Source organism: Aristolochia californica, unplaced genomic scaffold (genome assembly GCF_029961685.1).
Source record: "Aristolochia californica isolate CCGP_79_NKW_82.1479 unplaced genomic scaffold, dmAriCali1.0.hap1 SCAF_15, whole genome shotgun sequence".
In the NCBI taxonomy this organism is placed as follows: domain Eukaryota; kingdom Viridiplantae; phylum Streptophyta; class Magnoliopsida; order Piperales; family Aristolochiaceae; genus Aristolochia; species Aristolochia californica.
Genome location: NW_027181826.1, coordinates 1,816,755 through 1,938,650, shown reverse-complemented (window position 1 = coordinate 1,938,650; position 121,896 = coordinate 1,816,755). Strand labels below are relative to the sequence as shown.

Below are 121,896 nucleotides of genomic sequence, written 5' to 3'. Positions count from 1 at the left end.
GAAGGTAAGTAGGGCCTCTTTCTTTTAAGATTTGAGTCAAACAACATGAACCCAAAGAGAAAACTAATCAATAGGGGTTTCAACGGATTCAGATATTATCAAAATACACGAAACTTGAATTATAAACATGGTGGATGCCTGAAAAAATTTCAGTTGTGTTTTCCCATCTGGTTGTGTAATTATTTTTAAAATTTAAATATTATTCGAACCCGAATCTTAATTTTTTTCTCTTCTAAGTGTTTCCTTATATTTTTTACATTCCAACATTTGTAAACTATGTTTTCGTATATAGCATCCAAATCCGTAAAAAAGAAGCAAGGTTTCACATGTAGATACCCATAAATCCAATAAATAATTATCAATGTCGATACCGATATTAAATAGATATTATTACCCTTTGAAATATTTCAGGATATAGTAAAGTATGATCATGGTATTCTGAAGAGCTTGCTAGAGCTAGAATCTAACTCAATCTCAAGGGATTATGGTGTTCAGACTCAGCTTGTTATTTCAGTACTATGATAGAGAAGAAAAAAACCTTCAGGCATATGATAGAAGAGGAGAAAAGAATTTCAAACTCACAGCAGCCAAATAATACAAAAGCAGAAACAAATTTGACTGTGTTTTCCGATTCAGCAGGTTGTCAATACTATTTACAAAAGGCAGAAGGTAGAACGGAAAAAACTTCTCACAAAGGGGAAAAGTTGGAATGCTTCTTACGATTCGGGCTTCTTTGTACTGATTTGAGCTTCATCAGCAGCAGCTAGTGGTACCCTATAATTCCTGGAGATCCACTTCCACATTGAGACACTATCGATTGTTCTACTCATGTACAACTGCCAGATAACAGAAGGAGAATAAATAACTCGGAAATCGGTATTGTTCCTATTATATTTCACATAAGCAGAAACTAACTGTGAGATAACCATGACTGTAGTGTTCCATAAGCAAAACTGACTTGTGTGATAACCATGACTTTAGTACTCCATAAGTAGCAATTGTATTTTGACTCATTAGGGTTAATTTAGTTTCTAAAATTTTTATACTTCATTTGTTGACCGAGACCATCAGTTTCTAACCACTAGTCACTTGGTCTCCAATGTTAAGGCACTTACTGCATGCTGTTTTGTCATGACTACTTTTGTGTACTACAATTTTTAAACCCTCATTTTTTATTTTTTATTTTTTATTTTGTGGAAAAAGTTTTTAAACCCTTGTTTGAAAACTTAACCTTGTATTATCTGTCTTAAACTGGTGATAAGGGGGAACCATCTAACAAGCTAATATACCAGGATATATATCATCACGCCTTTGTTCTATACAAGGACATTATCGTAATAAAGCTCTTCCTTGGCCAAGTTCAAAGGGGAATGAGACCATTTTTTTCAGTTTTGACCCATCTATTATGTTTAAGAACATATTTGTAGCATAGACAGTTGAAATTATTATTATCCTACCTCACTCCCCTCTCTCTGGAGTAAGTAACCACACTCTCTGTGGTTTCTCATCCTCCTCAAGTTATGAAGCCCGAAGAATTACACCAGCTTAAAAGTGGTACCTTAGTAGGCACTAGGACTAATTTTTTCTGCTTGAGAAGTTCAGAATTACTAGTTGGCTCTGTCATGAAAGGAAAATGTGTCCAGGATTCTGGTGTGTTCCTCAAAAATTCATGCTTGTTAGTACACATCTGCTCTCTGCCATGTTCTAATCTGCTTTCTGCTGTGTTTTTCTTTTATACACCTTTGGCTTCCTCAGTTTGCCTCAAGTCGTCTTTTTTACCCTTTCCTTGGACTTTGTTTGTTTTAACCCATGCAAGCCTCACAACAGTCTATTTAAGCAAAATTGAGTAGATCCAATTAAAATCTTTTTTCTCCTTTATTCTAGCCTGCAGAACCTACTATGGCGTTGACTGCACCTTCCTAGTTAGTCTTTATAGGGTCTTTTCAAACTATATTTGACTTGGGCTTTCACACTAATTAGGGATTTACTTTGTAGACCAACTCAATTGCAATGTCTTCCTGTTTCTTTTTTTATGAAAGATGATTTTATTAAGAGAGCCAGAGAAAAAAGGGGGAGTTATCCCCTAACAACAAGAAATTGCAAGGAAGCTCCCTGCTTAGCCAAACAATGGGCCACAGAATTTACTGATCTTGGGATGTGAGATAAAAAACAATCAAACAAGCTGACAATTTCCATAATTTCAGAAAAGGTGTCCCAATAACGCCATGAAAGCGCTAAGGAATGCTCATGCCAATAGATCACCACCTTAGAATCTCCCTCGATATGAAGTGTCCCAATGTCTTCCTGTTTCTAACTTCATGAAGTGATCATTTGTGTCTATATTGAGGGCATTATCTTTCCTTTTTTGCAATCTCACCTACTGTTCTCAAACCATGGAAAGTTTTATCAATCTTGAGAAGGCCTTTAATTGTGTCAATTGGCAACTTCTTGATGACATTCTTGAGCGAAGGGGAAGCGATGGCATTTCTGGATGAAGAGTTGCATTTCCTCGGCTTTACATGCTACATACTCCATCCTTATCAAATGCACTGCTCATGGTTATTTCAAGGGCAGCCAGGGGTATTTGTCAAGGGGAACCCCTTCTCCCCCCTCCTTTTCAACTTCATTGTTGAGTATCTCTCGTCTATGATTTACTCGGCAAAGGAAATTGGAAGGCTCTCACCAGTTGCTGGTCAACAGGAATTTGACATCCCACTTCTTCAATTCGCTGATGACACCCTTTGGACCAAATCAAACGAATAAAGGCTCTTCTTGGTCTTTTTGAAGTTACCTATGGGCAGAAAATCAGTAGGAGCAAGACCACATTTACACACAGAAGATCTCCATGCCAAGGCTGCCTATCTCGGTTGCCCCATATCCACTCTCCCCACCACTTATTTGGGATTCCCACTATTTGACTGCCGCTACACAAAAATCTTGGGTCTCCTATGATTGAGAGGATGAATCGTCATCTTGCCAACTGGCGTGAAAGGACATTCATAAGCCAAAGACCATTGGTAGTCAACCGAGAAGGTACCATCAACAGAAGGGCACCACATCTGCTTATCCTCCTGATCACTCTTAAAATAAGCTTACTCCAAGTCCTTAACTAGATCTCAAACCTCAATGGCTTCGGCATCATTGAATTCCCACCTAAAGTGGAAACTCCAATTAATGCTCCAAAGGGTACCATCAACGACCATGTGGGAAAAAGAGCATCTTAATTCCAGGCTAAACAATAGAACCGAGGATAAATGCTCAAAGTCCTCTCCACAACAACCATCCAAGGCAAGAAACATTGCTTGAAGCATCTTTGATTCCCCTCCCCAATCCTCTAAGGAACGAAGGTAAGGCAGGCTTTGAGCATAGTAGAGCCCAGCAATGGAAAGGGGCCCCTTGAGCAAAGAGAGACAAAGTTGCTAAAAGGTGCACGAAGCGCAAATTGGCAAGTTGAAAAGGTCGATGAAGAAACCCCCAAATGCGCCAACAAAATTTGTAGTGCAGTAGATGATTAATAGATTCCTTGACTCGGTCACACAGTAAACACAAGCTTCTCAGCAAATTGAACCCCTCTTGATGAGATTGTTCCCAGTCAGAACTTCTCTATGGAGAGCACTCCAAATAATAACTTGATTTTAGGCTGTGTGGAGAGAGACCAGGTCTCAAATGCAAAGCAATCAGCATGAGGCCTCAATGTTAACTTCTAATAGCAGGATGCAACCGAGAAGGTACCATCAACGGAAGGGCACCACATCAGCTTATCATCCCGATCACTCTTAAGCTTACTCCAAGTCCTTAACTAGATCGCAAACCTCAATTCCCACCTAAAGTGGGAACTCCAATTAATGCTCCAAAGGGTACCATCAACCACAATGTGGGAAAGAAGAGCATCTTAATTCCAGGCTAAACAATAGAACCGAGGATAAATAGCTTTAAGGGGAACATCCTTGATCCCAAGGTGAGACCAAAAGCAGATCTTTCTCCCATTTTTTGGTAAAGCGGATCCTTCTCCCATTGCCAGCAGAGAAACGAATATGTGTAGAAAAGTGAGTTTCAATATGATATATTCGGGGAAAGCCTACAGGCTCGGCCACTGGCCAGCCATCAATTTGCATATGGCTCACCCATCTTTCTAGCGACAAATGGGACCCAAGGAAGAGAAGAATGAACGTTCATCCCCCAACGCCATTTGATGAGAAGAGCCTTATTCAAGTCCCTAACTTTCAAATTCCTAACGTCATGTCCTACGTAGATCTGCAAACATCGTCCCACTTAACTAGGTGGTGTTGAAACCCGTTAGAAGACCTCTTCCATAAAATTCCTCATCAGCTTCCCAATACGGTTAGCCACACTAATGGGGGCAGTGCAGGAAAGAGATAGTATGCTGGTATATCCATGAAGTAAGACTGAATAAGAGTCAACCTTCCCACCTTTGACACAAATATACGTTTCCTTGTTAAGAAGCTGAGTATGAAATTTATCGAGGACTGGATTCCAGAAAGATTTGTCTAATTTTCCTATAAAAAGCGGTAAGCCCAAGTAAATGCTAAACAGAGAACCAACACAAGAACCTAGCTGAGGAGCCATAGAGTCAAGGGCAGATTTTATTTTTTTGAGAAAGGGTGCTAATATATTAAACCCAAAGAAGAGAAAACAGATTAGGAGAGGCGCCCTCTTACAACGAGGGATTGGACTACCCCTCTCTACAAGAGAGTCAACAAAACAATTTGCTGATCTAGGAATGTGCTACAAAGAACAAAGAGGATTACAATTGTCCTGAATTTTAAAAAAAAATATGACCATAAGCGCCATAGGGGATCTGTTAAGCACTTAGCCAATACTACCCAAAAGACTGGCTAGGAAGGTAGCGGAAAGCCAAGTACTTAACCCCAGGATCATAACAATGCTCCCACCGTTATAAGCCGACGTCCTCGGCGGCCCACTCTAGTGACACTGGCCCGACCCACTTTTTGAGACTACCAGTAATTTTAATCTGGCCTCTAGGTCGCCTCCTCAAGGTTGCCCCCTTAGGGATTTGAACTCGCAACAGCGGTATAGCTCTGATACCAAATGTTAAGCACCTAGCCAATACTACCCAAAAGACCAGCCTGGTAGGTAGCGGAAAGCCAAGTACTTAACCCTATGATCATAACAGGATCCTTCTTGCCTGAGCACCAGCTAATAACAACTAAGGAGTAGCCTTCCACTTAGAAGGGGCCCTAAAAGCAATCTTTGAAAATGTTTAACCCAAACCTCAAGGCATGAAGAATGTTATGGGCGTTACACCCAACCCAGGGTGTTATGGGACACCCTGGGGGGGGCCACTGGGTGTTATGTGACACCCTGGGGCCCTGGTGGTCCTGGGCTAAGGGTTGAGTACCTATGTCTTCCGCTCCTAATAGGCCGGTCTTTTGGGTAGTATTGGCTAGGTGCTTAACATTTGGTATCAGAGCCAACCCTTGGTCACGGGTTCGATTCCCTGCGGAGGCGCGCTTGCGGAAAGGAGCGACTACACGGAAAGGTGCGACCACACAGAAGGGGCGACAGCTATTAAGTCCTAGTGGGCCATCGTGGAAGAGTGGGCAATCGTGGATGAGTGGGCAGCCGTGAGTGGACCGCCGTGGGGGTCGGCCCGCGAAGGGGGGGTGTAATATTATGGGCGTTCCACCCAACTCAGGGTGTTATGGGACACCCTGGGGCCCTGGGCTAAGGGTTGAGTACTTATGTCTTCCGCTCCTAATAGGCCGGTCTTTTGGGTAGTATTGGCTAGGTGCTTAACAGAAGCTCAACAATGATGGAGTCAACCTCTCCAAGCAGCCTGCTTAGAAGGCACGGACAGCTCCAGAGCTGTCCTGAAGCACGCGGCCAAAACCAACAGGCCCCAGGTTCTCAAGGGAATAGCCATCAAAATTGAGCTTAATTGCACCTTCACCGGGGGGTGGACAATTCAATCATGAAGATAGGTTCAGGCAAACAGAGACAAACGACAAAAGCCTAATTACTTCTCACAGTGCTGCCTCAGTCAACAAAGCATAAAAGGTGAAAAGCCAGGTAAAGATAGGCGTCTGGGGCAGATTGATGAACATTAAAGCCATAGAGTGTCTTGAGCCAATTTATTTTTAGCCCAGAGAACCAATTTGAATATGTTAATCAAGACTTTGTACAAATAACATGCTCCAAAGAGCCCTCACAAAAAATGATTATATCATCTGCAAACTAGACAAATGGGGCGGTCCAACACACCATATGAAAAAAATGGTTGAAGCCAATCTAATTCCCTCGCCAGCTGAAAGAGACTTGTAAAACCCTCTACAGCAATACTAAACAATAGGGGTGAAATGCATTCGCCCAGACAATGGCCCCTTGTGCTCTTGAAGTAGCTGCAGGGGCTCCCATTGATTATATTTGAATTTAAAGCTGATGAGATACAACTCTGAATCAGATCTCTCCAATATCTTCATTTATTAGGAACAACTTAATAAGCACCCTCTTCTTCTAAAGGCTCAAAAAAGCACTAATCCTGAAGGGATTGTCAGAACAAGTACCACGGTTTGTTACACAGCAAATCTTATTAAACTAAATTTTGGTGGCAGCCCCAAGGCCAGCCCGGGACACCTGATGGTTGCAGGGGAGTTTTCCTTAATTCAGCTAGTGAGGCACTCCTCGCTTACACTGGGCCCTTGTAATAGAAGACTCCAACAAAGCAGAAACCCAATCTGTTTTTACTGGTTTAAAAGCTTTCAGACAACACTTTACATATGACAAGCTTCTTCTTGAAGGCAACTCAGTATTAGTTATTGGATGATGTGAGGCTCCAAGTGCACTTATAAGGCAATTCATTTCTATCCTAGAGCACATCCTATATTGTTGTCATTGTATTCAGATAACCTAATCTCATGTATTAAGATCTACCAATGGCTTGGCCAATAAGCTCGCTAAAGAGGACTCCCTGTTCCAACATCTTGTTGTGAAATGGTTGCTTCTTCTTAGCTATTGCAATCTCTTCATGTTTCAATAAAATTTTCCAACATCCACGAAAAATATCAGTAGCAAGGTTTGCTGGGTTTCTTTTCAATAAGACCCGGAAGTAAAGATACTCAACAACTAACTACATTGCAAAAGACAAGCATAAGTTGTTTCAGGTGCATCTCACAAATAGTATTTTTTGTTAATGCATTTCAAAACATGTATTCTCAAGATCAGATACTTGGCCCACATAATAAAAAATAAGAATAATGTGAATTTGCTAATCAGTCATAAAATTTTTGAAACAATCAACAGAGAAATTTGGTTGCCAATCAAAAAGTGAAGACATGACACAAAAAATTCATGGGAACTCCTCTATCATTTTCTTTCCAGATATCAGCAAAGCGGTAAAAGTTTTAAGAGCACATTTCATCTAAAATAAGAAAGCTGAATGCTGATAAAATTATTTTTGATGGTGAAACATTTTATTAATAAGAAATTCAAAATTTTACAGTTACATGCAAATAATTACATATTAAATATTGAAAACAAATAATAGCATACTTACATGCAAAATTCTGACAAAGGATTGACAAGCTCAAACCCTTTAGTGAGAAAAGAACCTAACTTTGAAGCCTCAGTCTATGGAAAAACACCAAGAAATGATATTCAGGAGCCCAGTAGATAAATCCAACAACCGGACCACCTTTAATATACTGCCAATGGACAAAACATTCACAATTAGTAAGAAAGAAGAAAAAGAAAAGGGGAAATCACTAGAATAAATACATAAAACTCATACTTTCCCATCAAGAATTACAAGTTCTCCATCAACCCAACGAGGATTTCGGAATCCTGGTTCAGCAAGCCTGCCTTGCCCTTTATATCGAGCAACCTAAGAATTATCAGTTGAAAATTTAGTAGTCCTTTCCTGTTTAGAAAGAATTATGGCAACAAAAAAAAAATTGTTGTTCAATATAAATACCACTCCCAATTCTTCAGGGATTATCCCTTTATGAGGCAACTGGTTTCTCTTGCCAACCTTTGCTCTGAATGCTACCTGTCAAATCAATTAAAATATATGAAATCTCAGTTAGTAAACATAAAGAAAGATAATAGTCAATTAGCAAATGATAGCAACAAGGAAGACCCTTTTTAGCCAGGTATTGTACTTTTTACTCTTCTTAATAGCATTTACACCTTTTACTCAAAAAAAAAAAGAGATAGCAACAAGGGACACTATAAAAACAATTGTTATTCTCTTACCAATTTCTGTAGGGAAAAATATACCTAACACGCACGATTTTAAACCTTGGTAAAATAGCCCTACGTTGATCCAGGATTAAACACTTTCGGATGCACTTGGACCCAACTTTAACTAGCCTTAAAGTCCACTTTCATTTTCCTTATGAAGTATATTATGACCTTTTTGAAGAAGAACAAGAAGAAGAAGAAAAAATACATTATCAACTCAAGCTATCTTTCTCAGACAAGTTTTTCCCCCTATCTGTAGACCATCTTCCTATCAAGCTTCAATTACAATCTCAAGAAAATTTATTGCCACATCCCTAAAATGGTTATTTTGTTCCACTTCTTAGACCACTTATATTGGGTATCTCTTACCACATATGTCTCGCACAAAAAATCTCCTAAACCCATGTCACGCCTTTTCTTCCAGCTCTCTTATCCAATCGGACCAGTCCTCTATCACACTTAAGTTTCCCAGGTGCTATGAAATGGGGGGCACTTCCTTTGCCTACCATCGCAATGAAACACCATCTACCTATGCAATTGCCCTTTTCACTTAAGCCTCTACCAGCTAGCTCCCTTATTTGAGGTGAGAGATTAAGGCAAGGGAGAATCCATAGCATGGGTGTCACACCATCAGGAAGAAAGAGAGTTTCCTCTCTGACTATGTTGTGTGCAACGTATCCTGCAACTAACTCATTTAAAGACGGAATGTCTAAATTCCTGATTGGATGGTTGGATAACCTAATTCATAACTCATTATTTAGTTATCTCCTCTGATCAGCAATCATGCTTAGATGAAGAGGTCAAACAGGAAACTGGGGAAACAGGTAAACTGACATTGACTTGGACCTAGATAAGTGGACTGGGCTTTATAACATAAAAAATATACAGGCTGGCCAAGATCAAGATTCCAAAGTCCAAATTTATTTTGAAAATAGACAAGTGTAACCCCAAAAGAAAAACACTGAACACATCTGCTGCAAAATCACCAGCTTCCAGAGCTAATGCAATAGGTCTGGAGGAGAAGGATAATCAGAACATCCTCAAAAAAGATAAAATAAATTAATAGAACAAGTTATAAAGCTTATAGACAGATTATTGTAAAAAAGAAGAAGCATATAGCCGTCCTTTTTTAAGATAGTATTGGATAGAGTAACACCAAATCAAACAATAGACAGCATGAAGTAAGACAGAGCAAGCCAGCTTTATTCCTCAAGTATTGTGTTGTAGAGCTTTCTTTGAAAAAGTGGAGAAAGTGAAACTCATGCAAATAGAACTCAGATAGCCGTGTTTACCTGACCAGCTGGTACATAGGGATCTCCAGTCAATTTTAAAGCCTCAACATACTCATAAAATTCTAAATTTGGAGACTTGTGGCTCCCCCCTTCATCTGGCCACTGACCAAATTTGCGCCTCAGGTGAATGATTTCTGAAGTGTAAACCCCATGTGCACCCATATACACTCCTGTCAGAGTTCATCATTTAGTTAAAAAAGAAGTCACTTCAAGTATTTAAGAAGAGGAAAGAAAACTATTCAAAGGATGGATTCCATGGGTAAAACATACACAAATAAATATCACAAGTTGCGTGCAGGTAAAATAAGCAAATAAAAATAATCTTGAAGCAAATCAACAAATTCTGCATTTTAAAATCACCATTGAGAGGATCAGAAGTTGCTGGGATCTCAATGCGATTAAAAATTGTTGATCCAGATAGAGGTTGCTGGTTCTGAGCCTGACTAAGTGTAAGATTTATTAATTCTCCTACATCTTTAAGGACCTGCAGATGTTTCATCGATACAGTCAACAGGAAAGAATCTAGTCAGACAGGTGAGTTTGAAAAGGATAACCCTCATTTTCAGCATTAATATTCACAATAGAGTAATAAAGAATTATGATATGGCAAACAACCTTCATAGGGATCTTCTCCTTGCTGACAAGAACCTTGGCAAGATCAGACATAACAAGGTCCATACTGCGCTGACTTTGAAGAGCGGCAGTTTTTTCCACTGCACCCTCCAATTTCTTGCCAGCTCCTTCTGTCTGATCTTCATCTTTAAGTATAGAAAATGAAAAAGATGAGCAGCCCCGCTTCTCAAGCCTGGCTTGTACACGTGACAAAGCTTTAGGATTCATATCACTTGACAGTTTTTGGACAAGGCCGCCAATTACAACTTTAACAGCCATTTGACTTTGTGAGTCACGAGAGTCAATAATTTCTCTCATGTCATCTATTTCAATCTCATCCTTCTCATTTTCAACAATAATTTGAGGATCGTCTATGCTCCCTAAATCTATATCTTCATCATCATCATTGTCATTTTCTTCCTCTTCTTCCACTTGATCTTCTTCTTCTTCCTCCTCCAAATCCTGCTCCAAAGCCTTAAAAATTAAATCCTTGTCAATTTTCTCCGGACCAATCACCGTCAACACCTTGACCTTGACACCTGGAATCATATCTCTTAGGATACTCTGAATGCCAGCTAGTCCCTCTGCCACATCAGGATCTTCATCCCATTTGTCACTATCTTCTGTATCATCAGTACTTGGGACAGATGAATCATTTATCCCTCCCATTGAATCTGGCAATGGGTTTACAGTAATAACATCTGATGGCTTCCGCTTAGCAAGGAAACCTATAGGATTTCCTCTGTTCCGCTTTAGGTATACTGCCTGAAAAATAAAGTACATTATCTGAACCATGTAGTAGGCAAGGGTATTAAAAAGTAGCCTATGTTGTTTCTATCAACTGAGAAATGTAGAACTAGTATCGTTTCAAGTAATTTATTTTATTTTATTTTGAAAAAGGATGTATATATTAACAAAAAAACAAAGAATTACAGAGGGAAGGGGAGCAATTCCCTAACAACAAGAGATTGTAAGGAAGCTCCTGACTTGGCAAGCACATCTGCCACCGAGTTAGCAGATCTCAGAATGTGAGACCAAATACAAGAATCGTTTCAAGTAATTTATGCAACAATAAAATCATAAAACTTTATCTTTTTTCTTTCCAGAAGCCATAAGTAAAGAAAAGTAAGCAGTTGAACTACATGTCAGTTGCGAGATATACCTGCTGCCTGTATTCTCCTTCATGATTCAAAGTAAAATATACCTCAAACAGTGGAACACCAGGTGTAGCTGTGGCCAGCTGCCTGCATAAATACATGCAAACAAGTCAAAATAGTACACTAATATATCGACTGCTCACAGATTTTTATGCTTTTATAAGTTCTTTCCCAGGTCCTCCAACATGCCTGGTCTCTCCCCCCCCCCCAAAGTCAACCACCAAAATAATAAAAATAAAAAAATAAAACAAAAATAAAAATCTGGCACCATAGAAAATGGGGGAAATTTCTACTGCATTTATCTAACAATATGAAAACAAACAGAAGTATTATCCTTGGTACCGGGAACTGTAACTCCGTGCTACATATCTTCCATGTTCAGCACTTATATGAATAATTCGACCATAAGGATCTTTAGCATCTTCCGATACACCTGCCCACCATCCTACCTGCAGGCAGACAACTGTATCAACCAATGCGAAAAAATAGATGCTGAAAATCATACTCAAAGACTTAAGAGTTCTCCAGTTATGACATTGAAGCAACATTACAACTGGGAAAAAAGGAGCACCATATTTTTTTTTTGTTGGTAGTGAGCACATGAATCTTCAAAAAATATAAAGCTGAAGTAACTCACCAGTCCTGCACCAGCATGATCCCGTATAAAAGCCGCATCTTCATAATGCTCTTCCTTCAATGCTCTCTGCAATGCATTGAAACGTTCTGATAGGGACCAACAATTGAAAGCTTACTCAAGGAAGAGAAAGAACATTTTTAAGAGTTTAGGAACTTAGTAGAAGAATTTATATGAGTTATAAACTTAGGAATTTAGTATAAGAATTTATCTCAGTAACATTTTTTGTTTTTACTTTTATTTTCAAATGGATTATTTGTTGAGTCATGATTAGTTAAGCCTTGTTTAGATTAGCTTAATGAACCCATGAGAGTTTCTTTACATATTCTAACTTAGAATCATAGTTTTAGTTATCCAAGACATTTTAACATAGGTTATTGAATTTTAAAGGTAGGTAATAGAGGGCCACCAGAGTCTTATCTCAAAGAAATTTACAAATGAAATTTGCAACAATTTGCCTTTTGGGGATTGGGTACAAAGCTGTTTGAAAGTAAATTCCAAAATCAGGTCTAATGTCTCATCTTTCACTGTTTCCTGAATAATCCTCCTTAACTCTCTAACTCTCCTCAGAGGCAGCTTTGACTCTCCCTCCACTTCGTATTGTTTCATCATTTTCTTCAATAAAATTTCACATCCACAAGTTATAAAAAAATCGTCTCTATTTAATTTTTTTTTTCTGCCCAAAATTCAGCAGAAAAAAATAATCTGAAATTTCCATGGCACATCACTCTAGTGCAGAAATGTAGCACAACAAAGCAAAATACAGAGAGGGAGAAAGAGGTCCGAAGGAATGCCCTAAACGAGGCTCTAATACATTTTATGTCCCCTTTTATGTCAGAATAAAGTAGTACGAAACCAATATTAACCCAATGTGTAATAGGTATTGAATTTCAGGATGGCCCACACACTGCTCCACATTGACAACCACATATCATAATTTTGGACACCCAATACTGGTAAAGTGAACCTTGCTAGCTTTATATTTTACTTAATACTTTAAAAATCTTACTTCAAGATAAGAAATTGCTTGCCCAACAGTATCATTTCTTGCTGCAGCAGCCATTGCAACTTTGATTTTAGCTGCATCCTCATAATCCTCTCGATGAACAGCATCCCCCAACTGTGACTGTTAACAGAAAGGTGATGAGAGTTTCTCTTTAGAATGAAATTTAAAAAGAAACCACATTTAAAAATGTTAACTATGCAAAATTCACTGTGGGATAATACTTGATGAAGTACAAATCATGAGAATTATACATCAATTTACAACACAAAATTGTTTCATGGTAGATGCCACCAATTGAATTTCAAGAGTGTGTAAAAGCAAGTCCATATAACCCTAATGGCACTTGTTTTTCTTCATTTGCCTGAAATTTAGGGCTTTTTAGGTGAACCACCATATGACACATTGAACATAGACATTACAAACCCAGTTGTACAGAAATTCTGTTTTTTCTTGGGCTGAAACTTATTGGGTATTATTTTCTCTGTCCTCTTTTCTCCCTCCCCCTTTCCAACCCCCTTGTTTCTTTGTCTTTCAGATTATATTGTCCTCCATCTGCATCAGAAAGTAAACTAAAGTACAGGTTCATAAAAGTTAATAATCTTTTGACTATTTCATCAAGTGCCAAGTGCTTGTCAACTTGAGCATGTCTGGGTTACTGATCAACCATTCAAGTCAACCCCTCACTAAACATTTAACGAGAATGCCATTATCTCTTTCATAAAATGTAGTATAACAGTGCTGCACATGCGGTTTTTACAACTTTAGTATGACATTGATCCATGGTGCAATCCCATATCCCATTTAATTTATACCTCATAATAGGTGGAGTTTTCTTAACTAATCTTCTATGCAAGCATCTAGCATTCACAGGCCCCACACTACATATTGGCTTCTCATACTGAAGATTGTAGATAGGGGGAAAGAAAAAACAAAAGAAGGAATAAGTGAAAGATAAGGACAAGGAAAAATGACAGCAACAATTAAAAAGTCACTAGCATAAATCATGATAAAAATAACATAAGGAAGAGAGGCATATGGGCCTGGTCTCATTAGCAGGCCCTGGTGCTGCAATTATATGGGATCCCTTTCAAGATAATCAGTTACATTTGTGGAACTGCCAAACAGCAGTCCATATTCAAAGGTAATGACAACCATTTTTCTCAAAGGAAAAGGTTGTAAAATGTCTTTTCCACAATTGAATGTCACTAACAGTACTAACCGTCTCTCTTATGTTGACTATTGATCCAGGACTGTATAAATGGCAGTACAAAGGGATTTATGTGTATATGTTAGATAAACATGGGATGTGTATGCTTGGGAAAAAGCCTCCGGTCATGAAAGAATGGACTCCTCCTGATCCTGGTTTCCTAAAGTTAAATTTTGATGGTTCGTCTCTTGGCAACCCTGGTATTTCTGGTTTCGGAGGAGTTATTTCAAACCATTCCGGTAATCAGCTCTTCACTTATGTCGGCCCCCTTGATATATCAGACTCTACGTCTACTGAATTGCATGGTCTCCTCTCCGGTCTTCATATCTTCAGAGATAAATGTAGGGGGCCTCTCCATGTTGAAGGGGACTTCAAAGAGGTGATAGGTTGGTGTGAGAACGCGTCTTCTCCTCCGTGGAGGCACTGGGATACTTTTAAAGAAATTTTAGATATTACCTCAATTGTTCCTTGTATTTGGTCTCACATTCCGAGATCCGCTAATTCGGCGGCTGATGTGATTGCCAGACAAGGAGCTACCCTACAATCACTGGTTGTAAGGGACGTGCTCCCATAAATTTTGTAATTTTCTTCCGTTTTATTAATACATCTTAAAAAAAAAAAAAAACATGGGATGTGTATGCTCTAAAAAAAAAAACATAAGATGTGTATGCTCTAAAAAAAAAAAACAAATAAACAATAATCTATTAAAGTTTTCTTCAATAATAGAGGCACTGACGCTACCTCTAACCTGGAATGTAAAGGGTGCCATTAGTTCCACAAGTGTCTGCTCAAGTAGGATAGTCCATATGAAGCAGCTAGGCTTCGGAAATTCCAATAATAATTCTGAAACCAAAGCTTTTGGGAGCAAACCATGGCCACAGCCTATTACGAAAAACAATTTTTGCTTTTTAAGCATTAAAATCTGTGCTATGCTGTGCTATGGTTGGCAGATGTAAAGCGTGAGTGCAGCAAATGAGAAAGCAAAAAGTGAAACTAGGTCTAAAGCGGTTTACAGCGTATCATATAGTTGATATACAAAGCACAAATGCCACAATCATTTTCTTGCCAACAGGATGACCTTAAGCATAAGTGAACATAAAGAAGTAAATACAAGGTCACCATTAGCAAAACACTCCCATATTAAGAAAGTTCACATTACTGTGATTTCAGGTGAAAATTATGTGTATACACAGTTGCTAGCCTCTCTATCATCTTCCCAGTATGTTTCCTGTCTTCCAAGGTCCAGGAGACCTTCAATGCAGATCCTTTTTTTTTTTATTTGGAGAAAGCGGAGCCTGGTTTAGACAGCTTCAACTTGCTACCCATAAAAGCTCACAACATCAAGATATATGGAGAGCAGAATGATGAACTTGTATGGTGCTACCTATTATGAGACAAGTGAGAAGAAACATCTCTCTGCTATTGTTCCTTTATTCTTGGAGCAGTTCTGCCCTCCTTCTTAAATATAAACCCTCTTTCCAACTTCAGTCCAACGTTTCCATGTACGATACTACAATTCACCTCAAATGCTCAGTAAATAAAAAATATCACTGTACTGAAAGTTTCCTCATCTGATATCATCCCAAATTGTTTTCAAAGTATCCTTCTTGACTTCTAAAGTTTAAAATATTTAAATAATCATATAACATCATGAGGTAGTGCAGAAGACCTTAAACATCAACAACATTCAAGCTTAAACCTTGTTAGGTCTTCGATTCCAGAGTGTCCCAAAAGAAGGGCTTAGGCTGTATCCACCTGATACAAACAAGAAACCTAACAAAACAAGATTGTTCTGCTTCATTTGAAGCAGGTGTATGATCTAATTTCTTGCAATCACAGTTACACTTCTTTAAATCTTCCCAAAAGTTCCAGAACTCTCACTTGCTGAATTTTCTCCGTAACAGTCCTTCAGCCAGACAAAATTCTTCACATTTACCAAATTATATTGCCTAAGTTTCTCAACTACAGCTCAAGGTTCTCACACTGTTCAAACAGAAACTCTGAAGATGATGACTAAATCTTGCTTCTCTATCAGTTGGTTTGAACTGACATCAGCTTCACCCACTTCTTCTCTTATAATTATTTACTAAACTTGCTGAACTCCAAAGTCAACTTTTCCAGTGTTTAGATAGCCTCACCTAACAAAGCTACAGTATTTCCTAAGTATGCTCTATGTGCGATGCATTATGGGAATCGGCTTTAAACTTCGCCTACAAAATCCAGTTTCTGTTTTTGAAGTACCAGATCATGCACTCATTGTCAAAGTGGCCCACTGACCAGCAGAAAGAGAATATTCTCACATAAGCACTGTCAATATGTTAGACAGTCACTTCTCCCTCATATCTCCCTAACCTTCTGTACTACCATCCATTTTCAAATGCTCAAAAGCATCAAAATTCATGACGTTAGTGCAATATTTTCTGTCGCTTGAACAATATCGCCCCAAAAATTAACAGCAGATATGTATCCATTGAAAACAAAAACTATCCAATATTTGGAAAAAAACAAATGCATAACAGTTATCCAAAAGTACCTTTAGAAGAGTCACAAGCCGCTCTTGCTCCTCAACTTCCTCGAAATGCTGCCTCCATCTCTCCCAATCCCAATCCCCAGCCTTCTCCCCCCTAGCGGTACCAACCTCACCGAGGTTCCCGCTCTTCAGTGAATCTCTATTTGTATTGACGTAATTATTCCACCATTTGACAGCGTTCTTGGCGGCACTAAGAATCGAATCCCATCCAGGACGCTCCTCCTGCGGAGAAGGAGAATCCGACCGCTTTTGGCATCGACAGAGGATGCTATCAATTGAGTATTCCTTGAATGGCCGGTAGCCGAAACTAGGATTCGTGTTTCTGAGAGTGGATTTGCGATAATTTGTCTCCGCGCAGGAAGTAGAAGAAGAGATACGAAGTGCTGACGAAATTGAAGAAGCCATGAGAGGGTGTAGGAGCAGAGGAGAAGAAGACGTGAGGGTTATACGTGAAGTCAGGTGTGCACAGCAGATTTGGAAAGCAGATAAGAGGCTCCTCGCGACTAGCAACGTCAGCTCCTAGGGTGGACATGATTACATGGGAACTCGACCGGACTCGATCCGACTCGATCCAACTCGACCCGCGTTAGCTCAAGGTGGACATGGTTACATAGGAACTCGACCGGACTCGATCTGACTTGATCCAACTTGACCCGCTCACCTCGACCTAACTCATGAATTGACTGGGGAACTCGACCCGACTTGGCCTCACCTAATCCAACTTGACCTGAGATTTATGTTAGGGACGGATTTTCCAACTCGGACATGCTAAAACTCAACTTGTTGGGCGAGAAGAGAGCAAAGATGAATTCTAACTCTTAGGCTAGAGAGAAAAAGAAACCAAATGAGAGAAATAAGAGAAAAAAAAAAAAAGGTGTATGGACGAATTTGAGCAAACAAGAAAAAGTTAATGTTTGTTGTATTTTATAATTGTGGAAAAGTGTTTATAATGATTACAATACCCTTAAGGTAATATACTTTTAAAAAAGTGAGAAGACATACATCAGCTTGTATAATTATAATTATATGTTATTTATAAAAATTCTTTTTATTTACTAGTCATGTCACATCTACGCACATGGGTGCCTTTTAACCTCAAATGACAATAAGAATTTAAAATAAAAATGATTATTCATTAATTATTGATATTGACAAGGATATTATGAGCTATAGTTCATTTGAAAAATTAATGATTATTAGAGAGGGAGAGCCTTGTAAAACAATTTAAGTGCTAATCACCAAGCTAATTGTGTGCAAGCAAATATAAACCAAAGGTAGCAGCAATATGTAAGATTGGCCACCTTTTGTGTTTGTAAACCCAACATTAAGGCAGAGACTCCAGCTGTTATGAAAAAAAGAAAAAAACACAATCTATTCATTAATTTTTAGTTCTGATCCATCAAACAATACTTCCCTTCTGGACAGAGGTGTATTTGGTGACAATTATTGGCACTTGCAACTGCATGGACTAAACACAGTTGTTTATTAGCAGAAAGGAATATTTCTTACATCTCAGGAAGCTGTCTTCTGCAAACAAGGATCCACAACAACTTGAGGCTTGAAATCTGGCTTCAGATATTCAGAGAGCAGTTCTGCATATAATTCATATCGTGCAGTCATACGGAATCCCCATTTATCTTTGAGCTGCCTGCAGAGATTGAGATCCATGTCTGATATAATTAACCCGTCTCTGTATCGAGAGAGTGACGGTGAGGAGGAGGCATCAGGAGCAGAAAAATAGCTCGACCCGTAAAAGTGCCCGAAATCTGTGTGTTGAGGCTTTCCATCGCCTGAAGTAAATGGATTGGGGAAGCTCTCAGTGCCCACACGATTGATGGATCCCACAAAATAGCTGTTGGCAATTGCAGCATTACGAGCCTGTGTTTGTCCCATCAAGTAACAAATATTTTTCGGTGAGAAACTAAACAACCATTTCCACAGCCATAATGCAGAAGTGAAACAAAAACAACAAGTCTGCATAGTTGAGTGTCTATGCATATGTGAAGGTGAAGGGGCATAAGAAGCATAGAGTACCTCAATAGGCCACATTGGCTCACTAAGCTCTCCAACAGTAGCAGAAGGGTTGAAGACTATTTCAGCACCATTTAACCCAAAAGCCAACCAATTCAATGGGTGATGCCTCCCATAACAAATATTTACAGCAATTTTTCCATAAGCAGTTTCGAACACAGGATGTCCAGTGTTTCCCTCCATATAGTATGTGCTCTCGTTGAAGTCCCCTACTCTAGGAATGTGATTCTGGTAGGAGAATTCATTTTATCCACTGGTCATAACTGCTGTGCAGAGAAACAAAACAAGGAAACAAAATAATTTACTTACAACCATATACCTTACGATGCTTGCCAATTATATTACCATGATTTCCAATAATAATTGCAGTGTTCCAAATAGTTTCTCCATGATTCAGATCCCTTTCAAGGATTGGGCTCACAATAACCATGTTATATTTGCGCGCAAGATTCTGAAGAAATTGGGTTGTCTCACCATCTATGGGCTCTGCAAATTCACACCAACTCTTCTCACGAGTACAGAAAGCAAACGGCATCGTCCAGGCCTCCTATATGCACATTTAAGTCGTTATAAATCAAGATGAATTAATCAGCCAAAAAGGAAATGCATTTCTAAATCCATATAGTGCCACCTGTAAGCACAAAATGTTGACACCAGAAGCACCTGCAGCATCAATCATGGGTTTTACTTTCTGCATGATGGCTCTTTTCTGGTCCAGAAAGGGTGCCGTAGTGGGAAGATCAATTGAGTTTTGGATGAGACCAACCCGAACTACTCGAAGCTCCCTCAGTGATTCTTTACTGGCCTCAAAGCAGAAGGCCTGTTAAGATTTACAGATAAAAATCAGGTAAATCCCATGGCTATTGTCATGTATACAGCTCACCAATGTGTTCAGCGGCATGTACAGAAATAATAATAATAATAATAAATCCTAGGAATGGAATCAAGTATAGATTTTTTTTTTTTTTTTTGAATGCTGTATCCTGTGTAGATTTCATTAAAACAGAATAGTAAAACAAACAAACTACAGAACAAAAGTAAGCTTAGCCGATGAAGGTAACTTGTTTCTACTGGTTCTTTTGGTATGTTGATTACATTGGATACTTTAGACACACCACATACCCCTGGCATTAAGCCAAATGCTCAGTCCATGCTTGGACCATTGGATAAACGAGACAGCCCAGCAGGCTACCACAGGACGAGGTTCTTCAGATATTGCATCTCTGGAAAAGGTTTCTCCTATCCAAAGCCAGCATATTTATTCATGTGCTTTTAACCTACCAGATTATTCCATTAACAACATATTTTAGTTTAATATTCTCCGCCATGTAGCCTGGATAGCGAGCAGCCTTATCACTTTGTATCTCTCAGTCACTTCACAGATACTGGTTTCAGTCAATAGTCTGTTTTGAATCATAAGGGGTCAACAATTTACCGAAATAGAAGGTAAAATAATGCCTAGAAGAGAGAAATGGAACCAACAAACATAATAGAGAGCTCCCCATCTTGGTGATACATCCCATTTGGTCTTCTATATTTGCTGTTTCCCTCCTCTCATGAATAAACTGATAAACCTCTGAGACAGAACAGAGAATCAAAGCTTTACAGGAGTTAACTTAAAATAAAATATTATAATATTAATTTTTTTTCTTTAGTAATACCTCTCTCTTGATATGAAAAGAGGAAGTGTGTCTACCCGAACCATATCAATGTCTTAAAACACATAGGTCAATTCTCCATCGGAAGAAGATCAGCGTGAGCCAAATGCAACCATCCTTTGTTTTTTTTTGAGTTCCATATTTAAACTACACCCATCGCTTTCGCTCAATGGAATACCTCACAAGTCATAACACACCCAACCTTGGAAAAAAAGAAAAGTTGACACACAATTGAACTCTCTATTTGTCGTCCAGCAAAATATGATACAGCAAGAGTAACAGGTCATAAATCTCATATGTCATATCTGATTGTTGAGCAAAATAAGTGCAAGTGGAAGACTTTTAAGAGGAGTTGGAAGCATACTTGCAAATCAAAATCATGCTGGGAAGATAGGGCAGTTGCTGGCTGTGGTAACGGAATGGAACTAAGAGATTTCGCACAGTTCAGCCCCAGAAGCAAGCGGCTTACTTCCTGCAGAACTAACGTTATAAGCAACAGAAAATTTTATAATGAAAAGCCTACAGAAACCTTAAAAATTGACATTTAACAGCAGCTACTCAAGCTTTTCAATCAAGTGATGATTTTGGCACAACCTCGCGTACAACCATCAGCATTTTGTCATTGTAAATTCTCCAAAAAGTATAACAAAGTATACATATTCCCTCTTACAGGTTGCAAAGCTTAAAGACAATATGTTTAGAACAAATAAAAAATTAGATAAAACAATTTCAGAACAGGACTATTTAGTCTTTCCACAGGCAATCAAAGAACTATGTCTTGAATCATTATGCTTCTCGTTCACACTGAATTACAGTTCACTAGAAGCGATTAGCTTCTTTAAACACTCAAAACTATTCTTCAAACTTATTCAAACGAAAACTTTATTCATACTTCATATATATCCGAAATCAACAAATCCCTCTACCAGGAGGTCCAGGACACGCTGAACCAGAAGTTCAGAAACCAGAACAACAAGGCCGGCCTGTCACTTTAAAAAATACCAAAACATAGAGATTCCACCACGGCAGCAAGTAAATTACCTGAAAAGTCTCCGGCTTAAGAGAAGCACCGAGTAACCGATACAACGACTCAAATCCCTGAATCGATCCATCTCTTGCATTTCCACCTTCCTCCTCCACAGCCCCGTTCTCGTTTCGATCGCCCGCCATCAGAGGAACTAATTAGCTTAGAAAAAGAATAAATTTCTTGTAGTCGTATATTAGTATATAGACATTTTGAAGCGGAATCTTCTGCGAGAGTCCTCGAGGGAGTGATTATCAGAGTCAGAGAGATATCGAGGTATCCATCAGACTGAGACAGTTGTCTACGCATCCTCGGTCATCTGCGCTGTCCCCGGCCTTGGTTCGCCGAACGAGCCGAACCGAAAGGGTAGTACTCGGTTCCGGACCGAAACACCGAGTTGGTCCATTGCAGAGTTCCGACACGAAAGAAGGCGGCGGAGAAGAGGAGGTGGCACGTTTAACGACTTCATTGAAAGATAGCTGAGGAATCCCGCTCTTTCGACAGGGGGCCCAAGATTTTATCCCTTGGCGACTTCGCTCCCGCTCCAGTTCAACAGTTCCCAAGCTACTTTACGAAAAAAGCTTCAGACAGAAAAGAAGAACGTAAAATAATCAATTCAGTTTTTCAATCCAGTTGTAAGCTTCAATAGGTAGCTTTATAAGCCCGAATATCACCAAATTTGTTTCCCATAGTCCGAAGTAGCTTTCAAAAATCCCAATAGTTCTCCAATGCCTCGTAATACAGAACCCTCGACGTCTCAAAGGAGCGACTCTCCTTCGGCGAGGGTTAGGACGAGGAGAGACCCTTTCTTGGTGGTTTGCAGGTGCTTTAGGTTGTTGACTGGTGCAACTGCAGTTCTTTGTGGTGTTGTTAATGCTATGGCTGCGGTTAGATCTTTCAAGAACGGATCTGACGTAAATGACTGCCGCCCGCTACGTTTTAGAATATTTTATTTTAGTCTTTTATCTCTTCTGTCTTTCTATATAGGCTAATTTTGAGGTCCGGATTTGTTAGATATTTGGTGGAATCTTCCGATGCTATGCGGTGGTGATTGCGTTATTCTTGGCAGCTGCAGAGACGGAGTGGGCGATCATACTGAAATTTTGGAGTGTGAGTTTTTTTTTTTTTTTTGTTTTAGTCCATGATTCAAAGTGTTTCTTATTTGATGTCATTGTTAGAACGGGATCTGCAGATACAAATTGCGAATAATTCGATGTAACATGAGCGCCTCTCCATTTGTTACATTTCGATTTTGTCACTAGTTGCTTTTCCTCTGCCGAAGTTAATACCAGTTTTAGTACCTTGTGTGTATATTTGAGATACGATCATGGTTAGTTTTTGTCCTGCTTTATGTTATCATTCCTAGTTGTGTCTTCTCCTGATCATGTCACTTTTAAGTTTCTGTTTTTGATCTTTTAGTGAGGTGTGTTGATTAATTATTAATCATGTAGGTGTTGGAATATTGGGTTGCAAGGGGGATGCTGCAGATATTGTATGTGCCTTCTCTCATATGGTCCCTGACACTGGAAGTACTCTTTTTAAGTTTTTATCGACAGTAATGCCAGATTAAGTCTCCAGAAAGAGATATATCCCAAAAAACCCACACTGAATTAACCTGAAATCAGGTTTTAGTTTTGAACTTTAACCATCTTAACTTTAATCTTAATTCCTAGTATGCAAAGGCACCACTCAGTTGGGTAAGATAATGACCTAGCTTATTATATTATACACAGCCATTGAACTTTTGGAAAAGCATGAACTGAGTTTCCCACCTAACAAGGATATTTCATGGTTTACATAGTTTTCAGATTTGAATTGATAATGGAGAGCCTAATTGTTTTTGTTCAGTGTAGCTGTGATGACAAGAGCTTTCCCTGATTTTAAAGGAGAATCTAGAGGTATCACTTTCCTGCAGGAGTTGGCGAGCTACTTGCTTCTTGCTTGTGGTCTGATTTATGTTATTTCTGTAAGATCAACATGTCTTCAAAAGCTTCTAGGGTGTAGTTACATTGAATGGTAACTATTTGTGAGTAGACTTGAATTAAATGAAAGACAAATTTTCAGGGAGTGTTGTGCATGGGTTGCCTCAAGCGTGCCAGGATGCAAAAAGAAATAACAAGAGAACAAGCAGCCAAGGATTTGGAGGTAACCAATATTATTTCTTCAAGGTCTAGTTTTCTCATCTTTCCCTTTTTCATATTTGAATTGTTTTGAGTTACAAAATAACTGCAGGAATTGGAGCGCCGAAGACAGGAACTTGAGGCATTGTTAATAGCAGAGCAAGCTTAAGAGTCTCTTTTGTGCTTAGCAAGTGAATTGGCTAGGCAGATGGAAAAGGAGTTTCTGTAAATAGACCCAAAGTATTTCATGTACTTGCCATTGACCGCTTGAGTTATCATGTTTTACAAAATTAGGTGCTGACCAGTATGTGCATACCCTTCTTGTAAATAATCAAATTCAAAACTCTCAAAGCTACATTTGGTAGCACCAAGAATTAAAGAAAAGTATTGGAGTACACACCACATTATATTCATTGTTTGGAAGCTGTGGCAGTAACAGGAGAAAAGAGGAAATCGCCTCCCCATGTTTCACTTTCAAAGCTAACAACTATTTAATTTCGAAAACTTTAGAATTCTAGAAATAGGACAATACAGAAAGAGAGACTCTCTTGACTTGATTTCTTCTCTTATCAGTCGCATACCAGTTGCCACAACTCATAATTGCAGCCTGTACAGGTATCTTGATCTGGCCATGTTACTGATGTTTTTTGTTAGAACTTGCATCTCTCAATTTTATCAGCTTTTATTTGCTAGTTTTAACACTGTTTTTCTCATGTTGGAGCTTGGATCCTTTTTCTTTCTCTGCTTAATTTTGTAACTTAATTGAGAAATCAGGCTTCCAACATCAATCTTTGGGAAGACAACATGTAACCAAATATCCAGGCTTGAGAACACTGTTTAGTGAGCAGAAGAGAAATTCAAAGAGTAAGACAACCTCAACTAAACACTTACATTAAAATATAACTGAGCTCCAAGGTTTTTTCTTTTGTCACGTCAAAACCCTCGATTAACCCTTCCAAGGCAGCTGTACAACAACTGCCTCCTTTCAGGTTAAAATTGTACATATTATATTATGCACTGTTCTGAGTGACACATTCTCAGTAGCTTTGAAGGGCTACAAAAATAACTTAAGATACTAAATGTTTTACAACTGGAAAACAGAACAGAACCAATAAACTTGACTGTAATTAAAATTGAAAAGAAGCATGATACAATACTTTGGATTAACCAAATATGCAGATGCCACTTGTACAAGATTAATGATTACACAACATCACCACTTTCATTGAACAAGGAAGTGAAGACAGGCCATGGGAAAGCATGTTGTTTTCCCAGTTGACCCTATCCATGGAATTCTAATCAGTTAAGTGTCATATAATTTCCTTCCTGAGATCATGAGGGAAGAAAAAGAACTGTTAGTACACGATGCAAGGAGAAGCCATTCTCAATTTCTTGAAATAATCAGTTCCTACTGTTTTCCTTCTCCAATCCTCTAAATTGCTGGGGAGGGCTTCTTGCAGTGGGACCGACATCTTTGCTGTCAAAGGCTTCACCTGCAATAGTATTTGTATTCCTCTCTCTCAAGGGACTGCTATTTATGGTCACTGAGGCCATAGCACGTGGTAATTTCAATGGAATGTCTATTGGTACTGTTTCATTTGTGGTCTTCTGAGCTTCAGCGATATCTTCTGACTTAGCAGAAGCTGGTGTTGTGTTCTGAATAATCTGAACTAGTGATTTCTTTCCCCACTTCTTTCTCTGGTTTTGCTGCTGTGGTGCCCCTGAATTGACCTGCAGCATCATTTCCATAGATTAAGGACCCAAAATGTTCATAATCATTATCATTGATGGCAAATATAACAAACTTGAAGAATTATTAATTTAGCTGTTGAGTGGTCAGACAACTTTCAAAATTTCCGAAATGGCCATCTATTATAAGAGCTTAATATGTATGAACACTGTGGCCTCCCAGTAAGATCCCCATCATATTTAGTAGTATATCAACTGACCCATGTTGGAAGTCTAGGAACAAAAATTAATATGAGCATAGGAGATATGACAAAGAAAACTTTGCTTAAAAGGAAAGAAATATCTGAAGAATCAGATTAGATTTACAAAAAAAGAAGCAGCATCAGATTGTCAGTGTTTGCACTGACACTTCTGAACGCAAAAACAAAAGCAATCCCAGCCCAGATACAGCATACATCCTACCACACTCCAACTCAGACATAGGTTCCTCTGTACTAGTCATACTCCTAGTCATTGACAAACATTTGTCTCACCTCCTTTAGGTGCCCAGTCGGTGTTAACTATCTTACTTGCATGTTTGTTTACACCAAAACCCCAGAGAGAGAACCAGAGAGAGGGAGAGAAAGTGAGAGAACGTACAATTTTGTTTCCAATATCTGATAGTGGTTTTCTCTTTGGACCATTGCCTTCTGTTACCTCAACAGGCTTCTGTCCAAACGCACTCTGAAGCAGCATAGCACCGTGAGTAGCAAGTTCCTTGCTGCTATCTAAATCTGATTCCACAATGTCCCCATCACCTTCAGTTATCTCACCCTGCGGTGACTCCTCTCCTTCTAACTTGATAAAGTCCTCTAACCTGTTGGCACATTTAGCGGACATACATCCGCAAGTGTCCCCACATGAGGTGCCGGCACAACGGCATGCACATTTGGTGGTTTTGCATTTAGATTGCTTGCTACAAGAGCAACACACCTCGGATGCAAATTTTGTGACCCGAGGAGGGCAAACTGCTTCATCGGATGTGTTCTCAACCTCTTCCAGTGTGAGTGGCGCTGTCTGATGAGGACCAGGCTTTAAATCCTTCTTTGGCTGCCTTTTGGGTTGTTTTAGTTCAGATTTTTCCCATTCTGAATCAGATGCTATGTCAGAGTGGTAAGACTGTTCCGATTCTGATGTGTCCATATCTTCTAAGCCCGTCCAGAAGATTTGAGAACTTCGTGGAAACTATTGCCAAGTGGATAGAATTGAAATGAGTAAATGCAAATCTCATTAAAATACATAAATAGATGGATATATTCACCATCGTAAATAAATAAATAGATATAAAACGAGAACCTTCCGGAGATCATAGTTGTGCCCTTCGTCCCCATTGTTTGAGTTTTGAGCACCAGGTGTGGCATCAGTTTCCAGTGCAGTTTTCTTTACATTTACATTCTGTTACAAAGAGGTACCAAAGAAGCATGAGTGGTAAGTCTTAGTTTTTTTCACACAATCTCTTGTAGTCATGCCAAATATTCCGGATTTGCAGGTAAATCGTACAAGATAGAAATTTGGAATGTTGTTTTCTAAGCTGCAAAAAATGGTTGTACTTGTTGATGGAAATGACCTTACTGGATAACACTTCTCTGCTTACTTGCTATGCCATTCGATAATTTTTAGACACCTCCATTTCAGACTACTTTACCAACTTCCAAGCACAAGCGTAGTAATGAATATAGCAATCTCAACAAAATAAAAAAATAATATATAAAACTGCAATAGCATGAGTGCTGAACATAGTTACCAGAAACTCTTTCCACACTTGTGTAACTTGTTTTCATGGGTATTTATCTCGGTAACCAAAAACAAAACTCTCTAGAACTTAATGAAAAACATTTTAGAAACTAAAAGAAAAGGTTTTGAAAACATTTCTGAAACTTGTTATGAAAACACAAAAACTCCTAAGAATTTAATTGGAAAGTTCTTAAAAAGTTCTCTACGATACATGTTTTCTCAAGGAATGATGTTCAAAATTACAAATCAAGTGTTTTGGGCAACTAATGCAATTAATTAAATAAAATACATTAAAATAATTATTTTTTATTTTATTCAAGGATGGTTGTCAGTGAGAGTTGGCATTAATTACTTTTCTAATATCTCATTTTTGGTAGAACCTACAATAAAGTCTCGTTCAATTCTTTGTTTCTTACAAGTTACTAAACGTTTCTTGTTTGTTTCTTGTTTGTTTCAAAGTCAATTCTCAAACATTTATCATCATTTCTTAGTGTTCCATTTCCTATAAATCTGTTCACCGCATTTCCATTCTGTTTCTTGCTCTGCTTCCGTTCCTGTTTCCTATTCTGGTAAATACTGTACCACATAGTCAACATGTAAACGTCATAGGAAATAAATGATTTCAGTGGACGCTAGAACCAAAAAAAATTAAGACAGGAAGCTAATAATTTCGGCAATAAAAATCATAGTGCAGAAGGTGCTTGTGATAATCCAGCCTTAATCATCTAATAAGCATAAAATTGCCAATACTAAATTATATTCCCAAGAAAATGGTATTAAGCAGCATGGACTGAATATAATACACATCATATATCACACATGATCCTGGTAAATCAGAAAGGAGATCTAAGATGTGTTGTAAACATTAATATTTTTGCTTATACCACACTTCAAAGAGGTAACGATTGACGAGCAAACATGATTAATCAACAGAAAGTGATCAGATAGACTAACCAACAACTTCTGCTGGTGCATTTCTGCCATCTTTGCTTCCAACTGGCGTAACATACTACTTAGTTTGACCACCTTCTCCTTCTGCTCTTTTACAATCGAATCCTTTTCTCGGCAGTCCAATTCTCTATCCCGCAACTGGCATCTGATCGAGTCACATAAAATAATTGCAAACAGCCCTCAGTAATCAATAGTTAAATAACCGCTCATTGGCATTCTGATTTTTAATAGATAGATAGTTTTAGGGCAGACTTCATACTTTGAAGAGGACGCCAGGTTGAACAAATAATTCATAAGATTCTTTGCTTCAGCAAGGGAACGGACATGATTCCAACGACCTTTACCACTAAATAATCTCTCCCTCTCTTCAGCTTCAGATAGTTGTGATGCCATGGCAACAAGGGTGCTAGAGGAAGTAGCCAGCATGTTTTCTAGGGCAAATATTCTCGAATTTCTAGCACCGGGGGACATTGCTGAAGGCCAGTCCCTGCAGAATGTAGATTACATTCAAATGTAGGGTACAAATGTACTACAGGAAAATGTATGCATGCATATATGCATAAAAGCAACTGAACTCACCCTACTGCTTTCTGCTTAAGCATTTCAGATTCTTCTTTCAGTTTAGCAACTTCCTTAGCCATAGCAGTCCTCCTGTTAACAAAATCATGTATTAAAGTTGAATGTACGATGGTAAACTGAAGGTGGGAGCACAAAAAAATAATATGTGTCTAACACTACTTAAAACAGTGACCTAAGCAGAAAAAAGTGTGAAAATAGAAAATTCCTAGAGATTAATTGTGCACTTCCAATCTCCAGGTCAAACAAAGAGCCAGTAGATATGCACTTTAAATAGTTTCTAATCCACACAAAATTGCTATAATCATAGCCAACGGTTTTGAAAACTACCAAACTAGAAAGAATTTCAAACAAAGAGAACAATTTTATTGAAAGAAAAACCATGAAATACTAATTTGACCTCGAAATCTAAGACCTAACTCTTTCTATAAAATGACAACAGACATCACTCTTCAGTGTGATAACTACAGTCAAACAATTATGACCTTGTCCAACCTATAAATATCTTTGTGCTGGTAAGCATGATAATATAAAGCTAGACACAAATTCTACAACCATAAGACAACCAACAGACGAAGTCACCCTTCCAACACAGAAAAACTAGCTTCTGTACATCTGACTAATTAAAAGAAGTATGTTGGACTTTTTCCTAACTCAAGCTCCTTTCCCCCTGCTAGGCAACCTTCTCTCCTATATGATGCAACTTCTATAGATGCTTCGTTTAAGTATAAGACTTCTCAGACTCTTCACTATACTCCTTAAGTAGGGGTGGGCACAGGTCGGGTCAGGGATGGGTTCTCAAAACCAAACCCAACACCAAAACCTGAACCCAAAAAAACCTAAACAGGGTTGAGAAATCAACCCATCCCCACTCCGTTCCCATATCCTTCAAACCCGTCTCCAACCCCGCATCCCCCATCAATCCCCGGCCCATCCTTGGCTCATCTCTGCCCTACCCCACCCCATTCACCCGCATAAGATCCCATTAAAAAATTTATAAACCTATAAAAACTATAAAAAAATACCATTAAAACCCCACAACATCAAAATCTTTTTATTTAAGCCATAGGGTATTATCTTTCAAGTGAAAAATGCTTTAAAACATTTTTTTCCTTAAATATCCCTAAGAAACTTACATTATTGTATCATTAAAATATATGTTATTCATATATTTTCTAAAGGGCATTATAGGTATAAAACCCTGTGGATCGGGTTCAAGGAAACCCTTCCCCAGGTTTTCGGGTCAGGTCAGGTTCCCCTTGAAAACCGACCCATGCCCATCCTATTCTCAAGCACATCTTTCTCAAGCTCTTTCTGCTTAGGAATAGGCAGAATTAGAATTTTAAATATACAAACTCTTAATGATTAACTTTTTAAGTTTGTTGATGTCATTTGATAAGCTACACAATTTTTCTTTTTGAACCACAGGCACAAATAATAATCACTTAATTAATTGAACAATTGTTGTGCCTTACTCTTCCATCTGCCTCTCATACTTTGACCGAACTTCTTGCACTCGAACTATAACTTCCAACTCATGTTCAATTGCCTGCATCAATGCCTTTCCACCACAGAAAAGAAAATGAAAACAGTATTTATAAAATAGTTTGCGGCAAATATCAGAATACAACAGCAATTAATTACATAAGTTAAAGTGGTAGAATTATAAACAAATAATTCAGATAGAATTCTCAAGCACCTGAATGCTAGGACGACTTCCATTTCCACCACCTATCTCCCGTGGAGATGCCTTCCGTGCTTCTAGAAGCTCTTTGAGTCTTTTAGTAGCCATAGCAGCTTCCTCAGACTTCCGTTGCAAAACCTATAAGTTAAAAACAAGAGACTGTTAGTCTCGATCATCAAAGAACTGTAGTGGATTATTTTTCCAGCATTGAGGAGAACATATTGGCTTATTAGTCATAAGGATCTTTACCATCTTTTGCCTCTGATTCAGAGCCAACAGTTTATGCATCTCATATTCATTTCTCCTCCCCTCCTTCCTAAGCTGATAATGCGGAAAGATTGAGATGTTCATTACGGTCAGCTATCAGTTTGACCGACAATAACAGAAAATAATAATAATAATTAATTTTTATTAACCCTCAAATTATCCTTTGATTGGATGCACTGTTAAAGAAACTCCCACGATCCCTGTCTCTACCTGAAGAACCTCCTTTTCTCTTGAAACCTTCCACATCCTAAACTGCTCAGATTCCTGCTTGATCTTATGTTGCAGCTGAACCTACACATTAATGCCAGCAATGAAATGAAGGAAACCATCACCTAATTCAGTTACTACTCAAACTTTCATCTGGCAAGGAGGGACCACCTTTTGAGCCTTTATTCTTTGGATTGAATCCTGTAGCTTTTTTGCTGCATCATCACTTTTCTGTTTTTGCCTCAAGAGTTGTGATTGTGCATCTTGCTTCCTCTTCAACTCTGACACCTAGCAAGAAAAAATGAAAGATTCATTTAACTTCTATGTGTGTACCACATATCCTCTACCAAGATAATGTCACTCCTGACCGACCTGAGATTCAAGGCCATTCAGCTTCTGAAGGTATTGTTCTTTTAACTTTTGAGCACCATCATCAGAGGAAGATGAAATATTTGCAAGATTAAGACGCAGCTCCTCAATCTCTTTCTGCAATATATAAAGAATGTAAGAAATCACGTAAGATGGGAGACAATGAAAACCACTTTAAGGTAGCACAATTACCTGCAAAGCTTTCTTTTCCTGTTCTAACTCCAATAATTTCTTCTCATAGTGTTGCTTGAGCACTGAGGTATCAACCTTTGAGAATCTTTTCATTTCAGCCTTCAATAAGCAGAATGGAAACTATAAGAAAAAGGCATAAAGATAATATTTTCATAAGGCACAAATGGATGAACTAAGATCATGTGCAGTGAATTTTTTTTATCTTCACTTACTAGACAATAATCATAACATTTGTTGGATTAAACCCAAATCTATCCCAAAATGACTAGTCATTTAAGAGGCCTATTGATCAACCTTATAACTTATTAAAAAAAATTCACACTTCTCAAATGTGAATTTTTTTCCCACTCAACACTTCCCCTCACATCCACGTTTACATATAACGGGCCTAAGATGTGGGCATAAACTCCCAATGGAGTACACAACACACAGACCCCCGCCTCATGGAGCCTGCAACACAGATATCTTAGGAAGCACAAACTGGGTCTCAGCCCACCCTCACAACTTGATCTGATACCACTGTTGGATTATGCATGATTCCATACAAAATAACTAGCAACATAGGAGGCCTATTGCTTAACCTTATAACCCATTAACATTTCTTCATATTTCTCAATGTAGGACTTTATCCTACACAACAACATCTATTTCCAATTTTTTTTTTGTTACCATTAAAAAGAAATTGATGAGCAATGTTCTTTAGCATGATGATAAGAGAAGAAATCTCGGTAAGAAGCTTTAGGCGAGAGAAATTTTTGAAACAATTCGTTCAAAAAAGTGAAAAATAGAAAAGAAACCAGCACAGGTTGGGAATTGTAGCACTGCAGACATGCAATCAACAAATTGACTAATATAAGCATGACAAAAAAAATAAAGAGTCAACGCACTGATGTACGGTAGCCTATTTCCATTCATTATTCAGCTGAAAAAAATTTCAGATCATAAAATAATAGAATAGTTTAATCAAATTGACACGAGTGCATGAAGCACTCCTACAGTAAAATGTGTACAAATGTATTTTCTCTATAGAACTTTCAGATGGATTGATACAAACAAATAATACAACAAGGCACATGCACCTGAGGATTCAAATCTAAGAGACAGGTACAAAACTTATTTTTGTGGTTGCTTGCCTTCAAGGATCCACATGAATTGATGACAGAACTTAAGCTTTTCTAAAGACAGTGCTCTAACAAGTAATACAACAGGAATAGGCACAAAAGTGAAATTAATTGTTAGTAGGTTTCACTGCAAAAATCATTGATAAAAAATAATCTCTTAAACCACCTGGCATGCTTCTTAAATGCATACTAGGGTTAATAATGAAGTACATGTTTCCTTGTTCATCCATAATTTGGAGGGAACCTAAACATAACAAGTGAAGCAATGATATGCTGACACAAGGCAGTAAGGTGAAATTTCCATTATAGGACTCCAAAGTAAGATAAAAAGCTTCAGCCATACAATCATTACCTCCTTCTGCTCAAGTCGTTTGTCCAATTCTTGGAGCTCCTGATCTAATATATCTTGGATGGAGGAATGTTCCCTTTCCTTTTCAGCCTCATCAAGCTCATCTGTAAGCAGATTCAAACATGACACCACAGTTGAAGTGAAAACCAGTCAAATGTAAGAAAAAGTAACTAAAACACAATTAAATCTTCCAAGTTGAAATATCTTACACACACGAACTACAAAGATTAAGTATAACAACCATAAAATATGTGGCCCCAAAATTTCACATGTTTTGTATTTAAAGGAACGAAACATAAGTATATCATATCTACCAGAAATTTCCTATTAATTCAGTCAGCTCCAGGAATCATCTTATCAAAAATTTGATAACCCTTTAATCTCATACCATTGAGGCTAGGGCAAAATGCCTCTTCGGAGTGGAGCCCATCATCCTCCAATTCAAGGCAACCAATTAAGCTATTCTTGCTGGAGTTACTAAAGTTTTGAAGCCTGTACAATTCCCCTTCTAGCTCTTGAATCTTTGCAACATAATTTCTCACTAAATCAGTGTTCTGTGAAGCATGTAAAAAATAAGAATGAGACCAACTCATATCAATATCAGCACAAGCGAATGGCAAAGATAGTAAAAGACAAACTGCAAACCTGATTTCCATCCATGTCATCAATCTCCTCCCAGGACTTTCCCATTTTAGCTGATTGAATTTTCATGATCAACTTGTCTTTCTCAACCTGTTTAGTTGGTGTAACAGCAAGGTGAACAGGGGCATTGAGTATATCAAGGAGAAGATAGACTTTAAAATAGTCAAAACAGTTTTTCATTTTCACTTGAATTCATTTTTACAAAACTGTATGTCCAGGAAGTTGAAGAGTACCTTTTTTGAGAAAGAAATCAGTGGTATACCAACAGCTAAACTTAACAGAATTTTTCTGTGGTTGGAATTGCCACTGGTTGGTGAAAATTGCTCAAGAATAAAATAAAGAAGTCCTCTCCCATACAAACACCAGGATAATCTCATATGATCCAAGATAATCTCTCTATGAACACCCAATCAGCTTTTAAACTTCTAATTATGTACCTTAGCATTCCATAGATCATAATATCATCCAAACTATATTTCTTATTAGTTCTCTTTGTTTCTCTGTAAGATTTGTTTCCTTGTTTTCTTTTTTCTTCTTGTTTTTTAAGGGGCTTTCCCCCTTCCTTTGCCTCTTTGCCTTTCACAAAGAAACAAAAAAACTTGCACAAACCACCTCCAAATATTCCTTGATGAACACCTAATACTTTAAAACTCTACAATATGAAAAATTAGTAAATATTTAATCACTTTATTTGTTAAAACAGTTAACTCATGATTATATTTTTTCTTTAATACACCTTTTATCATATATGTTTTCTAATTGTACCTCCTTAGCAACAAGATTTGCAGCTATCTCTGCTAACAAATTGTGTATACCTGGGCATCCAATGCACATTGAGCCAAACGGTCACAAGCGCTTTGACTCTCTTGAAGCTCCTTGCATAGGTCTGCATTACTTGCTTCAAGGGTTGAAATTCTGTGTCGAAGAATCTACACCAGGAAAAAAGAAAAAAAAACAATATATTGAAACATCAATTTATTTAACAACCAATAACCGGACATCTTGAATCAGAGTTACCTGAAGCTCCTCTGATGGCGCCCCTTCACCATGGAAGAAGAGGAGCTCAGCTTGCAACTGCTCAAGCTGACTCCTCATCTTCTGCATCTGGGCAGCCATTGGATCCCGATTTATCTACATGTAAATTGGTGCATTTAGACCATCTCATTGTTGATAAGAGCGAAGGAGAGAGAGAAGGAGAGAGAGAAAGAGAGAGAGAGAGAGAGAGAGGGAGAGAGAGAGAGTGATTATCCCATTCGATTGACCAACATACAATAGCCTTATTCTGAATGTTGCGAGCACGATTTGCATACTTCAAAGTATTAAGTGTTTCCTCGGCATTTGTATCTGCAGGACTGACACAAGCTATGCAAAAGGAAAAAAGGAGTCATTTCTAAATACCAATAGAAGATAAGCCACAGAACAGACTTCAGATGCGTTTAGGCAACTGAATTGCAACTAGCCTTCTGGCCCAGCTTAGCCCTGGTTTACCTAAAAAACTATATAAATGATAACAATGTAAACTAACCTATCATAACTGTTTTACTGTTACCACCAAGCGAATCCTGAAAAGCAAAACGAAATTTTTTTGTCAAACAACATTGAAATATTCAAAAAAAGTAAAGGCATTCTTCAAAGGAAGCATTGCTAAAGCATATTTCTTCAAAAGAAGCATTAATTACTCCTCCATATGGCAAGAATTTTTGAGACCATATAAGAAACTCGCAGAATAACATGATTCAAAGCAACAGTTGGACTGTGTACTAAAAGAAAGTAGGCAAAGGCCGATTGAGTTCTTTGCAAATTAATGAGAAACGACATATTTATAATTTTCTATAAAAATGAATGCAGGTTTTTTAATGAGGACCATCTATTTGATTTCCTGCAGAATGGGCATATGGCAGGAAAGCAATGAATAGGAACGACCTAATAGCTGTTTGATTTCATGGGAAGAATGGGTGCTGAAACACCACATGATGTTTGAGCCCCACGTGTATAAGGCCTAGAGAACAGGAATATGTTACTATAGAACTGTCACATACGAAACCAAATAAACATGTTCCAAGAATCTGAGGAAAGACAAACAGAAAGCAGACAACGTCAAAAGGAGGACAAACTAACTAAAAGAATTCTCTTGCCTGCAATAAGCGTGTTAACTTGCTATCCCGATATGGAACATGCCCTCCTTTTCGTTTTTTGTCATCACCCAAGGCACTTATCACGTTACCCAAAGAGAGTAAACCTTTATTTATATGAATCCCTATATAAAAACCCTGTGTTAGAAAGTAACTACCAAAACCAAGACCGATCAACCAACTCTACAGACAATAAAACATATTTACCTTCTTTGAAACGCAGCCCGTCTGCTCCAGTCCGTTTTGCACGCTCAGAACCAGCTAGATCCACCAAATGAAACTTTGCACAAAGAATATCATCAGAAATTTCATCATTGATTCCAACAGCATTTGTGCAGTCAGGGATTTTCTTTTGCTCTATACATATTGTAAAAATAGCATGTGATCGACTATAAAAAAATAAAAAATAAAGCACAAAGAAAGAAAGTTAGACGTCTGCATGTAGCAGAGAGAAAGAGCATTAGCAATATTAACAGAAATGAAAAATTTAAGTTTACCTTGACTGACTATTCATGTTTGTACTCCCAGTAGCACGAGATAGAGAACCTTGAGCCAAGAATGAGGACATTTCTTCTTTTGATCTAACTTCTGCCTCTATGACGCCTGCAAGGGTTATTCCACCATTGACTGTCTCTCTAATCTGAATAGGAGCTTTTGATAGAGCCGATGTTTTAGCAGCAGTCCCATCATTTTTAGTAGAACAAACTGGAGTCGGGTCTAATAAATCAAACACTTCTTCCTTGAAGATCTGTGAGCCAAGAAACATTCTTAAGTAGTTTGGGAGAAAATCATGATGGAATGTCGCTTTCAAAAAAAAAAAAAAACTAAGTGAATAAAAAACACTATTGAATGGAATGTTATCATCGACACGAATAGGATATAACTGATTGCAAGGTCACACACATCGGAGGGCATTGGGTTTAGTGAGTTGTGCATGTCTGATCCAAATAAATCATGTATTGCAACATATCAAAGATTAGTACTTCCGCCTATCAAACATGGGCAAGTTATGGCACAAGAAAATCATACTACAAGATTCAAGGTTAATTGCCAAGTAATCACTACCTCAATAAATGACACTCTAATAAGAAACTCCGTGCTTTCTTTCAATGCTTCTACTTTTGAAAATATGGTATCCATTACTTTTGGTATTATTCCACAACTATTTGCATCTGCTGTATAATTAGTTCCCATCGTGTAGGTCTTGCCTGAACCAGTCTGAACCAACAAGAAGAAAACAAAATAAACTTCAGAGTTTGTATAACACTGTGCAAATTGAAACTTTTTTCCAGAGGAAACTATTTTAATTATATTAACCAAACCAAATCTGACCTGTCCATAAGCAAGAACAGTGGCATTGTATCCGCTGAATAGTGACTCAACCAATGGAGCAACACAATCATCAAAAATTTGAGAAGATGGAGCTCCACCGCCTCCAAAGACATGATCGAATGTGAAAGCATGAGAACCGATCTGTACCTGTTTAACCAAATGAAAACAGTTCTCTCAGACTTTGTTAATTATAAAATAAATGCTCTCTCAATCTGCGAACCAAACAGAAAACTGCAGAATGAGTTTTAGAATTTGATCCTGAGACAGAAAAACTTTATCATTCGCTAATGTGCCATGCCTAAATTAAACCAATTTTTACCTTCTCAGACAAGAAACTCAGTTGAATTCAAATCAGCAGTGGGGAAACACATTCACTTGCTTCATAATAGGACGCAGTAGTAAGGAAAACTACTTAACAAACACAAACTAGGCAATGATGCAAAGAACACAATTAAAAAACAATAAGCTTAGTTACGAGGCACAAAATTAAAGCAACCAAATCAAACCACGACTGCGTACCTGCGGTTCCCCTGACGTGACCGTCACACAGTCAGTGCATCCTACAAGTAACTCCGTTGCAATCAACGGCCGGATATTAACGGCAACTTTGACACATTGTGAAGTGTCCTTCTCATAAGCGTTTCCTCCGGTAACTACCTTCGTATCTGTAGTCTCCATTAACTAAGCTTCTGAAAGAAGCTGATGAGTCTTAGAACCTCCAAACCCCTGAGCAAATGAAAAATAATAAGACAACAATTCAAAGGATGCACAAGACCAAGACGCTTCCCAAAGCTGCGTTCGGAGCCCAGAAGCAAATCCAGAACATTACAGATCAAAAAAACCCGTCATCCACAAACTTCCAAGCCGCAGCTCAACTGAAAACACAAACAAAAACAACGAACCGATTTCGAATAGGTGGATGGATTTCCAGTGAACTAGCGAATGGTAAGATTTGACAAACAGAGGAAGAAACACTAAAGAATGAAGCTTTCTGGAACAATGGAACCGTGTGACCTTGGATCAAGGTGGTAGTGGAGATGGAGATTCGCTGGATGTGTCTTTCACGGACCGAAAACAGGGAAATGTAATGAAGGAGAATGGTGGAGAAAGGGGGAGATTTAATTGGATTGAAGACAAAGCGCCCGCGTCCGAATTCAAAATCTGTCACGTGCGAGGGTGGTCGGGAAAAACCCCGTTTGGGTGACATGTGCGACACAGAAGCAGGCATTATCTAGGGAGCAGAGGCTGGCCTTCAGAGACCCAATACATTTTGCCGGTCCGGTTCTAATAATCCTCTCAGACTTGGGAACCGAGTTGGCGACTCAATACACAGTTTCTTTCTTCTGAGTCCAAATGTTGGATGCAGGGTGAGTGAGGAGAGACCCATAGAAAATGAAATCCAACCCGTTGACTCGATTCACCTCCTTTCAAAATCTATTGAGTCGACCCAGTCAAGTCATGGGATCGACCTCACCATGGTTATTCGACTAGTTGGTTCAACTCATGACTCAATCGAGTCAACACGAATTTGTCCAAAGATGAACTGAGTTTATTAGGGAATTATTTTAGTTTTCCGTAGAGTTTTTAAAGTTTCTTCTCTTTTGGTCGATTATATGAATTTCGACAACAAAAAAAATTGCAATGTTACAAATTGAAATTACGTTAATTATATTATTAAAAATTAGTTCTTAATCTTATTTTTGTAAATAATTAGGGAATGCAGCTAAAATTATAAATCAAAGTTTGTTTTCAAACTTTTTACAATTAAGAAAATAATAAAAATATTCAAATAATTTATAATTTTTATACGTATAAAGGTATTAACAAATTTATAATTTAAATACTTATTGGACATGTATAATTAATAAAAATAAGTATTTACAACTTTGGTGGAATACACATTCCTTTAAAGGGTACTAATATTTCCAAGCTTCAAACATGATATAATGTAAATAATTGTGACCAATTGACCACCCACATTTATAATCATAATAAATCTTTTTTTTTATTTCATAAACAATCAATATTGATTTGCACTAATTCTCAGTCAACAAAAGAAGGCAAATTAAAAACTAGGGCAAAAGAAATTTACAAGAAGTAGTCAAATGCAACTAAATTTAAGAACCAAAAAAGTAGATAACCAACTTTACCATTAAAATGAGAGAAAGAGAAAAACAAATTTAAAAATAAAAATTTGTCTGTAATATTCTTACACATCGCTATTATCGTAGTTATCTGTAATTACATAATTAAAAAAATACAAATTTTCTTTCGCTAAATTTGCTCATCTTGTATTTGAATACTATGTTGGAATTTTCATAGGGGTGCGGTTTACAAAAACCCAAACTAATCCCTGACCTCGAAACCTGAATCCAAAAAACCCGAATCGTCAACCACGTCCTTGTAAATTTGATTTAAACCCAACCCGTCTCAACCCTATTTTATATTTGTGTCTCGTATTTGAGTCGGGTTTGGGGTGAAATTAGAAATGTGAACCTAGTTTTTTGGGGTGAAGTCAATGTTTACTCTAAAATTGGACCTCTAATGGCTAAGTTTAATGTATCAACAAAATTAATTTAAGATAACATAACCCCTTTCCTTGTGTTATTCGAAGTGGTCAAAAAGTGTTGAAAATTAAAAAGTTGACATTAAAGAACAACAATCATAATGTTTGTTAAAGAAAAGCTTTGTTCTTAATAGTGCCATTTTGCCATTGTAAAAGTGTTGGCGCCATTAAAGAAAGGCAGAAATACCGGTTCGAAAGCTTAAAGTTGTTCAATTCAGTCGGGTCAATTGCATGTTGCTCGCCTAATGGTGACAAAAAGCTAATCGTTGGACTCTTTCAAATTTGAATTTGATGACAAGGAAACAAAATGGCATTTGACATTAATTGAGTTTTTTAAGGGAAAATTTTCAAGTTTAATAAGGATTAATGAGTTCAATGGCCGGATTCCACTCGGGTAGGAATGGCACCAAGTCAAACTGGCTCCCACACTATTCGACCTTGGTTTGAGAAAAAGTTTAGCTTAATTCAATTTTTACGTGACCTTGGTTCTAGTTTAAACTTAAAATAAGACTCGTTAAATATAATAAACCAAAACTCCGACTCGAGTTTTCAGGTGTCTGAGTGGGTTTTTGAGTTTGGGTCCGAGTAGGAATAGTGGCAGATAGTGGTTTTTCCAACTTGGACTTGAACCTGACTCGAGATTTATGAGTCCCGTGGCCAGACTCGAGGCGAGTCAAAAGAAACTCAGCCAGAACATAAGGGTCGAATCCCAAATTTTTTACTTCTCGTTTGATTCAACTATGCTGAGTTACGAGTTGACTCGGCGAGTGGGAACACTACAAAAGCTGTAAGACGGAGTAATAAAAAGTAACCTAACGCCGTTAGATCTTAGCCGTGGCCCGTCTCTGACAGTCCCACGAGGCTCGAGTTCTCCATTTCAAAATGAACGGATCTGGCGTTTTCGCCGCCCAAACCAAAGCTTCCAGCTGTTCGTTGCGCCCGCTTTCCGGTTTCAAATGTTCAACGAGTCAAATAAACAAAAAGATCCGTTCGTAGGTCGACGCAGGCCAGGAGAGATCTCAGGTGAGAAGATACTCTCTCTTTGCAAATTTTTCCATTTTTCTTTTCTCCAATGCGAGTAGTTTCCTCGTGTCTTCTGGGCTTTCTGTTTACTCTGTTATGACATCTGAAAGTGGGAGCGTTCGTCCGTGAGTCCCGAAGGTATTACTCTTGTTTTTCCATTTATTTGTAAATTATTTATGTTTTTCGTTAATGTAGCTTCTGAACGAAACGAGCCTTCTTATTCTCTCATGCAGTTTAGGTTGGAGAATCTCATTCTGCCCTCCTCTTTCTCCCGATTTCTTTGTCCATCTTCCAATGATTTCTCTGTCCTTAGAAATTTTTTCTTGATTTCATTGGTCAATATTTTCTTCGAGGTGCTTACCCTTCGTCCTCTATGACGTTCTTTTTCCATCTATATTTAATTTGTTCCGAGTTTTAGGACATTATCGCAACTTCGCACACGGGACTCGATTTTCCCCAAGTCACAGCCTGTTAGTGTTTGGATCTCAAGATGCATTCTCCCCTTTAGTACTGTTCTTGTTTTGAAAAAATTCGTCAAACGGTAACAATGCTCCTTGGTGACACTTTTTTTTTTTTAAATCGAGAACTCAAATGACCTCCGGAATGGATAGTTGTTTCGTTAAGTTCTTGACTTCTCATGCTGCTTCTCATCATTGTTAAAGATAGTTGTATCCTCAACAGCTACAAGATAGAATTTTCAGCATTTTTTTCAAAACAAAAAAAATTATAGTCATAGAATTAGGTTGTAATTGCTTTTACAACATTCCAAATGCTATCCGCAATGCTGTTTCTATGAAATTATAAGACAGACTACGGTCTGATCTAGCCTTTCGATTGTTCATGTTGATTATCATGCTACATTGAAATTTGATGAGATTGTCTTTGAACAGCTGCATTATAATAGACTCTCTTTTCCTCCTGATTTTGCTATCAGATTTGGTGGCGGCATAGAAAAGGCTCCCTGTCTCCCTCACCTACTTCCTTAAAGCCAACTTCTTGTAGGATGTTGCTTTGATCTCTTATCTAATCTTCCGTTCTGATGTGCCAGCAAATCGTTGATTAGATTCATATAAGAAGCATCGGAGATGGATGAAATCTGCAAAGAACTAGATGAAAAAAGAGCTGAACTGGAAAGGCTCAAAGAAAATTACAAAGTTAAAGCAGAACTATCTGAGAGCTTAATGAAATCTCATAATGAACAACTCATTAAGCTCCAAGAAGCCAAATTGGAAATCGAGAAGCAGGCTCTAGAATTGAACAAAAAGAATGAAGAACTATACCTGGCTACACAAACAAAGGAAGATCTTAAACACAGACTTCACGAAAAAGAATCAGTTCTGAAACATTTGACTTCCACACAAGACCAGCTTCGGACAGGCTTCAGTGAGAAGGTTCAGAAACTGGAAAGTGAAAATAAGGAACTCTTATCTGCCTTGGATGAAGCAAATGCCAAACTTGATGATCAGGAGACGAAGATCATCAAGTATAAGGTAGAGGTTGAAGGCCTGAAAGGACTTGTATCTGCTTCAGAGAAGAAGCGTTTGGATGCAGAGCAGAGATCCAAGGCACCTGAGGAACTCAGACGTAGAGACAGTTTGCTACAGGAATTTGAGGAGGAAAACAGGAAACTAGAGGATAAGCTCAAGTGGAAAAATGAACAGTTTCAACATCTTGAACAAGCATATGAGAAGCTGAATCAACAATTTGAGGCCAGTAGGAGTACCTGGGAATCAGAGAAATCATTGTTGCTTGAAGAGATCTCTACACTGCTGACAAAATTAGAAAGCCTATCTAGGGTTCTGGAAGCTGTTCAGTCCCAGTTGGGACTATGCAACCAAGCCCTGGCTCATGAACAAAGTCAAAAGAAACTGCTTGAAATTCAATTGATTGAATCAAAAAGGCAGTGCGAGTCTGTTGCTGAAGAGTATAAAGATACAAAGTCAGCTTTAGAAAGCTTGACTCAAAGAAGAGATGAAGAAGTTGCATCCCTGAGGAACTCTTTGGCTGCAACAAAGATCCTTCTGAAGGAGATGGAGTACAAACAGTTGCACCTTGAGCAAGATAATCAGGATTTAAAGGAATCCCTAAAGGAACTCCGAGAAGCTCAGATCAGCCGAGCAGGTTCCTCTACCTCTCTATCAAAACTTCACCAAAAATTCAGAGGATTAGAGCAGGTGCATAAAAATTGTTCTGTTGTGCTCAAAGCAAAAGAAGCCGAATTGAATACTCAAATAGAAACAATAGAGAAAGAGTTGCATGCATCTCAGTTTCAATTAAGCTTGAGAGATAGGCAGATCAAGGAATTGCGCACAGAATTAGAAGGTTGCTACTCTTCACTAGAGCAACTAAAGATACAAAATGAAGAAATTTCCATGACCCTCTTGGTACTAAAGTCAGAACTTCCGATGTCACCAGTGAAAAGTCACAGTTCACTGATGGATATGGAACAATGTCTTGGGATGGCAAAAGAACAGATTATCCTTTTGACAGAACAGTTGGAGCAGAAGGTCAATAATTTAGTTGAAGCTGAAGCAGAGATTGAGAAAGGACATAAGTTGGTAGCTTTATTAGCGGAGAAGTATGAGTTTACCGAGCAGCTGAATCTTCTAATACAGAAAGAATTCCAAAGTTGCAAAGAAAGGCTAGAAGAATCATACAAGTGTCAAAATGATCTAAAAGAAAAGACTGCTCAGAAGGAGAGAGCTATTACTGATAATCTGACAAAAGTATCTGATGCTTTAGACAAAGCAAATTCTGACTTAGCAGAGAGAGAATTGAGAGAAAATGCAATGGAATCTGAAATATTAAGATTGAAAACAGTTGCTGAGCAATTGGAGGTTTCAAAGAAGAGTGTTGAAAGCGAGTTGAAGGCCTGTTGGGAGAAAAACGAAGCGATCTTGGAAGAGATAGAAGCTGCCAATCTTTCCAAGATCAAGAGTGAAAAAGCCTTGGTGGAAGCAAATAATAGTTTTTCCCAAATCCAAAGTTGCAAAGAAAGGCTAGAAGAATCATACAAGTGTCAAAATGATCTAAAAGAAAAGGCTGCTCAGAAGGAGAGAGCTATTACTGATAATCTGACAAAAGTATCTGATGCTTTAGACAAAGCAAATGCTGACTTAGCAGAGAGAGAATTGAGAGAAAATGCAATGGAATCTGAAATATTAAGATTGAAAACAGTTGCTGAGCAATTGGAGGTTTCAAAGAAGAGTGTTGAAAGTGAGTTGAAGGCCTGTTGGGAGAAAAAAGAAGCGATCTTGGAAGAGATAGAAGCTGCCAATCTTTCCAAGATCAAGAGTGAAAAAGCCTTGGTGGAAGCAAAAAATAGTTTTTCCCAAATCCAAAGTTGCAATGAAAGGCTAGAAGAATCATACAAGTGTCAAAATGATCTAAAAGAAAAGACTGCTCAGAAGGAGAGAGCTATTACTGATAATCTGACAAAAGTATCTGATGCTTTAGACAAAGCAAATTCTGACTTAGCAGAGAGAGAATTGAGAGAAAATGCAATGGAATCTGAAATATTAAGATTGAAAACAGTTGCTGAGCAATTGGAGGTTTCAAAGAAGAGTGTTGAAAGTGAGTTGAAGGCCTGTTGGGAGAAAAACGAAGCGATCTTGGAAGAGATAGAAGCTGCCAATCTTTCCAAGATCAAGAGTGAAAAAGCCTTGGTGGAAGCAAAAAATAGTTTTTCCCAAATCCAAAGTTGCAATGAAAGGCTAGAAGAATCATACAAGTGTCAAAATGATCTAAAAGAAAAGACTGCTCAGAAGGAGAGAGCTATTACTGATAATCTGACAAAAGTATCTGATGCTTTAGACAAAGCAAATTCTGACTTAGCAGAGAGAGAATTGAGAGAAAATGCAATGGAATCTGAAATATTAAGATTGAAAACAGTTGCTGAGCAATTGGAGGTTTCAAAAAAGAGTGTTGAAAGTGAGTTGAAGGCCTGTTGGGAGAAAAACGAAGCGATCTTGGAAGAGATGGAAGCTGCCAATCTTTCCAAGATCAAGAGTGAAAAAGCCTTGGTGGAAGCAAAAAATAGTTTTTCCCAAATTATAGATGAAAAACATAGACAGTTGGACAGTCTCCGTCAAGAGGTTGAGTTCCTTGAACAAGAATCTATAACAAGAGAAACAGAAGCAGCTGTTTTTTCTGCTGGCAAGATTTCACAAGCATCTAGTCAAGAAAAACAGGCACTTAAGCAGATTGTTGAACACAAAGATAAGAAAATAAATGATCTCCAATTGAAGCTTGAGCTTTTGCAGCAAGAATTTACAAATTCTGTCAATGCTGCAGTAAATTCAGTTGCAGAGAAACAATCTGAAATTGATTCCCTGTACAACACCTTGGAGAAGATTTTAGTGGCTAATATTCTATCTGAGATTCAAGTTCAGTACTTGGAAGTCCTGATTATGGAACTAGAGGAAGAAAACAGAGGCCAGAAACAAAAATTAGAGTTGAAAGAGAAATTGGAAGATGAGTTGAAGATGAAAATTCTGACAAAAGACAGAGCTAAAGAACAGCTTAAGGACAAAATTAGAACATTGGAGAGCCTCGCTGAGGAACTTAGAACTGAAATAAAAGGATTGTTTGAAATTAACATGAAATTGTCTTCAGAAAAAGATGAACTCTTGAGTGAGGCGAAATCCTTTTCTGATAAGATGGAGGAAGTATTAGGCAAAGATGCAGAACTGATAGGAAGCCTCAAAATGCTTGCACTCAGTGCTGGAATAGAGGAAGAATTTGAGGAATATATGAAAGAGGATGAGATGTTCAGTGAAAATAACAATGATCAGAACATTCTACCACCTCCAAGAATAAAAGAGGAGAGATTTATAGGCAGAAGAGCACCACTGAAAGACCTAAATGCTTAGACAAGAGATATTTGACATTTGTCACATTATGTTTATTGTTGGAATTTTTTCAACCACAAGAAACTCTGTTCCAATGTACAATGTAAAGAGGATGTACCATAGAGAATTTGAGACTGATTCTCTATGCATGGAAATATATGTTTTGCTGAATGCGTTATGGAAAACTTCCTTTTGTTCTCCTGCCTAAAAAGGTTTTTAAGTAAAACTTGTGAGAACTATGTGACAAGCTTCCAAGAGTAGTTTTGTTTCAGAGAAGGCTGCAGCCTGTGTTGTATGTAGTTTTATTAAAACAGTTTCAGCAAGCTTTTGAATATTTAAGGCTTCAATATAGTGAGCCACATCCAACTACAAGTTTACTTCCCTGGTTAAACAAATTATATACAACATCAAACATCGTTGACACGTGCTCTGAAGTCAAGATGACAATCATGTAAATGATAGAGCAAATTGATTCTTTTTAAGAAGCAAATTGCTTGATTATAATATTCAGCCTAGTCCTTTTGCATGATCTCAATTACTTTATTTGGTCAGATAACTCATTCAGCCTATCATGGAATTGGTTCCAACTACAAATATCAATCAGGATGCCCAAAAGCTGTATCTAAATATGTGCTTTTATAAAATCAGATATCAATCGGCAGCCCACTTAAAATGCTTTCACCTTAATCAATGTAAAGATGTCTCTAAAATTTACCATCTCAAAAGATGTACATATACTAACAGCATCCTGGATCACATGGGAATCAATACAACAATTTTTTTTTTTTTGAGAAAGTCAACGCTGCAATCTGTCTCGAAGGAATTATTTTTTCTTTTCCTTATTCTGCTCGGAAGAATTTGAATTGCTTGAAAAGTGGGCCAAGCCCGTTCTCAGAGCCCCACAGTCCACCCCATTACCAACCAAAATGCTGGTTACACCCATTTTACTGGCCTGCAAAGTAAGCCCAGAAATACAAAAGTCAGTAAGTGCTTACCCAACTTAAATCGCACAAAATATAGCAGCTAAACATTTCAAGAACAACATATGAATAGAGAACTTCATCAGCTAAAGAACACACATAATGACACAAACAACCACACACTTGCACAAAGAGAGCGAAGAGAGAGTGCTACCGCTTCAATATTGCGATCCTCATCATCAAAAAATAGCATGGAGTTAAAAGGTACCCCAGTCCTCCTATGGATTCTCTGGAAGTGTTCAGTCTTATGAGTCCAACTAGAGAAGATTTCCTGCACCATAACCATTGAAGGACACTCATAATCACCATGTATATGGAACAATTACCAAAAGGGAACTTAACAATTGCATGCCTACAAAAATAAATGAATGAATATCATACTAGATATAGCAATTTTGATCACCACTTTCATGCTTGCAAGATTGAAAATTTTAATATGTCATGACAATTCCCTTGGGCCTAACACCTGTCACAGTTGACTAGGCCTTAAATCAAGAGTTGAAAGACACATGCAAAGTGCTCCCTTCACAGAAAGAGCGCATTCTTTCACTTTTACTGGCAAGGTATATGCAATGGGAAAAATGCTGGAAAAGAAATTGAAGACATTTTGGTATGCTTCTTTGATAAAGCATCAAGCTACAAAGTTTTTTTGAGATCAATGAGAAATAGCATTCATTAAGGGGGCTCAAAAGAGCAAAGGTACCAGAGATGATCTGTGAGGACCAAGCCTGAGCATAATGCCCAACAAAGAACAACAGCGAAAAAAGAAAAAAGAGTCATAATGGGAATGAGCTGCTGACAGCAAGGTGCCATCAAATAGCTCTTTTCTAGCTAAAGGATCTGCAACACTATTGACAGACATAGGAGTATCCAGCCAAGTGACGGTCAAGTGACTGCATATGTCCTCAATCTCATCAAAGTACATAAAATCTCACTGACGGTACTTTCTTTTCTGATGCCCATGAAATAACAACTAATGAGTTGCCCTCCACAAGAAGAGGAAGAGAAATGATTCAAGGGGAGGGCCTTCAACTCTCCACTGTGGACTCACACGGGCCAAATACGTTGTATCAGATGGATTTCGCCCCCTTTTCAAGGCTCCAGGCCGTGCTTCCCCTTCCTAGTTGTAAAATTTAATTGAAATAAATTAAAAAAAAACTATATCATGGACAATCCTTTCATCACTTAACTGTTGGGTAGCTTGGCTTTGACTTAGAGTTGATTCAGCATGAAGAAGCCTCATATGTCCCTTTCACTTAAATTTGAGAAGTTCAGATTGAACAAACCTTCTATTATTATCAGAGATAACAATCCATAAACTTGAAACTTCAAATCCCCCTGCATTTTCACAATGAAGGGGATGGGGTTGAATGATTTTAAGAAATATGTAGCATTTTCTACCTAATTGACAGCAATGACTCATTAAATTGTCAGTCCTTGACCTGATCCCGAGCATGAATCAAGAGAAAAATAGGAAGCAAAAAGAAATAATTTGCAGCCACCAAGAACACTATACAGCACAGAGAAGAGAAAAAAGTTGAATTAGGGACAATTTGGGAGATTTTCATAAATACTAAGAAAGAACATAACAATCTAGACGATGAAAATAGATATATCCCTATGTTTCAGCCTTTTGATGAAAAATGTCACAATATTCTGTTTGTTCCAGAGGCAATTTGAGCTATCTAATTCATTAGATATTTTTATTGAATCAAACCAATTTATTTGGTCCATACGATAAGTTAAAGCATATTCACATAAAAAAAGAAAATCAGTATAATTCCAACTAGAGCTCACCTGGGCCACAAACATGGACTGAATCCCCAACTTGTTAAGAAATTTTTTTGCTATATCTGCGGTGGGTGATCGAGATGCAATGGCTATGTCAATGCCCTTATCTTTGAGTGCATACAAGATGCCCCTAGCTTGTGGATAAAGGGATGGCATTTCATTTTTGGAGCGGCATTCACTGAAGAAAGAAATTTCAAGATGGATCATCAGCCTTATATGTAGTTATTGTTTGAAATTGTAATAATATATATGGGAAAATGGGACACAGTCAACATTGTTTCTTCTCTTCCATACCCTTCAAAGTTTGAAAGGCCCAACTTGCACTACTAGAAAGACTAGCCACAGATGCAAAATTGAGTCATGGGTGTGACGTTGAAAAGAAGCCATAGAAATAAAGATCCAGTTCATGATAAAAACCAGAAGGTATCCAAAATATTCAAAACCCATAGAGGTTGACAGGATTATAAAGTGATCCAAACTCACAAAAGAGATGTAGAAAGGAAGCCAAAGAAATAAAAATTCAGTTCATGATAAAAAGGCAGAAGGTATCCAAAATATTGGAAACCCGTAGAGGTTGATAGGATTATAAAGTGATCTAAAATCGCAAAAGACCAGTTAAAAGTTGCTTATGACGAGAAGAAGAAGAAGAAGAAGAAGAAGAAGAAGAGGAAAAAAAACTCTAAGATTGTACTTTTATTTCTTAGAAACTGAAACTACATTTCATTCTTGCAAAATTATGGATTACTGAGATCCGGAGGCCTACATGTAACTGCCTCGGTGATCGAATGCCATACAATATACTAAAGTAAACCTGTCCTCTCGGTTTGAGTTTCCAAACATTCTCCAGTAGTTCCATTTAAACTATCGTAAGTTCAACAACTGTTCGGATAGTGCTATTTGGTTGTTATCGTTGCATTACCAAAATATAAAGTACCTGTTGTCTCCTCTGCTTGCCTCTTTGAATGCTTAGATGGTAAAACACCAGTACTCGACACGAAACCAAGTAACAGGGAGCCTAACAATTCGCAACTCCCAATGAGAACCAAAACAAAAAGCTGAAGACTACTGCCATTAGGACTATTAACAGCATAAACATTCACCGCAAGCCCGTTTCAAATTTTTCTAAAAAATGAATAAAAGCATAAACGTCGACCAATTATAACACAACCGCAAAGAAACAAGATTGGGTGAAAAGACAAAAGAAAAATTTTCAGTTACCAATAGAAAGGCCAGAGCGTGTAGTCGAGATCAAAGACCACCAATCGAGGCAGAACCTGAAACATTCCAATGATCCTCAACGCGTCCTCTTTCACTTTGTCGTCCGCCATATCTACGGAGAGACGAATCGTATCCAAGCTGGAATCAAGATATTCTCCTTCTCCGCGCTCCTCGAATACCGACTCGAGAAATCTGAATCTTTGACAGGGTTATATTTGACATTATGGTTTTCCATTTACCAGACGACACGTATCCGGTAAGTTGTTAATATCGTGTCGGAGACGAGTTATTATAGCACGCCCGAGTTATGGAGTACGCGAGCTACTGTTCGAAACGTGTCCGTCTTGTGCGGCTCTTGTCGTTTACCGTTGGGGCGCCCACCAACCGCTGTAGTCGTCTTACGAAATTAAAACGTGCTCGATAGCTTCGGACCACTTCGTGGCCAGGATGGAGTTGGCGAACCCCCATGCGCTCTTTAAGAAATAGGTTATTATTTAATTTTATAATTTAAATATTTAATTATATTTATTTTATTATTATATATTTCAGATAATTTTTTCATTAAAAATTTTAAGGGACGTTTGTATCACCATAAAATAATGGAAAATATTTTTAAATTTTTAATTAAGAAATTATTTTAATTTTAAATGATTTTCTTGTGCTTATACTATTATAAGAACAGAAAAATTAGTTATAATATTTATATATAAAATAAAATTTATAAATAATAATAAAATGATTAAAACAAAGAAAAAAGTGATAAATTTTATTAATTTATAGACTAAAAGCATTCAAAACAATATCTAACGAAAATATATCGATATTAGTAAAAATGACGTTATTGTGATTAATATTTTTGAAATTAAAGTCATGCATTTTAAAATTTATATTATAATTTAAAAAAATAAAAATTCAAAAATATATTCTATTTATCAGTTACGTAACGGGGGCTTCCAAAATTTGTGGTCCTCGGACTAGGGGCAGCGGAAGGACTTGGAAAGGCACAACCGATTTGACCAGCGAGGGCAGAGCGGAAATTCACTAACTGCAGCTAACCGACGCCTCTGAGGCGTCGCATCTTCGAGTCGCCTCGTTCCCTTCAGCGAATAAAAAAAGAAACCTAGATTATTCATCATTGTCGCGCTTGCCCAAAGTTTCCATTGCGTTGGCGCTCCGCTATTCCCCTAAAATTCCAGCTGCCATTTTTGGAAAATTTAAATCTAGTTTCCTTCTCTGGTTCTCAATTTCGTCGCGCTTTGAAAGGTACTCGCCGTGGTTCATTACAGTTTGCTTGGCAGAAGCTGAAGATGGACTGTCATTAGCTTTTCCCCGGCGCAGTTATTTTCTTTTATTTTGTTTAATATTTTTGATCCAGTTAACGTCGAAGCTATTAAATGGAAATTCTAGCGTTTCGGCGACCTAAATTCATATATTGTCTCGCTTAGAGCTTTATACATTTCCTCTGAGGACAAACATTTTGGTAGGAGATGTAACTGTGTTTTTTAACTGTTTTAATTGTTTGTTTGTTTTTGGACGAAAATTGGTACCGAAACTTTCTTGAGTTTCAATATTCGTGCTTAGATTTTGGTTGTTAGGCTTCTATTTCCCGGAAGTTCTGTAGGAAATTGGGTCGCTGCAAGAAATTGCAGAGTATGGCTTTTAAAAAGATCAAAATTTCTGTATGACAGGAAAAATACTATTACAATGTTCTCTGATTTCAGTTCTAAACGCTTATATACTCTTTCCGTTGTAATTTCCTCCCATTCGTTAGGAAGTTAATTTGTTTTTTGTTTATTTATTTTTCCTTGTCTTGTGTGTGAAATGCTTATCCAAATGTCCCCTGCAATGAGATCTCTTTTCGCAGGGGTGCTTCCATCTTTGGTTGGTGTCGTACTTGTGATTACAAAAACAGTTTGAACGGAAAAGAAAGATTTATCTATTATCTATTTCAATCTGTTTTTGTAGGGAATTTTTTCTGTTGCTATCCCCCTAATTTTTGTTCTCTTTGCCTTGTATAGGTTTTAAAAATTCCGTGGGTATCAGTTATTAGCATTCTTTGGTTTTGGCCCATTCAGTTTTTCAGTCCTGTTTCTGGCTGGTTAAATGAGAGGTTAAACCTGAAGCTTTGCCAAAAAAAAAAAAAAAAAAAATGATTTTGTACTCCTAGGTGCGTTCAACACACATTTTGTCAGAAATGGTTATTATTGGTTCATTGCAATTGTCCCATGAACTTGGGATTTGTGAGAAGTATGGAGGCCATGGGCGTGCAAACCAGTTTAAGGTGCTTGATGTTTGTCACTTTCTTACATGTTTAGCAAACGAATACACTTTCTGAAGCTTGACCCTACGTCTGATCATTTTTCAGAGCTTTCCAAAAAAGGACCATGTACACTTCTCCAGCATTTCACTTTCCTCCAAAACTCTGGTATCATTTTTTTTTATTAGGATCCTTTTAGTTATCCTTATTTTCTTTGAAATATTCATTGTGATTGTACGGAAATGAACACAGATTTGCAATTATTTAAAAAATAAAGACTGCCACAAGCAGCTTAAAATTAAAGAATTGCTTTACTATGCTTTGAAAGAGTGGGTGGGTGGGGGCAATTTGAAGAAAATTTACTGAACATTCGAACTTAAAGAAGTTCACAATCTGACAAAATTGAATTGGCTAATTTGTTGGATATTTTTTTTGAGAATGAAAAAGAATTCACAAAATTTTATTTGTGAGCTAAAAGCCTATCAAAGAATGCTGCATCAAGTATCCTGGGGTTTATGTGGAGATATACTACAAGATGTTCCAGCCCATTTTCATTTATTTATTTTTGCTTAATTTGAGTAGGATTCTGTTCAACTATAATAGGAGAATAAAGTTGTGAAAGTAAGGTGAACACTTCTCATATTACAAAAAATTGCTGTCAGTGAAACCTTTGCCTGGATCACCATGTGAGGTCAAGTTTCACCGGTCTCTGATGATCTTGGGTAGGACTATGTATGATTAACATACTAAAAGAATTTAAAAAACTTTAGGGTGTTTCTTTGAGCAATACATCATAATACCACCAGGGGGCAATTGAAATAGCCTTATTTTACTGATTGATGTGGTTTGTGTGACTCGCTTAGAGGATTTAGTAGAAACTCAATCAAGCATCAAGCGGTCTCACAATTTTGTGCTCCCAGTGTTTGGAATTGTTATTTGTTGTACATTTATGTTTGTGTTTTAGTTTAATATAGAGTATATAAGGTGGGTAGTGGACTTTAATTAGTTTTTTGACAACAATGAGAAATATAAGTCTAGTAAAACAAAGAAGATACTGGGGAGCTTACATAAGGGAAAGAAAAATAGAAGGTAAAGAGAGAGTAATGATGAGTAGCAACTGTAAAAGAGTAGCTATATCTTTGGCCAATGATCAGCCTTGCCCAATCTTGACCAATAAAGAAGCAGCTGATATCCTATAACTGTCCCCATAGTAGCCTTTGACAGGGTACACATCTAGGAAAGGTATTTCTTCCCAATCACTCTACTAGTTGTCCTACATCTTCCCTAAAGAGATTAGGCTAGTTGGGGTGGCGGTTCAAAAGATAATTGCCAAATACCTCACATAGTTTACTACCAAAAGAAAAAGAGGAAAGGAAAAAAAAAAAAACTGTGCACTGGTATCAAGGAAATAAGCCAATGAGTGACAACTCAATTCACACTTTCTAAGGATTTCCTCACATATGATAAAGCTGAAAGGGTAACAAAGGAAGAGGTGGTTAACCATCTCCTTATCTGGTGAATAAAAAGCTGTCAAATGAAGAAAGAAAATTATGTGTTTGTTGATTCCATCTGGCTACCTCTACTTGGTCAAGGTTACGAATCTGGTGGCAGATTAGAGGAAGTTGGACATGGGGGGTGGGTCCAACAAATTTGAGCCTCTTTCAGGGTAAATGAATGACTGTGATGAAGAGTTTTTGTTAATGTGAAAATGGAGGGGAGAGGGGGCCAGTGCCTTTCCAAGAATTGAATCAGAATGTTGTGCACCACCACTGGAGTCTTGAGCCTTTGGGGACAGGACCTTGGTATGCAAATAACTTTCCAAAGGTTAGCTGCATGAACTGAGATGGGGTCTGGGGGGAGCCACTTGCTAATCAGGTATCTGCATTTTAGGATGTGGTGTTTCTCTGTATATGTGATGGTTCTGTATAAAATCTCCAAAACTGATTTAGCCACACAGATGTATTTTTTTAGGATGTGGTGGCCCTCTTAAGGAAACCCTCTATGAGGTTCATGAGAGATTCTACTGAAGCAGCGGAATGCATACAAGGGAACGCCCACTGCAGTGGATCTTGTAGTTCTTTAATCTTCTAGATCTGTGAAATTGGCCTTCTGGGTGGATGGTTGCCTTTCAATTCTCTCAATGATGGGGTGCTTGAGTGATGTGGAGGATGACCAATGAAGAGGTGAGAAACACGGGCTGTGAAAAAAAGGGCTAATGTTATAACCTAGAGTTGGGGCATAAGAGTGAGGAAACTAGAAGGGAATTTAGCTCCAGAAAGTGTATATTTGGACTCGTGGACTTGTCAGACAAAGATAACATCATAAATGGAGTGGAGGATTTTACTGTTAATGCTTTGGCTCAGTGTACCCACACAAAAAAGTGAATTGTGACATGTAAGCAGAGGGAGCAAGTTTTGGAGAGTTGATAAGAACTCTGGATTAGGTTTTTTTTTGAGAAGAGGTGTGAATGTATTACTGAAGAAAGAAAGTTACATACCTTGAAGCTAAAAAGACATTTCCTCCACAACAAGATGTTGGAGGGTAACGCCTTTTTTTGCTTGAGCATCGGCTAAGTGATTAGCAGATCTTGGAACATGTTTCCAAGTGCATTGTAAAACAGAAATTAACTTACAAATTTCATCCAAAAGCTCCCAATGATGCCAAGGAGGTTTTGATGGCTTTGTGCACCAGTTAATAATGACTTGAGAATCCCCTTCAACCAAGAGAGCACCCTCCTTTTTTTGCTTGAAAAGTTTCAGACTATTGAACAGCCCATGCAATTCCGTGCTAGTAGAGTCAGATACACCAATTGGACCCGTGTATGTGAAGAGAAGATTAGCTTGATCATCGTGAATTACTCCGCCAAACCCGGTTAGACCCAGACACCCGAGAGCACTTCCATCAAAATTTAGTTTAAAATGTCCAGGAGGAGGTTTGGACCATTCAACCATTGCAGGGGCCTTCGATGGAAAAGATATACCCGCAACATTTCGCCAATTTTCACGCATGTTTGTCCCTTTTAAGTTACAAAATTCTTTGCGAAGGAGAACCCAAGAGCTAACTTGACCGATGATCTGCTCACAAAGAATATTCTGAGGGAGAGCTTTCTGCTTGAATTTACGATTGTTTCTTTCTTTCCATAAGTTCCACGCAATGTGCCCAACACAGCAAGAGATCAAAATTTTCCCCAACTTTGGAAGATGTGAGCTTACCAAAGTTAAGACAGTGTTATGTAAATCCAGCGATTTTGTCCATTAATTCAGTCCAAATCTTATGAGCATATTCACAATGTAGAAGCGTGTGATCTGCTGTGTCAGGGGATGTGTTACAAAATGGGCATTCTGGATTAGGAATATTAGTGCCACGTCTTTGTAAAGCGTTAGAAGTTAAGATTTTCTTACGTCATATCGTCCAGATGAAGAACTTAACTCGAGGAGGAATTGGGAGCGACCATGCAAAGGCAGCATGATGTTCTGTGTGGGAAGGCGGATACGAAATCATATGATGGTACACAAAAGCTGTAGAGAACATACCTTGTTTGTTTGGCGTCCCGATGAGTGTATCAGTAGAGCTTTTTAAAGTCACATTAGAGAGCAGATTGACCAGGCAAGTGGCTTCAAGAGCTTCAGAGTCATTCAACGCTCGCCTAAGATGCAGATTCCCGCAGCCCGAAAACTGCCAATGGTCAGAAACCATTGTGCTATGAGATCATGACAGTTGATATAAACGTTGATGACTTTCCTTCAAACAACTTGACCCTATCCACCAATCCGTCCAGAATAGAGTATCTGTACCACTCCCAATGTAGCATTTGACGACAGATTTGAAGGTATGTAAGAGTTTGGCAATTTTCTTCCAAACAGAGGATAACTTGTAAAATCTTCCCCTGTCTGTCCACCAACCATTGTCTATTCCGGATTTTATAGCAACCATTCGGCGCCACAGCAGATTGGGTTGCATGTTGAACTTCCAAATCCACTTTAAGAGCAGAGCCTTGTTTGTGGTAGCAATGTACCGAATCCCGAGGCCCCCCATTACAAGTCGTTTACAAATATCTACCCATTTTACAAGATTAAACTTTTTTTCCCCATTTGGCCCATCCCATAGGAATCTTCTTTTCAAAAACTCAATTCTATCCCTAATAGATGCAGGACAATGGTACAAAGATAAAAAATAAGATGGGATACCATGAAGGCAAGATTTGATAAGAACCAACTTACCGGCTTTGGATAAAAATTTCCCTTTCCAAGAAGCCAGACGCTTCTCAAGCCGCTCAACAACTGGGAACCAGGAGTTTTTCGTAGGCAGAAGCAGAGTCAAAGGTAAGCCCAGATATGTGCTCGCTACCTCACAACCCAGATAATTCGCCATTGAGTTGAGAATAGAGGCTTCAATATTAAATCCAAAAATTGATGTTTTTTCCCAGCTTATCTTTTGACCAGAGGTCAATTCAAAGATGTTCAAAATTGCTTTCATGTGTTTGATTTGTCTCATGGACCCTTCTCCAAAAAAGATAGTGTCATCAGCATACTGTAGAATGGGAACGTCTTGGTTCGGATTAGAAAAAACAGGACTTAGCCAACCTGAATGTTTTGCAAACCGGATCATAGAGGTAAGGTATTCTCCAACGAGAGTAAAAATAAATGGAGATAGGGGGTCACCTTGTCTTATCCCCCTAGAAGCTTTAAAATAACCTCAAGGTTTCTCATTTACCAGGACAGAATAAGAAGGAAAGGAAATACAACTCCTCATCCAGAATTTCCATCTTGTGCCAAAACCCATGGTCAGATCCTATTTTGTTTAGGACTTGGCCAGAGGCGTTGGGGAAGAGGAGGTTCCATTCTATATTGACAAAAAATCTGTCCAGTTTAGACAAAATAAGGGGATTCTGACAATTTGTCTAGGTGAACTTTTTCGCCGAGAGAGGAGCCTCGGATAGAGCAAGACTATTGATAAAATCAGAAAAGCTCTCATGGTTGATGAGGTTCGGGAGGCAGAGGACTTTTGTTAGAGCAAAGTAGAGTCGCATTGAAGTCTCCTCCAAGGAGCCAAGGGAGGTCCCATAATTGGACAAGCTGAAAGATTTCCTCCCAGAAAGTCGCTCGGTCACGGTAACGAGTTGGCCCATAGATGCCGGCTAGCGCCCAAGAAGTACCAAGGTTGTGATCTAGGAGCTGGAGACCGATTGAGTATTGTCCCGGAACAACGGAAATAGCATCAAAAGCAGTTGGATCCCAGATGATAATTATGCCACCGGAATGGCCAATTGCATCCACATTTGCCCACGCTAGGTTGGTGTCATACCATAAATTACAAACAATTGAGTAATCAAAATACTGCATCTTAGTTTCAAGAAGAATAACAATTTTTGGTTTAACATAAAAGAGTCGCTCTGATGAGGGCTCGCTTAGCCAGAGAGCCGAGTCCTCTAACATTCCATGATAGAATGATCATGGAGAACGGTGGGTGTTGATATTCCGCGCCACAACGCCAACTTCGAGGTTGCCCGCACAGAAGATGTTGGCGAGCTCCGTCATTTCTGAAAATTCCTCCCGTGGAAAGTCTTGTTCCAATTCCAGCAGAAACAGGAGGAGCTCATCCCGCGGATTGGGAGTGAAGGCCATGGTTGGGGTAGATTCAGAGGTTATAGTTGAGGGGAGGTCGGACCAAATTGGGGGGATTCCAGAGGGGAATGCAGGGGGGGAGATCGTACCAATCAGGGGGAAATTCCAATGAAAGGACAAGGGGGGGGGGGGGGGGGGGGGGGGGGGGGGTAGTGTCTTTGACTTTATCTTTTCCTTTGTGTTTTTTCGGAAGGTGCGGGGGTGCTGTTTTTGGCTTTATTTTTCCCTTTTTATTTCCTGGAATAGGTATACCGGTAAGGGGTTTTGGCATTTTGTTTTCTAGTATTGGTGTGCAGGGGAGGGGTGATTGTTTTGGGGGTTGATGTTTCCATGGTGTCTGAGTGGGGGAGGATAATACGAAGGGGGGTGGGGCAGAGGATAGTGGGGGAGTGAATATAAAAGGGGGGAGGGGAGTAAAAAAGGGGGTCGAAATCCCAGGTGGATTCATTGGAGAGGAGGGATGGGCTTAGCGGGGCTCGAGGGGGGGGGGCGTATATAGGGAGGTTTGTATTAGAGAGGGAGGGTCTGATAGGACAGCGAGGGGAGCGAGATGTTGGGTGAGTTGATGTGGAAGGTTTGAGGGAGGGGGGGTCGCAGGAGGTAAGCCTCGGGAAGGAGCCAAAAATGTGGGTGAAAGAGGGGAGAAATGGGGGTTTATCGAGGTAGAGAAGCCGTGGGAAGGGGCAGAGTTTGCATATGACAGGCGAGGGGTACGGCTTCGGGAAACGAGGGCTTTAGGCGGCGGAGGGGAGGGGTGATGTAAAAAAGAAAGGACGGGAGGGCGGCGTGATGTGGACCGAGGGGTTTTGGGAATTGATGTGGTCGACGGCGGTGGATTTGATGGTTGAAAAGGTGTTTTTTGTATGTAAAAAAGTACGGTGCGGGGCTCGAGGTTACCAGATTGGAGGGGCATTGGAAATACCATTGATTTGAGAGGGTGGTGATGGTTTTCGGGAAATGGAGAGAAAGGTTTGTGGGGGAAAGTATTTCTTTTTTGGGTTTTTGTGTTGAGGTGAGGCAGAGTGTGACGGTGATGGAGGTGAGTATGGGGAAGTAACGAGAGTTATAATCCCCTTGTCAGGTGAAAGATGTGGCGGTAGATCGGGTTGAGAGATCTTGTCAGATTTTGGGTTTGGGGACAGGTGTACTGCAGATGCTTCAGGAAAACTGGGGAGTGGCATTGTGGGCAAGGGAAATTCCAGAGATGGGACTTTTTCGGCGGAGACATTAAAAGGGTTACTGTGAATTGGTAGTGATTGAACTGTTTCGGGATATGGGGTTTGATTTTGTGTGGTCGGATTTTTTTTCGGAACTCATGTCCGATTGAGCCCCGAGTGATGTTTCTGAGTCGGCAACGGGTGGGTCGGCTCAGCTTGGGTTATGCTTCGTGAGGTTTCTTCCGAGTTGGCTGCCGGAAGGACTTCTAGATCTCCAAATTCCATGGAGACCCAGATCGTGGTTTTTGCACAGGAGATATTAAAAAACTGTAAACCACTTACTGGTGATTTTGGCCGGATGAAATTTTTTTCTTTGTGAAGCTGCGCTGGCTGGCTTTCGGCCCATATAAGCTCTCCGAAATATTTTGTGAGGCATTCCAGAGTATGCCGGCATCGGATTTCCACCGGAAGACCTTTGATGATCACCCATTGCCCCGAGATGGGGGTTGTGAGTTCTGGGCTCCAATTGGTCATGTGAAGGATCATTGACTTAGTCCCTGTCTTCAGTGAATATAGTCTCCTGCGGTCCTCCTCCGAATGACAGTTGATTAGCCAGCTTCTCTCATGAGCTTTGATGATGGATGTTGATATGATATTTCGTTTTTGCAGCCATTCTTGGATTTGTTTGCTGGTGGAAAAATTTTCCGGATCTTCAATGAGCACTGCCAGGGACATTCTGCGATTGCCCTCAGTTTCGATGTGAGCTGGCAGGGATATAGAGAACTTGTTTTTTTGGGGTGAAGCTTGAGGGAGTGATATTGGTGGTGGTGTTGGACAATTGTTTTTGAAGACCTGAGTCTTCTCCGGTGGAGGATCAGGTGGAGGCGAGAGAATTGACTAGTGTGAAGCACTGGGTTGTGAGTGGATTTTTTGGGATGTGGCTAGTTGCCGGAGTATTTGGTCAAAGCGTTTCCATCCCATTCCAGAAGTGGAAAGTTGTGGAAGAAAAATCATACTCATTATCATTTGGCCACGTCTTTGGTGGATGACGCATTCAAGAAGTCCTCCATGATGCTGGATGTGTACTTGGAATTCCAGATCCCCGGTGAGAAGTGATCTGCTGTATTTTCTTCTTGTGTTCCCTAATTGGACTTTCCTAAAGATGTCTAGGAAAGAGCTGACTGTGGAGATCGGGAGGGAGATGTATGATTTTTTTTTCCCCTCTTGTGCATGAATTTGGATGGCCTCCCCACTCTTCTCCTTCCTCTTTCGAAAAGTCAGCTTTGCTTTTCCATTCCGGAATTCATATCTGGCCGGATCCTCCACTAGGATCCTTCGGCGTGAGGATCTCAAGATTACAGTTTGCCATCTCTCGCCTGAACTATCTTCAGTGTCAATACTTTCTTCTTCCTTCTTGTCTTCTTCTTCCGGTTGTTTACCTTTTCGTTGCTGCTGCTGCCGGTGCTGCTTCCCCAGACTGGTTCGATCTTCGCCCCATTCTGGGCACTGTCCTACTAGAGGTGCTGGATCAGAGGGAATGGTCGTTGGGTGAGAGTTACTTCGTTCCCCAATTGGTTGGTGGGAGGAAGTTACTCCTTGACCGACCCCTCGTCCAGCCATTGAAAATCCTAACTCTGGATTAGGTTACTACTATTATTTGATTGAAGTGTGGCAAGCACTATTATGCCTATTAGTTTTATAGATTGCCTGTTTAATTGATCGTGTCGATGGAATCTTTCTAATATTAGTATTCCTGATAAATTGGTTGGCCACATAAATGAAACTTCAAAACCTGTTTTTATTTCATTTGCACAGCGGCAGGATATATGGAGTCTCGGGCTATCAGACAAAATCAACAAACCAATACATTGTGTACCTTTGAGATACAATGTTTTCACATGCAGGTGTTTTCTAGCACCTGGAACAGGAAATGAAACTCCTATTTTGAAGGCTGCTGTGATGGCTTTATCAAGGTACTTTTTCTGCCAATATGTAATTGATATGGTTTTGAACAGTTCTTTATTGACTGTGGATTGGCTTCCCTGGCTTCAACAATTTTTTTCCTTATTTCACTTTTTTCAATTTTTCGTAGTTCTGTTCTCCCTTCACAAATAATCTGTGTTTTCTATTCTTTCTTCTCTGTTTCTATGGATTCACTTCTCCAGTCAAAGTATAAAAAACTTTCTATTTATTCCTTTTGTACCTTGTATGACACATTTGAATTTTATTTTGCAGATCATACACTACGTTGCATGGAAGGCCTATTTTACTCCAGTTGGTCCCAGCAGTGGGGATTATTGCTTTTGTTATATGGGGTCTTACTCCGCTCATGCGGCATAGTAGAAATTTATTCTTTCAAGTATGCTTTTAGACATCCTCTTAATAGTTCATAATTGAGATAATAGTTTCAACCCAGAGTTATCACTTTTGATGTTTTCTGACTCTTTTTGCAGAGGAATGATAGTAACTGGAAAAAGAGTAGCACTTACCATGTAATTACTTCCTACATTCAACCTTTGCTTCTATGGGCTGGAGCCACACTTATTTGCAGGTATCAATATTACTTTCTACAGAAAAAAAAAGAAATTGAAAGAATTTTTTTTTTCTATTAATGATGAGAAAATGTATTTCATCAGGGTTCTGGACCCAATCATCCTCCCAACAGAGGCAAGTCAAGTCGTTAAACAGAGGTTATTGAATTTTGTGAGATCATTATCAACAGTTCTGGCCTTTGCGTACTGCCTGTCAAGGTATGTTAGTAAATTTAATACTTCAACATCTTGGTAAACAATTTGAGTTGATATGCTTAGAATTATTGGATGTTACTGCAGTTGTGAGTCGGTTATTTTTGCTGGTGTAGCCTGAGGTGTCAAAAAGAACAGAGAAAGGACAAACTTGGTGAAGGCCTTCCTGATGATGAGCAAAGGAAGAGAAGGATTAATGTAGCCAACCAGACATAATGATGAGATATAGTGAACATTAGTCATGTGTTTACTTTATTGTTTTTGGTTGTCAACATAGGCCAACTGGCCTAGCCATGAGAAGGCAGTGCCTTGTCTATCAATAACAACAAACGGCGCAAACCTGAAGAAGATGGTGATTAAAGACTTGAAAGAATGTCACCTTAAAAATGGAGCTAGAGAAAAATGGTTCAGAATGGGGAAGGAAGTTAAGGGCCCTAACATAGTTGAAAGTTGATCGAAACAATGGCAAGGATCATCTTGTGTTTCGGTGTTAACATGATTTCCTGGTACAAAAGCATGAAATACGTGAGGGTTGGTGGTGGCACTAACTTGGATACAATCCCTGTAGCATGCACCAAGCTCTATTGTTATATGTTGATTGTAGGTAGTCTCAAATGCATTTTCAAGAAAAATGCAGTCTTGATTTCTGTGTTTCTTATAATAACCTACCTGTACCAGTGAAGAAGTACAGTAACTTGTAGGGAATGAGTGCAGCAGGAGAAGAATATTGAGCTGGATCTCTGGCAAGAAGAGAATGGCATTGTAATTGCATTAGAGAACAGTTATGGATTACACAAATAGATGAGAGTAAAGTGACTTGCTTGAGATGGTGGAAGCATATTAGTACCAGATATGATAGGTGACATGGACTTTCTCTGTTTGGGTTGAACCATGAAGAAGTAGCGTATGGTGAAGACATGGATTGTACTAGTTAGGAAGGACTTCAAAAGGGGTGACTTACCAATAGAGATTTCCTCTAGTAACTGCACTGCATATGGATGAATGTGGACATCATGGTGGCTGTTGAGCGCATATCAGCAGCACTTTTAAAGACTTCATCCGTAATCTTCTCCTTCCTTCTCCCTTTGCATGCAAATCCCTTCTTCTTTACATGGGTAGAATAGGTAGAGGGGGGTTTGTTTTTCAGAAGAAAAGAAGGCAAAGAGGGATAGAAAAAGAAGGGAAGGACATGGAATGAGGTGGAGAAAAATGTTACAAAAAAGAGGAGAGTACTAATTGTAGAGAATGGGATGATATGACAGCTTTGTAGGTGGCAACATGATGTAAATCCATGTATAGAGTTTGCATTTTCTAAATGAGCATGTTAGAAATCGGTTCTTTTAGCTGAATCAGCATGGTTCGTGCAAGCCTTTCACATTGGAATTATTGTTCTACCTGACATTTATAGATTCCTTGATATGGAGTTTATGTTATTATGGTATTACATGTGGCACTCTGTGATTCACCATTATGACACCCACTTACATCGTACTCTCTCTCTCTCTCTCTCACACACACACACACATAATTACGGTTTATATTACATTTTTAAGACTTTTGAGGACTATCTTCCACTATTGGCTTGTATATTAAGTAAAACGATAATGAAGCAATTGTTTTTTTGGAGTCCAGTTGTTAGAGTCTTCTCGTATGAATAGCAGGTGTTCTTTAGTTAACATTCACACATTCTTTTTATGCAGCTTAATTCAACAAGTGCAAAAATTCTTTGTAGAACGTGGTGACTCCTATGATACCAGAAATGTATGTTTCTGTTGCTTTTTTCATTATGCATCCGGGCTACCTTTATTCTCATTCTCTAACATTTTTCTTATTCTTTACAAAGTTAGCGCTTTAGATGGTATTTCTTTCAAACTTAATCTGACTGTCAGCTTGCTTCTTTACTGGCTACTGTGTATCAGAGGATAGAAGAATGTGCTCTTTAAGATGGATCTTATGCAGAGAAACTTAAGAAGGGTTCTGCTGTATTTTTACTTCTGTTTAATTAATATATTTAACTTGGTTTCATTTTTTTTTCATTTTTCCTTGACTAGCTGTATTCAATGGTAAATTTGGGTCCAGATAGTAGTTTTCGAGTGTCCTTTGATACATTCTTCATGTGCTTAAACCCCAGCAAGAAGGAATCTAAGTGTTGACCATTCACAAAATATTTTTTTTTTGGCCTGAAGGAATTCCCAGATAATTTTCTTTATTGAGTCTTTCGTGGCATTTTTCTTTATTACAAGTGCTGAAACAATTATAATGTTTCTTAACACAGTGACCTGTGATTTATTTTATTTTGATGTATTACTTTTTCTTTAGTTATACTTGTAGAGAACTAAAAAGTCAAACCTGAAGAGGTATTATAGAGAGAAGAGGAGGGAAGAAGTCTACGTCCTTCATTAACTGTGCTGAATTAAGGTCAAATTGGGACCTAATCTCCCCCAAGTCTAATTACAGTTTGATGGACAAAAGTGCACTCAACAACTTAATAGAAGCAGCATATATCTTAGAAACTCTCTAAACTACCCCTCGCATGTGCTTAAACTAAAGCACTCATTTTAAGGACAAGATTACCCTTATTTTCACTCTCTCAGCAATTCTCATCTCTGACAGTTCCAAAAATATTCTGGCCTGTCCTTGACCTTGGTGTTATAAGAATTGATTTTACTTTCAATTAACTTTCAAACCCCCCCCCCCCCCCCCCCCCCCTTACTTTCTGGCATGTGCCATGTTTTAGACTCTTTCTAGCTTGATAATTTAGTAGTTTTTCTTGGTTCCGTTGTGGAAAGTATTGTTGACATAGAAGAGAATTTTGTTAATTGTGATTGTCAGTTCTGTCAAAATTATCGTGTGTTCTCTCCCTTTTTCCCTATAAAACTTTGTCCATTTTTTCAGAAAGAAAAAAAAAAAAAGTATGTTTACTCCCAAGCCTATTGAGTTCTAGAGCCATGGTGGCACTGGAAGCTGTATGAAGGCTGACCCTCAAATTGTACTAGTTAGTATGGAGGAGGAAAATTTCTTGATGCATCTATTGGTCATGAGATTGACTTCTATGTGCTAATGAGGTTGGATGAAATCATTTGTAGCCTCATATTGAATCTTGTTTCTTTTTGGCAACACAACTATGTCCTACTTTTTCAGTACTTTATTTTTTTAATATCTGCAGTCCTTGGGAGCCAACTGGAGGGTTCCAGACTAGGATAACTATTGATGTTCATTTGGGTTTCTCATGCAGATGGGTTTTCAATTTGCTGGCAAGGCTTTATATACAGCTGTATGGGTTGCTGCAGTTTCATTATTCATGGAGCTGCTAGGTTTCTCCACGCAGAAATGGATCACTGCTGGTGGTCTTGGAACAGTGCTACTGACCCTTGCTGGCCGTGAGGTATGGCTATTGTTCATTACTCTCCACTGCATCTGCTCTGAATGAAGATGTTAAAGATGCTCATGGTTTTCTATTGAGAAAACTTTGGTAGGTTAAATGCTTCAGGATTTGAACATTTCATGCAATGGTTCTCCATGTGCAGATATTCACAAACTTCCTGTCAAGTGTGATGATTCATGCAACAAGGCCATTTGTTGTGAATGAATGGATTCAGACTAAAATTGAAGGCTATGAAGTGTCTGGAACTGTCGAGGTTTGTATCAGTGCAAATAGTAGTTCTCTGTAGCTGTCTGATCCTTTCAAAAAAAAAAAAAAAACTTAGGAGGTTATTTTTTTTGCTGTGAAATGTTGCAAGGAACTGAGACCTTGGGATATTCACTGATTCAGGTGGATCTGAATGGTCCAGTGTGAGTTACAGGATTGTGATTTTTCTTGATATGTGATCATTTTGGTTCATATTATTTTAAAATTTCTTGATTCCTAATAAAGGGTATTATGTTTAAATATAAATCTGATTGTATTTTGTCTTCCTGTGCTCTTTTCAGCATGTAGGATGGTGGTCACCCACTATTGTTAGAGGTGATGACAGGGAGGCTGTTCATATTCCAAACCACAAATTCACTGTGAATGTGGTGAGAAATCTTAGCCAAAAGACACATTGGCGTATCAAAACCCATCTTGCCATCAGTCACTTGGATGTCAATAAAATCAATGTGAGGAGCATAGATTCAAAATCTACTTGTTATTTATATCTTGTTTTGCAACATAATCTTATAAAGATGTATACAAGCAACAAAGCGGAAAAAACAGGCTGATTTAGTTTTTTACTGCAGAATATTGTTGCTGATATGCGCAAAGTTTTGGCAAAAAACCCTCAGGTAGAGCAGCAGAGACTGCACAGGAGGGTATTCCTGGACAACATCAATCCAGAAAATCAAGCTCTATTGGTGAGCCTTTAATATTTGTTATGGTCAGTAGGGTCTGGTTGTTTGTACTTTGTGTTAGTAATACTTTGGTTTTGTGTATGAATGCATCCACTTGTGTTATTTTCTCTGCTCATTTGATTAGCTGTTAATCACTGTTATTTTAATTTCACATGTACCAGATTCTGGTGTCCTGTTTTGTGAAGACCTCACATTTAGAGGAGTACCTTTGTGTGAAGGTTAGTGTCCTCTCAAACTCCAGTTGCAGTTCATATAAATTGTGAGAACCTCATTGAAGTCTCATGTGCTATCTATTTGCACATGATGAAGCTGGACTATCATTCTAATTTTGGACACTTAGAATGTTAATTATGACACTAGATGGCATCATATACAAAGAGAGTTAAATATGAAGTGCCAATAGTTTTTCAGTACTAAATTTTTTACTTCACCAATTAATTTTCAGACTTTGCTTTAGACTTTGTTCTGGAGTTTGCATAGTCAATAATCTTTAAATTTCAAGTACTTTAATGCTCGAATCTAACCACTTCGTAATTTGGCAACAGGAAGCTATTTTGTTGGATCTCCTCAGAGTCATCAGCCATCACAGGGCACGTCTTGCCACACCCATTCGCACAGTTCAGAAGATATATGGTGACGCTAATGCGGAAAATGTCCCATTTTCAGAGACTATTTTCACTCGTGGTGCAACTACCAGCCGTCCATTCCTCCTCATTGAACCCACATCTCGGATCAATGGCGACGATAAAGCAAAAACTCGTATACGTGCAAATGAAGAACAAGAACCAAAGACAGCTGTAACATCTGACACAAAGGCAACAGCAAGTCCTGTGTCCGATGGCTCCATCCAGCATAGTTCAGAAAACAAGCCAAACAAGAAGGGTGGTTCAGGAGAAACTCATACAAAGACTAGTAAAATGGACAGCGCCCAAACATCCAAGCCACAGTCTGAAAGCCGAGAAGCAGACACCAGTAACGTAAAATCTGAAAGTAATACGAAGCATGATAGTGAGAGAGTGCCAGTTATTTCACCACTAGAAGAAAATATTGTTCTAGGTGTGGCATTAGAAGGATCAAAGCGGACCTTACAGATAGAAGAAGAGATGACACCATCGGCCCCTGCTGATGTCAAGGAGTTGGCTGCTTGTAGGAAAACTAACACGCCAGCTTCTGCTAAGGAGAAAAAAGAGGGTCAACTTCCAGTGGCTGGTGATCAGCGTGACCATGACAGGTGACCTGATCAAATCTGATTCTTTGGTGGTGTTTAGGAAAGCATATGAAGGCTGAGTTTTAGAAGGCTGGAATGATGCGATGTAGATGCTCTAATCCACTTCTGTTATATTTATACATGTTTTCTAGCCATTTTTAGTAAAAGAAATTTCAATCTTTTTTAAGGTGATCTCTTTGACTTGATTGTGTTGAGGTCAGTTTCGATGGACACGACAACAATAATTACAATGCAAAGACAAATAAGTGAAAATAGAGAAAAAAAAAAAAAAGTGAAGTTGCATAGCAGTCAGTGTTACGGCTCCACAAGATAACAAAAAATGAAAGAAAGAGATCACCTGTGAAGTTCACTGGTAGCCACAGATGATCCCATGACTGCAGCTGCCTATTGAGTTTGGCCGACTGTTATTTACTTCTGCCGTCTAACAATTTTAAAGGGTTTTGATCAGTCGAAACCTTCTTCATCGCTGCTGTCGGCAAACATGGACGCCATCTTCATGGCCAGCTTTGCAGCTATTTCCTTCCGTTGGAAATCAGGCATCAACCTCAAGTTCTCACGCATATGACTAATCTCGCACATCAACTGTTCCAAGTTCTCCGTGCCAACATGAGTATCCTCATCCGGTTTGATGTCTGTTGATGCTTTTGTTTCAGTATCTTCCTGCACTAGAATTTCAGGCTTAGAGGTTTGAGCAGTTGTTTCATCAGTTTTATGATTCCTGCATGTAGTTCCTGAATCCTTCCACTCTAGAACTTCCAAGGGTGATTCTTGAACCCCATCTTCTTTTTTATGTTTCTGATCTAGGATTTCGGGTCCACACTCTGTCTGCTTGGGAACTACGGTGGCTGAGGTCGGAGTTTCAGCTTCACCATCAATTCTGGAGGTTGAGGTTTCAGCTCTGCCTGTATCATCAGTCCCATGTTTGTCATATAGGTCTGGATTCAGTGCATTCCCATTTGTTCCTCTACCTGTGTCTGTTGTTGAAGGAAGATCATGAAAATCATCCCATGGCTCAGCGGATCCCCTGGACAGAATTTCGTACTCGATTTCAAAGTCGGATTCTTCATCTGAGGTAATGTCTGCAAAAAAAAAAAAAAACATATTTGGAGAATGAATAAGTATTTTATCAATTATGGAGCAAGAACATAAGAGAACACGGGATGATAAGCAGAAAAAAGTGATTTCTACCTTCTTTCTTGACAGATGCAGAATTAGGTACAGAATTTCCAGATTTCAGGACCATGCCAGGCCACATATGAGCTGAGAGAGCACCATATAGCCGATCTACTCCTTGTGAATCACCATCAACTGACAAACCTGTATACAACATTATTAAGTTCATTATCCACTATAAACCTGAAGGAAAAATTTAGGAGAAGTTTATTTTGAATAGAAACTTATAATGAAACAGCTATATTCCAATTGTAGTGGTGTATGAGGGAAGCATATCAAGTGAAATGCGACACGCGGTAGATATGGCAACACCTATAACTGAAAGGGAACAAGAACGACTTTAATAGCTGAAGTAATCTAAGTCTGACAGAACCTCACATTTGTCAAAATCAGGATTAGAGGCACAGGCCTCTACAAATTCAATGTTGTTCTGACTACACCATTCCAAACATGATGTCCTAAAATCCCATGAAGGTTCTTCATCTCCCAACAAAATGCTTCCCTCAGACTCAAGTATTCCATAGTCTAAGTATTCTGGATAAGGATTGCTGGAAGATTCCCCACGCTTTTGTAATTTTCTTCTGTACGCTAGATGTGCAAAATGACCAGGCAAAAGATCTGCTTTGTTCCCAATGCACAACAGTATTTCAAACCTCTCAATATCGGTACGAGAAACCCAATCTTGGATAGCAGTAAAAGATGACAGCTGCACACAATGGCAAAAACATAAGATATTTTTCGTTATTTCCACTTCAGGAATTGATATGAGACATTAGGTACATACATCACTCGTATCAAAAACCATCACGAGGGCAGCCAACTGCTCCATAACTCGCAATGACCCCAGAGAAAACCCCTCATCAAGATGCACCATCCAAATGGCAAGATCAGCTGTATAATATTTTGTATCAATAGTCCACCTGCAAGCATGGCACTGACGACAAATTACTTGTTCCTCCAATGCAACAAACATAAGAAACTTGAATAAAAAACAAAGGAAATAATTTCAACTTACCCCTGGCACAAAACTTCTGATGAAGAATCAGATGCATCAGACATATCTGTTGCAACCAGTCCTTGCAATTAAAGACGAAACAGTCAGCAGGGTCTGAAAAATAGTGCAGCACTTGTGTGCAAAGGAAGGACTAGAGAATAGACAATTAGATCAAAATAGAAGAATGAGGCAAAATTTGTTGAGTCTCGAGTTGGGTCCCTCTTTGTGCATCTCTCTTGAGATTAACCTCAAAATTCATTTTCTTGAGATCAATGATGCACCAAAAACAAGATCTGATCAACCCAAACTAAGAAATGACAATTGCAGCAATGTGAACTTAATAGTAATAAGATTAAAAACTCAAATAAAAGATTCAAAGAGAGTAATTACTGGAGAGGAGGGTTCGCTTGCCGACATTGCAGGATCCTATAACAAGAACACCAGGCCTATCTTCAAGACGAACTTGATCAGATTGCAGAACCATTTCTCCTCCCATGGATGGTATCTCAAACCCCAGTGTAAGTTTACAGTTTTCTAAGATGATCGTCTAATGGGTCTCCACATCTTCCAGAAGTATACAAGAATAAGCTCACGGAGGGTCATAAACATAGTAGTTGAGCAGTCTGAGGTGGTCTTTCCAGTGGCTTTTTACAGAACCTATATCCAGTTTCCTATATAAATTGGATATTCCAGAAAATCTGAAAAATAGAGAAATTTCACAGGTCAAATCAAAATATAATGAAAAGGTATCAAACTGCCTGTATTGAAAGTGAAATTGGAATTGGTATTGTAGATTTGAATTCTAGAGAGAGAAAGATAAAAGCAGAGGTCTTGCGCTAGTCTGGTTTCCTAGATGTGAGAATCCCAGACAGGACCAGGGTCTGAAATCAACCCCTGATCCACTCATTACTAAATCACTAAGTTACAAGCATTAAAAGACACAAATACCCCTCTCACTAAAATATCATTCCTTAGTAACTCCCTAATACAAGCAGAAATATAACTAACTTAAACACTACTAAACCTAAGTGAGAGGGTAACTAAAATACTCATTTACTCTTAAATACAATGTCTAAAATACCCTCAAAAGATACATTTTTCAAATAAGTATTATTAGACATATCCACTCCAATGTATGCTGGAACCAAATTAACTCATAACAAACCCCAATACAAATGCTAAATTATCAAGAGCTACTACCAAATACTGGTGCCAGGCATAGTTTAACCTGCTGGTTAACTTAGCTTTACCAATCCAGCATTTCTAAAACAAGATTTCTTCCCTAAAACAAGAGCTTGAAAAATCTAATGTACAGTCATTAAAAAAAATAAAAAAAAGGCTAATGAACTTTGTTCATGGGGGAAGAAAACAAGCTACGCAATATCCACATTCATAAGCTACAACAATAAACATTTTCTAGCTAGTTTTCCTTAAAGGCATTTCAAGGATTATAAACTTCACTCCATCCATCACCGACCACTGTCTACAGTTAAAGTAAACTCAAGACTTAATCAAGCCAAGCTCAAGTTTCATTTCCACTTAATAATATGCATTCAAAGAAAGTCGATCTAAGCTTAAAAGCTTGGTTAAAATAGATACAGCAAAAGTTCCAATTTGACCAAGTGAGGTTTTGTTGGGTTCGTTTGAGGCCCTTACAAAGCCATTTCTTAATTTCATTAGCAAGCTAATCGATTTCAATTCAAGATTTAATCAAGCCAAGTTTGAGTTTGATTTCAACTTGATAATATTGAATCAAAGAAAGCCTAAACTAAAAGATTCAAGCTTGAATAATTCACTAAAATGGATAAAACAGAAGTTCAAACTTTATCAAGCAAGGTTTGGTTGTGTTCATTTATGACTCTTCCAAAACCAATTCTTAAGCTGATTTTAAAAAAAAAATGAGAAAGAGAAACGAAAAAATGAATAAAAAATAAAATGCCTTGGAAGTTTGACCCCATAAAACAATCAATTAATTAACTTCTCAAAACCACATGATAAAGAATATGAAGAAATTAATGATGAACTACAGATGCTAAAAAAAATAAAATTAAAAATTTAATTTGACAAATGCTCTAAACAAGCATTCCTCCTCAATTTTGGACAAGGTCATACAACAAACAACTAATACTGGAAAGAGATTGATATAACCATAACAATCAGATAAACAATGGCTTGTCAAGAAAATATTACCAGAGAACCATAGAATATTTTTGACACAGACAAGAGATGGGAAAATGAAAAGCGCAACGGGTTATTATAACAAAATTTGTCCTACTTCCCCACACCGAGAGAACGCACACTTCTGCGAAGCAGAAAAATAAATAACTCCCAACAAGCACAAAAAAAGCTTCTATTGAGTATACTGAAGCACTAACTATCTGAAACTCAACAGAAATCAATTGAGTCAACTTATAATACTAAAACATCATAAGCCATTCCAGAAAAGATAATCAACCAATTAGCAGCACAAATGAACTAGCTGAAATCTCAGAATGAAGATCAGATATATTACAAACGACAAAGATGGACCAATAAGAGCTAACCACTTTAAACCGATCGAAGAAGAAAATTTAGAGAAAATGTAACCTTCGATCTCGGCTCTCAGAAGATGAATAACTCTGCGAGCACAACCCCCTTTGCTTCTGTAAGATTTATTTGGTCATGGTCCAGGGCGGTGAAATTGGGATAGAGACAGAAACAGCAATAAGAATTGACGATGCAGGTGATAAATAGGCGACAGCTATGATGAATGAATATAACGCCCAGTTGACGCTGGGTTGGAAACGAGATGAGTGAAATTGGCTTTGCGAAAAAAATTGACCGATTAATCCTCAATCCTCCACTGAGTCTGAGACTTTCAGCATCAAGCAGCGCAGATTTTTTGTACTGCAGATCTAGAGATGTAGGTTTGATCTAGCTCCAGACCTCTCCTCACAGATACCAGAAGCGAAACCGAAACTCGAAATGACACGAAACGAATCGATCGATACCGCTGCGAGAGTAAAATTTTAGAAGCTTAACGATTCTCAAGTGGGGTCAGGCCTCTCGTATCGGCCGTTATGTTTAACTTTAAAAAACGACCCAGTAACGGGTTTTGCGCTACGTAACATACGAATCTTTAACTGATTCAGCAGACTCAGAGCCAAGTGGACTAAACACCAGAAGGCCCACAACCCTGTAAGGCGGATAGGAACCCAGTCGCCCAGCGTGTTGGATCCCGCAAGGCGTAGAGGCCCATAGCATCCGCAGACCATAGTCAAACGGTTCATTTCACCTTCAGACCGTTTTTTTCCCAATCGGACTAAATGTATATATATATGAAAACCAATTACTATTGTTTAAACTTAAAAACGGTATTAATGAAAGATTACCGTGAAAAAATAATTATATTAAAAATATTACAACGTCATTTGTCAAATACTTATTTAATTTTTTTGTATAAAATCTTATTTAAAAACTTATATAATTTTCTTTATAAAAATATATTTCTATTAGAAATATCTTTCCTACATTTCCTTGAAAAAGGCACTAGGCCTAAGATTTTTAAAATAATTATATTATTAATCTGGAGTTGAATTTCAATTTCAAAATAATTTCAGACATACAATCGCAAACATAGAACTCAAAAAAATTACCCTTATAACCAACAAATAAAATGAATAACAAAACCAAAAACCTGACTGATCACATGGTTGGTTCTATACGATCCATTTTCAATGGTTTATTCACACCCAAAAGTGATTAGACCGGTGCGTGACTTTAGTTGGACCCATCCAGCTAATCTCCTTCCGAAAACCCACTTCTAATGTGCCTTTAATGGACCCAAAAGAAAACACAAGAATAACCATAAAAAATGGTCTAGGCAAAGTGAAGGAGAACACGAGACCTCCCATTGAAATCACCTTTTAACCGTTGTCTTTGACTACTAGAATCAGGTCTAAACTGGAGAAGTACTACAACATCCACGAAAGCCGGACGCCTGTTGCAAGAACACACGCATTAGAAACTAAATTTCTTTTACACAATTAAGCAAGCAAAGGCAGAAGAGTACCTTCCAGTTTTCATGATTTGAGACAATGCCAGTCTCTGAAAAGAGCTTAATGGTGGGAAGAAAAAATTCCACTAAAATGAACTCAGTCGCTATTAGAGTTCTGAAAGAGAGACCTGCACTATATTGACCTTCAGAAATAATATATCTTTACAAAGTTGACTTGAGCACTACAGCTATGATAGAAAGGATTCTCGTGTGTAATAAGGAGCTGTACACCACATATGCACAAATACAGTCCCAAAATCTAGATGAAATTTGGTAACTCTGCTGTAAAACAATTGAACTAAAAACTGTTATGAATTTGAATCCCTTCCAGAACTACTCTGCTGTTCTCCTTCAATTGAAGTTAGCTTCCTACGTTTGTGGGTCGGACTTTGATCAGACCCTGTTTCCAAATAGTTTATATCCATTTGCTCCACATCATGAATAAGATCAGAATTTTCAATTGGTTCAACATCTTGACCGGACAAGTCCACATCTTCATTGCCATGCATCAAAGACTCCCCATGCTCTTTGTTCTCCCTAACAACTTCAATTTCTGAACAATCTGAATCCTGGGAGTCTTTAACCACACAGGTATCCAGCTTCTCATGGGAGGGCAAAGCAATGCTCTCCTCCACACCCTCATGAACATCAGCTGAAAGTGGCCTTAGCTTTACTACCTCTTGATGTTCATGAGGGCCAGTAGAAACATGTACTTGTGGAAGCTCAGGAAGCTGATCAATACCATCTTTGGGAGAAATGGGAAACCTACCATTCGATGGCGCACTTAAGTCCCTATCCTCCAGCACCATTTGCCTGGGAGCTGGATGTTGTGATAATGAGATCTCCATTCCTCCAAAGCCCCTTGAGGAAGTTGTACACATTTCAGTTGGTATCCCAACTAGTTGTTGACACTCTCCACTGTTCTCGGTTAAGCATGTCAGCTTCTTACTAGCTTCTCTGTTATCCTGCAACAAACCATACATCAAAAAGAAGAAATCAGAACTCATAAGTTGATTACTCCAAATTACCATGAATTCAGCTAGTCGCTTTTGTTACTTGCCTGAGAAGATTCCTAGTTTTATATACCATCTTGTTCCAGAGTTTCCTATTCTGTATTACTGTTTTAGATTATGTCAGCATTAGAAATGGGACTTCTTCAACTGTTCTCCATGTTTAAAAGGTCGAAGTCTATTTTAAGTTAGTAATTTTGTTAGTCAAGTATGAGTCCTAGATCTAAAAAGCTCTTTTGCAAACGTGACAAGGAGCCTACAAAAGCTCATTCATGTCCAGGACAACACGTCCTTGAATTGTTTACTGGAGTTTTTACTTTTTCTTAATTTTGATTCTTTACAAGATAAATTTACAAATCTAAGCTACATTGTTTTCCAATATGTTTCTGAATTTCTTTTGAATGTTGACTACAAAGGCAAAGGACATCCATTACCCTGGCAAGACATGAACCCAAGACTTCACACTAAAAACCCCCATGTGACCACTAAGCCAAAGGCTCAATCCACCTAATATGTTTCTGAAAACTCTTTAGTGTAAATGTAGCTTTATTCTTTTGCCAATTTTTCTTATGGCAGCAGCAGCATGAAAACTGAAAATGAACAAAGACAAGACAGTGGCGTACATGGTTTAGTCCAAATATGTAAAATTGACATGTCCACACCCTCTGTTATAACAGCTTCAGTTGATTTAAACAGAAACAGTTATGCTTGAAAAACACCCAAGTAATTACTCAAGATCTTGTAACGGTGGAACCAGAGCAGTTTTTTTCAAAATGTCAGAACAAAGTTAGAACCACATACCTCCAAAATCGTAATAGCAGAACATTTTTGTGAAAATGGAAGCTGGCCAAAAGGTGTATCATGATCTCGAGACCCAGTTCCAGTCGGAAATTCTTGGACGAGTTCTTGCAAGGCAGTCGTTTCCTTATCATCATTACACTGGATTGCACCTAGAGGTATTGAGGACAGCAACTCTTTATTGTTGCATTGCACTTGGTCCTCTTTTGAATGATGATTATCAATAATCTCACACATTAGTTTCCGAATGGTTGAACGCTTGTGAGAAGCCTCAGCAGAAGGGAACCAGTTTCCATTGAGCTGCAAGCAAAAACCTCCAAGATGAGTGAAGAGCTGCCACTCATAGTAATTATGTAGTTCAGAAAACTCTTCAAGTAATATATGTGGCATTTGCTCTCTCATTTGAAATGTCAGCTTAATATTGGACATGAAGAGAGAATAATAATTTTGACGATAAATCTATCTGTCCAAGAGCGGGTTGAAAGGAGAAAGGGAATGGATAGAGCAAAATAAGGGCCCTAAAAACCTTGTCACTGGTCATGATCCAGTAATAACAAGCTAATTTAGTCAGTCCTGGAGAGAATTACTTTCGCACATAGAATACAATATAACTTTTCTGGTGCGTAATGTGTCAAATTCAAATCCCCTACCATCGTATTTTCGCATGTCAAGACAGAACTTCAAAATGTCATAACTGTAACAGAAGAAGAGGCCATCGAACTAACTTGACAAAGATCAGTGTCAACACTATTGTTCAATTAATCTCTTTCCTTTTATTCTTGATTATTTATAACTCTATCCAATTTGTTAGAAGTACTATCCTTATATCTCTCACATTCTTGACTCTAAGCAGCCAAGTATGCTCACATTTTATCCATATCCTGTTATTGAATGAGTATGTTAACTAGTGCTTCAACAAGACATTTTCTTTTTGCTACAGATGTCAATAATCAGTCTTAAGCCTATATAAAAAAGTGATGCTGTCATTTCACAGTAGGAAAGCATTACAGGGAAGTATGTGTCTATAATAAGGTAGATTCTCATTCAACTAGCTTTAGAAGCCCATATTGATCCTGTTCAGGATTGTTAAAACACTTTTCTTTCAATGAAGTTATTACTAGAGAAGACTATTTTATGGGGACATGACTATCTAAAGGCCAGTTAGAAAGCTCCCCTTCATATATCTAAGAATTCTGTATTTTAGAGTATGATACCACTTTTTTTGTATTTGAATTGCTACCAAAGTGGTCTATCAAAAGAGATCCATGGATCATGTCCCTTTACTCTACTTCACACTTGCTCCTTGCTATTTATCTTATCCTTCATTTCTTTTCATGGCATCAGAGCACTAAGTCAAGTCATAGTTAGCTTTCTTCTCTTTGCATGGATGAGAAGAAAAAGGGAAAAAAAAACAAGCTTGTTAGAAGAAGAAGAAGAAGAAGAAGAAGAGACACTCAATTTTCACCTACTTTGTTTTTCCTCTTTTTCTCTCTGGCTTTCTGCTAGAAAGGTTAGTCACCTAAAATCATATCATGTTCACATAAATGGAAAAATATTAGTTTTTCAGAATATATATTTATTATATATTTTTTTAAACATATTATATTTAACTCCTCTAGTAATTGAATATTTACTGTTTTGCCCCCATCTATGTACCAAGTGCTACATACCATTTTCTTTATTGCAGACTTTCTTGCACTATTATGGGTCACTTCCTCTACCTTTTCTTCATTGTACTGAAGACCTTGGGCACCCTTTAAGCTTCTACATTGTTTTATCTTTTCATCTTGTTTCTCATTTCAGTAGAAAAAATTTAGGTTGAACTTTCAGTTGACTTTCACTTTGGTTTGGGCTTCCAAAGAAGAGCTGTTTCCGGGGATACGACCTGTGGTGAATGATCAAATCGAGCTCCTTTTATCTAACAATTCTATGTTGATCCAAGTAAGACACAAGTCTGGAACCAAACATAAATCCAGATCATTAAATAGTCAGATCTACATCCAAATGGGACCGACCAGTTTTAAACCCTAGGGATTCAAGATACAATGAAAAGTCAGCATGAAAATAGAAATAAAGCACCCCAAGAAATTGATGAAATATCAACCCAGGAATAAAAAAGATGAAAACCACATAGCAGCAGAGATTAGAAAGATCTCCAAAAACAGTTAAAGAGAAAGCATCACTCACAAAATTTGAGAACGATGTGATTTTGAAGGGATTGAAATCCACCGGAGCTAGCTCCAAGAACAGCTCCACATAGTGAAGCAAGAAAAGTCCACAATCGAATGAGTTTTCTTGTTGTGGTAGCTGAAGAAGAAAAGAAATATCTGAACTATCATTTGATGCTAGTAAAAAAACCTAAACATGTGCAGAAAAGAAGAGGGAAAACAACAAAAGAACTGACATCTGTGAAATCAAAAATCATAATCAAACCTCCAGTGAGACAAATCTTAAGTTTGAGAACTTCAGTGCAAAATCCTCAGAAGATTCTCCGTGTCTTTCTTTCCATTCCTCCCACAGATAACTGCCATACATAGGAGCAGAAAAATTGCTGAAAAATTCTTCAAGATCAAGGATGCAGAAAAATTTGAACAGAAGTTTCACATAAGAAGCAATTGCTGCATATTAAAAGGTGAGGAAAAAGGGAATGGTATAGGCATACTCTGGCTCAGCCACAAGGGATAATTTCTAGTTCTGTCTGGGATTCAAGTTTCACAGGAATTTAAGGTGTATCACATGTGATCAACATTTGTAGAAAAGACATTGTAGATCCATAACTTTTCTATAAATAGTAACAGGGTTCAATGAACCAAGCCTCCTCAAGAGAGGACCTGGGAGTCTTGAGGACCTGGGAGAGGGGGGGGTGGAGAATTTTGTTGATAGTCTGAAGCTGACACTCTCTCATGTTCATGTTTTTCCACTGTCTAGTCCCACCAAGACCACAAGTAATCACACCTGTTGGATACACCTAATTCTATGGCAAAACATTTGAACAAATTATTGGAAGCATAAGTAGATTTGCTCTAAGCAGATTCATGCAATAATTATGAAACTTATTTTCTCTCTTCCGAAAGTGACTGAGTTAATAGCTCATCTTCCATCAGATTTCTGAAATTGTTTCTCTTTGACACTGTTCATGGATTCATGTTCCTCGTTCAGCTAATTCTCTAGCTGACTCGCTTGCCAAGCAGGGAGCCTCCCTCCAATCTCTTGTTGTAAATGGAGGGCTGCTCTAGTGGGACTTGTAGCTTTATTTGCTTAATAAAACATTCACTTCTCTAAAAAAAAACTCTCGTTTCGTCACCAATTTAATGTTTCAGTGTGAAACTCATTGTGCTCAAAAAGAAAAGTTTCATTCAGAAACTATCTGAAATAGAAGAAACTTGTATTTTGGGATAAAATTGAAAAGACACATTATCAATGAAGTTGGAAAAGAGAGAGAGAGAGGTTGTCAAGCAAGCGAAACCAACCTTTGAATAAGGTTCTTCAGGCCTCTGTGACTTCCTTTGATAGAATCCATATGTAATATGCATGGTACTTTAGAAGCCCTTTCAATTTCTACATCTGTGATGAAACAAGAAAGAAATAAACACGAAATAGACTAAAAAGAAAAAAAAGAAAAAAAGCATGAATCAACTTGAAAGATACTAACCTTTAAAGTGAGCCACTTCACCAGGATGACAAATGACAATCAAACTCCAGTGAAGACTGACATCAATACTCATGCATGGTTATTAACATACAAAAGCCAATTTGTTAACAAAGCCTAGAAGATTCACAAAGAGAAGTTTCCTTACTTGAAATTTACAGGTATATAGATGTAATCCTTTTCAAAGATATTTACTTTTCGAGTCCATTTACGAACACGGAGAAAAGCTGCTCTGCCTTCTATGTTACTTCCTGGATTCTTGTCAAGATCTGCCAGCTTTCTGAAGAAAAAACTGTTAAAGAAGTGAAACCTATGTTTGTCCTCTGGCCGCATCTTATTCTTCAGATATCTGTCAACCAAATAAAATATTCAAACATGTCAGACATTCAACACATCTATTAAATGAAATAAATTGTTGCTCCAAATCACCCACCAAACATTTAGGAAAAGAAGAAAGTGTATGAGTACATCAGCGACTTCTCTGGAAAGTAAATAAAAGTGGCTAAATGCAAATAAGTTTGAATCTAGATGTATTGTTGCATACTTCTTTTCTAAAGGGCATTTCTTTACCTTACATTGTAACCTAAACTAAAAAACTGGTTTAATGTTAAACTGCCCTTCTCCACATAATACTATCCATCCACATGAATCCTCGCTAATTCCAGAAAGAAATTAAAATCCAGAACTAATTCCCTTCGGGAAGTAATAAGCAAGATCCTTAAGCATAAGTACCATTACTGAACTATCATGTTCATCTTTGCATAAGACAGATTGTCTACAAATTGCAAAAAATTCTCAAATTAACATTTCAACTGCAAACAGCAGCAGAAGTCTTGTGCATTTGAATATTAGTCTTGTGCACATGTTTAAGCAGAGAGAAACAGAATTCTGAATATCAGACCTACAGTTGGCTTCCTTGTTAGAAATTTGTGTTAACAGAGAAGTAAAAGCAGTCAACAGTATCAACATAATTCTAAAGCTTAGATGTAAACAGTTAAAGTGAAGGCCTAAATGAATACCACTGTAAAATATAAAATATGCAGCAGGAAGTAACAATGACAGATCACAGAAAAAATCAAAGAGAAAAACTTACTTAATATAAAAATCAATAATTGTGTCATTGATGAATGTCTCTGGCTCTAAAAGCTTAACATCTCTCTTACTGAAACAGACGGCATCTGGATCTCCTTCAGGATACACAACATCTTCACAAGGCTCATTGAAACTGCATTTTGTATAAAGTTAATTTGGTTGAGTAGACTCATAACAGGAAATAATTAAACACCATGCAATTGCACTCACTCAGTAAAGTAATGCTGCAAAAGAAACATGTTGTTCTGTCCCATGAAATCATCCACCTTCTTCGCCAACTCAGAACTGCATAAAAAACAAATGGATTAGTATCAAACAGAATGTCAGGTAAAATTGTCAAAACAAAGTATCAAAGCATTTGAATTTGCCACCATTACAAGAGGATAAGAGAGATGCCTTACCAAAAAAAGCTCACTGATCTCATGCACAATAGATGTAAAAGCAATCAATACAGAGAACTTACTCTGGAACATTCCATACAGACTTGTATTTTTCTGCTAACATTGTGATCTTCTGCTCTTTCTCAAACCAAAGGTGGTCACTAACAGCAAACGCAAGTTTGACAATGCCTAGAGAATTGTTCATCGAGTCAAATTTTTGGTATCAAATACTGAAAGAAAAATCATTATTTCAGAGGTATAAAGTGCGGCAATAAAATTATAGCAAGAAAAAGAGGTAGAGAGTCAAAAAGAGAGAAAGAGGAAATTTTCGAAGAAAAAATGAGATAATTATAGGAGCTTCAAGATCTACAACTCACTTTTTTGTAAAACAAAGTTTGAGGATAATATTTTAAGAATCAAGATCAAGTGTCCACCTGAAGTGTGATGACCATTCTCAGCTCCTACCACAGCAGTAGGTCCGAGTAGAAGTTTAACAGAAGCAATTTCAACCTGAAACCAGAAATTAGTTAACATAATCATCTAAACAAAATACAGAAGAAACTAGCTCTGAGTAAGGCAACCCACACTTTCACTCCACTGAGACCCAATATGAATAACATCGTCAATTGCCCACTCAAAACAAAATGACCCACCATCTCCAGATGGACCAGGATCCTCAAGTTTAATGCAGTCAGAGAAAAATGTCAAGCGAGGGTGGATGAAAGTTCTATCTCCATATGTTAGAAAATCAGGGTAAATACAGACTTCTGTGCTCATTTCCTGTCAAAGATTCCAGAAAACGCTATGAATACATAATGAAGACAAGAAGAACACCAAAAAATACTTTAAAAAAAAAAAAAAAAAAACAGAAGTAAAACCATAACTTAAAGTCAGAAAACAATAAGAAGCATTATTTATTAGCGTCCTCACAAGTATGCCATTCAACACCAACAAAATTGTCAACTTAATATGCAGCTCAAACACAACATTGGTAAAGAAACCATCCATAGTTAACAAGAATTCTTAGTAGAAATATAAAGTTTAATCCCCTGTACAAAATTTGTTTTTATATCTATATACTACTCATAGTTAGTAAAATTAATATAATGCCGGCTTGCTTGTGTCATTATGTGACCAATTACTAATTACAAGCATCATCAGTTTTAATTACTCCTTTCCATGGAAAGACCCTGCTCGAACAAAATTTTCATAGAAAGCTTATCTGAAGCAGTCCGCCTTCGATAAATACAGATTTCTTGGCCAATTCAGTCATACATATTGCACATAGATTATAAATGTTTACCATTTCCATGTAATCGGGACAAAAATCTGAAGTGTGGTGTTCAATGCTACCTGAAAACACGAGAAAATATAAAAAAATGAAATATCAAGCAACAAAAATGAAAAAGAATAATGGAAGTGAAATAAATAAATAAATAAATAAAAACCTCCATTTTCATCAAAATCAGAAGCAGAAGATTGAGAACTTGATCTAAAGCTTTCACCATCATCTGAAATTACATCAGCTTCATTCTTCTGCCATAGTTTATAAAAATTATAAATTTGTGAAAATTTTGATTATCAAAATTACTGAATCGGACCTTCTAGTCATAATAAAAGAGGCCACTTACATTTGAATGCAGTCCTAGAAGGATGCCATTCAATTGTTTGGTGCATTCAGAATGTCCATGCATACTCAGATCGCCCTCGTCGAGGTTTTCTGCTTTCAAGCATCCATGGCTTAGATCACAAGGTACCAAACTATCGTCACTAATCTGACCAAGTTCATCATTGTTGCTAGGTGCCAGAATATCATCCAAAGCAGAAGTTTTTTCCCGTAAAGTAAAGTCCCTCGCAGATGTTTCCATAGGAAATGTTTGTAACCGCTTTGACTTCTCAGATCCATTGCCTACATCAATGTCCACACACAAGACACTGTTGATCTCTGTCTGCTGAACTTCACCTTCCCGAACTACAAAAGAAAATCAAGAGAGAATAAATTAGATAATAGAATTTCCGCATTTTCTTTGTGATCCAAGACTGTTGTAAATTAACTCAAAATTTTTAAGAAAATGCAGCATTTACATATCAAATTAGAGAGAATATGTGTGTGTGTGTGTGTGTGTTTCACGAGTGAAGAGAGAGAGAGAGAGAGAGTGTGTGAGGGAGTTTCAAAGCTCAACTACATGATTTTAGGATGAGATTTGTATCTATTCAACAAAACAAATTGATGAAACTCTTGGAGTTTAGCATCCATACTGACCTTCAGCACTAATTTATACTACCAGATCAATGTACCTAGCTGAATGCCAAAATAATAGATATCCACGGCATAATTTGTATTTTACGAAAATACACCTTTTGGCTCAATCATCTCCTACTTTTCCTCCAGTATTCACCTTTCAAAAGCCTTGAAAACCTTCAGTATTACATATTAATAGACTATCCGACATAGCAGTACAATGAAGTATTGCAGAACGACTATACAACAACCTTAGATGAATTTTCTATGAATCATTTATTTTCAAGTAGTGCCTCGAATTTAGACAGTTCTGACAGCACCAAGTGCCAATACTCTCCTGCCAACCACCTTTAACGACTCACAACTAGCATAGAACATCAGCAAGGAAATTAAATTTTCCCTCTACGGTGCATAAAAGCAATAATTTAACATGGAAGGAAGCATTGAGATGAGATTGACTAATTTAAATACACGGCTGATCCAATAAGAAAAACTATTTTGTGTGAAACATGCGAAACGGCTATCTCAGCTGTCCAATCAGAGATAGCCGTTGATCAGACGGCTGAGATTCTGTTTCACATATTTCGCACCATATGGATTTTCATATTCGATCAGCCTCAATTTAAATAATACTCAAATATACATTTAGAGCAGTTATTCACAGAATCCAGAATCCATATAGAAAACAAACATGATACCTAAGCCTTCACATTACAGCAATTAGAAATTATTTTCTCTAAAAATGAAAAAAACTGCCAAACAAACAACAACAATCACATTGAGCTACCCACGGTAATGAATCAGGTTCCTCTACAAAATTCATCGTAATAAAAGACGACTTTGAAGCACATAGAGACACAATGAAAATCACGGAGACTATTAAATTCAAGGATCACCAAACTTACACGCTCGCAGAAAGTCATACTTCGTGAGGGGAGATTTCTCTAAGTTAGGGTTTCCTGATAGGGAAAATTTACGCGTGATTTTGATGGACTCGGCTTCCACAACATCGTCATCTTCATTGAATTCATAAACGGAAAAATCCTTCTGAAGGGAACCCCGCATCATGGACAACAAAAAACAGACAACTCGCCCAAATTACCAAATCAAACAAGCAGACCTAGAGCTGAGATGGAGCCATGATTCTACGCATACGGCACTCCTCAAAGCTACGGAAATAGAAAAGAGGACGAACCGCCGGCGAGAGACGAGGTTTCCGGCTGCCAGATCAACAGCAAAGGTATCACTCTAGCAGAGAGAACGCGCGGGTAGTCGGGTACAGCGGAACTTATGTTATAAGCGTATGTTAAATGTCAGAACTAACCTCGTGTAAGTGTAGGATATCGACGGAGGTATGTTCAAATTTTGCTGATGGACGAGAGAGGATTTGAGTCAAAACGTTTGACTTTAATGGACGGTCTGGATTAAGTGGAGCCGTCGAGTAGGAGAATCTTGCGCAACAAGATTAATGCTCTAATACTGTGGTGGCGGGGTGAATCCGTGCACATTAAACATTTTATACTAAAAAAGGAAGGAGACAAGGGACATTTTTTTATATATTTTTTTAAATATAATAGAAAGAGAAAAACAATTTCCTAAAATAGGAAAATTAAGGAGGTTAGTCTCTCATGTATTGATGTATGTATGAGGATTTTCTTCTAAGGTGGTAAGAGTAATTATATATAATTATATTTTGTATTTTACCTAAATTTCAGTAAAGAAATTATAATTATTTTTGTGACTTATTATGTATTTTAATTACCGCGAGCCTCATTAGAAAGCCACATTTGTCTATTATTTTCTAATTATACGATTACATAAAAAAATATGACATTAAATGAATATTCCATATTAAGTTTAAAATACAATTTCACTTTTTTTTTGTCAATCACCAAATGTCTTAGAGGTGTTTTCCTTTTTCTATAATATTATTTTATTTCCATATTAAAAGTATTTTCCCACTTGATTATCCAACAAAAAACATAACTCTTATATTAAGCCTGATAATTAGTAAAAAAAGTCGAACATAAATTAGGGCTGCAAATTAGGTTAAGTGAGTTGGGGATAACAAGATCGACATGCGACCTCTTACGGGTTAGTTTTAAAAAAATTGAATCTTTATTAATCATGAATCTTGTGGTTCAAATCATGGATACAAAATCTACACATGAACAAGAGTGAATTGGAGTGAATCATGTTAGATTAAAATGATTTTTTCAATTTGGGTATAATAGGTATTAAAAAATGGACTATTAATATATAAATATATAAATAATAAATAAATAATAATTTAAATATTTTCAACAGGGTTAGAAAAAATGTTTTATTTGAATCCAGGAAATAGACAGTTTCAAACGGCCGCGGGTTCGCCACGGCTCTCAGTGAGACTCGCGCCCATTACCCCGAAATTTGTTAAAAGTCGTTCGAGCTCCTTCATCATCTATAAACCTTCCCTCAATTTTGATCTCTGCTTGTTTCTCTTCTCTCCTTTGGCTCCTCGCTTCTTTCCCTTTGTCTCTTCTCCCACTCCCGTCTCTTCTGATTGTCGGGGTTTCATAATTCCGCCTGCATTTCGTTGCGATGGATGAAGAGTATGATGTCATAGTCCTAGGCACCGGCCTCAAGGAGTGCATTCTCAGTGGCCTTCTCTCCGTCGACAGACTTAAAGTACTACTCTATGTTTTATTTGTTTGAAGATTTTATGTTCGTTTTTTTAGTGGAATTTGATTGAATTTTGTATCGAAAGAACGGATTGTTTTGAGTTTGTTATTGCTGGCAATGATTCCATTTGCGATTTTAGTTTTATTATTCTCTTTATTTATTTCGTTTATTGACTTTTTCTCTAATAGACATGAATTTCGGTTTAGTGGTTGTGATGTTTTCTCAAATTTCCGGTAGTCAGCGTTTGATCAATCTGTCTTCAAGCATTTGTACAGGATTACTTGATTGCGATTTTATTGGGCTATAGTTTTGACCTTTTTTGGTGTTCACAAGAACGAACATCAGCTCATGCGTGATACACGTCACTTCCTAAGTGCATGAGATTTTATCATACTGATCTTGTTTAGAATAAAGAGTGAAAATCTTTTTCTGAATTCTGAAATTTTTTAGACCAAGTCAAAATGGCAATGTTTTCGATATCTGTTATATTGTTTGTTATGTTCCTTACACGAACTGCTTTATGATGAATCCATTAAACCTTACGTAGTATTGTTGGTTATATTTTTTCTGGATTTCGAGTTTGAATTGATATAGATAGCAGTAGGAAAGGGAGAAGAACAACAAACTGTTTCAATATGTGATTTAAAGCAAATGATCATAATTGCTCAAAAAAAGTTCTTCTGTTTGTTTGCTCTTGGTTTGACTTGGTCACCAGTGCTTATGAAATGAACTGTTTGATACGCTAGCTGGAAAATTAACCAATACAGTGACACCAAATAAAACTATCTGATCTTGCTTTTTTCAGTTTCATATGTTTTGACGATCTACTCATTCTCGCACTGTGCTGTTCTAACTATTGGTTCTCACATGGAACAGGTCCTCCACATGGACAGGAATGATTACTATGGAGGGGAGTCAACTTCTCTTAACCTGAATCAGGTAGTTCGGCTGAAGAGTAATGGTTGTCCATCATTTGATCAAGATCTATATAGTTACATTGTCTTCTTCTTCTTCTTTCTTTGAATGTTTTCTTTTCCTTTTTACAGCTCTGGAAACGATTTAGGGGTGATGACAAGCCTCCCGAACTTCTGGGTGCAAGCAAGGAATACAATGTGGATATGATTCCCAAGGTACTTTTCCTGTTTAATGTTTTCAATTGGTTCGATGACATTGTTTGTCAGTCCAACAACGGAAGGTGGATGTCTTTGGCAGTTCATGATGGCCAATGGTAAACTTGTTCGAGTCCTGATCCACACTGACGTTACTAAATATCTGAACTTTAAGGCTGTCGATGGTAGTTTTGTGTATAACAAAGGGAAGGTATGCCTCTATATTATCCAAATTTCCCTTTCTTTATATTACTGATAAGCTATGGCATAAATCCAGTTTCCTAATGTTTTTTCTTACTCCCAGATTTTCAAAGTCCCAGCTACGGATGTAGAAGCACTCAAATCACCGTTGATGGGTCTCTTTGAGAAGCGTAGAGCTCGTAAATTCTTTATTTATGTGCAAGATTATGAGGAAAAGGATTCAAAATCACATGAAGGGCTGAACCTCAACCAAGTTAAAGCAAAAGATCTTATCTCGTAATAACTTGTCTTGTCTTTGATTCTATTGACTCGTAGCTAGAAATGTTAGGTCATGTGGTGGTTTGTCGTTGTTGCATTGTTCATTGTGCCACTCCATCCCAAAAAAAAAAAAAAAAGATGACTATTGTCCTGAATGTATCTTCCCTTTCCTTTTCGGGTTAGTTAATTTTCTTGCTTAGTATAAGCCTACCTGAATTCAATAATTTCATTTCTTGTACTCAAAAAGTCTTTTGACTTCTGTTATATTCTCCCTAGAGGAATTTTTTGGTTCAATTCTTTCATTCTAATCTACAGATTCAGCCATTATAACAAGCAAGTTTTCCACTTTTTGTTTTAAACCTAGGAAATATGGATTAGAAGACAACACAGTCGATTTTATTGGGCATGCTCTGGCACTGCACATTGATGATAGCTATTTGGAAGAGCCTGCAATGGATACCGTGAAGAGAATGAAGGTGATTTTTTTGTTTGGTTTGGAGGTTTCTTGTGATGTTTCCTCAGTTTCATAATTCGTTCAAGAAAACCACCACATGACCTAACATTCTCTTTTAACCTTTCCTTTCTACAGCTCTATGCAGAGTCATTGGCTCGTTTTCAAGGAGGTTCTCCATACATCTATCCACTTTATGGCTTGGCAGAACTCCCCCAGGTTTGCCTTTTACTGCTAGTAATATCAAGTAACTAGAAATGCAAGTTTTGAATGCTGCTAACATTGTATTTGCAGGCATTTGCTCGTCTTAGTGCTGTTTACGGTGGCACTTATATGCTGAACAAGCCAGAGTGCAAGGTTTGCTTTGATAAACTAATTTTCATATCTTAGCTATGAATTTTATTGAGTTGTGCTCCCACAAGCATCTATACCTTGATATTACAGGTAGAATTTGATGAAAATGGAAAAGCTTATGGGGTGACATCTGAGGGAGAAACTGCCAGATGCAAGAAAGTAGTATGTGATCCTTCATATCTTCCTGATAAGGTAGCCTGGGCAATCTTTACCAACAATCTAACCAAGTAACTGTGATTGTTTTACGTTTCTAATTCTTTTCCAACTGATTCTTGAAGACTTTAAGACTTCTGACCTCTCAAGGAATATGTTGAACAGGTTAAGAAAGTTGGAAGAGTAGCTCGTGCCATATGTATAATGAGTCACCCCATCCCAAATACTAGAGATTCTCATTCAGTGCAGGTCATTCTGCCACAGAAACAACTGGGGCGTAAATCAGATATGTATGTTCCAGTTCTCCACTTCAGCATCTTCATTAGCAGGATAAAGATTTTTATAGCTTTCTTCTGCATCTGTAGGTACCTGTTTTGCTGCTCCTATGCTCACAATGTAGCACCGAAAGGAAAATACATAGCTTTTGTTTCAACAGAAGCTGAAACTGACCAACCTGAAGTGGAACTGAAGCCTGGAATCGAGCTACTTGGACCAGTTGAGGAGATCTTTTTTGATATGTATGACAGATACGAACCCCTCAACGATCACAATGCAGACAACTGCTTCATATCGACTGTGAGTAGAGTCAGTTCATTAGCTTTTTATCTGTTCACCAGTACAAACCTTGTTGATCTTTACCCATGAAAAACCTTCCAGAGCTATGATGCAACAACTCACTTTGAATCAACAGTAGAGGATGTCATTGCTATGTACAGTAAGATAACTGGAAAGGTAATTGGTTTCATCTTTTATTGTTCATTCTAGAATTTAAATTGCACAACTGAGGTGTCCTTAACAAGGGTTTTCATCTTCCAGGTTCTTGATCTTTCTGTGGATCTGAGTGCTGCCAGTGCTACAGCTGAGGAATGAAGTCATTAGTTGCCTTTTCTTCACCATTAAATTCTATTTTTTTTCTCTCCCGTTTCTTCTGTTAGCAGCTGAAAATCTTCTTCTTTTATTTATTTAAATGCCAGAGGCAAGTTGATTTAGATTCTGGGGATATGCTTGGATTTGTAGACGATTTTGGCTTTGTGAATAAAACTTTCGGATGCGGACTATTTTTTTTTTTTTGTGGTTTTAGTGCAAAACATGCAAAATACTATTTCTGTCGTCCGATCATGATCAACGGCTGAGATATCAATGTTAATAGTTATTATTCATGCCTCTTCATTAATATATTTGTAATTATTTCATTGAATTAACTTGTGAAATTACCAACCATGACATTATTTTTATGATATTTAGGTTTTATATGACAAAATATTTAAATTTATTATTTGAACTTCCTAAAAAGTTAGGTTTATATCTTTTCAAACTATAAAAAAAAAACTATATATACTTTTTTTAATAAAAGAGATTATATGAAGGAGAACATAAAGAGAAGCAATGGCAAGACCAAATTACTATTGAAATTGCAATGTTTTCCTTGGATTTTGTTTTCATTTGACATAATTAGAATCAACCATTTAATAATGTAAAGCAAAAATATTTACCAAATCAACATCAAAGAATAAAAAGAAAAATGAGAATCAAGGAATAGCAATGCCATAGAATGTCTTTCTTCTTGCTTGTTTGATATAGAGAGAGGGTAGCGATTTACTTTATCCATTTGTTTGGGTCCTGATTCCTGGTCCAATTCCACTTAATATGGATTGTCTCTACCATCTCCCATTTACTTCAAATTAGAACAAACATATTGAAGAAAAAAAAACTAGCAAATTTTCTTAACATTCTTCCTTTCTTGGTTTCAATTATAAAAATCAAGATTTATGCAAAATAAGAGTAGAAAATTGAGAGAAAAAGAGGAAGCAGAAGGAGATTTCTCTAAAGAGCCTTACAAGGCTTTGTTGGGAGTTGCCCATGATTATTTATACCTTGCTTTATATAATTATTTATAAATCAAAATAATATAAATTTAAAATATTTAATAAAATAATTAAAAGTATATATATATATCTCAAAACCCCAAGGGAGAGGAGTAAAAATACATGGGGTCCCAATAGGGTGACACAAGGCCGATTCTAGTGTTTAAGGTTTAGGGTTTACCCCTATCACATAGGATCGATTCTATGTGAAACGTTACCGACAACCACCCCATACCAATATGCACCTCTAAAAGTTAAAGGTAAATACATTTTTTATTATTTAAATAATAAAAATAAGAACAAATAATAAAAAAAACTCAAGCATAAGAAAAACAATCCAAGAAAATTTAATTAAAATTAAAAAATAATTTATTAATATCTTATCTTTCTACAACCACAAAATAGTAAAGTTGACCCATTCTAGTAAGGAGAAGAAATTGTTTAGTTGTTGCTGGATTTTCATATTCATTACTTTTAGAGGTCTCTTTTTGTTGTTACTTGTTAGAACTTAGAACTAAGACCGGGCTCTGATTACTGAATCGAGTCCGACATGAACCGGACCCTTATTCGGTTCAGGAATCTACAAAACTGCAGAGAAGTTAAAAACCGGTTTGAACCGCCGTTAATTATATCCTCTTTCTATTCGTGCCAATGAGCATCCTTTGTTTTTCCGAATTCTATTTCGCGCCGAAGGATTGATGCCGGGACCGCTCTCCTCTAGCGATTCCTGACGCGCAAATGGCGTTTCCGCCGAAGCTTTGCCTCCAATTTCCTTGGTCTCGAGAGCAAAATACTAAAAACCCCAGTCCCTGCACATTCGAACCGCCTTTTTTATTCAAATCTCTTCAAAGCATCCAGTTCCTTGTTTTCAATCTGTTCGATTCCGCTTCCAAAACCCTAGACTTCTCTAAAAAATCCTTCAGACCACTTCAATTTGCTCGCAGCGATCTCAATGACAAGAACGCTAGGATTAATCTACGTTCCCCGGATGAACAAGGTGAATTGGAGCATAGAGCCTTGGCATCGGCTCTCGCGAGCGGGAAAGATGCAACGATAGTTGAGTTCTACTCGCCGAGATGTCGGCTTTGCAGCTCGTTGCTCGATCTTGTCATGGAATTGGAATCTAGAAATGCTGACTGGCTTAACATCGTTTTGGCTGATGCAGAAAACGAGAAATGGCTTCCAGAGGTATGAAATTGAAGTAGTAGCTTTCTGTTTACCTGTTGTGATCAGAGCTGCTTGTGTTATGTAGTTTCTGTTAAATTTAACGTGCAAGGTGGAAACTGCAGACTATGTGAGGTGTTTGGTGTATATCTGACTGTGTAACCTTGTCATATAGCCTTTGGTTGGAGCAAACACCAGTGCTGTGGATGTTTGAATTACATTATTTTACACTGAGATGCCAAACGTAGCTTAGTGTCGAAAGTATTAGTCGGCCGGTGGCTGTTAGGAGCTCAATTGAACGAGCTTCCTTGTGTTGGCACGTTTTATTGTTTGGTCGTACACATTTGAAAACAGAAATTCTGATTTGGTTTGAGTATATTGGTTTCATTTCATCTGCCAAAAGTAGGCTTTAATCCTGATACTTGCATTTCCAATTTCTGTACTCTCTTCTTTCTCACTTTTTTTCCAGTTGTTTTTCTTTCCTATCTGTCTGTTTTCTTTTTCTCCACTACTTCCATGTATTTTTTGTGAATCTTTTAGAATAATGTTTATGTATTATTTATTTATGTTCAAAATAAACTTGATCAGTCACGAATGGTTCTTTTCATGTCTTTCATTTAATGCCATCGGGTACATGCCTATGCTTGTTGTATTAATGAACAGGATTTATGTATAGTTGTGTTTCAGCTGTGATCGTTGGATAATGATAATTGGTTACGATTGTTGTACCTGGAAATTTGGTGGACTGTTTTGTTATTAAGAAGGCATATTTAATGAAATAAGAAAAAGAGGCAGTTGGCTTGTTTAGCTTTAAATATATTCCACTTCCAGTCTTGCCCTTCATACATGAAAGAGAAATTGCTTGTTTGTCATGGTACAACTTGTGGATAATCTTGAAGTAGGATTTCATGGTATGGGTGCTCTGCTCATAATTAGAGCACTTGTGCTTAACTATAAGGGTTGTACATCCTTTAATGTACTGCATCATGTAGGCATTGTTTTCTTGTAGAAACTATCTTGTTTGTAACCAAAAAGCTTCTCCACTCATAGCTTGAACTTTGCAATTCAGCATGTAGATTTGTTTGTGGATTTTTTTTCACCTGAAATTCATCTGTACTGGTTGCATGTTATCTATGCCTAAATTCATAATGAATCTCATCTTTTAACTTTTTGATTATGTGCTTAAGGTAAGAAAAACCAAATTTTAGGCTTTCAAATTTTATTGAAATATCATGAGTAATTTTATTCATTAAGGAAAAGTTGGAGAATATTTACCCTAAGATTACTGTTTCCTGTCTTCTGTTATTGCAGCTGCTCCACTATGATATCAAATATGTGCCTTGTTTTGTTCTGTTGGATAAAACTGGAAGTGCTTTGGCGAAGACAGGAGTACCAAGCAGCAGGCATCATGTAGTCGCAGGCTTACATCATCTTCTCCAAATGAAGCAACCACAAAAGAACAAAGGCAGGTATTCATCTTGATGAGGCATACAATAACTTTTGCAATGTTTCCTTTGTAGGCACATGATATACCTACATACCATATAGCATGTTTATATCATATGATCCTTATATTTCTATTGGAAATAAAGTATCCTGGGAACTCTAATAGGATCACGTGCTGATGAACATTGATCTGTTAATTAGCTTGAAGGGAGCTTGACAAGTTGGTGTTGAAGTCTGTGGATCAGGTAGCCAAGTAGGAGTGAGCTTCATGTTGTAAATGTAGTCGAAAGTTTTCATATATTAAATAATCTAGCCGCTGGACTGGTAGTCTCAATGACAACCATGAGAGTTGCATTGAATATGTATTATTAGTTTGTTTTTCTGTTATATTTTTTAAAATGTTGAATATGAAATGACATTGAAGCAGCATTCAGTTACTTGTTCTGTGCTTAACAACATTAATCTATAACACTTTCTTTCTCTCTTGACTCCAAAGCTGGTGATATGTTAAGACTCTGTTTGCTGTTTTAGTTCTCACTGAACTTGTTAATCTTAGTGAAGTAGGTTACATTAGCTTGGGACCCATCTGAGGAGACATTTCAGAACAACTTCTCGCTTGTCTAGATTGTTCTTGCAAGATTCCCAGACAAGTTCGCTATCAACCAAACAGGGTTCTTTTTTAAAGAATTCTCAAGCTTGAGCTGACAATTTTTGTGATTTTCTCTAGAACTAAACCTTTATAGTAAATTGTTGTAGTTAATCATTTTCTCTGCAACACTATTAGCACTAAACTGTTAATGAAATGTTTTTTTTCTTTTCTTTTGATCCTTTGGACTCTGGGACTTTTACATGAGATGTCTAAACTGGAATACCTGTCCAGTTGATTTTCCCCAGGATAATGGCAGGGCAGGGTTAAGTTGTAACTTACATCCCATCCTGTTCAATGTGAGAATGGGGTTAGGTTCCCATCCTACTGGTAGAGAGAGGGCTTGGGGAAAAAATCCATGCATGGTAGAGCGCTCTCAGGGTTGCTTGTTTTTGTAGTTGAAAATTGTTATTAGTAGAAAATGGTTTTATCAGTAGTGATAAGAGAGGACATTGCTTTTTGGCGGGAGTAGTAGATAGTATCTTCCTTCTTTGAACTATGCCATAGAGGTGAATCAATACATTTTCAGCTGAAGGGCATGAAGGTAAAGATATTACAAAGTTTAACTTTCTTGTCTCGGATTATGAATTCAGGGACTTGCATTTCTAAATGGGCATAATATGGCCATAAAGGTCTGATTGCATTAATTGGAAACCATAAAAAGTGCAAGTACAAAAGAAAATTTTATTAGTGTTTGGACTGATTTCAGGGCATAGGAATATTTTTTTTCCCCGAACTCCTTTCACCCACAAAATTTTAATTGTTTTACAAGAAAAGATAGGAAAAATGGACCAAGGTGGCACAATCACAAGAAAACTGGTAAAAAAAAGAGTAACGTATTTTGTTTTCCTAACAGGTGTATGAGGATGTGATTATATTTGTGTCTTATCTATCAGCCATTAGAAGTAGCAGTCTTCTTTTGAGCTTGTATTTCTTATCAACGGAGGTTGCAGTCTTCTCTTGAGCTTGTCTCATATTGAGTCTGAAATTACCCAAATGAAGCAACTTTATAAAGAGATGCCCATGAAGACCATCAGTAGTTCTTGCCGTGGTGCCAACGAACAACTGAGAGAATATTAAAAACAAGCCTAAAAGCATAGTATTAGTTCTGAAAAATTTCTCGAGTTACGATTGGGAATACAGGTTTCTTCTCCACATTTAAATTATTACGAACTTTAGATACATTTTTGATTATGAAGGGGAATGAAAGGTAGCCTGAGAGAGAGTCCAGGTGCTCTCTAAAGCTCTGCGGGTCTATATTCTTTATTTTTCATGGTTGGATTTTATCGGTGACTCACCTGTAAAGGTGTGTGTGCAGGATTAGGTAGGGACGATCTAATTGACGAGGACTATTTCCTTTGCCTGCGTATATGCGTATCTTTTAGCCATCGTATCTTTTACTGGGGTAGGCCTGGGTTGGGTTGGAACCCTAGAAAATAAAATAAAAGAAAAAAATAGAAATTTGATAATTATTATTCTTAAAAATAATTTGTAAAAAAATAAGAATTATTAGTTTTTTTATTAACTAGTTTTTAGAATAATAATGATTAAATTCTTATTTTATTTTATTTTATTTTTCATGGACTTTTAAACAGACCCCAAAACACAAACTTGAAAAAAACCTAAAAGAATTTGAAACCTCAAACGGGATTGTGACTTGGTCACCATCCCTGTCATTTTTGTCTCGTTACTATTCTTGTTTCGTATCCCCTTTTTGGGAAATTGAAATCCAAAGGGTTTTTTTTCTTCGCCCCATCTTGACCTAACAGAGTGAAACCGAAATCTAAACTTGATGTTTTTGGGTTTGTTTAAAACCTTATAGAAAAGAAAAGAAAAAAAATAAAAATTTATTTATTATCTCATTTTTATTAATTTTTTTTTTTAAATAATAATAATTAAATTCTCGTTTTAGTTTCTTTTCTTAGCCAAATATTTCTGGTGTGGCGCCTTTGCAGCCCTTTTTAGGAGCCCTCTTGGGTGTGAAAGAAAGAGGGGTTTGGCATAGCCTCACCCTCAATTGATTAGGCAACAAGCCTATCAATGGACCCAAAGCAAGTCTGTCTTCTGTTGCTTTTAAGCACAGGACAAACATCTTTTCGACATGATCTATATCGATTACTTTTATAAAATAAAACTGAGATTATGGATAATCTTGACTAATCCTGTGTTCCTTCATTTCTTTTTTAAAAAATTGCAGGTGTCCCCCTTCGTCCTCATGGCTCTTGACTCGTCGACGTTATCTTCACACCTAGCTCTGTCCAGCTCCATCCAATCGACTCACTGAAGCTGCAGGTACCAGCAGAGTCTACTCTGCGTCTCCACTTACACAGATTCATTCAGAAAAACGGAAGCGATTGAAGCTATTTGAAGAAAATTTCAAACGCTTCAATTACTGGTTAGTTTGATATCAAGCAATTGCCTCGATTCAGTTAATTACTACAGGTCGAGCAGCAACGCAAAATCCAATCAAACTGGGACAAAACAAAAGATTCCCAAATGAAAGAGACCTCACCACGCTTTTCGTTGACAATACTCAGAGCGCTTTCGAAACCCATTTTTTCTCAATATTCGAACTCCAAAACCCAGCAGATGTTTCTCCGTTTTTCTTTCTTCCTCTACTACTCTGTCCCCTCCCATTCCCGCTTCTACCCTGGACCACTTACTTAACCACGAAAGCGCCACCCACGGATCACTGGAAAAAGAGGCCGCGGCGAAGATTCCGAAATTGCATCTGGCCAAGCAATCTCTTCAGGAGGTACGTACATTATGTGCTTCAGAGGGATTTAGAGTTTAGAGAATGGGCCAGAGATCTATAGATCTTTTTAAGTACAGGTTTTACAGAGACCGGGCGTGTCTACGGATGTACTACGACGGGAAGAAAAGGTCTTGCCGGACGGCGGTTTGCCGACAAAAGCTGCCCGAATCACATGAATTTTCAAATGGGGGGAAAGAAAGATGCCTTAGGCGGCGTGATTGCGGGACTCTTTTCTCAAATTTGTGCCATGTAAATTCTTCTGTCCGGTAAGGGCATTTCTGGCATATGACTTATTCTTAAGGAAACCCCGGCCCGGGAAAAGTGTCTTATTTGGTATCTCTTTTGCACCAGGCGCGTGTTAGCAAAAGGTAAAGGCAACTGTATCGCCATTGATGAGTAATCAGTCGCAGAAAAGAATGTTTGACTCGACGTGACATCGTCAAGGGACGAGAAGTAGAGGATCTAGGGAGAGCCGCTCACAGCGCAGGATAGCGTGTCGTGGGGTCCTGGTTCGGCGAAGTTGGGGCGGATTATTTAAATCTGTTTTTGGCGTTTCTATATTCCCCCATCGAGGGAATGTTTTTTAATGGTTTTCAGAAACATTCACGATTCATGGAAAGCTTTTCTTTATTCTAAACCAAGACAAGACGACGATAATGAAAAGGGGGTAAGAGTTTCAAGTAAGAAAGAAGACACACTGATGCCGAAGTTACAGTCATGGCGTGTCGGTGTTCAAAAATTCAAATCGGGGTTCTAATGGTGCACATTAGCGCGTACTGGCTGGTGAGTACACTTGACTGTTGGAAGCTAGCCATCGATTCACGGATGACAGTTTCGTCATCATCAAAACAATTTAAAGGCAAGCGTTAAATGTTACTGCAATAGTGTAATTTCCGCGAGATCATGAGCGGGTATCGGCTTTATCTCTGATCTTTGATATGAGCAGAACAAACGGAACGATCCAGAGGTCTGTTTCAGACCAGCCATGATGCCTCCAACAGCTTGATCATCAGCAGTAATGAATTGAGGCGGATTTGCTCAGCGAAGGGGACTGAACAGAACACATTGAAGACCATCTTCACTTGTTTTCTCAGTTTCAGACTAATATTTCAGCAGCAACAGCAGCAGTCTTGGAGATGATGAATAGTACAGAAAAAATGGATAACAGAAGAAATGGAAATGGTGATTGAAGATCAGACCTACCAAGGATGTTAAAAAAGAAAAAAAGTGAAGAAATAACCAGTTAAAAAACTCTACTTTTATGTGCTCTCTGTAATTCTCATTCTAACGATCTTAAGAAAGAACTAACACAATGGAGGAAGCCAAGAGAAAAAGAACAGAAATTTAGAAACATTTCGATACATCAGAATCATCGAAAAAAGAAGACAAACCCGGATCAAGACTCGGCAGTTGAGGTATGACTCTGAGGGGATTGCTCAGCATGTTTTGTCTCTTGAGGATTCTCTACAGGAACCGCAATGGAGTCGGAACCACCGGAACCATTTCCGGTAACGGGAGGAGGTTCGATTCTTCCGTCGATGCACGAGGAGCATTTTCTTTCAATCCAACCTTCAAAATCATACTGACCATGGCCCATTATTGTTCTTCCCGCGCAAAGGCGGCCGATCATCCCTGCCACAATGCCTAGTATTGAAATTACCGCGAGAACTGCTATCAAGGGACCGACAGAGCCAAAGCCTGAATGAGAAGAGTAAGCCTGTTGATTGAACGAAGTGGGCGGAGGCTGTATTATTTGAGTCGACATTGCAGATGAAGAAGCTGGGGGAGGAATTCGTGATCGATCTGGCTGGAAAGTAAGCTTTCTGAGATTCAAACTCTGGGAGGATAATCGAGTATCTGGTACTTCCTTGCAAAAGAGAAGAAATTTTAGGGATTTGAGAGAAGAAAAAGGTGGAATTGTGGGTAGCTGGCTCCGTTCTTGTTTCGAAGGTGAGAAAGAGGTTTCCCTTTCTGGGTTTCGCGTGGTTTGTCACCAAATCGAATTGAAAGCTGCACTCATTACTGGTAATAGCGGAGGAAGGAACTCATTAGAGGAAGGTAAAACAGATTACCGAGATCAAACATCAGAAAAAAAAAACCCTGATTTTATTGTTCTTCGCTTGATCAGAAGACAGGAAGAAGATTCACTCTGTCTGCCGGGTGCTCACAAAAAAAAAAAAAAAAAAAAAAAAAAAAATCCAAGAGGAGCAGGAGGAAAAAAGATTTCTTTCGACTACTCGGTAAAAAGGACGATAAAAAGGCCAAAAGCAGCTCTGCTCAAACCCCCAGAAAAAGAAAAGCATGAACTGTTGGAATATTTGGAGGACAAAACCCTAGAAAAAACCATTCTAAAATCACAAGCTTTTTCAAGACCCTTTTGTACACTACAGTGAGAAGATAGTAAAAGAGAGAAAAAACAAAAGATACAAATCTTTGTCTCAGCAACTTTTCCCTTTCATTTCATCCCTGAAAACTCTGAACCACGATGGAATTTCTTAGTTACTTTTCTGGAACTGCATCAAATGGAACTGAAAATTTTTACAGAATTATTTTACCAAGAGGGGAAGAGAGAGAGAGAGAGAGAGAGAGAGAGAGAGAGAGAGAGAAGGAGAAGGAGGTTTGAGTTGAGTTAGCCTTACAGATGTAGAAACAGGACTTCAATGACGCGGTTTTAATTTCCATTAAGATTTAGTACGTAGTAATGACGCGGGCTGGTCGGTCTGAGTTGTTTGGTTCTGGTTTTGGCAGGCTCACGGGTACAGTTCGCTGGTAGTGGTAGCCGTGGCACGGACGGGAGTAGTGCCCACGATCGACGGTCGAGATAGTAGTTGATAAGGCGACTTAGGACAGCACAACCGTTGACAGGTAACAACTATAAATCACTACGAAACCGGTTTGAATTTTTCTTCCTAAATCGTGCTTTTTCCGAGTTGGAATCGAAAATCCATTTGAGATGCCCGATTTTCTGAGTCGGGTGGGTTGGACCCTTTGAAGTCAGTTTAGGGACTCTTTTAGGGTGCTGGAAGTTGGCTATTTTGCCATCTCTCCTCCCAAGTGGCATGGACTAGAAGAAAAAAACAAATACAAGAATTCATTTTTTTAGGTTGTTCTTAATGAGATAGAAGGTGTATTCAAACTCTGAGAAAATTGTAATTGTCATATTGTTTGTTTATATTAATCAATCAAGGATTATACGTGGTATCAGACAAATCGATCGTGATTTTAATATAGACATTTTATAGAAACACAATACTCTAATGACTGGCAGAAAAACTAAAATTTCTATATTACAATCATTAATTAGTTATTATGGGTTCTCATTATCATCAACTAAAAAAGTATTGCTCAACTAAGATAAGTCAAATCCTCACATAAATATGAGGAAGAACATTCATTTAAAACTTTGCTCAATCGAGATATTATCAAGTCCTAACTATTGATGTTTAAGAAGAATGTTAAACAATATTCCATTTCAAGAGTAAGTGACTGGGACGAGCGTCGTGGATTGCTACATTGAGGGAGAATGGGGGAAATAGAGGGCGGAGAAGAAAAAGAAAGGAAGAGAGGATATGCAGATAACACCGATGGGTTTGGCTTTAAAATTAATACTAAAGATTGACCACAACAGGTGCAACAATTACTCGAGTGAATTTTTTGGCACAGATCTTGATGTTAAATTTGGTTATAGTGGGCCCTAATAATGAAGAAGCTAGCTACCGATATAAAATAGATATTTGATGCAATTTAAGATAAAACAGTAGAATACCAAGGAGGGGTAGTAACAACATTACCTCATAAATCGATCTGGAATGATTGAGTTGACGTACATAAGATAGACAATGAACTGAGAGAGAGAGAGCAGACAAACAGTCAGGCAATCAATTGTGGTCGTTACTTGATTCAGATCAATCACAAACTCCTTCTCACCACACGTTTGTTGCACCATCAAATCCTTCAAAAACATAAAACTTGTTCCAGTTTGTTGTGGTCATGGGTTAAGTACTTTGCTTTCTGCTACCTACCAGGCAGGTCTTTTGGAAAGTATTGGCTAGGTACTTAACATTTGGTATTAGAGCCGGTCCTTACGTTGCGAGTTCGAATCTCGATGTGGGTAGACGGCGTGGGCGATCGTGAATCCCAGATACAAGCGAAAACCTCATCGCTATGTGTTAAGCCGTCGGGGCCGGGCCGGGCCCTGGGCCGTATGGGCGGTTGTCACCCGTCGGCTCGCAACGGATGGGCTTGGGGACAAGCCCATTCTCCAGGGGGGATGTTGATGTGGACATCAAGCCTGCACGGAATACTCATGAACCAACTCAAGTTCCAGTTGGTCCAGTGACGAGCTAAAAGATTTAAAGACATGCTGAATAACTTAGTCCAGAGAGTTATACAACAAGAAGAGAGTGTGGTCATTATGGAAGGAGAACAAAGGCTAGTTTCACTCATCAAAGTTGATCCGGAAGAAAGTCCAACAGCCATACACGTGCATGGAGGAGGCGCATGTGGTTAGAAGATCTCGTGGGACCCACGAGGATACCCACGAGTTGGCAATTCATTGTAGAAGGTCATGTGGTTAGAAGATCTAATGGAATCCACAAGGATATCCACGAATTGGCAACTAAATCTTGGAAGATCACGTGAGAATATATTAGGTTTCCTATTTATGTTAAGATACCTTATGTTTTCCTTTAATTGAATGTAATTAGGGTTTCGAAGTCCTCCATTATAAATAGGGGACTTGTACACGGATTGAAGCACCTTTGATCATTATTGAAATTGAGAGTTATTTTTCTTGAGTTATTGAAATAACTTTTCGAACTTATCAAGGATTTTTCCTTGTGCCGTTCATTCGACTTATCAAATGGATCTTCCATCCCCGTTTGTGGCGTCTTCACTATACCAAGGTTTTTACTTTGCTAAGCAACGGATCGAGGTTTTCATCCAAACTTGAAAGGTCTTGGGGACGATTACCAGATTTGGTATCTGGTTTCGTCACGGGTTGACGTGGTTTGTATCAGATGTGATGTTGTGGTCCGGGGTTAAGTACTTAGCTTTCCGCTACCTACTAGGCCGGTCTTTTGGGTAGTATTGGCTAGGTACTTAACACAGTTCTTCAAACTAAACAACTCTCACTCAAGGAAAGAGATCTTTTCTTTGGTGGCCAAGACCCTTGCTTCTTGTGTTGGATTTATATGTCTGACTTCCTTAGCCCAAATCTTCTTCATTGACGGCAAAGAAGGCTCTATTTCTATTACCTGCTTCAACTGTAACCCTTTGTTGCTTATTTTGCATCTTCTCCAAAAAGGTTGTTAGTAGTTCTAAGGGTTTTGTTGTTGTTTGTCCACTTTAAACTGCAACAATTGTCATAAAAAAGCTTGCTCAAAGTTTCATTTAGTTAGTAGAGTTGTTGCATTCTCAGAAACAGTCCAACAAGAACATGATGATGATCCATGATCTGAATGAAAAAATAAGAAAGATACCTATGGTTTATTCATCACTGAAAACAAATGCACAAGCAAATTTTCCACATCCCTCTCTCCATAAGAGTACACCTTTGTACATAAGGCAAGAATCTTACCCAAGATAAAACAAAAGAAACCTTAATATGGTATATTCAGTGAAAACAAATGCACAAGAAAATTTCTCACATGTCTGTTTCCATAAGAGCACAAGTATGCACTTGTTTCATGTCCAATAGCCTCAAAATAACAATTTTAGCACAGATAAGAATAAAAAATTACCATCATCACACACATGAATGCATGAGGCACTTGGTTTTTGAAAATTGAAATATTTGTTAACCATAAAGTATTGTTTTATATATTTGTTAATATATAATATGGTTATGTCCTCTTGTTGGTCATGTCTTGTTTCATGGATTCAAAAGAGATTACTGGGGTTCCCCCAATAAATAAAAAGAATATCTTTCCTAAATGTAGCTGGGTTCACGGTGGTGGAGGAACCAGGTCTTAAAAAAAGGGATTCTAGTAATAAGATAGCTAATGAATCCATAGCCAGTATTGAGATTCTTTCACAGAGATTAAAACAATTTTTTTTTTTTTTTTTTTTTTTTGACTAATCCAATCTGCAAGGACCATGATTGAAAATTGTTTGTTCACCTTTCAATGAGGAAGAAGCGAACTAATCAACTTGAATTTGGGACAAATGTTTCAACCTTAGTGAAATACATAGATTTGTTAACCAATTGGAGTGGAGGGTTTCCTCAAAACAACATACAAGGAACCGAGGCAATTATTCGATCAAATGATATTGAGCATCTTCCTCATCTCTTCTCATAAACCATATGGGTACTTCTTTGAAAACTTGTGCTCAATATCATGTGACAATTCCACTAGAATCTTTTCATGAGTAGGGATAAGAATCAACATGATTCAGATTTTTTGAGAATTGTATCAAAAGAAAATTGGATTTGCTTAGACAATGCATGGTTGAGAACAAAGGATCAGTTTTTTAGCAAGGTACATAATGTATATGTTGACCGTAAGCTGACTCTCACAATGCTTTTGATGATAACAAAATTTAATTGAACTAATAGCTCACAAATCTATTATTTTAGATATTTAACCTTCAAGAACATCTCAAGGTCTAAAGCTTCAAAGCCAAAATGAAGACCTCAATCAAATTGAAGAATATATCTTGAAGAGGCACCCACAAAGGAAGAAGACAATGAGAAAACTTAAGTTCAAGAATCAAAGACATACGTTTAAACTTATTCAATATTTGTAACAGAAGTTTTAACTCATATTTCTTAAGTACTTGTGAGATCAGAACTTTAGGATTTAAATTGCATATAAACATGTTTAAATCATTATACATATCACTTAGAAACATGTTAAAACACTTAGAGAGAATTTCCCATGTTCTATAAAGATATTTATTTTTATCTGGCGTTGGAATGATCGACCATTCAGATCTGTGTAGGCAAAAAATATTAAGTATGATCAATTAATCATAATCGATTGATCAATCATCTAGGACACGACCATTTCATGCTATAACGCATGATTGATCATCCCTCCAGATTGATCGATCAGTCAGAACCTTACTAGTAAGGGACTTCAAGCATAATCGATCAAATTAAAATACACTAATCGATCATACTTGTAAATGCATAACCAGAGGCAATCTCGATTGATCGATCAACCAATGGAAATAATCAATCAACTTAAATTTTCTGGACCAATTGTAACATATTGATCGATCAGACCATCGTTAACCGAGTTCAAGATCCATATAAGGCTCGTTTGAGTTAACGAGTCGAGCTCGACTGAAACCATGGTTCGGTTTGAAAGCTCGTGAGCTGGCTCGTTAACGGGCTTGAGAATCGGGATCGGGTGCAGGAGCGAGAGTGAGGGGGGGGATTATTCCTCCCTTCATCACCGTCGAGCCCCTCCCACCCGTTGTTGTAGCTGTCTCTGTTACTGTCAATAGCTGCTCGCCTGCCGCCTTCGCCTTTGTTTCCGTCTCTGCCGCTAGCTCTCCTTCCCTCCGCATTGTCTTGGCGGAAACCCCCTCCACGCGAAGATGATTTCGCATGTGCGAGATCATAAACAAGTGAAAAAAAATCCCTTTCTTAAGCTCTGGTTGTCTCTTCCTCATGACTCTTGAAGAAATTGAAAATACATTTTAGTAGAAATACGTTTCTAGGGACTATTAGTGGTTTTTTTCAAGAAATGTTGAAAAGACATTTTAGTAGAAATATGTTTCTAGGGACTCTTAGTGCCTCATGTTTTTTTGAAACATTTTTCTAATTGGAAATTCTTATTAAAAAATAATATAATTTTCTAAGTTAGATTTTTTGGCCAAGATGGGCCAGAAAACCGTATAGAAAATTTTTGAATAAGTATTTGACAGTTGATGCTGTAATACTTTTAGAGTGAGGCAGTTTTCGTAGCAATTTTGTGTTTGACATTTTATTTGATTACAAAATTATCGATAAGTATTGTAATATATTATATTGATCATTAATTTTTATTTATTTCCCTAGAAGAGGCAATAAGAGGTCCATTTAACTTTCCTAAGAAAATTTTATTTCTTGTAATTTTCGACTAAGTCGCTAATAGTAATAGGATTTTATTTAAAGTTTTTTCAGAAATATGTACCCTAGGAAAAACAATTCTAGTTTTTCCTAGAATATAAATTTTCAACCAGGGGCACTAAGGAGGCCATAGTACATTTTTTGCCAGATTCAAAAATTATAAAATAAGTTAGACATCATTTAGGGTAAAAAAGATTAATATTGGTGCGTTCTAATCCATTATCGAGATTCAATCCCAAACCTCCCCTATCATTTTTTTTGTCCCTATGGTGTGTGCATATCTATACTTATATTGAATTGTTTTTATTCATGATATATTGATTACACGTACAAATCGGTTTTAATTTGAATAACTCAATTCACCTTCTCTCTTCTTGATAAGCCACCTAGGCCAACAATATCATCAACTATTCAATATGACTCTACAAGATCTACTTTTATTCTCGATTACATTAGAAGTGGGGATTTAGAGTATCACATACTGATCGATCAAAGAGAGATTCCACAACAAAAAGGAAGATAAATTCTTTGAGATCCTTTGGAAATTTCTTCGAAGGAACAAACATAGATGGAAGCATATCAATTCTCGAAATGTGTTTTTGAATATTCCTCAATATTTTGGCTATTGACAAAATGTGAAATAGATGAATAATCGTCTGCTTTTGAAATGTGATATGATTCATAGAGATGAACCGGATATGGACAATTCCAATTTTGTTTAACCTCAAAATAATCGTCGGTATTTCATAGACTCACCTCAAAACTCTGAATTTGTTTCGTCTTCTTCAATTTCTCCTTTATGTTATTTACACCAGTTCGCGGCCATCTTCTAGGAATTCTCATTACCCAAAAATACCCATTCTGCAAGAGCTTCCTTCTCCTTTTCTTTTTGCCCATTACTAGATCAATTTCGCGAGTTTCAGAAAGCTACAGGGGTGATTACGCATTGTTCTTTATTATCTTGCATGATCGATGGTTCGGCCTTCTATCTGCATTTCTCCGTTTGCAATTTGCTGGCTTGATTTAAGCAGGTTATGCTCCCGGAATTGGGAATGATTTCCCTGTTTTTTCAGTCCTCGACTCTTCACGTAATCAAATCAAATCACTCTCAAATTGAAGATCCCTTTCAGTGTTTGAAAACGAAACATTGTTTTCTGCAAAGCCTGTCAGAATTTCCCTACCTTCAGTAATGACATGGTTCTACTGTTTTAGTCATTAGATAGTCTTGAGAAAATGTGCTGATTGTTGTTTTTCCTTTCTGCAGCATTCATGGCATCTTCAGACAAACTGGCACAGAAGCAAGAAGGAGATGGAGAGAAGGGAGGTTTCTTAGAAAAAGTGAAGGAATTTATTCATGACGTCGGAGAAAAGATCGAAGAAGAACGACTTTGATTTGGGTTTGAATGCTCTAGAATATGAGATCTGTCTTACTGGTGTGAGTATTGGTGGAACTTGTCTTTCCTAGTCTGCGAAAATCGACTAGAATGGTTATGGATTGGTTGAGATCCCAATTACATTCAGGCCCAAGGATTTTGGGTCTGCTCTTTGGGATATGATCAGAGGAAAGGGAGCAGGGTATTCAATGATGGGAACCATTGATGTGGTACTACTCCATTTGGGCCAATGAATCTGCCATTTAAGAGGGAAGGGGGACAAACTAAACTTAAGAAGGAAGATGACGACGACGACGACGACGATGATGGATAAGGAGAGTATAAACTTCCATTAAGAAGCTCGTAAGGAACTCCAGATATGTGATTTGTTTTGTTCTTCTTGTGATGAATTTCACTGTTGAATCTGTTATAAGAAGGAAGCCTGACTTAATTAGTTTGTGAATCCGAGGGAATTGTTAATTCATTGCCTTGAAAATTCTTGAAGAAAGAAGGAATTTGGTTCCAAAACAGGATGTTTGAAGAAAGTTCACACTTCTTACCAGCAGTATGAGGAATGTATGGATGATTAATCCTCTGTTGAATTTGTCATGAAATTGGTGTCTTGTGGAGAAGAAGACGTGTTCAGGCCACCATATCTGGATCTATCTGTTCTTTTGGATGATAATAGAAGACTAACAGTAGAGACGATTTTCTAAAGGATTTCTTGTACGGAATTAGTTTGGCTTTTCACTTTTCAGAACAAAAACGCTAATCGACCTGCGTGACTTGTCATCTCAATCGAAGTTAAGTATCAGAGAGAGAAAAAGGATAAGAACAAGAAGAAAGAAGGAAATCAAACGAAAAAAGATAAACAAAAAAGGATAAACGAACTCCCAGAATCAGGCCAGACACCCCCCCCATGGTTTCAACTTCCTTTATCTCTCTGATAAATCTCTTGATTACATGGTGTTATTTTTCTGAATGTTTTTTACAATAGAAAAATATATTTTCTTGTTGTGGTATATTCTGTGTTAATGGTTTATTCTAGTTTTATTTGGTGTTTTATTGTACTCCTGGTATTGATATAGGAAATTGCTCTCTGATTCTTCCAAGTATTGTTTGCTAAGAATAGTAAGATGAGAAAATATAGAATGTTGCGTGCTATTTGAATGAAATGTCTATGAGCAGATATTGGGATGGATGATTACAGCATTTCTGAGAAGATTAACTTGAAGGTGCTTTGAAAGTTTGACTAGAATTTTGTATTTCCGATATGTATCCTGATTTAACTCTTTGGAGTACTGACTTATATAAAAAAATATAAGTAAATAAAAAATCTGGAAATATATGCTCTTCAACAATCATCCATTTTTTAACAAAGTTTCAGACTGTCTCTCCAGAATGGTATTAGATTCCAAATGAGTTTAGTGAACCCTTTTGCAATACTATAGATAAGATACAAAAATTCAGGACCTGTTATGTCTGCTGTATCTTCTCTCTCGTGAAACTTGAATTGGTATTTCGTCTTGTTTGCTTCATATATAGGCCTGAAATTAAATTAGATTTAAAGAGGAAGATAAGTATTTAGCACAAGCAGAGGTTGACAACATGGTGACCTTACAGTGTATCTATTAGAAAACAGTTGATGAGTTTGTGGACATAACAAGCTGATAGAGTTAATCTTATCCTTTAAAAAAAAAGAAAAAGGCAGATAGAGTTGATCACAGGGAAATAACGGATGAAGAAGACACCATGATTTATAGTTGTTTGTAGTTCAGGCTGTCAACATGGTTGCAATGCTTAAAAATTTGGCTTAGTGCGCGCTGCCACCTCTATAGTGAACAATGCAATCTCCTACACTTAGGCATCATTATCTTAAAGGTCATTTTAAATGTATGTAACAACTTTACATAAATAATGTTACTTATATAGTGAAGATTTACATAACTAAGCATATTCACAGATGGTTCTGGCGATATTAATACTTGGTTCCACAACCATCTGAATTTTTATCTGGTGCATAGGACATTAGATTTTTAGATATGCGATTACTTTTGAGTACTCCTAACGGTATGTACCCCTGAAACATTCAGATTAACCTGCCTCAACCTGACCTCCTCAACATGGCAATGTGTTTTTCTCTACAATCCTGCAATCTGGCTGATAAGAAATATATTCATGGGGTTCAGACATTTGTTGATATGGGTATAGTTGGAAATAGTCCCTCTCAATGTCCAGACTTTATGACTTGTGTTTCTGGTTGTAGTTTACTGTTTTTGTACTTAAAATAAGTGAATTTATGCCATTCAAAAAGTAGAAAAAGAGTTTATAAGTTGTATTGAGAAGATTGTTTTTCTCCATGTACTAATCACTTACTTAAATGAATTTATAAGAGGGGAAAAGTGATTGACTTTCAGCCTAACGTGTTCCTATCAAATACAAACCATATCATCATTGTAAGATTTGTTAGTGGTAATTATTCCATATTGGTTAATAATAAGAAGAGTCATGTGGTTCTTAGTTGGGAAAAGGCCCGATTTTGCTTTTTTAGTTTGTATGCTATATGTGTGTTTTTTGTCTTAGACCCATTGTCCCTTTGAGTAGGTTTTTATGTGAAGGGGAGTGATAGTGGAAATAATCCAAGATTATTAAATATCAAGAAAAGTCATACGAATATTAGGTGGGAAAAGACCTCCTAACTTCGGTTGGGATGGACCTGGATCCTAATGTGTTCTAGAGCCTCATAATGCAAGAAGGGAGGAAACTATCTATCTTGTCTCCAAATCTATTAGTTTATAACTGAAACTACATGAAGATTGACTTTCAATTAGCACTCTTTATTCCATAATATGATTTAACCTCTTAAGTTTCTTTACAAGGTACTCAAATAGTCCCTCTCAAGTTGGAGCATACAAGTTATAGATTTCCAACTTGTAATATTGTGAATGTAATTGTGCTGATGACAAGGCCTGGGTGAATATATTGGCAAACCACTTTTATTGAGAAGAGATAGTGTGATTCTGCATCTTGTCTCATAAGAAACTACAATCAAGTTCAAAATGTTTGTCCACTCATGAAAGACTAGGTTATTTGCAATGTGAAGAACTGTTTGATTATCACAATAGAGTTTCATCTTAGGATAAATTAGGCGTCTCTCTCCAACACCTTGTTGTGGAGGGAGTCCTTGTTTAACAAGGTATTGTAATCTTCATCTTTTTTTAATACAACTTATACATCTTCTTTAAAAAAAAAACAATAGAGTTTCATCAGTCCTTCAACTGTCAACTGCAATTCTTGGAGTAATGATTTTAATCAAATCTGCTCACAAATCACATGACTCGTCGCCTTATACTCTACTTTTGCACTTGATCTTGCTGCCATATTTTGTTTTTATATTCGCTATGTAAACAAATTTATGAGAATTAGGGCGCAATACCCAGACTTACATTTCCTATCATCTGACAAAACCACCTAGTTTGTATATGTTAAACCTTTTATATATATATATGTCAATAAGATTTATATAACAACACTTTCTTGTGACTTAGGTTGTCAAATGGGGATTTCTATTGTGAGACCTTAAGTTCAAGTCTCTGCGGGGGTAAAAGGGTGTGTGCTTCTTTAGTTTACATTAAAAAAATAGACATTGATCTTAGGGTGATCACCTAGGGAAATATAAATGAATCGTTTGTTCTACAAGATGACTGTCCTTTTTTGCATCGGCGGGAGCACATAGAAAGAATAAAGGGAAGTGTTAATTCAAATCTTATATTAAGATGAAATATGATATTGTGCCACCTTAAGCTTTCTTTCGAGAATCTGAAATTTCTCATTTACACTGAAAATAGATAGTGAATTCTACTCCCACATACCTATTAACTAACTTGTTTTCTTCCAATTATCTAGAGTAAAACAATTCCCGACATACACTAACAAGCCCTGGCAGGCAAGTTTTGGTATTTTTGACTTATCTATTGCTACACTGGTTATACTCCATATGACTTCAGTCGCGTACTTTATGAACTCACGTAGGGTTTGTTCATGTCCCAGGCCAATTATCTGTTTTTTTAAGCCTGGATGAGGCGTAGTGTTAATGGGAGTAGTCCCACATAGATAATAGTAAGAAATATCCTATAATTTTTAGTTGGAAAACAACTAATTTTGGGTAGTCATTTTTCGGATGGACCTTGTGACCCGAATTTGTCAGAGCTTTTAAGTTGAGAATGAATAACATGGATGTTAAGTAGTCTTTGGGCGTGGATAATGTGCTTTAGGTCTCAAGATTGCTCTTGGGTGGTGTAAATGTTATAGGGATCTATATTTGGGCAGATGAGAGCTCATTCAAAACATCAACCACTATACTATGGCAGGTACTAATTTTTTCCTTTTTACTAAATAGACTTGATATATCTTAAACAACCTAACATGTCCAAAAGTGCTTTCAAACCCTTGTTACATTTCTGCAAATTTTTCTGATTAGACATCATATTACAGACGGTTAAGGTTGTTGCGGATGCAATACAATGTTATGAAAGTGATTTGGATGAAAGGCTACTAATTCATATTTCGTTCAGCCCAAGAAGAAATTTTTTTTTTAGTCAAATCTGTTTTATATCTTATACCTGGGAGGGAAATTCTATTAGGATGCACTGGCCTTTTTTTTTTCTACTTTAGTACTATGTTGGAGGATCCTTATCCTTTTTGCAAGCGACTAATAAGAGCTATTTATGCTGGTGGTCTTGTTGAAATTGCAAGTTGGGGTCTACTTTTTCATAAAGCAGCTTAAGACCTTTTTATTTTTATATTTTTTATTTCGAATGAAAGTAGCTTAAGACCTTGTGACTTCAAAATGGGAAAAGTGTTACCATCCCTTCAAAAATTTAAGTGGATGTACAACTTTGAGATGAGGTATTGCTAGATTTCTTCTTAGAGTTTCTCTATGTTTGAATGGTGCCAAAGTCGTTGGTTTTTTTCCTTTTTTTGGGCTATGGTCATGTTATGAAACTTCTTTTAATAGACACATATGAACTGTCTGGTGTTAGAGGCTAAGAGTTTGGAGATGTTTCTTGATCTAAAGATATGTTTTAAGTGCATGTACAACTTTGAGATGAGGTATTGCTAGATTTCTTCTTGAAGTTTCTCTATGTTTGAATGGTGCCAAAGTCGTTGGTTTTTTCCCTTTCTGAGCTATGGTTATGTTATGAGACTTCTTTTAATAGACTTATATGATCTGTCTGGTGTTAGAGGCTAAGAGTTTGGAGATGTTTCTTGATCTAAAGATATGTTTTTTCATTCATATTCCACACGGATTTTTTTCTTCTAGTGTTTGTGTATTTTATTTATCGGATACATGTACATGTTTTCTTTTCTTTTCTTTTAATATTCTAGAAGTGCAATTTTTTTTGTTAATATGTGGTTCCGACTGCACATTGATTGAGGGCTTTTAGGTTTTTTAGATATTTTTACACTACCGCTGCTACCACCATTGCTTCAGGTATGCTTTCTTCCTCTTCCTCTTTCTCCTCTTGGATCATAGACTCCGGGCCTCCGAACATCTGTCAAGTATCAAACATATGCTTCATTCCTTATCTCCATGTTTTCCCAATAAATTTATTACTATTGCTAATGGTACCCAAACCAAAGTACTTGGCAAGGGTTCCTCATCTATCACATCTTCTATCCCTCTTCAAGATGTCTTATTTGTCCCTCAATTTCGTTTAAATTTGCTTTTGGTTAGCCAAATCACAAAAAAATTGGAATTGCTTTGTCACCTTCTCATCCTCTTCTTGTACATTTCAGGATCTAACTACGAAACGGGTGATTGGTGGTGGCTGTGAAAAAAAGGGGGCTTGTATTACTTATTATCTTTAAAACCTTTCATGTTATGGTGTTAACTCAAATTGGCAAAAAAATTCAAACCCTTAGGTCTGATAACTCTAAGGAATATTTGTCTAGTGAGTTCCAATCATTTTGTGAGGGTAATGAGCTTATCCATCAAACATCGTATGCCTATACCCCTCAATAGAATGATGTTGCTGAAAGAAAGAATCGTCATCTTCTTGAAGTTGATCGGGGCCTCATTTACTCCATGAAGGTACCTTACTTTTATTGGCCTCATGTTATACTTACGGCCTGTTTTCTTATCAATAGGTTACCTTCATATGTTCTTAGTCATAAAACTCACTTTGTATTATTTTCTAGTGAAGACCCTTTTTCTCTTCCCCTCAAGGTGTTTGGTTGTACATGTTTTGTCCATGTCACATCTCCACAAAAAAGTAAAGTTACTCCTCGTTCTATGAAGTGTATTTTCTTGGGATACTTTTGCACCCAAAAAGGGTATGTCTGTTACAATCCTACCCTTCGCAGGATGCTTGTATCTCGGGATATGACCTTCTTTGAGGACACCTCATTCGACTCCTCGAATTATGTTCCTCCAGGTTTGTCATTTCTTCCTATCACTCCTTGTCCACTTGTACCCTTCAATGTCGATATTACTCAAGCCCCTGAAGCACCGGTCGACACCTCACCTGTGGAGTTTTCAGATCCACCCAAGGTAAGTCCATCTCTTCCTATGTTTGGTCCAGAATTTGATATTTGGCCTATTGCTTTAAGAAATGAACACCGTTCATGTACTACTTCTCACCCTATATCCAACTTTATGTCTCACCATCGTTTGTCTTCCGCTTGTTCTCAGTTCCTTGCATCATTTTCTTCTACTTCAATTCCATAGTCCTATCATGAGGCCCTGCAGCATCTAGGATGGAAGGCGACTATGGATGAGGAAATGCATGCCTTATATGAGAATCAAGCCTGACACATAGCACCGCTCCCAAAAGGAAAAAACTAGTCAGTTGTAAATGGGTGTTTTCGGTTAAACATGTCAAACCTGGATGGGTCCGTTGCTCGTCTTAAAACCCAACTCGTTACTAATGGATACACTCAGTATTATGGAGTGGATTATGAGGAGACCTTTTCTCCCGTTGCCAAGTTAAATTCGGTACATATCCTATTATCTCTTGTTGCTTACTTGGCCCGTATATCAACTCAAAGTAAAGAATGCCTTCCTAAATGGGAATATCAATGAGAAAATTTATATGGTTCAACTACTTGGTTATGTGGTTGAGGGGGAGTCTGTATGCTAGTTACAAAAGTCCTTATATGGGCTTTAAATGTCCCATTGGGCCTGGTTTGAAAAATTTAGCCAAACACTACTACGATTTGACTTTAGTCGGTGCACGGTAGATCATTTGGTATACTTTAAATATACCTCAAAAGGAAAAATATTATTGGCTATATATAGGGGTGGCATCGAACCAAGCCAATTCACGAACAGCTCAAGCTCGACTCTAAAAATCCCGAACTCAAACCGAGTTTGTGATGAGGTTCGGGCTCGTTTAAGTAAACGAGCCGAGCTCGAGTGAACCGCGATTCGGTTCTGTGGCTCGCGAGCCGGCTCATTACTTAACGAGCAATTTCTGGCCGACCCTAATATTTTTGGCTTTCAGTCTTCCTTTCCTCTCTTCGGCTCTGTTCCGTCTTTGGGCTTCGATTTCGGGGAGTAGAGAATCAGGGATTCGAGAGGGCGTCTTCCCTTTTTGTCAAGTAGCAGTCAAGATGCTTCTTGCTCCAAAAGCTGTTAACAGAGGTAGGAACAGCATAAGAAGTCTATGAGGTCCTGCGTGCAGTCGTAGCAACAAGAACAGCTGCAAAATAAACAAGATTTTAACGAAAAATGATATACAAAAGTCAGGGAGAGAAGGGAGAGAAAATAAGCGTCAGACACAACTGCTACTTGCCATTCGTCAGTAATCATTTCCTGGTCGTCTTCAACCTTGTACTCGATCTCAGGGATCTTCTGAGAAGGCGGAGGGTCCATCTCCGTATTTCTCTATTTCTCTCTCGTCTCCGCCCAGTAAATCCAAAGAGGCAAAAGATGCCCTTGAGAGGGAAGAGAAAGATGATACAAACTGAAGTGCGGAAACCCATGTGAGTCCACTTTCTATAAGGTGAGAAATGTGACTTGTCCTTCCGTCCAGAAACGAAACATTATCCTTTTGTTCTTTTCCACTCATTTAAAAGTTGGAACTACTGTAATATCCATGGTGGTCAATCATAGAAAAGAAAAGAAATCTTACTGAATCCAAGAGTGCTGTCGCGAAAAAGGATAAGGGAAACTCATCTGTTCTACCGAAAAGAACGGAAAGAGGATCCTAGAAGCATTTCCATAATCTACTGTTCAGTCATTATTACAACAAACTGTAGAGAATCATTTGCTTGTTCTGTTGTAAGAATAACTCAGGTAAGTGGGAAATAAGAAATATTTGTAATTCGGAAGTGATGAAGGGAGTGAGATCACTGACTACTTGGTCTGCTCTACCTGATTTTCTGGTTTCTGTTACTGCACCTTTGCATAACATGGTCAGCCAAATATTTCAGCGTACGACGAGTTGTCTCCTCCACTCTGCGACGGAGACGGATACGACCATTCAGATGCTGCTTCTTTTTACAGGGAAAGCCACTTACAACTACTGGGGATGTATCACGTGGACATCTCATTGATTTGCACCAGTGAAGGTTTAAATGAAACATGAATCTTGTTCTGTCGAAGTCAAAGTTTAGTTTATTATATTGGTGGAGCTTTGAAGTTGGGTAAAGACCAATTTCAAAATAATTAGCCAACTGGAAGTTTTTTCCCAACTAATAGGCTAAAGATATTTATACTCACTAATCCATGTAGAACTATTATTTAACACTCTCCCTCACGTGTATACCATTTTTTGTGGTTCTACTAGTGGATAATTTGGGTGGAGGCTCATATATGAGAGTACTTATTCAGATACCATGAATCCATGGTGAATATTTACATTTAATTTATACTGATTTTACAACAGAATATTTTCAACGAAAAATCAGGTTTTTCTGCCTCTTGGCAAACTGGTCTTTGGACTTCTGTTATGATGTGTTATCCTTCAACCCCCCCAAGCTGAGCGTCAAATTCTAACTGTTGAGATGGCACATAGTCCCCTTACCATACCTTTAGGAAGAAGACCTCTTTTTGGTAAAACCCATTCTATTAAGAATTGGGTGGATCAGATCAGATTGGATTTCTTAGATAATTAACCATCCTAGGAGGATGAGTCCCCCTCACAGTAGGGGATATGCCATAAAACAATCCTTGGCCCAAGGACTTGCCAATGAAAGCTTTCCAGTTTCCTCTATTGTTTTAGCAGCAGTAATACTTGTCTCAGTTCTTCAGTTATAGTCTTCTCTTTTAGCCAGTATTAACCATAAAAGAGAAGTAATAAAGGGGAAGTTTGGAGAAGGCAGAGAAGCACTACCCAGCAAAGAACAAATTGAAGAACAACTAACGTATATTAAAAACAAATGGGTAGATAACATCAAAACCGATCCATGTTAATAACAGTACTCGAACTTCTCCATCTTTTCAGCAAACAGACTCAGCATCAAGATTGAAGACTAACATTTGACAGAAACACTTCGGGTTTAAATGGATAAAATGCCATAAACACCATCTCCAGTACCGTTTGTCATTCAAAGATCGTTAAGCGGATGTGAAACAAGGCTCCGACTACGAAAGAAATGTAGTTAAATAGGCTTCTACTATGCTATCATTTTTGTTCTTGTTGTTGTTTAGATCGACGTAGAGATGGACCAAATGAAAATCCCTCCACAGATTTCAAAATCTTCCCTGTATGGTCGTCTGTATCGTCTTCGGTGATAGCGAGGAGACCAGACGACGTCCTTTCCACGTATCTGCGCTATCTTCTTCGACTCTCACTGGTCAGCACAAAGGATTATTGTCGTCTTCACTGATCTTGGTTGTTGAAACCAGTGCGCTAAAAGGCTCGAACCTATTAGGAAAACAACCATACGGATCTTATACAAGGACTGACCCGGTTGATACAAACAGATATTCCAACACTCCCCCGCATGGGAAAAACCTGTAGACAAACTCACCGGAAAAACCAGGGACAACATTTGATGGGAGCGGGACTCAAACACGGGACCAACCTGCTCTGATACCATGTTGAAACCAGTGCGCTAAAAGGTTCGAACCTATTAGGAAAACAACCCCACGGATCTTATACAAGGACTAACCTGATCGATACAAACAAATATTCCAACAGTTCTATAACGAAGATCGTTATTTTCTCTATAGGGCATCCATTGGACTGGAACAGAAGTGACTACATCTTCTTGATAGGAAAGTGGTTGGTAAGGGCGTTGGCTACTTTTCAGTGAGACACGACTGGATGTGTCTCTCTAATGAACAATTTAGAGAGAGAAAGTAAGTTGACAGGGGCGCCTATTAGGGAGAATTCTCCTTGTTGTTAGTGATTTATTAAAGTCATATTTTTTACAAGAATGTCATTGACCTCATTATATTTATGATAATGTCTCTATTTTATTGTTACAAATTCAACTACCAATTGAACCCATGGTGATGTCAAAATAACCTCAACCAACAACAACAATGCCACATCTAAAGTGTTACAAGATTTAGGTCACATAGAAGAATTTTATAGAAGGGTTTTCTGGAGAATAGGCTCAAGCCATAGTTCATGACAGACGTTGGCTCTCTTCTTCTTTTTCTTCTTCTTATTCGTCACAATCATGTCCAATTTTTTAAAATGATGTTAAAATTATCATCAGTGACTCATGATTTATATAAAATCAACTAAATTTTAAGGATGTCTAACCCTTCAGAGATTGAATGAGAAAAGGCAAAAAAGAAGAAAACTAATAAATTTAATATTTTTTATTAAATTTAAATGAATATAATGGCAATAATAATTTTTAACTGTTGATTTTATTTTAAAACGTTGGTGAAGCAAAATTGAATGAAAATATAATTTTAAAAAAGATACATAAAAATAAAATAAAATCATTTTTAAAAAGGTACCGAAAATTTGAAAATTTGACAATCAATTTAAAAATAAAAATAAAAAAGAAAAAAGCACGTGTAAATGAAAGGACTAAACTAACCCTTGTGTCTTCCCCTCGACCTTGACAAAATCCAACCTTGTGAATTCGGTCAAAGCAAGCTGCAACGGTCAAGTGTAAGAGAAGTAGAGAAGAGTGCTGATGGAGTCTCCTCCTATCGAACAATGATGCCCTTATTTGGGCGGGAAATGTGGGTTTCTCTCTCCCAAACATCTCCCAAACAGTTACTTATCTCCTTCTTCAGAGCATCTCCAAGACCCCCCCACGAGCTAGAAATCTCTGAAAAAAAGAAAAAAAGTAAATAAGGTACAGACGAAGAGGAGAATGGCGCAGGCCACGGTTAATGATTCAACCAGAGAAATGGAGGTGAATTCGTCTGTGTCTTTCAAATTAAATGCCGAGGCACCGGAGTTCGTCCCCATGGTGCAGACGAAGGTGCCGTCATCAGGTTATTTCTACCCGTGTTTCCATTTTGTCGGTGGTGGATCCGATTGGTTTTATGTGGGGGATCAAGAGCCCGTCCATATGATCGCTAGTTCGCAGCTTCCGTCCATACCTCGTTCACCCAAGCACATCCTTGATGAAGATCTTCGCCAGAAGATCGTCAAACAGGTACTCTTCTTGTTCACTCCGCGACCTATTTCGTGGTAGGTTTTTCTTTGTATTCTTTCAATAATCTTTTCAAGTGGATGCCGTTTTGAAGCGATCTTTAATTGAGAATTGTTCCTTTTCTTTTACATTTATTTCTATGTTTTTTTTTTTTTGGGGGGGGGGGGGGGGGGGGGTGTAAGAGAACTGTTTTTTTTTTCATTAAATCTTCTTACATCAAGCACATACTGGTGTACATTCTTGGAGCTTCTCTAGTTTCTCTTAGGTCTATTTTTAGGTATTCTATGTTGGAAGAAAAAGTTTGAAAACAGATGTGTAGCAGTTAGGTTTCATCGTTCCCGATAATCTAGACATATTTTATTAAACTCTTGAGATTAAACATGTCCGTATCTTGTCCTAGGTTAGTGGTCATAGAACTTAAGCTGTGGATGCAAAGATAAGCTTGTTTGGATGCGGTTGCCATTTGTTTTGTCGATGCCTTCAGACTTGGAGAGAGGCCTGACCTCCATGGGATGTTGCTTGGCAGATTTGACTCTATTGGTTTCCTTCTTTGCATTCAAATTCTTCAAATGATGGAATCTCAAGCTTCTTTCTCCGTATTTGTCTATCGTTTTCTTTAGAGACTGACATTTGTTCTGACTTTGAATGTTTGCCTTGAATTTGCATTCTAACACCTGCAAGAAGTGTCAAAAGCAGAGCCATTCATCAATCTCTAGCTTCACTATCCAGGAATCTCAATTTAGATTGGGTATTTCCAGGTTATGAGCTTTACCTATTAAGAAGTACTTGTGCCTAGAGAAGCTGTTGTTGGAGCATGTATCACAATAAACCGTCCCCAGGACTGTTATGTTTTTAATGGGTTGTTGCTCATTAGCAGCATAGAGCCATGCAGCAAACAGAAGATTGAGCAGGATAAGAGCGACACTGAGTTTCATGGCTGTTTTTAGAGATGCTTCTAGATGTTCAGGAGCAGTAAGCTATAAAGGGTTCCTTGATGGTATAATTTATCTTAAGAGAAGCCAGAATCTTTACAGGGCCCATTAAAATTGTAATTTTTCAGCATGGAGAAGCTTTTCTTTTACGCATGAAACAGAAGACATGTGAAGACCTCTTTGGTAGCACATGAGATGCCTAGATTTGAATCAGGCAGGTTGGGGTGGGGGGATTTAATGGTTATTTACATTTGGTCCACTGAAGCATTATGACTTAATCTGCTACACAATTACCTGAGAAATGTTGTTTTGGTGTTTAGTTATTTCTTCTGTTTTATCTGAAGGTTTAGGGATTTCCTCTGCTTTTCGATGCTCGAATATGAAGCTGGATCCTTTTTTGTTTCTGTCAAGATGAATTTTCAGGAATAGACTGCAAATGTGTTTCTTTTCTGCTTTGATCTATATATGAATAGTTTGTAATAGATTGTAAATCTCTTCCATTCTTTTTTCTCCAAGATGAGTATTCAAGAACAGATTATGGAACTGTACTTTTATCCAAATTGTGATTCCGTATAACAGGTGGAGTACCAGTTTAGTGATGCAAGCCTGCTTGCCAACGATGCTATGATGAAACTCATAAACAAGGACCCTGAGGGTTTCAGTAAGTTTCAATGTAGAACAAGAATTTTCTCTAAGCTTTCAGATGATGTTCCTCTGTTTTGTACTAAAGCTGTGTCAAAAGAGTAGAGACACCCGTTTTGAAGTGATTTAATGCCCAAGACCTTACAATTATTTATGGGTTTTTACTATTGACAGTTCCCATTTCCTTCATTGCTAATTCAAAGAAGATTAAGCTGCTCATCACTAATAATCAAATGTTAGCGGCAGCTATTCGGTGTTCTTCCAAGCTGGTAAGCTTTTTCAATCATTTGGCAAGATTTTCTGAAATGAAATTCTCTAAATTACATGCCGTTCATTTGGTTTTGAAGGTTGTCAGTAGTGATGGTAAGAAAGTAAGACGCAAAGATCTGTTCACTGAAAGAGACAAGGAGGAATTGCAGGTTGATTGCTTTCAGAAAACCTCTTCTTGTCTTTTAATCTTTGGAAACATTTCAATGATACTTAATATTTTGTTCCTCATTTTTAGTCTCGGATAGTCGTGGTTGAAAACTTGCCTGAGGACTACTCGCACAGAAACATTGAGAAAATATTTGCAGTTGCAGGAAGGTAATATAGTCATAAATCCAGAAAAAAACTTTGCGTTTCAGTTCAATATAAGTTACTTGAAGACCTTACTTACGTGTCAAAACAGTGTCAAGAACGTAAGAATATGTCATCCTCAAGAATCAAATGCATCAAGATCGACAACTAAAGGAGACGTGATTATCAGCAACAAGGTATGAATTTCAGAATTTACAAACTCTAATGCGTTCAAAACATTTTCTGTTATTCTGACGGTTAATGTTCTTTGCTTATGTAAAGCTGCATGCACTTGTAGAGTTTGAAATGTCGGAGCAAGCTGAGAAAGCAGTAAGTCATGCAGAAATATCGTTTTTTGTGTTTTTTTTTTTCTCACAATTTTCCTTCTTTCGACTATACTCATTTTCTAGACTGTCTTGGAATGTGGATCTCATTTCTTTGTTTTGATAATGAGTCGCTTCAACTATGAGCAGGTTGAAAAACTAAACGATGAACGTAATTGGCGAAAAGGCCTGCGAGTACGACTGCTGCTCAGGCGCTCGGTATTTGCTCCAAACATCAAAAACAAGTCACCACTAAAATTTCCCTTGAAACTAGTTGTCGATTCACGTTGTTGTTTAGAAATTCTGTTTAATGTAGCTGGTATGTGATGGGAAAGCTGGACTGTATTCATTCTGAATTCAAATCTCTTATGCAGCCAAGGTCTGTCATCAGAAACAGGAAAACAGATTACGATCATTTCGATATAGGATCTGAGGACGATGAAGCCCCGCCAGCAGCGTCAGTGGAGGACCCATTGCATCAATTCGTCACAGAGAACAATGTAAGTAAAAGAGTAGTCTAACAGATGGGTTTGTACTTGGTGGGTGGATGGCGAAATCTGGATATCTGATCGGGAACATGTTTGATAATAGACTGAAGAGAACCAAAGTCATAATCCCAGTGGCGGAGCTGCGGCAAAGAAAGGGTGGGCTCGTGGAGGGCGCGGCAAGCCGCGGGGGCGAACCCAGCAAGTGCACAACGGGCGTGGGCTTCTTTCTCCCTCGCCTCAATCCGTCAGCCACCTCCTAGTGCAGCAGTGCGAAGCACCGGCTGCCGGCGTCGGCAAGCAGACGCCTCGGGGGCCAAGGATGCCCGACGGAACTCGGGGGTTCAGCATGGGCCGCGGCAAGCTGATGACTGCTTTGGTAGATTGAGAGGATCTTTTTCCCGCGTCTTTGGGAAATGCAGATTTTGATTCATTTCATTCAGTTTCAATCCTTATTCTTTTAATTTTGTATGTCCTCAATTTGCATTAAAGATTGGGTAGAAGAAAGATACTTTTGATCAAATTAAAACAATGAAGATCAAGTCTGAAACAATATATTCTTTCATCTAAGTGAGGAGATTGGATAAATAACGGAACAAACAAGACAAGGGAAATAGGGAAATACTTGGGAGTCTCAACAGCTTGTGGAAGGGGGGATTAGCAGGAACCAAGAAGAAGAATTACTCAAAAATGTAAAAATATGGCAGAACTAGGGTTTCTCCGGTCCAGTGGAAATAGGAAGTTTATTCATCCAGTACCTTGGAATGATGTGTGGAAATCCAAGGAAGGGAACTTAGGTACTAGAAGCTGATCAAATGGATCCAGACGGCATTCTAACCAAAATTAAATTATTCAAGATCATAAAAAGTATTTTTAAATGCCCGACCAATGCTGAATTTTTTTATTTTTTTTAAATGAATAGCTTCTCATTCTGGATCAACAGATTTCATGGCTGGTTTCAGTTTCAACAACATAGATTTTACCGATCAAAAGAATATTTTAAGTAGTAAGTAAATTGTTAATATAAAGTTCTTCTTTATCAGATACTGACATGCCCGTGATGTCTACAAGGTAGCAACAGATGCTCGAAATTTTTTTTCTAAACTAGTAGTAATGATGAAGAAATACTAGAACCTGCACAGAGTCTTCTCTTGTTCAATCCGACCGATCCCCTAGTTTCAGCAATCCTTGTCTGATCTTCTCTACCTCAACAACGAACGGTTCGATCATCGTCTTCATCCCCTCGTCATCGACTTCTCCACCGTCGATCGGACCTCCCTGCGCTCCCTCCTCCTCGCAGACCATCTCCCTCGTCCACTTCAACATCCTCAAAGCCTTCTCCGATAGAAACTGAAGCGCTCTCGTCTTCCTCTCGAACCGTTCCTCCAGATCGCCTTGCGCCGCCAACACGCTTAAAATGATCGAGGTGAATTCCTCGTGTAACAAGTCGATCCTCCGCTCCTGTTCGCCATGCGCATCCGTGAGCGAGTATCGCTCTTTTTGTACCTTCCGTAGCTCCAGAAGAGCCTCCTCGTGTGACTTCTCCGACCGGAGAATTTTCTTGTACGTGTCGTGGACTTCCTCTCGCTTCGAATTTAGCTCTCTCTGTAGCGAATCTCTCTGCGATAAAGCTGCTTGTTTTTCTTCGTGGAGCTTCTGGTTCTCGGCGATCAGACGAGCGATGATCAGCTCGGTTTCCTCTTTGCGGATGTCGTCTGCGGCCATTGCTGGGACTGGGAAGAGCATCGAAGTTCGTAAGTCCAGGTTTGTTCTGGGAATTTAAAGAAAATCGACGTAGAGGAAACGTTGCATTTCCGTTGATTCGAGTCTTTGGTCTCTCAGTCTTGACAATGAAGTTGCTGAGATTTTGGAGCGAAATTACGAAGCAAGGAGGGTTTTACGCGGGGGTGGGCATCCGGTCGGAGTTTATGTGAACCCGACCCGAAAACCCGGTTTCGAGTTTGTAATTTTTCCCCATGGGTCTTGGAAGAGGCGGAGGGGAAAATCCATAGGGGTTTGGGTTGGGGATGGGTTTGGAAAAAAATTCATCCGGTTTTGGGTTGGGGATGGGTTTTACCAAACCTAATTTTAACCCCATCCACGTATGAGACAAAGATATATAACTGGGTTGAAACGGGTTTAGTTTTATAGTCAGATTTACGGAGATCGGGGTGGGAACTGGGTTACAAAGATACTGATCAGGTTGGGTTTAGGTTTAATGAATTGGGTTTTTATTTTATTCGGATTCAAGTTTTGATAAACCTGACCCCGACCCCTCTAATCCCGTGCCTACCCCTAGTTTTACGCGCTTTGCTTTTGTCAGTAGTTGTAGACCCCGCCAATCTCCTGTTTTTGGACGCATATAAGGCCAATCTCCATTCTTTAATGGTTTCGAAAATGTTATTTTAAATTTTTTGGATTATGATAATATCTGATTTTTTAAATGGTTTTAGAAATTTATTTTCTACTTTCTTGGGTCAACTTTTATTATACGTGCCAAGTGTATGCGCAACACTACTTCGTATTCCAGACACTTCTTCCTCCACTACTCACGTATCATCCATTATATATTCCGATCATAGATGATCATCATATTGACTACGACTAGGGGTGGCTTCGAACCGAGCCGGCTCGAGTTCGGCTCGGTTCGATTAGTTATCTATTGAGCTCGAGCTCTGAAATCGGCTCGTTTACCTTAACGAGCCAAGCTTGACCAAAGCCAGGTTCGGTTCGTCGGCTCGCGAGCCGGCTCGAGGTGAGTCGAGATTGGTATCGGGGGAGCGCCAGCGAGGGCGTGAACGTGAGCGAGAGCAAGGGAGGGAAATTTTTTCCTCCCCTCGTCAGCTGTTGTTGCCGCCACTTCCGCCGCCGACAGCTGCTCGTCGGCCGCTTCTGTGGCAATCCGTTCAATTTCTTCCCCTCCTCGGTGTCGCCTCTGTTTTTTTCGTCGCAGCCGTCATCCCCGACAACA

The 121,896-nt window shown here is 38.0% G+C and overlaps 12 protein-coding genes across 18 annotated transcripts; 6 read left to right on the top strand and 6 right to left on the bottom strand.

The window, feature by feature from the left end:
* Positions 1-464: 464 nt before the first annotated feature.
* On the bottom strand, positions 465-17,144 carry LOC137952006 (protein EXECUTER 1, chloroplastic-like). The gene is made up of 12 exons (XM_068799048.1): positions 16,662-17,144; positions 12,925-13,041; positions 11,919-11,984; positions 11,624-11,730; positions 11,287-11,368; positions 10,128-10,889; positions 9,873-9,996; positions 9,513-9,682; positions 7,952-8,026; positions 7,769-7,861; positions 7,535-7,682; positions 465-836 (listed from the first exon to the last, which is right to left on the bottom strand). Exons 1-11 carry the CDS (start codon positions 17,061-17,063, stop codon positions 7,590-7,592), a joined length of 2,091 nt encoding a protein of 696 aa, XP_068655149.1. The 5' UTR covers positions 17,064-17,144; the 3' UTR covers positions 465-836; positions 7,535-7,589.
* An 859-nt stretch (positions 17,145-18,003) lies between these two features.
* LOC137951907 (beta-ureidopropionase) lies at positions 18,004-21,665 on the bottom strand. The gene is made up of 6 exons (XM_068798887.1): positions 21,389-21,665; positions 20,712-20,819; positions 19,321-19,509; positions 19,009-19,236; positions 18,693-18,917; positions 18,004-18,536 (listed from the first exon to the last, which is right to left on the bottom strand). Exons 1-6 carry the CDS (start codon positions 21,515-21,517, stop codon positions 18,171-18,173), a joined length of 1,245 nt encoding a protein of 414 aa, XP_068654988.1. The 5' UTR covers positions 21,518-21,665; the 3' UTR covers positions 18,004-18,170.
* Positions 21,666-21,761: 96 nt separating this feature from the next.
* Positions 21,762-23,916, top strand: LOC137952284 (uncharacterized). The gene is made up of 6 exons (XM_068799403.1): positions 21,762-22,285; positions 22,386-22,481; positions 22,823-22,863; positions 23,220-23,337; positions 23,436-23,516; positions 23,604-23,916. The coding sequence occupies exons 1-6, from the start codon at positions 22,100-22,102 to the stop codon at positions 23,658-23,660; spliced, it is 579 nt and encodes a 192-aa protein (XP_068655504.1). The 5' UTR covers positions 21,762-22,099; the 3' UTR covers positions 23,661-23,916.
* Positions 23,917-24,370: 454 nt separating this feature from the next.
* On the bottom strand, positions 24,371-37,834 carry LOC137951058 (kinesin-like protein KIN-4C). The gene is made up of 27 exons (XM_068797617.1): positions 37,678-37,834; positions 37,295-37,501; positions 36,776-36,922; positions 36,509-36,661; positions 35,941-36,191; positions 35,651-35,832; positions 35,447-35,568; positions 34,837-34,873; positions 34,582-34,673; positions 34,329-34,442; positions 34,127-34,240; positions 33,315-33,401; positions 33,058-33,223; positions 32,673-32,773; positions 31,200-31,298; positions 31,011-31,124; positions 30,810-30,926; positions 30,642-30,722; positions 30,414-30,485; positions 30,180-30,302; positions 29,956-30,041; positions 28,484-28,555; positions 28,164-28,391; positions 27,908-28,049; positions 26,516-26,614; positions 25,820-26,404; positions 24,371-25,222 (listed from the first exon to the last, which is right to left on the bottom strand). Exons 2-27 carry the CDS (start codon positions 37,451-37,453, stop codon positions 24,893-24,895), a joined length of 3,873 nt encoding a protein of 1,290 aa, XP_068653718.1. The 5' UTR covers positions 37,454-37,501; positions 37,678-37,834; the 3' UTR covers positions 24,371-24,892.
* Positions 37,835-40,299: 2,465 nt separating this feature from the next.
* Positions 40,300-45,445, top strand: LOC137952200 (uncharacterized protein At4g38062). Its single transcript, XM_068799274.1, has 2 exons — positions 40,300-40,364; positions 41,299-45,445. Exon 2 carries the CDS (start codon positions 41,450-41,452, stop codon positions 45,233-45,235), a length of 3,786 nt encoding a protein of 1,261 aa, XP_068655375.1. The 5' UTR covers positions 40,300-40,364; positions 41,299-41,449; the 3' UTR covers positions 45,236-45,445.
* Positions 45,446-45,850: 405 nt separating this feature from the next.
* On the bottom strand, positions 45,851-49,374 carry LOC137951059 (uncharacterized). Its single transcript, XM_068797619.1, has 4 exons — positions 49,204-49,374; positions 47,992-48,163; positions 46,349-46,465; positions 45,851-46,166 (listed from the first exon to the last, which is right to left on the bottom strand). The coding sequence occupies exons 1-4, from the start codon at positions 49,311-49,313 to the stop codon at positions 46,038-46,040; spliced, it is 528 nt and encodes a 175-aa protein (XP_068653720.1). The 5' UTR covers positions 49,314-49,374; the 3' UTR covers positions 45,851-46,037.
* An 895-nt stretch (positions 49,375-50,269) lies between these two features.
* On the top strand, positions 50,270-66,749 carry LOC137951066 (mechanosensitive ion channel protein 2, chloroplastic-like). 2 transcript variants are annotated; one of them, XM_068797628.1, is made up of 14 exons: positions 50,270-50,466; positions 51,222-51,484; positions 51,569-51,628; positions 60,057-60,214; positions 60,477-60,600; positions 60,695-60,792; positions 60,878-60,991; positions 62,686-62,746; positions 64,221-64,370; positions 64,513-64,623; positions 64,916-65,083; positions 65,204-65,317; positions 65,476-65,532; positions 65,860-66,749. In XM_068797628.1, the coding sequence occupies exons 2-14, from the start codon at positions 51,398-51,400 to the stop codon at positions 66,547-66,549; spliced, it is 1,992 nt and encodes a 663-aa protein (XP_068653729.1). In that variant the 5' UTR covers positions 50,270-50,466; positions 51,222-51,397; the 3' UTR covers positions 66,550-66,749. The 2 variants fall into 2 exon arrangements, with proteins under 2 accessions (XP_068653729.1, XP_068653730.1); XM_068797629.1 differs by lacking the exon at positions 50,270-50,466 and having other exon boundaries at positions 51,470-51,484; positions 60,146-60,214.
* A 53-nt stretch (positions 66,750-66,802) lies between these two features.
* On the bottom strand, positions 66,803-71,647 carry LOC137951067 (uncharacterized). 2 transcript variants are annotated; one of them, XM_068797631.1, is made up of 7 exons: positions 71,296-71,647; positions 69,100-69,407; positions 68,731-68,791; positions 68,500-68,635; positions 68,094-68,421; positions 67,731-67,859; positions 66,803-67,621 (listed from the first exon to the last, which is right to left on the bottom strand). In XM_068797631.1, the coding sequence occupies exons 2-7, from the start codon at positions 69,203-69,205 to the stop codon at positions 66,987-66,989; spliced, it is 1,395 nt and encodes a 464-aa protein (XP_068653732.1). In that variant the 5' UTR covers positions 69,206-69,407; positions 71,296-71,647; the 3' UTR covers positions 66,803-66,986. The 2 variants fall into 2 exon arrangements, with proteins under 2 accessions (XP_068653732.1, XP_068653733.1); XM_068797632.1 differs by lacking the exon at positions 71,296-71,647 and adding an exon at positions 71,253-71,271.
* A 661-nt stretch (positions 71,648-72,308) lies between these two features.
* Positions 72,309-83,152, bottom strand: LOC137951482 (probable ubiquitin-like-specific protease 2B). The gene is made up of 17 exons (XM_068798158.1): positions 82,822-83,152; positions 81,306-81,646; positions 81,123-81,210; positions 80,978-81,027; positions 80,260-80,454; positions 80,109-80,184; positions 79,758-79,863; positions 79,505-79,579; positions 79,296-79,427; positions 78,351-78,551; positions 78,206-78,261; positions 78,024-78,117; positions 76,987-77,077; positions 76,741-76,860; positions 74,557-74,853; positions 72,761-73,710; positions 72,309-72,688 (listed from the first exon to the last, which is right to left on the bottom strand). Exons 1-16 carry the CDS (start codon positions 82,982-82,984, stop codon positions 73,054-73,056), a joined length of 2,742 nt encoding a protein of 913 aa, XP_068654259.1. The 5' UTR covers positions 82,985-83,152; the 3' UTR covers positions 72,309-72,688; positions 72,761-73,053.
* Positions 83,153-84,489: 1,337 nt separating this feature from the next.
* LOC137951533 (guanosine nucleotide diphosphate dissociation inhibitor At5g09550-like) lies at positions 84,490-88,131 on the top strand. The gene is made up of 13 exons (XM_068798252.1): positions 84,490-84,583; positions 85,454-85,516; positions 85,624-85,707; positions 85,790-85,897; positions 85,991-86,163; positions 86,510-86,621; positions 86,735-86,815; positions 86,891-86,953; positions 87,041-87,142; positions 87,269-87,393; positions 87,469-87,679; positions 87,761-87,835; positions 87,920-88,131. Exons 1-13 carry the CDS (start codon positions 84,497-84,499, stop codon positions 87,971-87,973), a joined length of 1,338 nt encoding a protein of 445 aa, XP_068654353.1. The 5' UTR covers positions 84,490-84,496; the 3' UTR covers positions 87,974-88,131.
* A 1,513-nt stretch (positions 88,132-89,644) lies between these two features.
* Positions 89,645-92,310, top strand: LOC137952247 (uncharacterized). 5 transcript variants are annotated; one of them, XM_068799349.1, is made up of 3 exons: positions 89,645-90,156; positions 91,444-91,601; positions 92,135-92,310. In XM_068799349.1, exons 1-3 carry the CDS (start codon positions 89,707-89,709, stop codon positions 92,166-92,168), a joined length of 642 nt encoding a protein of 213 aa, XP_068655450.1. In that variant the 5' UTR covers positions 89,645-89,706; the 3' UTR covers positions 92,169-92,310. The 5 variants fall into 5 exon arrangements, with proteins under 5 accessions (XP_068655450.1, XP_068655455.1, XP_068655451.1 ...); XM_068799354.1 differs by lacking the exon at positions 92,135-92,310 and adding an exon at positions 91,780-92,015 and having other exon boundaries at positions 91,444-91,597; XM_068799350.1 differs by lacking the exon at positions 92,135-92,310 and adding an exon at positions 91,745-92,015 and having other exon boundaries at positions 91,444-91,597.
* Positions 92,311-115,504: 23,194 nt separating this feature from the next.
* Positions 115,505-119,594, top strand: LOC137952004 (la-related protein 6C-like). The gene is made up of 10 exons (XM_068799046.1): positions 115,505-115,988; positions 117,497-117,578; positions 117,734-117,828; positions 117,907-117,978; positions 118,065-118,144; positions 118,230-118,314; positions 118,400-118,447; positions 118,591-118,659; positions 118,815-118,940; positions 119,032-119,594. Exons 1-10 carry the CDS (start codon positions 115,701-115,703, stop codon positions 119,311-119,313), a joined length of 1,227 nt encoding a protein of 408 aa, XP_068655147.1. The 5' UTR covers positions 115,505-115,700; the 3' UTR covers positions 119,314-119,594.
* The last annotated feature ends 2,302 nt before the right edge of the window (positions 119,595-121,896 follow it).

Excerpts from the sequence above, each read along its gene's own strand:
- LOC137952006 (XM_068799048.1), bottom strand. The coding sequence starts at position 17,063 with ATGGCTTCTTCAATTTCGTCAGCACTTCGTATCTCTTCTTCTACTTCC. Across the intron at positions 11,731-11,918 it reads ATCATGCTGGTGCAGGACTG|GTAGGATGGTGGGCAGGTGT; the intron begins GTGAGTTACTTC and ends GTCTGCCTGCAG. Across the intron at positions 9,683-9,872 it reads AACTTCTGATCCTCTCAATG|GAGTGTATATGGGTGCACAT; the intron begins GTGATTTTAAAA and ends GAACTCTGACAG.
- LOC137951907 (XM_068798887.1), bottom strand. The coding sequence starts at position 21,517 with ATGGCGGGCGATCGAAACGAGAACGGGGCTGTGGAGGAGGAAGGTGGA. Across the intron at positions 19,510-20,711 it reads AGCATGATTTTGATTTGCAA|GCCTTCTGCTTTGAGGCCAG; the intron begins GTATGCTTCCAA and ends AAATCTTAACAG. Across the intron at positions 19,237-19,320 it reads TCAACATTTTGTGCTTACAG|GAGGCCTGGACGATGCCGTT; the intron begins GTGGCACTATAT and ends ATGTGCATATAG.
- LOC137952284 (XM_068799403.1), top strand. The coding sequence starts at position 22,100 with ATGCCTCGTAATACAGAACCCTCGACGTCTCAAAGGAGCGACTCTCCT. Across the intron at positions 23,338-23,435 it reads GTCTGATTTATGTTATTTCT|GGAGTGTTGTGCATGGGTTG; the intron begins GTAAGATCAACA and ends ACAAATTTTCAG. Across the intron at positions 23,517-23,603 it reads AAGCAGCCAAGGATTTGGAG|GAATTGGAGCGCCGAAGACA; the intron begins GTAACCAATATT and ends AAATAACTGCAG.
- LOC137951058 (XM_068797617.1), bottom strand. The coding sequence starts at position 37,453 with ATGGAGACTACAGATACGAAGGTAGTTACCGGAGGAAACGCTTATGAG. Across the intron at positions 36,192-36,508 it reads TTAGAGTGTCATTTATTGAG|ATCTTCAAGGAAGAAGTGTT; the intron begins GTAGTGATTACT and ends CTTGGCTCACAG. Across the intron at positions 31,125-31,199 it reads AGGAAAAGAAAGCTTTGCAG|AAAGAGATTGAGGAGCTGCG; the intron begins GTAATTGTGCTA and ends TATATATTGCAG.
- LOC137952200 (XM_068799274.1), top strand. The coding sequence starts at position 41,450 with ATGGATGAAATCTGCAAAGAACTAGATGAAAAAAGAGCTGAACTGGAA.
- LOC137951059 (XM_068797619.1), bottom strand. The coding sequence starts at position 49,313 with ATGGCGGACGACAAAGTGAAAGAGGACGCGTTGAGGATCATTGGAATG. Across the intron at positions 48,164-49,203 it reads ACGCTCTGGCCTTTCTATTG|TGAATGCCGCTCCAAAAATG; the intron begins GTAACTGAAAAT and ends TTCTTTCTTCAG. Across the intron at positions 46,466-47,991 it reads AGTCCATGTTTGTGGCCCAG|GAAATCTTCTCTAGTTGGAC; the intron begins GTGAGCTCTAGT and ends GTTATGGTGCAG.
- LOC137951066 (XM_068797628.1), top strand. The coding sequence starts at position 51,398 with ATGGTTATTATTGGTTCATTGCAATTGTCCCATGAACTTGGGATTTGT. Across the intron at positions 51,629-60,056 it reads CACTTTCCTCCAAAACTCTG|CGGCAGGATATATGGAGTCT; the intron begins GTATCATTTTTT and ends TCATTTGCACAG. Across the intron at positions 65,318-65,475 it reads CAGAAAATCAAGCTCTATTG|ATTCTGGTGTCCTGTTTTGT; the intron begins GTGAGCCTTTAA and ends CACATGTACCAG.
- LOC137951067 (XM_068797631.1), bottom strand. The coding sequence starts at position 69,205 with ATGGGAGGAGAAATGGTTCTGCAATCTGATCAAGTTCGTCTTGAAGAT. Across the intron at positions 68,422-68,499 it reads TGGTTTTTGATACGAGTGAT|CTGTCATCTTTTACTGCTAT; the intron begins GTATGTACCTAA and ends CATTGTGTGCAG. Across the intron at positions 67,860-68,093 it reads TAATCCTGATTTTGACAAAT|GTTTGTCAGTTGATGGTGAT; the intron begins GTGAGGTTCTGT and ends TGTTGTATACAG.
- LOC137951482 (XM_068798158.1), bottom strand. The coding sequence starts at position 82,984 with ATGATGCGGGGTTCCCTTCAGAAGGATTTTTCCGTTTATGAATTCAAT. Across the intron at positions 80,455-80,977 it reads GTCCCGATTACATGGAAATG|GAAATGAGCACAGAAGTCTG; the intron begins GTAAACATTTAT and ends AATCTTTGACAG. Across the intron at positions 76,861-76,986 it reads TAAGATTTGTCTCACTGGAG|CTACCACAACAAGAAAACTC; the intron begins GTTTGATTATGA and ends TTTCTTCTTCAG.
- LOC137951533 (XM_068798252.1), top strand. The coding sequence starts at position 84,497 with ATGGATGAAGAGTATGATGTCATAGTCCTAGGCACCGGCCTCAAGGAG. Across the intron at positions 84,584-85,453 it reads TCTCCGTCGACAGACTTAAA|GTCCTCCACATGGACAGGAA; the intron begins GTACTACTCTAT and ends CACATGGAACAG. Across the intron at positions 87,680-87,760 it reads ACAACTGCTTCATATCGACT|AGCTATGATGCAACAACTCA; the intron begins GTGAGTAGAGTC and ends AAAACCTTCCAG.
- LOC137952247 (XM_068799349.1), top strand. The coding sequence starts at position 89,707 with ATGGCGTTTCCGCCGAAGCTTTGCCTCCAATTTCCTTGGTCTCGAGAG. Across the intron at positions 90,157-91,443 it reads ACGAGAAATGGCTTCCAGAG|CTGCTCCACTATGATATCAA; the intron begins GTATGAAATTGA and ends CTGTTATTGCAG. Across the intron at positions 91,602-92,134 it reads CCACAAAAGAACAAAGGCAG|TGAAGTAGGTTACATTAGCT; the intron begins GTATTCATCTTG and ends TGTTAATCTTAG.
- LOC137952004 (XM_068799046.1), top strand. The coding sequence starts at position 115,701 with ATGGCGCAGGCCACGGTTAATGATTCAACCAGAGAAATGGAGGTGAAT. Across the intron at positions 117,829-117,906 it reads TTCGGTGTTCTTCCAAGCTG|GTTGTCAGTAGTGATGGTAA; the intron begins GTAAGCTTTTTC and ends TTGGTTTTGAAG. Across the intron at positions 118,660-118,814 it reads GACTGCTGCTCAGGCGCTCG|CCAAGGTCTGTCATCAGAAA; the intron begins GTATTTGCTCCA and ends TCTCTTATGCAG.